Genomic DNA, 144,179 nt, shown 5'->3' with positions numbered 1-144,179 from the left:
ACAGTGAGCCAAGATGTTTTCAGATGAAAATAATTCAGTTCTCAAAATATCTATTCCCAGAAATCCAGTTAAGGTTCTGTGAATGTATATGTTTTGTTTTTGGAAATTTCTGGACTGTATAAAACTACATTTTTTTATTTATATATTTACGTTATTATATTTTTTAAAGTGTCTAATATATGGCCTAATAATAACATGAAATGGTGTATTCTAATTAGAACTAATTAAAATAACAATGAAAAATAGTACAAAAATCTGTAGATAGTTCAATTCAATTTATCTTTATTTCTGTAGCGCTTTTACAATGTAAATTGTGTCAAAGCAGCTTAACATAGATGATTACAGTAAATTGAAACTCTGTCAGTCCAATTATCAGAGTATAAGTTCAGTTTAGTTCAGTGTGGTTTAAAATAAAATTGTTAAAAATACAATTGTCCATATATTAAAATAAATGTATAGAGGTGAAAAAAAATAAGAGACCACTTGAAAAAAGGTATGTGTTTGAGTAAAATGTTAACGCAAAATGTTTATGTTTTTTTTTTCAAAACTATTTTAAATTTTAAATTAATATAGACCTATTGTCATTTAGAACAGATTAGGCAAAATATTTGTTATTATTATTATTATTATTGTGGAGTTTAAATTTCTAAAAATGGATGTAAACATGATATATATATTTTTTTTCATGATTGTGACTAACTGTCGTATTGTAGTAATTGACAACATTTTTTATTAGTTTGCAGAGCAAAACAAATATATAGACATACTGTATGTTTTTTTTAAATACATGAATTCACAATTCTTACTGAAGTTATGTAAACAATAATATCCGAATATATAAAAAGTATCCGAATGGTTTTGTCTGTAAATAAAATTTAAACAAATAGTCCGTTGTTTTATTTCAGCTCAAATGTTAAATAGTTTGTTATTATCATCTTTATTACCGTTAGCGATTAGCGAATATAAAAAGGTGCGTTATATTTGAGAACGTTCTACAACTTACACGAGGAGTTATATATACACACAAACACACACACACACACAATTATACCAATGTATAAATCCGCTATTAAGCCTTGTTTTATCCTCCACGGAATAACATTAGATTTAACTCTTGATTTACTCTGCATGATATTACAGTTGTTCCTGATCGCTTGCTATAATAACTGTCGTTACAGACAGTCAAATGGGCTGATTGATTATACCAAGATGAAAATACGCTTATCTCTTCTAACCCTCTTCAGAAGGTGTGACGTGCCCTCTGCTGGACAAACGATCACATGCGAGTGTAATTGCTTGGGAAAACATCGGACAGAAAAAACTCTCCAGAACATCATAATTTATTGCAAAAACACAAGAGTAGCACAGGAAATACCGCGTAATTGCCGCCTCAAATTTGCGACCTGAGTAACAAATGTGATGCGCTGTAAATATGCAAATTTTAGATGATAGATAGATAGATAGATAGATAGATAGATAGATAGATAGATAGATAGATAGATAGATAGATAGATAGATAGATAGATAGATAGATAGATAGATAGATAGAATACTTCTTTAGATAAAACTGTGTTAATTGTCTAAAATGTTCTGTTTTGTCACGAAGGCTTATTTTGTATCTCTGCTGTGTTTCATCGCATATTGCTCTGTGAAATGATTCTTAATAGTCATACGGGATATTGTTCCAGCTTAACGGACAGGTGTCAGTAAAGCACCGGCTGATTTGAACTTGTCGTATTTGATTAAAGCGCAGCATCCGTTGCGCAGCTTCCCGAATCACGCGCGTTTCCTCCCCATCCATCGAGTCTTTTCTCATCGTCTCTGGACTTAAGTGTAGGCCACTTAACTATCTAAGCTTCTGCAGTGATCAGTCCATTTATCTGGGATTATTGCAGTGAATTTACTGTTTGGTTTCCTTCCAGCACCCAAATGTCAAGTCCAAAGTCATGTGTGCAGTAGCTTTACCGCGCAAGAGCCGCGCAGATCCCCCGAAAGCTGGTAGCAGTTGATCTTTGGATAGAGCATGAAAATAAATAAATCCTCTTTAGCAGATCAATATTCATCCCCTTTAATGCGGGAAGTGAAACTGCTGGATTTGAGCTGGTAATTCTGATGAACAGCTAATCGTTGAAAAACAAGCAGGAGGGCTTTGCCATCCGCAGATACTTATACATGAGGAGGAGATGTGTAAGAGAAGAAAATAAAAAGAAGAAGGGAAAATAATATGTGAACAACTGAATAGAAGATTCTGTCCAAAACGAGAAAACATGAGCTTTAAGTTAAGAAATTAATTTGTGTCCCACTTTTTTGTTGTCTTTTGAATTAAATATGAGGTCTTGTTATTTTAGTTTTATTGAAGATGTGAGACATTATCAGTTCAGATGAGTTAAATTGATTAAAAATGGATACAGTAGTTCGGATGCTTTAAACTGCATTTAGAGTTAATTATTTAATTATGACAGGTTGCCAGGACTTAATGAGCATTTAATGTTTTTGCAGTCTTCAAAAAGTCGTATGAAAATCAAAGTTATGACACTCCATACCATCTCAGTTGTGCTCAAACTAATTATCCATGCAAAAAAACGCTGATGTTTAACATCATTATATAATATATATAATTAATATATATTAATTATAAATAACATTTTTTCAGTATACTTAACTAAATTCTGCTCTTTTTTAGATTAGTTGGAAAGACATCAATGTTATATTTAATGCATTAATTATTACCTTTAACTGGCGGTTCATTTCACTATGGCAACCTCTGATTAATAAAGGGACTAAGCTGGAAAGAAAATGAATGAATCAATGTATTACCTTTAACTGACAGACTAGCAATTTATTTGTGGTCTTATTTATCTTTGTTAATGTTTAGTTAATATAATTAGAGTTGTTCATTGTTTTGCTCATATTACAACATTAACTAAGATTAATAAATGCTATAAAGTGTTTTCTAAGCTTTAATGAAACCTTATTGTAACTTTTCACATGACAGAACATATTTCCTAAAGTTATGCTTGAGCTCAAAATTAAAAAAAGCTCTGTTACATTTTTACAAATAATCTTTTATACATTGTTACATTTTAAAATGTTGCATCTATAAACTTCTCCCTTCAATGAGCATCACCTGAGATTTTGCTCTTTTTCCTTTTACTTTGGACTTTATTAAACAGATTTACATCACAGGTTGTGACTCTAATAGCAGGCCCAAGTCTACATACCAAGTCTGCAGAAATCTCTGGGTTCTGTTCTAGAGCGAGCAGCACATTGTGATTGATGGCCCCAAGATGTGCCGTAACTCAACAAATAAATAAATAAATGAGAGCTTCACCTCTTCAATACGCCTGGATTTTTTCCTTTAAAATATGATCAGTTATTATCTCCAAATCTGCTTCTGGACAGTGGTCATTCAGGGGCTTTGGTTCACAAACTCCAAAAATGCTGTTTGTTCAAACTGCTTAGTTAAAATGAGTTAAAACAACACAATACTTACATTTTTGTGGGGAAACTTAATTATTTTATGTTTGTTCCACTTAAATTGGTAAAAATGATTAAGTTAACTAAATCAATTTGTGTTGGTACAACATTAAGGAATTATGTGAAACTCAGCATTTTTACAGTTTATTAACTAGTGCAAAATATTGGCTCTTTTATTCTGATAGTCACTTTGTGTACACTTAAACAGGTTGTTTCAACTCCTATTTGAGTAGAATACAAACTCAAACAACATTTTTAAATGCATTTTAACCTGAATATTAGTCCATATTTCACACAGATTTTAAAACAACAGATTTCATTGGGAGTGACATATGGCAGACATGCACCCTTGTTTTGCATTTAATTTATGGCTCAGATTTATGAATTCTGCTCTGAAACACCTGAAAATGTTCTTTTGCCACTTTTTGGCTGTCCACATAAAGCTGGTTGGTGCAGTTTTGGATTGTACACCACACCCTTGTGAATGACAAGCGCCACTTTACTTTCTGTAAGCTGTGTGTGTGTGTGTGTGTGTGTGTGTGTGTGTGTTTTTTTTTTTGCAGCTATGAATTGTCCTGTTGAGAGTTTGTGAATGGCTTTGTATGGCCTCTGTGGGGTTGAGTCTGTCACTTGCTGCATCAAATAAACTGCACTGGGACCACATAGTAAAAAGCCACAGGGAGAGAGAGAAAAGAGGCTATTGGTACAAGAATGCTTGGATGGGATATTTACCAAGACTCTCTGGCACACATTTCTACTGGGAGGAGCGAGAGAAAATGAAGAGACACAAACTGGGGGGGAAAGGATATTTGCTTTTTTTTTCCCCCTTCACTATTTTTGCCTTTAGCAAACACTGCCAAGTGTTTAAATAAACATGAGCAAAGTGTTTATTTCTATCTTAGTGTGGTGGGCTGTCCTGGAAGAGGATGTCCTAGCCGGATTGTCACTCGCATGGTTATGGAATGAGGTGTGAGGTGACGTCTATTCAATTTTAGGATGTTGAGAAATAGACATTGAGAAATTTGATCTGTTTTTAATTCTGTTGATGAGATCTGTCTTTGAGGAGTGTTTTATGTTTTGAAACATTCGGGTATTTAACTTTGCTGTTCTTGCAAACAGTGACCACAAGAGGGGGCCCTGGAGTGAAGAAAGCAGTGTGCTGTTATTTCTTAAGACTCTTTATTTCTCTATTTATCAACAGGGAAAAAGCTGGAGAAAAAAAAACGTTTTAAAAACGTATAGAAAACATTTTAACCAAATGTTAACAGTATGTCCAATTTAACTAATCCGTAATATTGATAACTCTTTTTTTAATTTTACTACACTGTAAAACCCAACAGTCAACTTTATCATATGAAATGAGTGTAGTTAACTCAAAATTTACTGAAAGTTAATTCTACTCATTTGAAAAGAGTTTTGAACTCAGTGTTAAAGGTAATGAATTAATAAGATATCTCATTACTTCAACTAAAATGGATTAAGTTCACAGTACTCGTATAGATTAAGTTTTTAACTCAAATGGTTTGTTGCAATCGGTTTCCTCAAACGGTTTGAGTTACCTTAACTTTTTGGGTTTTACAGTGTATACATTGATGACTAAAGATGTTTAGATGTAATGATTTTTATATCAGTAATTCACAATAATGCATGATTATTATTTAAAAAATACTTACAAGATAACTTAACTTTTTGAGCAGTATATTGTATAAAACAAGATTTATTACAACTGTATTATATAACAGTAAAATATAATTGCAAGGCGTGCAGTAGGGAAGCAGGTTCGCCTCACTGCAAGAAGGTCGCTGGTTCGAGCCTCGGCTTTGTCAGTTGGCGTTTCTGTGTGTTGTTTGCATGTTCTCCCCATGTTCGCGTGGGTTTACTCTGGGTGCTCCGGTTTCCCCGACAGTCCAAAGACATGTGGTATAGGTGAATTGGGTAGGCTAATTTGTCCATAGTGTATGCATGTGAATGAGTATGTATGGATGTTTCCCAGAGATGGGTTGCAGCTGAAAGGGCATCTGCTGCGTAAAACATATGCTGGATAAATTGGTGATTCATTCCACTGTGGCGACCCCAGATTAATAAAAGGACTAAGCCAAAAGAAAATAAATGAATGAATGAACAGTATTTATTGTTTTACTCTTTTAGAATAATTTATACATGTTTTTTTATGATAATTATTATTTAATTGCTAACATTTACAATATCTAGTAAGATTTGTTAGTTAATGACATACCATTAAAGAAGAAACATGCAATGAATTTGTTACAGTATTTATTGATCCTTGTCAACATTATTAATAAAAATGTTGTTCATTGTTAGTTTGTTTCATGAAAAAATACTAAACACTTCTTATTAAAACTTAACAAATCAGTTATTAATGTTGATATTAACATGAAGGAATTCTTTAGAAACATTTAGTATATTTCTAAAATATATAATCCGTATCATTGCAGTTTGTGGTCAGTTGTAAAAATCACACCTGACCACTAGGGACTGACCTAAGACCATTATTTCCTGCTTATTGCACAGAAAAAGTGACCTGTTGTAGCTTATTGTTGTGAAAGAAAAATAATTATGATAGTACATGAATAGACGCATACTACTGAGCAACAATAAATGCACATATATTCACTTTTTGCTTCACATTTGTGACCAGAATGGCCTAAAACTACTAGAAGGTCAGAAATGAATTACATACATTTAACCTAAAATCCCATATTATTCACCATAAAGCCAATGATCCTTAATCAGGGCTGTATATATTGAAATATAAGCATTAGTAAACAATAGTTGTTGTCATATTATTAATAATTAGTTACCGAATGTTTAATGTTGTATGTTTAACAACAAACTCTTTGACTTGTTCTACCTCAACAATATATTGCTAATGTAAAGTGTGTCTATCAAATGAACTTGATATCAGCGACTGGCCTTATAGCATTATGTTCAAAATCCCATTAAGCACCTCCTGCACTTACAGCCTAAGACACACTTTGTCTGGTGTGAACTTTGGATTTGCTCTGTCTAATCTTATCTTCCTCACAGAGCTGGGATTCAGGCCTCCTCCAGGTCAATGGCAGCTTGTTTAACACACTGCACTACTGTACACTTACTTTTGTTTTATCTAACGCTTAATGCACTATTCATTGTGAGCTTTTTATTTATTTACCCAGTATACCCAGTTATTTACCCAGTTTAAACAGTTCTTGAAAGTAACTTTGTAAGCACATCATTCTACTAAACCTATAAAGGAGACTATCAAAATGTAGTATAATATAGTTAACTATTAACAGATTGAGCTTTATAATAAAGTTTTATTCTTCACCAAAGAATCATGTAAAATACATTTCCACAAAAAATATTATGCAACACCAAAGTTTTCAACATTGTTGTTTGTTTAGCATCAAATAAAAATATTAAAATCATGTCTGAAGGGTCATGTGACAAATAATTAAAATATTAAATACTGTATATAGTTGCAATCAGAATTATGGGAGGTGCGGTGGCATGGTGGCGCAGTGGGTAGCACTGTTGTCTCACAGCAAGAAAGTCGCTCGTTCGAGGCTCGGCTGGGTCAGTTGGCATTTCTGTGTGGAGTTTGCATGTTCTTCCCGTGTTTGCGTGGGTTTGCTCCAGGTGCTCCGTTTTCCCACACAAGTCCAAAAGACATGCGCTATGTGAAATGGATAAGCTAAATTGGCCGAAGTGTATGAGTGTGAATGGGTGTGTATAGGTGTTTCCCAGTGATGGATTGCAGCTGGAAGGGCATCCCCTGTGTAAAACATATGCTGGATAAGTTGGCGATTCATTCTGCTGTGGCAACCCCTGATGAATGAAGGGACTAAGCTGAAAGAAATGAATGAATGAATGAATCAGAATTATTAGCTCTCCTGAATTATTCACCATCATGTATATATTTTTCCCCAATTTATTTTTAACAGAAAGAAGATTTTTTTGGTAACACATTATAATAACTACACACTATGAACCATTGAAAAACAATTAGCAAATAGTTAATTCATTATTTGTTAAGCATTAACTCTACATTTACAAACGTTAGTAAGCAGTTTATAACTGCAGCTACAAATGCTGAGTTCTTTACTTACAACCACATTTATAAAGTGCTTAATAATTGTGTTTTTATACTTTGTTAATGATTCATTTTTCATTACAAAATTAAGTATTGCATTATTTACAAACCAGTTATTTAAACATAGTTGGTAGATCTTTAAGATCATTCAGAATGTGTAAGTAAATGATTAATAAACTATTCAAATAAACATATTTATATCTTAATATTCAGGCATATAGTAATAGTTAATTTGTATGTTGCTAAATGCTTTATTAACTCAACTTAATCAGTGACCTGATCTAAAATGAGGACTATTTACGCTTTATAAATCCCTTATAAATGACAACTAAAGGCTCAGTTATATTCTAAACAGAAAAAAATCATTGACTTTATTAATTTATATTCATTTAAAATCTTTGCATTCTTAACTAATATAAAATTACTGTACAGTTAAAACATCACTAATAACATTGAAATGTTGCATCATATTATATTGTTAAATTATTATTGTTGTTGTTTTATCTAATTTATGTTATATTTTGACACTCCTGTTATTTGGCAGAGTTTAAACTTTTTTAATCAACTTTATGTTTTAGATAAGATTGCAAAGATTATTGTTCATTTGATACTGAGCCTTTAACTGTCATTTATAAGGGATTTATAAAGCATAAACAGTCCTCAATTTAGGTCACAAAACTAGAGGAAGTTGAGTTAATAAAGCATTTATTAACAGAAACAATTAACTAGAATGTGCCTGAATAATAAGATATGAATGTTGATTTCAATAGTTTATTAATCATTTACTAAATCATTCATACTATCCATACCAACTACTCTTAAATACAAATTATTTATAAATAATGCGATACTTTATTTAGTCATGATAAATTATTCAGTAACAGCATATGAAAGTACAATTATTAAGCACATTATAAATGTGCTTATAAGTCAAGATTAGAGCACTTGTATCTGCAGTTATAAACTGCTTACTAACATCTATTAATGGAGAGTTAATCCTTAACAAATAATGAATTCACTATGTACTAATGCTTAATAAATGATTCAAAGTGTGTAGTTATTATAAAGTGTTACTGATTTTTTTTTTCAAAATATTGTTTAAGATATCAGTTTTCAGCTTAAAGTGACATTTAAAGGCTTAACTATGTTAATTAAGTTAAATACTGTAGGCAAGTTATGGGAATTAGGCAATTCATTGTATAACAGTGGCTTATTCTGTAGACAATCAAAAAAAAAATTAAATAAAAATATTGCCACTGTATAGAGCAGGGGTGCCGAAAGTTTTTCCTATGAAAGGCCAAAAACTTGACTGAGGATTGCGGGCCGAAAGTAAATTTTAAATCATGTACCAAAAGGAAATTTTATTAAAGTTGCCACAAGGTCACCTTATTTATTTAATAATACTTTAAAGAATATATTCCAGCAACTCGCTAGCCCTCTGTTTTCACGCCTCAGCCATGTATTTTGAAAAAAAAAAACAGCATAGTGTTTTGTTTCGTAATGACATCGGATATTGTACTCTTAAAATGCCAACAGATTGTTTGCAAACTAGACATACTGCCTTGCAATTGATTTTGGTCAATATAAAATCATCTTGCCAGTCTTTTTAGAACTTTATCTTGTCTGTGTGCCACCGTCTTGATTTCTCCATCTTGTCTGTTAACATGTTGACTTTGACTGACGTTGATTGTCGCTAAGCATGCAGAGCTGCACCTTGCATGTACGTTAAAACAAAATCTATTTAATTTACTACTTATTTTAAAGGTTCAATTTTGTTTTTTATGAAGTTCAACAGTAAACTACACCAAATAAATGTTTTATTAAATTTAAAAACTCTGTCAAAGACATACTAGCAGCAAACCCCACCCTACATTTACTTTGAAATAATTAAAGAGCATCTTCTGTCATCCTTAAACCTATGTTTAGTGTGTATACAGAAGTATTGAAATAGTTCAACACTTCTAACCCATCTCTGTTTGTGGTCTCCAGCTGTATGTATCAGTGGGTGGGATTTAAAGTGAAGAGAGCAAGTGTTTATGCAAACTAACCAATAGAACGTGAGCAGACTAGGTAGAATGGGTGGTATTGGTGCACTAAATAGTAAGCGACTCTTGGATGACTTCAGAGAAACAGACAGATAAATGACCCACGGGGCTCCATGTGGTATGTTTCCATCCTGAAGCAGATAACTTTGATTTATACATGTAACAAAAGACATGTAAAGACACCATAGCTATAAGTGGATGCTTTACTTAAGCAGTATCTCTGAGTAGTTGTTAAAATTAACAAATAGGATGGTATGTATTTGCATGTGTGTGTGTGTGTGTATTTGTGTCTGTGTGTGTGTGTGTGTGTGTGTGTGTGTGTGTGTGTGTGTGTGTGTGTGTGTGTGTGTGTGTTAGCTGTCATCCTGATGGCATATTTGGAAAACAAACCTGGAATCTGTCAGTTTGGTTCAGTCACACTCAGACCTGACAGGAAGCTTGTCGTGGATGATAACGATGTCATCGGTCAGCCGGTTAACAGTTTAGACCCTGTCCAGTTAGCAGAGGTGAGACAGTACATCTGTAGCCTTATCAGCGTCTGTCCACACATGGAGAAGCCCAACACAACACTTCTCACACCCAGCAAATACCCAAGACAAAGCCTTTAAAGTGGACACCATTATTTCTAATGCTATGTTACTTGTAATTTATGCATTGTTTTTTATGTGAATCTATCAATTAAGTTATTGATTTACAGTGGTGTAAAGTAACAAATACTCAAACTACTGTAATTGAGTAGTTTTTCTCAGGTATTGTAATTTACAAAGTAGATTTAAAAATGTGTACTTTTACTTTCCCTTGAGTACATTTTTAATGCTGTATCTGTACTTTTACTCCACTACTTTCCTTCAACCTGCAGTCACTACTTTATTTTATTGTCTATAGAGATTAGAAAAATCATTCCTGTGATTTCTGTCCAATCAAATCACACATAGAGGGTAAATCACATCATAATAAACTACCTTAAGACATGGATGAATTATAACAGCAGCAAACTGTTTGGAAGCTTTAAAGTGTCCAAGAAGATGTCCAAAATCATCACACCCAATGACCCAGAGACTGTTTCGATGTATAACTGATGAGAAGATAATGGATGTTTACTGTATGATGACTGAAATGGACTTAAACACCCAGTAGGCACAAGACGTCAACATGACATCAGATTGACATTGTACCCCAACATTGTGGGGACGTTGCATTTTGTGTGGAAATGAATATTTGGTTGACATCAGAATTCAGCATCAGGCCAATGTCAATGTCCAACATCCAACCTAAAATCAACCAAATATCAATGTCTAATGATGTTACAGCTTGACGTTGCGTGGACGTCTATCAGATGTTAGATTTTGGTTGACATACCTGATGAATAAATGTCAGCATTTGACATAATTTGACATAATATGTTGGCTTGATGTTGGATTTTGGTCACTTTCTAACCTAAAATCAATCAAATATCAACGTGGTTTGACGTTGTTATTGGACATTAAAATAACGTTGTCCTAAGATGCTGGCTAGACATTGAATTTAGCTCACCTGACATCACAACCTAAATCTACCTTAATATTAACCTTAAAATCTACCTTAATATATTATTATGACCTTGTGTGCCTCCTGGTCAAAAACTAAATTTACTACAGAATGTTACGTTTACACACATCTACAAATTACATGTAAATGCATCAGATTTTTACAGTGTAGTACTCATTACTCACTACTCTTGAGTATGATTTTTCAGTATTCTTTCCACCACTGATTTATTTATTTAAAAGTTAAAAAGGCATCTTGAAGATGGTTCATTCAGTGTTAATGTGTTAGGGTTAATCTCAGTTTAGTCTAAAAATAGTGTTTAATGAGGTAAAAAAAAAAAGTACAGTTTAAAAGTTTGGGTTCAGAAGCATTTTGTTGAATAATTGATTGATAGTTTTGGCAGAAAATAAGACATTTGACAGAAATAATTATATTTTTTAGCAACGATGCATCAAATTATTCAAAAGTTACTTTAGTCAAATATGTATATTTCAAATAAATTGTATTTTTTTAATTACCTAAAAAACAATTTAAAGATCAATTTTATCAAGATACTAATATAATGTCTTAGGCACCAAAGCATAATCATTATACAAAGATTTCTCAGTTAAATTAATGTTTTAAATATTATTTTGCAGTTAATATCTTACATTTAATGAAAATAATTATAAAACATTATATTAATATATTTATTATAATCATTCAAATTAATAAAAATTAAATTAAATTAATTAAAAAATAAAATCAATTTGAATTTTAAAATAAGTCATAACTTTGAGATTGTATTAGTCAACATCAGGTAACTAATAGAGAGAGTAACCAAATACAGAGAAAACTGCTCTTATCTGTGTCTCTGTGATTAGTGTGTTAGTGGTCGTGTCAAAGTGTGTGTCTGTGTGTGTGTGTGTGTGTGTGTGCGTGTGTGCGTGTGCGTGTGTGCGTGTGTGTGTGCGTGTGTGTGTGTGTGTGTGTGTGTGTGTGTGTGTGTGTGTTTTCCATTGATATCCCAGTGCTGGACAGTCTTAGGTGGGGTCAAAGCTTGGAATGTGGCCCTTCTTATCAGTACTAGAGAGAGGGAGAAAGAAAAAGAGCAGCAGCAGCAGCACAGACATTCCTCTATCCTTCATCCTTACAACTTTACAGCCATCACTCGTACCACTTACAAACTTTCTGTTTAGTCTGCCAAGACCAAAAGAGTCTTCCAAATTTTAAACTCACGTTACAGTAAAATCAATAGGTTGGCATCACCGGTAGCCCTCTTATAATATTACAACAAGCAGTTTATGACTAATTTACATTTTAGTGATTTAGTGGCTTAATTGTACACTGTAAAACCTACAGTGAAATTCACTGAAGGATATAAGTTAGTTTAATCTAAAATAAAAAAATGGTTACTTTGACTTAATGAACAAGAGTTATGGTAACTCATAAACGCATTATGTTGAGCAAAACTCAAACCAAATGTCTTTAGCAGACAATCTTCATTTCCTTTTGTACAATCTGCTAATTGTCAAGACAAGAAAAAACCTTTGCTGTATTCCACAACTTTCACTTTCACAAAATGCTGTAAAATATCCTGCTTTCATCAAATATAGATTTATTATGAGGGAATTTACACCATTGAGGGCTTAAATTTTAAAACTTTGACATAACTCACTCATCTGCATGCAAATGAATTAGACATACAATTGAAGTCAGAATTATTAGCCCCCTGAATTATTAGCCCCCTGTTTATTTTTTCCCCAATTTCTGTTTAAAGGAGACAAGATTTTTTTCAACACATAATTTATTTTTAAACATAATAGTTTTAATAACTTATTTCTAATAACTGATTCATTTTATCTTTGCCATGAAGACAGTAAATAATATTTGACTAGATATTTTTCAAGACCCTTCTGCACAGCTTAAAGTTACATTTAAATGTGTAACTAGGCTAATTAGGTTAAGTAGGCAGGTTAGGGTAATTATGCAAGTTATAGTATAACGATGGTTTGTTCTGTAGACTATCAAAAAAATATATAGATTAAAGGGGCTAATAATTTTGACCTTGAAATGGGTTTAAAAAAAATTAAAAACTTTTATTCTAGCTGAAATAAAGCAAATAAGACTTTCTCCAGAAGAAAAAAATATTAGCAGAGATACTGTGCAAATTTTCTTTGCTCTGTTAAACATCTTTTGGGAAATATTTTAAAAAGAAAAAAATATATATAAGGGCTAATAATTCTGACTTCAACTATATATTAACTACTCACACAAACATATATAAAGCTTACATGCAATAGTGTGAAATTATTGATATTTACTCATAGGTACTGTAAAAAAGGACAATGCCTTGAATTTTCAATTTGAATTAAATTACCTTTATGAATCACTTTAATTTAAATTACAATAGACTGACTTAAAACAGCTTGTGTAACTTAAATAATAACATTAGAAACATTAACTTATGTTCTTTTTTTACAGTTATTATATATTACACACAAAAATGTACATACCCTGTAACAAATGCTAGGTTCCACGCAATTCCTTCATGTTGTCACAACACAAATTAAGTTAACTTAATTGTTTTTACAAATTTAAGTGCACTGCACATAAAACAATTTAGTTGTCCCATAGATGCCTTAATGTTTGTGTTGTATCAACTCATTTTAAATAAATAGCTTGAACAAGCAGTAAAAGTATTTTTTTGAGTGTGTAAATGCTCACGCAAATGTGTACAGTTACACCTACAGTATTACACACTTATAAGATCTCAAAATGTACAACACATTAAGTAAAATCTTTAAGAAATCTTATGTTTTTATGTTAAATATATATAAGGAGAAAAGTGGGTTTTTTTTACATGAGATGAATGTAAACCTATTATAGGACCAGTGTTGGGTAAGTTACTATAATTAATTACTAATGAACAAAATAATTATTTAAATTACTTTTATGATTACTTTGTCTTAAAACTATTTAATCACTTAGATGATAGAAAGTCTTTTAATTCTATAAATTGGAGTAAAAACTGGGCCTTTAGCTTTATTTAAAAAATGAAATACTTAAAAGAAGTGACACATTATGTCTATTAAAACATGAAATGTTTCAAAGTAATGACACAATATTTTAAACATTCTGTATATTGTGATCAATTTCTTAATCAATTATTTGCTTGAATTCATCAACTTAAGTAATAACCTTTAGTTATAATATATTGTATCATAAAATGATAGAATTAATCTGCTTCTTTAAAATAACTTGTTAGATTTTTCTAAGTCTAAATTGCTGAATTCATGTACAGTATTTAAAGCAAGCACATTATAAGTAACTTTAAAAAGATTTCAGTGGAAAAGTAATCTACACCGTAAAAAAATGCTTTCACACTATTCCTTCATGTTTTCACAACACAAATCAATTAAGTTAATATAATTGTTTTTACAACATTTAAGTGGATTGAAAAGAAAAAAAATAAGAATTGTGTTTTCAACACATTTTAAATGAGTAATTTGAACAAGCAGCAAAAGTAATTTTTGAGTGCATTACCTTAGTCACTTTGTAACTAATTACACGCAACACAGAAACATATGATGAAGCTTTAAATTAGCAAAATAGTATACTTAGTGCCTGAAAAATATAACATCACTAACACTTTTACCAAAGCATATAGCACTTTTTTATTATTTCATCTAGCAGAAGGTTTTGACATACAACAATATAGGTATGACTAACAATATGGGAGATTACGGCAAAAGTGTGAAAGTTGAGCTCTCTTCACCAATGGAAAAGTCACAGAATTCATATATGGAATTGTCTTGGCTTTGGATGTCACTGGAGATGCATCGCTCCATTACCACTGTGAGAAAACAACTAACTACTGCATCCAAAAAAGCCCACTCCATTGACGTCAATAAACTCTAAAATCCAAAAGGCTACAGACCAAAACTAATTCTCTGAGCTAGATGCTCGAAATCTCTGTGTATACTCAATCAGCTGCGAAGCTCATCGCCGTTCTCTAGGCTTCAGCTCTTGGGCCATTTTTCATCCCATAATCCTTCGTTTCACCCACAAAATTCACAAGCTCCTCCTGCCCCATGCCACTGCTAGCCAATGGATGCCTCCGTCGGTGGCCTTAAGGAAGCCAATTAGAGCTGTCATGCTGGAAATCTGCCCTCTTGACTCCGTCCAATGTGGAAGTCAGACCAGGGAGTGGATTAGCATTGTGTCGGGCATCTGTGTATGTGTGTCTCCTGCGGTCAAGGCAGGTGACCGGCACACACAAAAGCAATGCGCCGACTGAGTGAGATTAATAAAAGCGCTCTTTAGTCGGACAGAAATGGACAGGTCACACACATGCTTGGCTTTGTGAGGTCTCTGATGTTGTTAAGACTACCCAGCGGGTGTTGAGGGCGATACAAAGAAAAATCAGTGTTTGTGTGTTAGAGAGGATTAAACCTTAAAGCAACACGACAGAAAGACTGCTTTTTAGAAACTCTGTGGCAATTTCCTGAGAAGCCGGGAGGAAGGTAAGCTCCTCTCAGAGTTAGTGTCTGGGAAGATGTGGTATTGCTATTGGAGGAGACTTGATTTAAAACCATTCATGATGTTATTTATAGGTTTTTTCTCCACCAAAACATGTCACTCCACTCCCACTGTTTAAAAAAAGACACATTGATGAATATCTGAAATAATATATTTCTTTAGGAAAGGTGTGACATGGAAAGGAAAATTCATTATGTTTTGTGACTTAGGGTATAAAGACCTGTGGTCAGATGTTGAGCTCCGGGATCTCTGTTTCCACAGGGTGCAAGCCACCACAGATATATATGTCATTGCATCACACTTTTGCAATGGAGCATTTAAATGCTGTTTGTAATCATTTGATGCTCTCGCTTGATCATTTCCAAAGTACAGTGTTGTCCAAATGTCCATATATACTATTCAACATAGTGTTTTTAGGAAGATGTCTCTTATGCTTATTATGTTACATGTATTTGATTAAAAAGGACCTATTATGCCCTTTTTGCAAGATTTTAAGTCTCTGATGTCCCTAGATTTAGTATGTTTTAGCTCAAAATACCCCACACATAATGTTTTATAACTCTTTGAATCTGCCCCTTTTAGGCTTTAATTCTAATTGTGCCATGTTAGTGACTGTCGCTTTAAATTCAAATTAGATTGTGCTCCCTGCCCTCTTTTCAAAAGAGGTTGGAGCTACAAATGCCTGTGTGTCAGCATAGTGGAAGATTAAAAAACAAGACTAACACCCTATGCTAATGAGGGAGAGATTCTCACTAATGGGCGGGGCTTTTCCCCTCTGATGACATGTACAATGGGAGAATGTGAATCAAAGTGTTTCTGCAGACTTTATATCAAGTGTGATTATAAAAAATACATTTTATATATTTTTACTATTAGAAGCTGGTTATATTCACAGACAGTTGCCACACAACTGTTTAAACCCCTTATAAAAGTAAATTTTGCATAATAGGTCTCCTTTAACATGCATTAAAAACTGTATTTTTGTGAAATAGTAGTTTGTCTTTCACCTTTTTGTCTGATTTCTAAATGTGTTCTTTCTGTCATAGCAAAAGCAAGCTTTTAAGCTTCATTATTCCAGGCATTTTTCTATCAGGCTCCTCTGATTAGGTTCAGAAGTTTAATTTTACATGTAATGATAAGGTTATTAGCTAGTAAATAAAATAGCTTTTTTCAAAAATGTCACTTTAGACAATTCTTTGGTTTTGAACAAGGTAAATTTTCTTTTGCATCAAAACCAGCTAAATCCACTTGTGCTTTTTTTTTTTTTTTTGCAAAAACCTCTAAATCCACCTATTGGGACAAGACAGTGTAAGATGTAGAGAAAATATTTTCTCAAACATAAAACACATTATACAAACCACCTGAAATACATAAATCTGTCAAATAAGTGGCGGTTCATTCCACTGTGATAAACCAGGGAAAAAGCAGAAGGAAAATGAATTAAAGAAATCTGTCAAGTAAGTGCATTAATCAATAACATTACATTAATTAAATATTAACAATCCGTTGTCATTTTTGATATTTGGGATTTAGATTTAATGTACTGTAAGTAGAACAATGTAAACATTGCAAACACTGTAAACTAAACTTGGTAGATTTAAATAATGTAGTGTAAAACATTGTGAAACATCAATATCTGTGCATTGTCCGATAATATAAAAAGCTTATCAGATGTATAGGTATTATAAAGTAATACAAATAATGTATAGTTTTATACATTATATTTATCTTATATTTTACTTCAGTAAACAAGTCACTGATTCAATTGATCCAGTCAGAGCGAGTCTTGACTAAACGAGTTACCGATTCAAATAATCAAGTAAAATCGAGTCTTCAGTAAACAAGTCACCAATACAAATGATCCAGTTAGAGTGAGTCTTCAGTAAACAAGTCTCTGATTCAAATGATCCAGTTAGAGCAAGTCTCCAGTTACAGTGTAGTCAGCAGACATTTACACACAATTTGTTTTACTTATTTTTATATACTACACTTAGTTTTTACTTATACATCATCAATATCTTATATATCTTATATATTACTTATATATCATCAATATCTTAATCAAGTCAACATATATCATCATTTATAAAATTTCACAATGCTTAAAAGAATAGTTCACCCCAAAATAAAAATCCTGTAATGGTTACATGTTGTAAACCTGTAACCATTGACTTCCATAGTCTTTGTTTGTCCTACTATGGAAGTCGATGGTTACAGGTTTTCAGTTTTCTTCTAAATAACTTCTTTAGTGTTCAACAGAAGAAAGAAACTCATAATGAGTTTCGAAACCACCTGAGAGTGATCAAATAGTCAACACATGTTCATTTCTGCGTGAACTATCCCTTTAAAAAACACAATTCAGAGTAGAAGGAGTTTCACTGTACTGTATTTCTCAGACGTTTGGGCCCCAGTGAACTAAGACGCCAACATACACACATCCCCTCTGTTTAACTTTCTGACTGACACTTGATCAGTCATTTCAGTGTGTTTGGGGGAGTGCTGCAGAAAAAAAGCCCATCTATTGTGCTCCTCCATATTCTGCTCATTCAAACACAGAAATCCCTCCTTACACCCCCAGGGATTGCTTTTTCTCTTATCCGGCATAAACTTTTCTAATTGGCATTGACTGGTATGCAGAGAGCGGTATGTACCTTGGGCATCGGGAAAGCTGATGAGTGGATAAAATTACCATACGTTTCTGTGCCAAGTTTGCGCCAGCGACGACTTTGGCAGTGGCATTGCTGTCTGCGTCTGTGACTGATGAGCTGTAGAGGTGTAGAGCACATATACACACTCCAGGAAAATGCTTTGACGGTTGCTTGTGGTGTATTAGCCAGGATTATATGGAAACACACATGCACACACACACTTGTGCTGGTGAGTGAGTGGCTGCTATAAAGACCCCCGGGGTGGTGAGATGGGTCATGCTGAAGGTTGACAGAATCATGGCAGGGAATTTGCGGGCAGAGTTTTATTTCTTTGTGCTGCTGTCGGTGTACTTGGTGGGCTTTAGTGCTGCCATTTCAGCCACTACCATTGAGTCGGGGTTAAACCTCATGCATGATGTGTGTTATTGTTTGCAAAGAGGGTAATGGAAAGTGTCGTGACCTTGTGTAAATCTTAGGCTATAAAGTTTTACTCTCACGTATTTATAGTCATTGGCAATTATTATCGTAAGTAAAGCGTAATTAAATGCATGAAGGAATTATATATAAATAATTTTAAAAATGTCGACTTAAAAATACAGCAAAAACAGTAATATTGTGATATTATTAGAATGTTAAAATGCTGATTTTTGTGGTCAAAAAACATTTCTTATGATTACATTTTTTCATATCAAAATACTTTTGATTTTTAAGTTGTTTTGATGACATTCTAAAGAACAACAGTTCATGTCTTTATTTTGAGATTAATTGTTGTAGTACAGTTTGTTTAATAACCACATAATTAAATTTAATTAATTATTAATTTAATTTAATAAATATTAAATAATTTTTTTATTTCTCGTATTTATAGTCATTGCATTTATTGCATGTAAAGCGTAATTAAATGTGCGAATAAATTATATATAAATAATGTTTTAAATGTCAAATTAAAAATACTGTACAATACAGTAAATGCAGTAATATTGTGATATTATTAGACTTTTAAAATGCAGATTTATGTGGTCAAAAACACTTATGATTTAGAAAATGAGACAATAATTTTGGTATTTAAATTATTTTGAGTAAGGTCTAAAGAAGAACAGTTAGTTTTAAATACTTTTTAAGATCATGTCTTTGCCTTCAGTTGAAATATTGTAGTATATTTAGTTACCACATTATTAAATAAATTTAATTATTAATTAAATATGTATTCAATTTTTGTTCCTTTTCTCATATTTATAATCATTGGCAATTATTGCATGTAAAGCATAATTAAATGCGTGAAGTAATTTTATATAAATAATTAAAAACATGTCAAATTAAGGCGACGCAGCAAGAAGGTCGCTGTTCGAGCCTCGGCTGGGTCAGTTGGCGTTTCTGTGTGTTGTTTGCATGTTCTCCCTGCGTTTGCGTGGGTTTCCTCCGCGTGCTGTGGTTTCCCCCACAGTCCAAAGACATGTGGTACAGGTGAATTGGGTAGGCTAAATTGTCCATAGTGTATGAGTGTGACTGAGTGTGTATGGATGTTTCCCAGAGATGGGTTACAACTGGAAGGGCATCCGCTGTGTAAAACCTGTGCTGGATAAGTTGGCGGTTCATTCTGCTGTGGCGACCCCAAATTAATAAAGCGACTAAGCCGAAAAGAAAATGAATGAATGAATGCAAAATGAAAAATACAGTAAAAAACAGTAATATTGTGATATTATTAGAATGTTAAAATGCAGATTTTTGAGGTCAAAAAACATTTCTTATGATTAAATTTTTTGATATCAAAATACTTTTGATATTTCAGTTGTTTTGATGACATTCTAAAGAACAACAGTTCATGTCTTTATTTTGAGATTAATTGTTGTAGTACAGTTTGTTTAATAACCACATAATTAAATTTAATTAATTATTAATTTAATTTAATAAATATTAAATAATTTTTTTATTTCTCGTATTTATAGTCATTGCATTTATTGCATGTAAAGCGTAATTAAATGTGCGAATAAATTATATATAAATAATGTTTTAAATGTCAAATTAAAAATACTGTACAATACAGTAAATGCAGTAATATTGTGATATTATTAGACTTTTAAAATGCAGATTTATGTGGTCAAAAACACTTATGATTTAGAAAATGAGACAATAATTTTGGTATTTAAATTATTTTGAGTAAGGTCTAAAGAAGAACAGTTAGTTTTAAATACTTTTTAAGATCATGTCTTTGCCTTCAGTTGAAATATTGTAGTATATTTAGTTACCACATTATTAAATAAATTTAATTATTAATTAAATATGTATTCAATTTTTGTTCCTTTTCTCATATTTATAATCATTGGCAATTATTGCATGTAAAGCATAATTAAATGCGTGAAGTAATTTTATATAAATAATTAAAAACATGTCAAATTAAGGCGACGCAGCAAGAAGGTCGCTGTTCGAGCCTCGGCTGGGTCAGTTGGCGTTTCTGTGTGTTGTTTGCATGTTCTCCCTGCGTTTGCGTGGGTTTCCTCCGCGTGCTGTGGTTTCCCCCACAGTCCAAAGACATGTGGTACAGGTGAATTGGGTAGGCTAAATTGTCCATAGTGTATGAGTGTGACTGAGTGTGTATGGATGTTTCCCAGAGATGGGTTACAACTGGAAGGGCATCCGCTGTGTAAAACCTGTGCTGGATAAGTTGGCGGTTCATTCTGCTGTGGCGACCCCAAATTAATAAAGCGACTAAGCCGAAAAGAAAATGAATGAATGAATGCAAAATGAAAAATACAGTAAAAAACAGTAATATTGTGATATTATTAGAATGTTAAAATGCAGATTTTTGAGGTCAAAAAACATTTCTTATGATTAAATTTTTTGATATCAAAATACTTTTGATATTTCAGTTGTTTTGATGACATTCTAAAGAACAACAGTTCATGTCTTTACTTTGAGATTAATTGTTGTAGTACAGTTTATTTAATTACCACATAATTAAATTAAATTAATTATTAATTTAATTTATTTTATATTACATTTATGTTTTATTTCTCATATTTACATAATTTTTAAATGTCAAATTAAATACAGTGAAATACAGTAAAGTCAGTAATAGAGTTTTAAACTGCAGATTTATGTGGTCAAAAACACTTATGATTTAGAAAATGATACAATAATTTTGTTATTTAAATTATTTTGAGTAAGGTCTAAAGAAGAACAGTTAGTTTTAAATATATATTTTTAAAAACTTTGTGTCTTTACCTTCAATTTTAATCATTCATTTTCTTTTCGGCTTAGTCTCTTTATTAATCTGGGGTCGCCACAAAGGAATGAACCGCCAACTTATCCAGCATATGTTTTTTATGCAGCGGCTGCCCTTCCAGCTGCAACTTATCACTTGGAAACATCCATACACTCATTCACACACATACACTACGGACAATTTTAGCTCACCGAATTCATCTATAAGCGCATGTCTTTGGAAACCGGAGCACCCGGAGGAAACTCTTCAATTTAATTGTTGCAGTATATTTAATTATAACATTATTAATGAAATATTTATTAATTCAATTTATTATATGTAAACTTTGTTTCATTTAGAGACATTTACTTAAAACAAGTAAAGTTTTAAGAACCGTTTTCATTCTAAATTAATTATTAGTTTTATTTATAATATATAAAATTTAGAGAAAACTTACATAATCAATTTCATTAAAAAATTATCATGAAAAATTGTGTAGAAGAATTTTGTATTGCAGGTGACTGACATAGTGTAATGGCTTAGTGTAAATCACCAATCACCTTTTAAAGTAAGTGTAAATGAAACATAAGTTTTCATGGCTTACTGTTATGAATATGTGAAAGAAATGAGCACACATTTCAGTTTTATAGCAGTGGCTGACACGTTTATTATGACGAGTGTATTTTATTCTTTTGTCTGGGAAGGAAAATGATTTTCTTCAGCTGTGAATTTGAAATCCGATACCACACAGTCTCTATGTTTAAATCTAGTGTTCAGCTTCATTGGCACTATATATTTATTAAGTTTAATCCACTATTCTGAACCTCCACATACTCCTCTATACGCTCTCTTATATAACTAATGATATAATCCTATGAACTGAGCGGAGTCACATTTGATGTATTTTCTCACTTGCACTGCTTTGAGAATAACCAGTCGCCTAATGAAAGGAGGACAAAAAGAAAGGAGATGATATTTATTCTTCGCTATCAGGTAGAGAGGAAAAACTTCTCCACCTATTATCGATGCCCCTTTTAAAATACCATCGACTTCGGTGCTTGATTCATGGAGGTGGAGGTTTCTTTTGTTAGTATTTGAACAGAGCTGGTACATTTCCTTTACCTCTACATACATCACTCTCCCACACACCACAGACATACACAGCGCTTGACATGATGATCGTTTCTGTTCACACTCCTCTACGTTGTTTATTGTGATATTAATAATTAGGCATTCTGAGACAAATGGGGTATGTGATAATTAATCAGTAGCCATGTTTACGTCTAAAGTTTCAAATTGAACTTGGGGGGAAAAAATCATATTAAAGTTGTGGTAAAACTAATAATGTTGCATTGTACAGGAATTGATTATATTTCAAGGCCTAAAAAATGTCAGGTAAGATTAATTAAATGTTTTTGTATGAAAAATAATATGTAAAAATATTTAAAATGATATTTGCGAATGGTCATCTGGGTCCTCCAGTTAACTGGTCACATGATCTTAGGCTTGTCACAATATATTTTTTGTTGTATGATATATTACACCAAAATATGCAGCGATAAACAATATTATTGTCATTTTAAGACCATTTTAAGCCAATCGTTGTATAATGCCAGAATGACAATATAATATCATCACAATGCAAACATTTATCCAAAGAACACATCATATTTTATTCTTAAGAATATTGAACTTTATTATAGTCATTTTAATTGGGCATTGGAATGAGAATGTGAAAAGGTATATCTTAAATAAGTAATAATAAATATTAACAAAAAAGTGTAAAAATTATCTATTTGAAAATCTATTTTCAGTCGTCAGACACCCACATGAAAATATACTATTGTAATTAATAGTAAATACTAGAGTGTTTTTTAACCATACTGACACTTCCAATAGACAGAGATGTTGCACAAACAGCTAAAATGTTGCTAGAATTGGTTTTTATGTATAGGCGATATAAATTGCATCACCAAAAATGATTGAGGTTATGTCCATGTGTTGTGCAATAAGTGGATATATTGATTATTGTGAAAGCCCTACACGATTTTTGTTGTAAGTTAATTTATTCGATAAATGCTTTTCTCAAGTCTTATTGTGTTAAAAATGTATAAAATCATACAAAACATATATTTTTTTAAAGCATAAAACATGAATTCAAAATTGTATTACCATTAAGAATCTTTGTTTTTGGTAAACAGTCATAACTTAATTTAAAACCATATTTTCATGTAAAACCATGTTGCATCTAATTAAGTTCTCCTTAAGTAAATCTAGTTTAGTTTTTTATTATTATGCTGTATATGTGATTGCTCAGTCTAAATGTATGAGTAGGGCCAGATGGAATCTGCGGACATTTTTTGTTATTTCTGCACAGAATTTTGTTAAAAATCTGCGGACTTATGCGGAATGATTTTGGGAGTATCATAACTAAAACCTTAATATGTAAGCTAAAAAGCAATACCTTTTTAACTTGTTTTTAATGTTTACAATGCAAATCCAATAAGATCCACTTTATTTGGTAAACAAAGCAAATCTTCTATATAATATATCTACTAAAAGACAGAAAATATTACTTTATAAACTGTATTGTAAATAAATTATATGAACATTTTCAAATTAGTCAATAATTATACAGAAATGAATTTAAAAACTGAATAAATATTAATTTACACATGTAAATAAACTGAATCGATGATGTGCTAAAATGATGAGCGTTCTGCACACACAGATTCCGTGTGGGCCTATGGTATGAGGCATAAATATTTATTTCTTGCAAAACAACATCAGGACAACTTTAAGTTTAAAATGTTTTAAATAAAAACAATCATTCAGAAAGTGTGATGAAGATATTTTTGTCTGTCAACAAAATTCAGGCTCAAATGAATGTTTTTTTTGGTCACCGATATAATGTTATAAACACCTAATAAAATGTATCGTTAGCACTAGTAGTGTTCATACACTCTAAAACAATTAGTTGACTTTACTTTTAAAAATGAGGTTATAAAAATGAAGTTAAGTCAATTTAACCAATAGTAAAGTAACTCATTTCTTTTTACAGTGTACATATCTGAGTCCAGACTGACAACAGTGGTTGGACGACATGAATTTAACAATTACATCTTGTAAAAAATGATCGTTTAGAGACAGGTTCATTTCGAGAAAGACATTTGCATTGTTTTCTTAAATAAAAATGGAATAATATTTAACTAAAACTGTGAAGTCTTTGAAGACCAATTATTGAGGTCAAAAAAGTATGAGTTTAATGTGATTCAGACTATTTGAAGCAACAATAAATGTCCAGCAGCAGCAATTATGTGATTTATACATTTCAATTTCTCAGCTTATATGCCATAGAAAACTTATATCAGTGTTCATATTTGGTTCATACTTTATAATGACCGAAAGTTTTGGTCAGCTGTTCTTTTAAACGCTCAGTCTCTCTCTCAGTAGCTAGTCTCTAAATAAAGTGTTTCTTTGCTTCTTATTTCTTCTTGCCAATCCAGCCCAGTGTATGTGATTCTACCTGCATCTGGTTTTGATTGAATCTGTCCTCATGAAGATTCTGCTCTTTTTTTTAACCCTGTTGATGTCTCAATTACACTCAGCCGCTCTTTGAATCCTTGAAGACTTTGTACAAACAGACATGACTATTACACCAAGTATAATCATGACACTGTTTAACCTTACCAGCTCCATAGGGTAAAAGTAAAGTTTTCTTGAGTTTACAGAAGTGAAGTTTAAAGAGAAGCTGTAATGAGGAACCTGGGGATGGCTGGTATGCTACTGCCTGTATCTGCAGTGCTGTTGTCAAAAGTATCAATACATTGTAACATATTAATACTAATTTATTTAAAATGAGACAGTTTCACTGCACTCTTAAGTTCACCACAGTTCCTCAGTTCAGTGCTCAGTTCTCATTAAATGTTTAAGTGGATAGGCTAAATATTTATATGTCATTTAAAAAAATATGAGGACAACTACAGTGAAATAAAGTTACATTTTTTTTATTACGCAGATGTCGATGAGTGGAATTCAGTGTCATATAGAAATTCTTCTCAATTTTTACGTTTACATTGACTTTGTATGTAATCTACTTGCATGGACACTTAAATTAGCATTTGATGTGAAGCCAGCATATCATCCATCAATGCATAAACAACATAAAAATACCTTTCTCAATAGTTCAGTGGCACTTTTAATACATCTAAAAAAAATTTTTTTTTTTTTTCAAGGACAAAAAAAAAGACTAAATATCTGTTTAGCCTACCTGAAAATTGTTCAAAATGCAATATCTTTCATCTGTATGGTTACATTATTTGTTTTGTTCTACTTGTGTTTATTTATTTTATTTATAATTATTTTTAAATAAAAATAAGGTTTTCAACTTTATTGGGATAGGACAGTGGAGATTTTACAGACAGGAAAATGTGGGGAGCAGAGATAGGGGAAGTATCTGCAAAGGACCTCGAGCCGGGAATCAAACTCAGGTTGCCGTGAGCACCTTGGTGTTATGTGTCGATGCATTAACCACTCGGCTATTGTTACCAACCTACTTGTGTTTATTATGATTGTAAATTGTTTATCACTGTTTGTTAAATTGTCTATGAAATTTATTAGAATGCTGAATGGCATAATTTATTAGAATGCTGCAAGAATCAAAACAGAGAAGAAATATATATATATATATATATATATATATATATATATATATATATATATATATATATATATATATATATATATATATATATGTATAATATTAATTTTTTATCATATATTTATTATTTTTCAACTGGGCAAGTGAAAATCTGGACAGCTAGCCTGAAAAATCCTTAATACACTTAATACACTGGGAAATTAAGAGATGCATAAAATTGTCATTTTAATTAAACGCTCTTGCAAAATATCTAAAATTGTTATAGAGTTTTTTTTATATATTTTTAAGGGATCATATTGAAGTTAGAAATTCCAGCATCATGACCATGGTAGTCTGGAGTGACTGCGAATGTTTGACTGTGTGTTTGAAGGAGTCTGCGGGAGTTTATTCCTGCTCCACACTCCTCCAAGCACCATCCATTACAGCCGGAGATCCATCCTGTGAACATATCTAGAGCATTACATGGCCCAGTGTGTATCTTCAGTCAAAACAAAGACCTTACACATGACTGCTCACTTCAACTATTAATCAACACACATCTCATGATGTCCTTCTCAACATTCTTCTCCACAGACAGAGAGAGAGAGAGAGAGAGCCACACACACACACACACACGCACACACACACGCACACACACACACACACACACACACACACACACACACACACACACACACACACACACACACACATCTACTTTGTTCATTTCCACTATTGCCCCCATAATGTATTTAAACTAAATAGTAAAACATTTTTGTATTACTTCATTTAATTAATAATAAAAAAATACAATTAACACAATTTATTTTAAACATCTGAATCATTTGACATATATACATTTGAAGTCAGAATTATTAGCCCTGCTGAATTATTAGCCCCCCTGTTTATTTTTTCCCCAATTTCTGTTTAATGGAGAGAAGATTTTTTCAACACATTTCTAAACATAATAGTTTTAATAACTCATTTCTAATAACTGATTTATTTTGTCTTTGCCATGATGACAGTAAATAATATTTTACTAGATATTTAGCAAGACACTTCTATACAGCTTAAAGTGACATTGAAAGGCTTAACTAGGTTAATTAGGTTAACTTGGCAGATTAGGGTAATTAGGCAAGTTATTGTATAATGGTTTGTTCTGTAGACTATTGAAAAAATATAGCTTAAAGGGGATAATAATTTTAACCTTAAAAAGGTTTTTAAAAAATTAAAAACTGCTTTTATTCTAGCCGAAATAAAACAAATAAGACTTTCTCCAGAAGAAAAAATATTATCACATATATATATATATATATATATATATATATATATATATATATATATATATATATATATATATATATTTTTTTTTTTTTTTTTTTTTTTTTTTTTTTTAGAAAATGTTAAAATAATCTTGTTTTTGAAAATCAAATAATTTTTGTTAACTTATATAAGTAATATTATATAATTGTATATTATATACATACACTCACCGGCCACTTTATTTATCAACGGTTCAGGGTGGTGGTGGTGGAATGGTGTGGGGGATATTTTCTTGGCACATTTTGGAACCATTAGTACCAATTGAGCATTGTGTCAATGTCACAGCCTACCTGAGTATTGTTGCTGACCATGTCTATCCCTTTATGACTACAGTGTACCCATCTTCTGATGTCTGCTTCCAGCAGGATAACGCGCCATGTCATAAAGCGCAAATCATCTCAGGCTGATTTCTTGAACATGACAATGAGTTCGCTGTACTCAAATGGCCTCCACAGTCACCAGGTCTCAATCCTATAGAGCACCTTTGGGATGTGGTGGAACGGGAGATTTGCATCATGGATGTGCAGCTGACAAATCTTCAGCAACTGCGTGATGCTATCATGTCAACACAGTACGAACCAAAATCTCTGAGGAATATTTCCAGTACCTTGTTGAATGTATGCCACAACGGATTAAGGCAGTTCTGAAGGCAAAAGGGGGTTCAGATAGGTACTAGTAAAGTGAACATGGTAAAGTGGCAGTGAGTGTACAGTATATACACAGTGGAGTTTAAGTTCCTTCTAAAATAAATGGTCAATGTACTGAATTTGTTGTAATTTTGAATTCATTTTATTTTCTAATTATTCATTATCATAAACTTTATTCAGACAATTTGTTACACTTTGAGCTGTTTTATTGTCAATTTAAAGTAATTGATGATTTTTATTTATACTTTATAAACATTTTTCATGTTTAATTTCTCTTACTAAAACATACACTATATGCTGTTTAATAAAATCAAATCATTCAAACCCTTTCAACAAGACTAATAGAAATATAATATACATTTATGTGAATTTTACTTGATTCAAAAACAACATAGATGAAAAAAGTTATGATTCCAATTCTGTTTCTTATTTTTATGTGCTCAATCATCTAAAGCTAGAAGCCAAACAAGTTTTCTGCAATAAATTTGAAAGCAGCTTTAAAAGATCAGGAGCGCAGAGGATCTCCACACTCCACACACTGTATGAAATAGATTGACACCCTATCAAGGGCTCAAAGTGAGTGACAGATCCTCCTGACGGCATGAAAACTGCCTCCATATGAAGAATAAAGCACAAGAGAAAGTTGTCTTCGCCGCAGCAGTTGATGCTTCTCACTCATACATCACCAGGCATCAACAATATTGACTCCTCGGCTGGAGATTAGCGCCTCTGCCTGTTATTTTGTTAAGGGATCAGCCTCTTTCATGTCCTTACCTAAATATAACTGCGCCTCACGATGGACTGCCGTCTCACTCCTGCTGGTATTTGTTTTATGAGCTCTGACGGGACCAGCAATGCTCTGCTCTGTCCATCCCAGGCTTTGCGGGATTATCCAACAAATTTGTGTTTTATAACAGCTGTGTGTTAGGAGTCACTTGGGGTCTAAATATGGATGTGACATCTTCGCTTTATAAGGCCACTCGACCACTTTTTGTTTTGTACTGTAAATATGTGTTGATTGCTCCAGGCAGTGGGTGAATTTGATTCATTTAATTGAATCTTTAACTGTTGGTTTAACTTTTCCACCACCGAGTGATAGTAAAATATAAGAATGTTTATTATTCTAAATGATATTAAAACAATAGTAATAAAATATATTAAATATAAATAATTAAATAACAACTGAACAATTCCATGCAAATGTCAACCTTGCTATTAAATTTTTTTTTCACCCAAATAGTGAAACCCTTTCCAAATTATTTACGTAGGCTTTGTCAAAATTGAGTTTTTCACATATTCTTAGTAAATGACAACTTATTTACATGATGTGATGGGGTTTTTTAATAAGTTCTTTACATTTTAAGACTTGTTATTTAAAAAACAAAAAAGGTTTTATCTACAAAGAAGTTTTATCAAACTCTAGCTTGGCTCAATAAGGTTTATTCTGTGAGCCAATCAACATTTCGAATGCACGCACAAGGACCAATCAGGATCAGCTTTCATTGTCATTTCTTCAGACCATTCCGTTGACAGAGGGAAAGACCAGAAAGAAACATAAAATCAGAGTCGACTAAATAATGCTGTACCACACAAAATTGAGAAGAAACCTGAAACTGAAAAGATGTGTGAACAGGTGTGATGGTTTTAAAATGAAATGTTCAATTTTACATTGTTGAAAAAAACAGTTATATATTTTTAGAAATAGAAATATTTTTATTTCTGTATATATAGTTTATATAAACATTTTCAGTGTTTATTTAACTCAATTGCTCATTGTCAGTTTTCTTTTAAATTCTTTAAATTTGATATCAATCTAAGAATGGCGGATACTAATAATTTAATTCATATAATTCAATAAATATAGTTTAATAATTCAAATAAAGCATATAATTCAATAAATATTACCATATTAATAACATAAAATTATCACCAGCACTGGACAAAATATTTAGCACAGCATTGTATGGTTAATTTGAACAATGCTTAATTTTTACTTTCTCAAACGTCAACATATTGTTACAATACATTCATTCATTCATTTTCTTTTCGGCTTAGTCCTTTTATTAATCAGGGGTCACCACAGCGGAATGAACCACCACCTTATCCAGCATTTGTTTTATGCAGCGGAAGCCCATCACTGGGAAACACATACACACTTATTCACACACACATACACTATGGACAATTTAGCCTACCAATTCACCTGTACCACATGTCTTTGGACTGTGGGGGAAACCGGAGCACTCTGAGGAAACCCACACGAACGCAGGGAGAACATGCAAACTCCGCACAGAAACACCAACTGATCCAGCCGAGGCTAGAACCAGCGACCTTCTTGCTATGAGGCAACAGTACTACCTACTGTGCCACTACGTCGGCCTGTTACAATACATTTTTTATTAAATTAATAAGCAGACTGATAGTGTTTCTTGAAAAAGTATATTGATAGTATATTAAGAAATATTGATCTGCCAGACAGAACCTTGTAATTCCAAGTTGAAATGACATTTTATAGTTATCAGGTTCTATCTGCATTTGGCCATTTTTTTACATTTAGAGTACATTTTGGGTCTCTGTCATGTTAGTGTATAAAAGAGAACTCTTACACGCATACTGTTTGCTGTATGGAATGCAAAACTTTAAAGCTCAATATCTCAAAATCATTTAGAACGCAGATAGAACCTTATAATTCCAAGGTGACGAAGTGGCAATTTCACATCTGTAACAGAGAGATGTCAGATCCATAACGAAGCTTTTCCCTCATAAATGCTAAATAAAATAAAATCAATCATTGTTGGTGTATAACCAAATCTAATCATTTTGATTTGTTTCTTTTGAGTTGTACAGTTTCATTCACAGAATTTCTACAAGGTATGTTGTAAACTGCAAAGGCGCATATTATTTGGTCACATCCATAACGCATGTTTATTTTTTTCATTTAAAATATGAAATATGTTTACAGATTGTTATTTTTCTGATCCCCTAAATTGTGGTTAGTTGTTTTGAAAAATATAAACAGATGTTGTACATAAAATGTCAGTTTTTACTGCAAATGGCACATCCATAATGCTGGAATTGATCATCTCACTTAATCCATGATACTTCGTTCTCCAACTTTCTACACATGAATAAAAATATGAATAAATATTTTGTATACACATAAAAATGAAATAAAATTGGCTAAAATTTGCTCTTGTACTCATGTTAGGTTAACTTCAAATAGGACTAAATCTTGACCTGCTGTTTTCTTCATCACAGTAATATATCAGAAATTGGACCAACATACACACACAAAAACATTCTCTTGTAGGGGTCAGTCTTGAGTAATGAGGTAACGTGTGCTGGTGTTTTCTAATAGACATGAATCTATTAGGCTGCGAGTGATCGATCTATTTATTACCCTATTTATTTAAAGCCAGGCAAACGTGTTGACAGTGGCCTTCTGCTGCTTGAAATACCATGGCCATCACTCACTCTTTTATCACCTTTTCTTTTCCTTCTTGTTTAAAGATCTAATGATCTTTTTGTGTAAGCATCATCAGAATTATGCACAGTAATTGACATTTCTTAAATGAAAGAAATAACTCATAACACACTGATTGATAATGACTTCACTTGCCAAAAAAAATATTTGAACACACTGAGATGCCGTGTCAAATGACCATAGTTTCAGCTAAAGTGGAGAAGAGGTTTATGTTAGTAGGCAACTAAGTTTGCTCATAAGTTATGTGTTGTAAATAAAATATAGTAAAATAAAATTATTATTAATATAAAGGGACAGACAGAGATGTATTTAGAGTTAAAATCTGAAACTTGAAAACAGACAGGAATTCATTTAAACCTCTCTGCATAAACAGATACATTTAATAAAGTTTACTGGCATCCTTTCACTCAAGTAAAATCACAGTATGAGCTGAGTGATATGACACGATGCATAAATATGCATCAAACAGTTATATTCAGCAGTTTGTTTGTTCGTTGCCTTATTAATATTATGCTCTGCAAATTCCACAATATACACCTTAAACTAACAAAAGACACATTTAAACAGACATTATGCCTCTGAAGAGTAGTGTCGAATCAATTTATAATCCGTATATCCTGCATTTTGCATTCTGATGACCTGTCAACAGATGAGGTGCATGGCTGCCTGTCTGACAGATGCTGCGTCCCATTTCGCATACTATCCATCCTAAATTGTATTCAAACATGTTGAAAAGAGTATGCCAAAGGTTCCTGGATGATCTACTATTTCCAGTAAAAACTTCGAAGTGTAGAAGCATCCATACCGCTAATACTGCCCACAATACAATGCATGTTGGACGTGAATTTGATTAAAACTACAAACTCGGGTAAAAAAATTAAACAAACTACAAACAAGGCTGACACACAAAACCAACCGTCAAGTAGAAAGGCTTCTGTAAAATTGTTTAAATGACTGTTAATCAATATCTAGCCAACTGGAACATATTTAAATCACCATTTCTGTGTTATATTTAATCTACAACAACAATGTGAACTTATATCAAGATATGTTTGGGCATTAACTTCTGAATGCATAATTATCCAAAAAGCTGAGGAGATTTCTCTGCATGAAAGACTCGCCAATGGCAGATTACCCTGCGGCTGCTGCTTTTCTGATATTTTACAAACTTAGTCAATATATTATTTCTTAAACAATATATTGTCTCAAACTACTAAAATGTCAATAAAAGTCACTTTGTTAAACTATAGAGTTGACATTTTAAACATCAAACGTCGACAGACCAGAGATCAATCTCCCATAATGCAATTCACAACTGTAAATAAACAAAAAACACAAAATACTGTTAATTAACAGATATTTTTACAGTGTACTTGAAAACATTGCAGCCAATCAAACACAGGCTGGGGCGTGCATGTTTGATTGGCCTGTTATTTACAGTCACAGAATGTACTTGTGAATGGGGACAGTGGTGTTGTAGCTCAAGGTATGCTATTTCCATGTACTGGACTCTTATTATTCAGCCAAGCCTATAAATATCCAGATTTTTTAGATCTATGGCACTTTTAATACAAATTAATGCTAGAATAAATTACTAAAGCGGTGTCCAAAGGAACACCCTTGCTCTATTTTTAGATGTAAGGCTCATTGGGCTCAACACAAGATCAACATTCACCACATTATCGCTCTCATTGGAATTATTATTTGTAACTTTAGGTGGATTTGAAAACGTGTACTTTTCATTGCGTCCTCCTTAAACTTCAGTCGTTTGCATTTCTCGCGGTCACAGAACCTCCTTGTGATCCTAACTAGGTGCAGCTGAAAAGTGCGAGCGCGTTGCCTCATGTGCACGTCCCTCCATTGGAAAAAAAATAACGAACTTGCCTGCAGGTCGCACACCAGAAGCGCCGCTCGGCAGCGACATGCATTTTAGACACTCTAAACATAGGTTTATATCAGGGTACACACAACGACGCTTCAAGTCGGTGGCTGTCCTCGGCGCCCAGCCGACACTCAGGACACTTCATATTTCTGCCGCACCACAGAGTGCCATCTGAATAGTTTCATTTTAAATAACATGCGATTGTGCGTGTCTAAACTAATTTTCCTGTGAAGCAACACACCCCTAAAACAGCGAGCTGTGTACACGCCCCCAAAATGACACTTTTGAACACATTATAATAAAAAAATCTTGAATTGTTGTTTGAACTGAACCTAAACTGGCACACTCACAAGAACCATAATATTAATATTACTATTAAATCTTTAAAAGAGGGTAAACTATGTGCCCTTTAATTTCCCCCTGAAGAGTTTCACGAAATTCCTTAATACAAGACTTGTGCCCAACTGTATGCCTGCCAGCTGTCTGAACAGAGTATTTCATGACTAATCTACTGTCAGCAGGTATTACATCCCTGTGCGTATCATTTGTGACTACTGTTTGAACTGGTCTTTTTAATATTTTACATATCCAACGATAATCCCAGAGGGTTTTCCTAACACCTCTACCCTTAAGAGTAGATTTAAGACAAGTGCATGTCTCCTTTGAACCCCCTCGTCGCCAATCTGCAAGCCTGTCTTTCTAGGACTGAGACACAAGCCGCTTTGGGTCATGCTATCGGGATGGATGCCAGGGCCTTAAAGAGGGCTTCTCGGGGCAATCAGAGGTACAAGCGCAGGTGTTAACCCACTAGAGAGCCTTTATCTGCTGAATGTCATGTTCATCCAAGCCTCTGGATCCAGTTCTCCGTTCCATCGACCCACAATCCTTCCCGGACAGATCAACACCCGCTCGCCGTCTACCTCCAGTGATCAGCTTTATCTCAAGTGGAGGACATATTTGTTACGCGTTTTCCCACAGCAGGCCGGAGAGGAGAGACATGAGAGTTTAAAGGAACTGAAGGTTCATAGAAACCAGGCCTACACACTCACCAAAAAAAAAACCCACCTGAAAAACGGACCTCCCCAAATACCTTTCTGTTTTTACATTTCAGAGCTCTTTTTAAAAATATATATTTTGAAACATATGTATTGGTAGCATTTTAGGCAATGAAACGTAAATTCACTAGTAATAAAACAAGTTTCTTAAATAAATGCTGAATTATTGCTTGTTTTGTAGTAAGTAAATTTGTTGTTTTGGTAGATATTTTTAGGAATGGAGTATGGATAGATATCGAATTGAAAGTTCTCATTTCAGTGGGGTTAATTTTTTTATTTAATTCCATAAATATAGTTTTAACAGACACACACGGTTTATTAGTTTATACAGTACTGATTAATCTTGCTTTATATAAATGCATTATATATATATATAAGCAACATCACAAGAGTAGCAGTGCTATGTGGCTGTATATTGGCACTGGTGGGAGGCCGCAGGTCGAGCGCCTTAGTGTCCCACCCACCAGTACCGATATACAGCCACATCGCACTGCTACTTGTGTGATATTGCGTTTATACAAAAGTTCAATGCCATAATCGTGTGTATAAAAAGAAAATCAAACATGGAGAGTCTCAAAACCCTTTTGTAAGAGGAACTACTTTCTTTCGCCGTTCATACACATGACAGCTGACATCTAAACAGCAGAAACTGTTGCTCATTCACTAACGTTACTTTAGAGCTAGTGTTTGAATCATTCTCTAGCGTAATGTCTAAAGTGATATGCTTACATTTTAAGATTATAAGGCTGAACAGCATGAAATGCCATCAGTCCACAGAGATTTCCCTCCGCTTGTTGCTGTATGTGGGCGGAGTAATACACAAGGGTGAAGGGTGAAAAGGCTGTACGAGTGCTGTTATTTGCAGAATATTGCACAGCTACAGTATCAGCCAATCAGATTCAAGAACCAGACAGAACTGTTGTATAAATATATATATATATATATATATATATATATATATATCATATGTATATAATATATATATCATACCAACTTCATCTGCAGTAAAGACAGCAACAGAAAGCAATAGACTGTTTAAAGTCCCATTTTCTTGGTTCAAGCAGAAATCTGGATGATCCGTAAGTTTTTTTTAGTCAGATGTCTCACCTTGAATGCAGACAACAGAAAACAGCCGTAGTCACAGTCTAACCGTTTCTGTAGTGAATATACAGCTGACTGGGTGAGTTCTCTATGGGGATTTCAGTGTAGGCGAAAGTAACAATACACTGCGTGGAGTGAAACGGAAACCGCATGACGTCATGTGAAAAGGGTCTATTATGGCCCGTTTCCACTGAGTGGTACGGTACGGTTCGGTTTGGTTTGGTACGCTTTTATAGCCGTTTCCACTGTCAAAAAGCGTACCGAACCGTACCGTACCACTTTTTCGGCACCCTTTCGAAAGGGTACCAAACACGAGAAAGGGTACCAAAAGGCGGAGCTAGACGCACAGCTGAACGCTATTGGTTTACAGAGATATGTCATTCGCTTACGCAACAAGCCAGAATGAAAACAAAAAAAACGCCATATTTAAAATACATGCACAGCCGAGAGATTACAGCGGAATTTTTTATTCATATAATAACGAGCCATGGTCGACCTGGGCTCAAACAAACCTTGTCGTCGTCTTGATAAACAGCCACAAAGCTGTGGAGTAGAGCAGATTTACCCTGTGCCGGGTAGTTTTTTTACGAGGCAGTCTGAAGTGCGAGCAGTTTCGCTTTCTTCCTTGCGCTCGCGCGCGTCTAACATTATATCTGAAATAACAAACTTCTTGAGCTGATGATAATAACCTGCGCTTGATTATTGACGTGCTTTTGAAACCCGATCCTGTCAGACACTGACAAACGCGAGAGTGAAGCGAGGAAAAAACAAAGGAGAAGCCAGAAAAAAGGAGCACATTCGTGAACAAACTGCCTTGTTTAACTATTATTGTTATTATCACCTTTTGGACTAATATGAACTCAGAATGATGGAATTGTTCTCTAACAGAGGCTACATGTGCTGCTGAAGATTATAGACACAGATGAGAGGTTTTCACTGACTGTAGGCTATATTGTGTTGTTTTTGAACCTAAATACGGACGAAATGTCTGCTGTGTGTAGTTCTTCTGTAATTGATAACATATCGGAGACTGTAAGGGGCTGTTTGTGTTTATATATGTTCATTTATTTAGTTATTTAATATAATTACAGACGTTACAGTAGGCTGTTTCGCACTGTCATTGATCTGCAGTTATAATCAACTCATGTTCATAGAAAGGTTAGTAATAAATATTTCTACACAAGTATTTATGTGTGTGAAGCATCTGTTTTGTGAGAAGAGCTGCTCATATGATATGTGAGCGACCCGTACAGCTTTATTGTAAACATTTTTTCCAGCGAGAATGACGTCGACTGAAACTTTCAGTCATACACCACGCCCACCAAAAGGGTACCCTTGTTAGTGGAAACGCAAGCCTGATTAAGGTGACCCGTACCGCACCAGTCAGTGGAAACGAGCCATTATAAGGACGATTCTAAAGTTGTAATTTCTAAGCTAGATCCACTGTTGGACGTTGTTACCATATGGCAACCTATCATAAAATACCCTAATGAATACATTTTTCCAATTTTTTTTCCAGCACTTCAAGTTAAGCCATTTTAAGAAAAGAAAATATCAAATAATTTTTTTATAGATCTATCATGATGCGTGCAGTAGAGGGTCTTTCTTTCTTTTTCATTTTCATTTGATGTATTTTACTATTTTGACATCTGATCGTTCAAATGCTAGCATCAGCACCAGGAGTACTGACAGTCCGAAATTAGCGACTTTGCTATTTATGCGACCACAAGCAGTTCTTAATTGAAGTTGGCAGCTGGTGGGACAGTCGGGTCAGTCTCCACCCGCGAACCCTCTTCTCAATGTGGATTATGAGCTGTCAGAGCCCTGCCGTCCCCCTCGTTTCGCCCACAGTGCCGGTTCATACGGATACTGTACACAAGAGCATACAGTTAGACTCGCGTTAGTTGCTCAGCCTTGCTTTGTTTACTCTGGATTACAAAGAGGGATGGAAGGGTTAAGCCTAGCATGCTAAGAATGGGGAGATATTTTAATGTGTGTGTGTGTCTGTGTATCTGATTGTGTGTGTGTGTGTGTGTGTGTGTGTGTGAGTTTGGATGGATGGATGGATGGACAGCCTCCTTTAACTGTGTTTGCCTCTTTGCAAGCTTTTGACTGACAGGTAGCGAGATTTGCCTGAGCGCTTTTGCATGAGAGCCAACAAGGGAAAGTGAACATGGCGGATTAGCTGGGATTATGTTGTCAGAGGGAGGGTTGACGGACAAACTACAGAGGAATAAATTGGAAATCTGTTTGAGGAGTGTTTCTCGCTCCCGCTTGAAATGACAGGGGGAGAATCATTAATAATTTATAAACAAGCCTGGCACGTTACCAGCGCATCTTTGGCTGGCCATGTGTCCGTATTTAGACGAGTCGTGTCTCATTTGCGGTCGCTGGCTAATGTTGTTTATTTAACGTCATTGAGATAAAGATGAAGGTAAGGCTGGGCCCGACTTCTGTTTATGATGCACTTCCCTGATTGGCCATCTTTCACGTTATTGTAAACGCTGTTATGAGTCGGGCTTCTGTTTACTTGTCTTGTTTAGTCTAGTTTTCACTTCAGAAATGTGTTTGTTTGTTTGATTAGGACAAATTCAGATGCCACTCTTTGATGACTATTTTGGCGGTGAAGTTGTTTTGTTTTGTTTTGTTTTGTTTTGTTTTGTTTTGTTTTGTTTTGTTTTGTTTTGTTTTGTTTTGTTTTGTTTTGTTTATTCGTGTTTGTTCAATAATGTAGCAATATTTTATCAATTTAATTCATAAAAAAATATTTTCATATACCAATGTTTTGACTCTGATAGCTATATAGACTGTTTCAGATTTTTTTTTTATTTATGTAATTGTTTGCTTGTTAAAATAAATATCAGATACTGCTCTGATCCTTTGATGACTACTTTTTATTTATTTTAAATAAATGTATGATTCATACTTTTATTTTCTTTAGTGTATCAACTGTACCATCAGTTAGCAAATCTTTAAAGTCATTTTTATCCTCCCCATCCCATCCCCCAACATTGACAGACACAGTCATATGTTTGCTATCATTAATTCAATAAACACAAATTAAGCTCAAAAGAAACCTAAACACGGCTTAAAATAGATTAATTATATTTTTACTTTGCTTCTCATCACGTATAAATTATTCAGCCAATTTATCCCCCACCCTCACTGTAAAAAAATCTGTTATTTTACGTTAAATAAAATAATGTAAAATAACAGACGTTAAATTACAGAAATTTCCTTAAATTTTATTTTTCGATAAATATCTGTAATTTAATGTCCGTTATTAGTCGGTAAATTTCTGTAATTTAATGTCTGTTATTTTTTAATAAATTTCTGTAATTTAATGTCTGTTATTTTTCGATAAATATCTGTAATTGAACGTCCGTTATTTTGCGTTAAATTTCTGTAATTTAATGTTTGTTATTTTATGGTTAATTTCTGCAATTTTAAGTCCGTTATTTTACGTTATTTTTAACTGCTGAGAAAAAAAAACATAAAATAACTGATTTTTTTTACAGTCCCCTCTGATAAATTTATTTCAGATGCCACTACTTTGACTCTTTGATGACTGCTTTAAATGGTTTGTTTGTTTATTTATGTTGTTTATAGTTAAGTACATTATTATTAAAAATACATTTCACACAGCATGCACTGCTTTTACTCTTTGAATTTATTTATTTATTCATTTATTTATTACTTTGATTTTTTTTATTTATTGACCCGGAGGAAACCCACGCAAACATGGGGAGAACATGCAAACTCCACACAGAAATGAATGCTGACCCAGCCAGGACTCAAACCAGCGACCTTCTTACTGTGAGGCGACAGTGCTAACCACTGAGCCACTGTGTTGCCCCTATTTATTTATTTATTGTTTGTTTGTTTATTTATTTATATGCAGTTATTTCATAATTTGTTAAATAAAAGAACATCACATTATCACACTTTGATATTAATTTACTTATTTATTTATTCATGTTTGTTTATTTAGTTATGTAGTTATTTATTTGGTCATTTGTTAAATAAAAGAACACCACCAACACATCAAAATTATTGGTTGTTTATTCCTTTATTAATTCATTTATTCATTCATTTAGTTTAATTCAGAAATCACTTCTTTGGCTCTTTCATGGCGATTTTAGCTGATTAATTTATCAGTTGTCAGAAGGCGTTGACAGGCAAACTACAGAGGAGCAAATTGGAAATGAAAGCGAGAATCATTCATTTATAAACAAGCCTGGCACAATTCCAGCGCGTCTTTGGCTGCCCATGTGCTCATTTAGATGAGTAATGTCTCATTTTTGCTGCCTAATTTAGAGTCATTAAGATAAATATGGTGGTAAGGCTGGGTCTGATGAGCCCATTGATGCCTTTTTTGCATGTTAACAGCTCAGATTTCAGCAGTATGCAAAAAAGGGCTTTAAATGCATATTCATGGTGTGCTTCCCTAATTTGCCATAATTCACATCATTTAAGTACTATTATATATGTTCAGTTCTCGAATCATTACAGAAAACATAAAGGGTCAGCTGTATAGAGTGCATAATTAATGTGTATTTATGAAATGTATAGCCTGTGATTGTTTACAATACAATACAATACAATACAACACAATACAATACAATACAATACAATGCAATAGCTCTGAGTACAGAATAGTTTAGCCACATTAGCCTTACAGCATGCTAACAACCAAATTTAGAACACAAAATTCAGGAAAACAAAAGGGCTGGTATTGAGTGTTGAACTGACCCTCATTGGTGAAGCAGTCAGTGTAAAATATATACTTTGTGCAAAAATATTACTTAACCATCATTCTTCAGCATATTTCCCTTACAAAAGAAATTGGCTCAGATTGGTTTCTAATAAAAAAATATGTAACTAAATATGTTTATATATTATTGTGTTTAGGCTAATGAATCACCTATCTGTCTTCTGTGTTATTTTGCTTTTCCACATTTATTTTTATTTTGCTTAGTTTTTTTAGAAGATTAGGTTTTATCTGTGTTGAAGGTTCTGTTGTTCAAACCTTGGAAATCTGTGTGAATCTGTTCACGTGTGTTTTCATATGAAAACATATCAATAATTAAAACAACAACAACACGAATAATCATTTGATGTTATCTGTCTCCTCAGGGCACAGATCTTAATTAGAATGCTGGGTTTAGTTAGGAATGCACGGCACACAGTATTAATGAGTTGACTGCATTCTGCAGGAGCTCACAGCATTAAGGATGCATGTCTGTACGTTAAACATATGAATATGCATTGGCAGAGAAAATCTGCTCTCAGAATCTGAAATGAGCCAACGCTGTGCTCTGAATAATAAGACATAAACAAGATTGATATTGTATGTTGATTTATTGCGAGATAATTTCCACAATTAAACTAGGCAGAATTCATTTGGGATGGCAGTGGGTTCAGCAGATGAGTATTGAGATGTCATCTAAAACTAAAAGGACTGTTGACTGAAATATATATTTTATTTTATAAATATACTATTATTTTAAAGTATTTTTTTATTTACAGTCTTATTTTAAATGTTTTTATTTGAATATTTATTAAAAAAAAATTTAATATTTGTTTGATAAAGTACTACTTAATTCATTAGTTTGAGTGATTTGGCTTTTTAAAATAAAATTTTAACGTTTATTTCCCTTTTTTTACTGTTCAAAGATTAACATTCTGTTTATTTTATCATTTATCCTTTTTTTTACTAAGCAGAAAGGGAAGATGGTAGATGGATTGAGTTAATTTAAGTGCAGTGGGACATTTCATTTCAGTTTTTGCTGTCGTAAGTTGTGTTTACTTTGCATATTTGATGACAATGTGAGTAATATTTCTGTATATGTAATCCACTCAAGCTGAGGATGTTTTAAAGGAATGCCTTGTCCTCCAGGGACATAAAACTAATACCAGCGTTTGAGCAATCCACCAAATCTCTTCTTTCTACACACACATGCATTCATGTCGTCTTTGTGTCTGTGGCCATGCGCTCTGTGAAAACACTGATGCTGACCCTTCTGGCACAGTCTGCTTCTGAAACACACACACAAAGAGGCCTGTAGCCAGCCATGAGGTCATTATTCATGTTCAAAAATTAAAAAGTTTTATGTATGAAAAGTTCAATCTAGTCACTTAATGAGCTTTTCAGGGCTGTGCAATGTTGCTAGATATTATTATTATAGTATTATGAGTGTCACATCTTTGGGCTTGTTTTTTATTAGTTAATACGACTGTGTTAATAAAGCAATGATAGGTCACGCTTTATTTTGATAGTCTGTTTGTTAAATTTAAGTTACATTGCAACTACATGTCAACTAATTTTCATTAGACTGTAAGTAGACTGTTAGGTTGGGGTTAGTGTTAGTGAGTAAGATGACATGTACTTGTAAAGTTTCTTATAGTCAGTTAAATGTCTGTTGAAGAAGCAGTATCAACAGATATTAAGCAGACAGTCTACTAATACTCAAATGGACCATCAAAATAAAGTGTTACCCTATTATATGTAGATATCTAAATATAGATAGATAGATTTGTTTATATATATATATATATATATATATATATATATATATATATATATATATATATATATATATATATATATATATATAATAACTATATGGCATTTGTAGCTATTGTTATTGAATGATTCTTAACAAACCCCAGGCTTCATTCATTTTCAAACCCACACACACATAACGGTTACTCGAGTTACTCTCATAACTTGGCAGTGAGACACAGACAGTAATGTCTAATGTTGTCCAGTTAAAAGAGAAACCAGATCTGTGACTGACTCCCACTTTATCTCATGTATGTTTTCTCATCATCCACATCTCCAGTTTTCTTTCAGTGATCTTTGACACTAATGCACTTTGAGAAATGACTGATAAGGTTTTAATCAAATGCAGGATGTCTGAGGTTGATCAGTATAGGATTTCAGCAACTTTAGTAACATATTAGAATATGGAATTCATAACACACATAAGAAGAGCCATTTAAAAAGACTTTCATTTTATTTAAAACAACATTTTAAAAAGTACAAATCAATGACAGCTTTTTCAGGGTGTCCGTGTGGTTTTAAAAAGTCTTAAAATGTCTTAAATCTCAAAATCTAAAGTTAAGGCCTTGAAAAGTCTTACATTTACTGAAATATTTTGTTGTAGGTCTTAAATCTTTATTAAACAGGTCTTAATTTTTCTTTGTTCGTGTTTTGCTACCCAATATGGCCAAAACCCATACAATCACCAACAATCCATCTCGATAAAATGTTCAACTTTTTATTTAAAAGGTCATTTTTAACTCTATTTATCATAATGGTTTAATTATTGTCCTTATAATAACATTTGTTTAAAAGTGCTTTATGTATTTAGTGCTGAGGACACCAACCAAGACAGATTGTTGTGCCTAGATTTAGTTTATTATAGTTTTTAAAACTTTTGAAAATGTTTGTTCCTTTTTTTAATATTTATTTTAAAGAAAGTTTATGTTGGAAAAAAGGTGTATAGATTCAAATACAGTTGAAGTCAGAATTATTATAATTAATTTTTTCTTTTTTAAATATTTCCCAAATGATGTTTAACAGAGCAAGGACATTTTCACAGTATGTCTGATAATATTTTTTTCTTCTTTCGGCTACAATAAAAGCAGTTTTAAATTTTTTTAAAAACATTTTAAGGTCAAAATTATTAGCCCCTTTAAGCTATATATGTTTTCATTAAGCTATATATGTTAAGCTATATGTGTCTACAGAACAAACCATCATTATACAATAACTTGCCTAACTACCCTAATCTGCCTAGTTAACATAATTAATTAACCTAGTTAAGCCTTTTTTACTTTAAGCTGTATAGAAGTGTCTTAGAAAAAAATTATTTGCTGTCATCATGGCAAAGATAAAATAAATAAGTTAAATCAAATAAATAAATTATGTTTAAAAATGTGCTGAAAAACTCTGCTCTCCGTTAAACAGGGAAAAATAAACAGGGTCGCTAATCATTCTGGGGGGCTAACAATTTCAACTTCAACTGTAGTTGCTTGTTTTTGCACAATATTGAAAATATTTACATTTTTGTTATTAATTCATTATTGCATTATTAAAAGCAATAAACTATAATTCTTTTTTTTTCTGATAAGGAAAATAAAAATCTTTTCTGGGCCATTTTGGAAAAACTCCTTAGTGTTTAGCTCTTTATGAGTCTAAAATTTCATTCTTAACAGTCTTAAAAAGTCTTAAATTTAACTTGGTAAAAGCTGCAGAAACCCTGATTTTGAAATTTAAAATGTAAATGTATTAAAATAATAATATTTTTTAATAGATCAAAGTCAGCATACAGTAAAGATGTTTTATTAATGTATTGATTTTGGATAATTATATTTTTATGGGTGGAAATTTATTTTCATTTTTTATTAGTAATTTATTAATACATGAAAATAAAATCAGCATATTATAATAACTTCTAAAGGATCATTTGACAGAACACTCAAAAAAAATTGCTGCTTGTTTAAATTACTTTTTTTAAAACAAGCCAAAACTTTAGATTTTTTGGGGACAAGTTAATTGTTTAAATGTGTTAAGTTAACTTAATTGATTTGTGTTGGGACAACTTGAATGAATTGTGTGAAACCCTACTTTTTTACAGTGAAGATTTGAGTAGTAATGACTGGCACATAAGTCTAACAACAACAAATACATATTAAAACAGAAATCATTTGCTATTTGGCTTTTATGGTAAGGCCCTCTTTGATATTTTGATGATTTGGATCTTCACTGTGAGACAGCTGACCCATGTATGTTGTAGCATCATAAGATTGTCATCCTGCCAGATAGTTTCCCCCTGCCAGCATTCCTCAACTCCTGACCCTCAGAGCTGCTGTTGAGTCTGCAGGGGTCAGAAATGACCAAACAGCCCGATCGTTCCTCCCTGTCCCTCTCTCATATCTCTCCAGCAGGAACTCTTATCTTCTGCAGTGCTCCTCACCTTTCAGTAACCTGCCTCTTTCCCAGATTCTCTTCTCATGAGTGTAGCGTGCGACCGGCCCACTGGCCCACGTTTGACTCGGGCATGAACTTTGCTGGAATAACACAGATCTTCCCCTCCTCCACACACCGGCACAAGGAGGAAAAGCGAGCCGCTCTGTTTCTTCTATGTATAGCGTTCTTATAGGTCGAGGCTGTAAAGACTGTAAACTCAGCAAATCTCGATTACTTCTGTGTTGATAAGCACGATGACGCAGATAATCTGTGTTTTTATTATTGTTGCTTTTCATTACTTTAATTTAGTTCTCCCCGCAGGGCTCAAGCTATAATGAAAGCCAGACAGGCCGAAAGCTGACTTTGTGTCTCTCTTCTTTTCCAAAAGAGGTTAATACTGCCACCTGCAGTGACCGCTTGATCCATATAGCACTGTGTCTTTCATAATTATTCATTTTGGGGTTATTTTACTCTCCCGTGGGCCATCAAGATTTAGGTGACCTTTTATCTTCAGTAGAACATTAAAAATTATTTTTAGCTGCTCCTTGGTGAAGTCAACAGCTACTAGTACTTTGAGAGTCTACAAAACATTCAGGCTAAATTAAATGAATGCTCCTGATAATCCGTTGAGCTTTTATGAATCAAGACTGTGCAAGAAACTGTACCTTATTTACAACTTTTTTTATAAGTAATCAAAAATCTCTGCAAAAATTCACAGTAGTCTGAAGTGTAAAACTTACAAACATTCATTCATTTTCCTTCGGCTTAGTCTTATTTATCAAGGGTCACCACAGCGGAATGAACCACCAACTATTCCGGCATATGTTTTACTCAGTGGATGCCCTTCCACACGCAACCCAGCACTGGGAAACACCCATACACTCTCACATTCACACACACACACTCATACACTACGGACAATTTAGTTCATCCAATTCACTTATAGCACATGTCTACTGTATCTACTAAATGATAATAAGACAATAAAAAAGTATTACTTTACAAACTGTATTTAAAATAAATCATATGAACATTTTCATTTTACTCAATAATATTACGGAAATTAATTAAAAAAACTGAATAAATAGAAATTTACACACATTTACACAAGTAAATAAATAGACTCAATGATGAGCTCGAAATCTGTGGATTTCTGCGCGCGCAGATTCCATGTGGGATTACGCATGTGCAATGGTCAAAGTTCAAAATAACTCTATATTCTTAATATTCTTAAAATTCTTAAGTCTTAAAGAAATGACTTATATCAATAAATAAACCTATAAATAAATCTTGCAAATCATTTTTCAATTCAGTTTTCAGCCAAGTACCTCCAGAATTTGGGGTTTTGGTTTGAGCCCAGCGTTTTCATTTGGTGCATCTTTAAAAATATATATGTATTACAAAATGTATTTGATCTCAATCAAGAAGATTGCCTTCAAACTATCAAGAACATGCTCAGGGATGTTTGCCAAGGCTGAGGATTAAGGGTAATAATACTGTAAACAATGTTCCAGTGCTGGTAGCCATTGAGTTTTATCATATGAATCACTAAGAACCATGCGTTTAGCTGATAATTATCTTTATTATTCTTCTGAAAAAAAGTGTGTGTAGTTATATGGCCTAAGCATAAATAATAGCAAATTCTTACTTTTTAGGTGAACTGTCTCTTTAGCATTAGCATGACTGGGATTTAGCCAATGCTATTCAGCCCAACAATATAATTCTATCATGGAGTAGTCAATTGTAAGTAAAATAAAATCAAAAATATCTAGAACAGACAGAAATTAAAGCATAAAGCATTAATGTATTTATTTACTTATTGATTTACTTCATTTTTTTCAGCATGATGCAGTTAAATGTTCTTTAAAGAGATAATTTTTTAACTCTCACTTGAATATTGTCTCTGAGTCTGCATTTTGGATGGCAATGGGGCGTTAAGCAAATGATAAGGTTGAAAGTGGTTTATGATTATGATATGGGGATGGTTAGAAGGCCATGATGGACCGAGAACAGTTGGCAAATTTGGTCAGGATGCCGGGCAACCCCCTACTCTTTTTTTCAAAGAACATTCTGGGATTTTTAACGACCACAGAGAGTCGGAACCACGGTTTAACGTCTCATCCAAAGGATGGCGCTCACTGAGTAGTATAGAGTCCCCATCAATATACTGAGTTAGGACCCACATAGACTGCAGGTTGAGTGCCCCCTACTCGCCTCATTAACACCACTTCCAGCAGCAACCTAGCTTTTCCATGTGCTCTCCCATCCAGGTGCTGACCAGGCGCAGCCCTGCTTAGCTTTAGTGGGTGACCTTGTGAGAGTTGCAAAGAGCTACCTGCTGGCAATAAGTGATTCACATGTACCATTCTTGAGCAAATCAGTGTTTAAACAAATCAGTTTACTGAATAATTTACTCATTAATATGTTAATGCATTTGGTTTTTTAAATTAATCAGTTTTCTTTTAAACAAATTACTTTGAAATAATAATTTTTGTATATAAAGAAAGTCACTTAATGCCAGTGAGTATAATAATATTTACTGCACAATAAACTCTACGACTAATACATAGACTTACAAACCTGTCACGAATGGGCAATGATTAAAGCGTGCTCATTAAACAGACAATCAAATTCAAAGTCTAGACTGTGTAATGTTATCACATGCTTTTGACATTATTAAATAAAACAGCATAAATGGATCATAGATAATCAATATATCTTCTTGAAAAACCCCTTTTAACTTTGTCTAAACTGTTACCACAAGGTACACATCACAGTGGATCTCCTCCATCCAATAAATGATCCAGGCTTTACAAACTCGTCCGTGGATCTTCAAGCTCTTCACAAAAGTGGCTGAAAAGAGCTAATCACTCCCATTACTGTTTATCCCCTCCCTTAATCACCTTTGGCAAGACGCTCACAAATATTATCCCATTTCGCTAAATCCACTCTGCATGGCTACACTACCCACTTATGGCAGCTCCTGAGTTTACCTCGGGATTTAACCGGCTTGGGTGTGAGTGGCGGCGAGGCTGAGAACACTAATCTACACGCCAAATTTAGGATTAGCCTGTTGAGCCAGGTGACCTCTGGGGCCCGTCTCTGATTGGCTGACTGGAGGAGGGGATGTGGATTGATTGGTCGAGGAGAGTGGAGAAGTGCTTATTGTCTTGAGCAATAGGTGTCATTCAGAAGGAGCCAAAGGGCAAAGCATCGGACGCTCTTTTTCTCAACACTCATGAAAGTTTATGTGTGTGATAGTAGATTTAGGGGGAGCTAATAGTTTTTTTATGCACTGTCAGTATTTAGATTTGTGGCATTTTAATGCAGTTTTTTTTTTTTTTGAAATGTAAAGAAAACATTTGAAATGCACATTTAAGTGTTTCTTTTGTCACACTTTTATGTGTGTGTTTCAATGACCAAACATATTTTGAAATATAAGTGTTTTATCTTACTGAGCCATTTACAGTGCATACACCAGACTTTACATTTGTGTTAATATCTACTACCAGTCAAATGTTTGGGGTCAGTAGGATTTTTAAATGTATAACAATAAGCTTGTCCTGCTCACCAAGACTGTGTTTATTTAATCAAAAATACGGTACAAATTGTAAAATTGTGAAATGTTATTGCAGTTTAAAATAACTGTTCAAAAGTGGTTTATAATTTAATTGAATCATTTATTCCAGTGATTTTATTGATGAAATTTTAGCTTCATTACTCATGTATTCAGAGTCCCATGATCCCTCAGAAATCACTCTAATATTTATTATTATTGTTATTATTATTATTATTATTATTACTATTATTATTATGAATAATAATAATAATAATAGTAATAAAAGCAATAATGACGAGTAAAAATTTTATTTGAAATTACGTTAAATAAGATAGCAGTTATTAATCATTTTAATAAATATTTAACAATTTAACATTTTTTTTTATTTAATAAATGCCACCTTGATGAACAGAATCATCTTCCTAAAAAGAACTGACCCCAAACTTTTGACTGATAGTGTATATTCTGAAGGTCTTTACTGAGAGTTTTGTTCATACATAATTTTACTAATTATATACAACATTTTATTCCACAAAAAAATTGTAGTGTAATCTGTGATTGTGATTTGATTGAAAAAATAAGAATAATCTATATAGTTTTGTTTTAATATATGCACTGTAAAACCCAACAGTCAACTATATCAAATGAAATGAGTGTAGTTAACTCAAAATTTACTGGAAGTTAATTCTACTCATTTGAAAAGAGTTTTTTAACTCAGTGTTAAAGGTAATGAGTTAATTAAACACCTCATTACTTCAACTTAAATGGAGTAAGTTCACAGTACTCATATCGATTATTTTAACTCAAATGTTTTGTAACAATTGGTTTCCTCAAACGGTTTGAGTTGCCTTAACTTATTGGGTTTTACATTACTCAGTTGGTTTGACTTCTCTTCATTTATTTGATTTTACTTTGCTCAAATTGCTTTGTTTACTCAAAACTATTAAGTTCACAGTACTCATTTGGATTAGTTTTTGAATTTAAATGGTTTGTTGCAATCGTTTTCCTCAAATGGTTTGAGTTACCTTAACCTTTTGGGTTTTATAGTCTATATATATCAAAATAAAATAAAATAAAATAAAATAATAAAAATATAGTTATAAAATTACATTTCCCTCATTGAAAATCTTTGATGATAAAAATCTGATGATTTTTAATCTTTGATGATACATTTTTTTAATTCAATTAAAAAAATTATATAAAAAATTTATTTCAGATTTTGTGCAAAAACATTTTACCAAATATTTAAAGAAAAATATAGTTAGTCAACTGGGAAACTATGATGATTTCTATTTATTTCAATCTATATTTTTATTTTGTTTTTTTCTTCTTTTTCACCTTTTTTCACCCTATTCACATGCAGTGCCTTACTTTAAGGGGGTTCAGATTAGACTGATTGTGATTGCTTTCTAAAATACAGTATGCAATACCTGGCATTTTTGTTTTGAAAAAAAGTTCTATATATTTTTTTACTTTGATATTATTATTTCTCTCTTTCTCTCTTTGCTATATCTGTTTGTAATATTATTTTTTACATTATAAACCAGCTGTTTCATTTATAACAATAAAATCATATAGAAAAAAAAGCACTAAAGTTACAAAAAAAAAATGATCACATTGTTTTGTGGTTTTGTCATTTTTTTTTTTTTATGTCTGTATAAACTGTATATTTTTTTTATGTTAGTGTTTAGAGTTATTTTCTTTCCCAACACCTCTTCACCTCACCAGCCTGAGGTTTATCTGCTCTCCTTTTATCTGATAACCTTTACATATTTTACACATTTCGCTGAATAACTGCTTGTAAAAGACGAGCGTGAGTCGTATTCTGTCAAACATGAGCACAAGCATCTGCAGAGTTGTCAGAGGATGATTTCTAATTTCTTTGCTGATAACAAGCATTTAAAGGATTAAGTGGCATTCAGAGCAAAGATGAAACCCTCGCCTTTACTCCGTCTCCTCCTTTATCTTCCCTTTTCTGTTGGTGAATGCTGAATGCTAAAATGCACTTCATTATGTAGCTGCATGATTTTGACCTGAGAGTAATCCGACATGAATATTCGGAAGACATTTCACAGACGTCATTTGGACACTAATTAATTCCCAGAGTCAAATAAATTCTACAATCACTTTGATGGAGGAATTACCTGTATAATAATTTTTTATTTTTATATGCTCATCTGAATAGTGGTAAGCGACACAGTGGTGCTGTCGCCTCACAGCAAAAAGGTTGCTGGTTCGAGCCTCGGCTGGGTCAGTTGGCGTTTCTGTGTGGAGTTTGCATGTTCTCCCTGCGTTTGCGTGGGTGCTCCGGTTTCCCCCACACTTCAAAGACATGTGGTACAGGTGAATTGGGTAAGCTAAATTGTACGTAGTGTACGAGTGTGAATGAGTGTGTGTGGATGTTTCCCAGAGATGGGTTGCGGCTGGAAGGGCATCCGCTGTGTAAAAACGTGCTGGATGAGTTGGCGGTTCATTCCGCTGTGGCGACCCCAGATTAATAAAGGGACTAAGCCGAAAAGAAAATTAATAAATTAATGGATGAGTAGTGGTATATTCTAAACTGCCTATCCGTCCAATCGTCCATCCGTCTGTCTGTCTGTTTGTCTGTCTGTCCGTCCGTCCGTCCGTTCGTCTGTCTACCCATCTATCTATCCGTCCATCCATCCATCCATCTATCTGTCCATCCATCCATCCATCTGTCTGTCTGTCTGTCTGTCTGTCTGTCTGTCTGTCTGTCTGTCTGTCTGTCTGTCTGTCTGTCAGTCAGTCTTTCCGTCTTTCCATCTATCCGTCTATCTATCCGTCCATCCGTCTGTCTATCTATCTATCGATCTATCTATCCATCCATCCATCCATCTGTCCGTCTTACCTGTAAGAAATTATATGACAAAAACTCATGACAAAAAAATTGTGTTACTTTAACTCATTTTAATCAGTTAATCAGGCTTCAACTAAATATTTTTAGTTATACAAAGTCAGTTTTTAGTCAGTTTAACTATGTAAGTTCATTAGATACAGCTAAAAAACTTTTAGGCAGCAAGAATTCTTTAGAGTGCCGTAATTAGAATCAAGAGGGAAAAAGATATATACTCTGAATTCTAACTTTCTTCTCTCATGATTTGTATTTTTTTAATATCACAATTATAACTTTATTTGACCACATCACATTGACACTATATGCTATATCTTGCAGTTATACATTTGTTAAATTCTATTGTTTGTTTGCAGTGTTTCACAAATCTGACTTTTGCATGTTTGAAAAACTTCTCAGAATTTCCACATCAAATCATAAATGTCTGAGATGAAATTTTTCAGTTTAGAGAAAATAAAAGTCAAAATAGCCAGCAGCTAGCTCTCTGCAACTCTCACATGGTCACCCACTGAAGCTAAGCAGTGCTCTGGTTCCTTCCTGAATGGGAGACCACAAGGGAAAGCTAGGTTGCTGTTTAAAGTGGTGTTAGTGAGACCAGCAGGAGGCACTCTTCCTAAAGTCTGTGACGGTCCTAACACCCCAGTGTATTGATGGGGACATGTCTTGTGCGTAGTTGTGCATTTATACTTCTGCGTGCTGCTTGTGTTGCTCTGCAATAACATTTCTGAAACGCTAGCTGGCAGTAGGTAAAACCCGCATATTCAGAGGTGGGAGCTGGCGGATGTGCAACAACTTTAATCATAAGATAAACTCAAAACAAAAGTTTTCATTTGGAGCTTCTTCATGGGACTCGACACTTGCAAACAATTACTCCTTCGGGCTTGCAGGCTCACAGCACCACCCACGCTTGTCACTGCTACCAAACCGACCAATCACAGAGCTTGCGCTATACATTGTTGTGATGTGTAGTTACATTTTTTGAAAGGTGGCAGTAGCGAGGGCAATGTGACCGCGCAAAGGCTGCACCAGACCATACGCGTGCGCTTGATGCAGAAGACGTTAAACTGAGGTCCTGACTCTCTGTGGTCGTTAAAAATCCCAGGATGTCCTTTAAAAAGTAGGGGTTAAACCCTGGCATCCTGGCCAAGTTTACCCACTGCCACTGTCTATTATGGCCTCCTAAACATCCCCATATTATAATTGGCTTCATCAATCTGTCTCCTCTCCACCAATCATTTGGTGTGTGGTCTGGTGCAATATGGCTGCCATTGCGTCATCCATGTGGATGCTGCACACTGGTGGTTGAAGAAGAGATTCCCCCCAAAAAGCGCTATATAAATGTAGGGAATTATTATTAATTATTAAAATTGAGTGAAATTTACTGTCATTGATTTGTTTATTTTTTGTTTACTTTGTTTAATCAAAAATGAGCTTTTATTTCATACCTTTTCTCTCACAATTCTGATAAGGTTTATTTATTTATTTTTTGACGTGAAGATGTATTTTAATCACTTAAACCTACTGTAAAGTCAAAAAATACTGTAGGAAAACAGCATCAAAACAAAATTGAACAATAAAATGTACATTTCATTGCTACCATCTATTATCACCCATTTTCTCCCCCACAGTGTAATAAATTTCAGATCAGCTTAACAAATGCCAAAACGAGAGCAATGATCAGTCATATGGTAACACATTACAGCATGGTAAGGATCCTATAAAGCGTCAGATACGTGATGCATGTGTTGGCTTGGGTCCTGCTGTATCTGGAGGACAGGTTGCTTTTCCATCCTCCCCCATAATGAACGATCTGTCTTACCCAAACAAACAGGCTCTCTGGAGAGACATCACAGCTACCTCACTAATCCAGGACGCTGCTCTTATCACAACACAAATGGAGAGAAGAAGGGAATAGGCTTGTATAGTGTGTATAAAGCCATTTTTGATTGTGTGTGAAATTGCAAATTAAGCGGAAGAAAAAAAGCGAACAGATTATTTGTGATTATGAAGGCTGTGCCGCCGGGCTCTGTATTGGTCTCAACTAATATTTGTTTGTTGTTATGCTGCGGAGGATTATATAGACATCTTGAAAGTAAGTTAAAGCAATTATATTTTGATTTTAAAGGGTTATTTGGTTATTATAAATATAGCAAAACACTTCATAAAACAAGTCATTACACTCAAAAAAATAAAGTTTGTTGTTTGTTCAAACTACTTATTTAAAATAAGCTGAAACAACATGATTTTTGAGTTTTTTGGGACAACTAAATAGTTTTATGTTCAATCCGCTTCAATTTGTAAAAACTAAAAAGTTTACTTAATTCCTTCATGGTGTCCCAACACAAATCAAACATAGGCTCATTCTGAAAACGTAGCCCTACAGTATATACATTTCTGGAGATCACGAATTATGTAGCCAGAAGTACGAACTGTATGGCTGCATCTTTTAAACGAACGCTACTGGACGGTATGACTTTTTGCGCTTACCAGCTGACCTCTTACCTCCGTATGGTTGGCTTTTTCGCTGTTACCAGTTTGTCTAGTGGTTTGTCACATACGTCAGAGGATTTGAGATGCAGAGACAAGTTGACCATGATGACGTGGTTCGAGTCCTGTGAAGAACGATTCTAGAAAGCAGATAAGACAAAAACAAAAGACAAAAAATAAAATAAACAATTGAATAACAGGGTGAGAATGTGGTAAAATCAAAAAAAAAAAAAACATGGTTAAAATCAGGCTGTAGTGAGGGCTTTTCTTTTTCTGGATTGCTTTTCAAAACACTGTGGGATGGGTTTAGAAAAGGGGGTGGGCCGGTCAATCTGTGCTTTTTAAAACACTATCGGTTGGGTTTAGGGAAAGGGGTGGGTGGGGTATCGGTCAGTCAGTCAGTCGACAGCTGCCTCTGGTGGATTTACATGAGAGCAGCAGGTAGAAGTGGCACTCGCGAGAGAAATTTGAGGTATTAAAAAGCATACGCATTGGCTCTGGTGAGTTTGCGAAAACAAAAACTGCAAAAAAAACGTAGCTCCTGGGACGTATTTTATTCTCTCCAGAAATGTATAGCAGGCAGGGGCGTAACAACCAGGGTGGACGGTCACTTTTAGAGACAGACAATTTAGATTAATAATTATATGAACGTATGATCTCAAACAGCCGTCCCCCCCACTTTTAAAATGTCCACTATGCCCCTGATAGCAGGGTACGTAATCAGAATAAGCATAGGTTGCACAAGTCAGTTGTGTGAAACCCAGCACTTTTTACAGTGTAATTGATTCATTTTATTTTAGTAACTAGTAGTTTATTTGTAATACTTTTTTCTTTTTTTCAACTTTAGTAATTTTGTTGTCTTTTTTACTGTCAATTTTTATTTCTTGTTTATTAATTTTGATTTTAAAGCAACTTTAATTGTTATATTTTCTGATTTGTGTTAAAGTTTTGGTATTTACTGTAGGTTAAAGTTTTTTTGTTTGTGTATAGTTTTTAATTAAATTGTATTTTAGTATAGGTTTGGAAATAGGTTTTAAGTTTTCCTTTCAGTTTTCATTGTATAGCTAAAGTTTTAGTAAACTTGTTTGAAATTTAAATGTGTCGTTTTTTAGAAATTTAGTTTTTTCTTTTTTAGTTTAGCTTAGTTTAGCTTAGCTTGGGAACTATTTCATTGGTTACTTTTTATACTTTAATAAGGAAATATATGTTTTGTGCCAGGCTTTAGCAAAAACTGCTATTTTTCACCTGCAATCCCTGGACAGGTAGATCTTAAAACACTTAAAATAGAAGAAAAAAAAAAGGAAAGAAAAACATAATACAATTTACAACTTAAAATGTACAAGCTCACTCACACAATGACACATTTATGTAATAAATTTTTTCAGTCAATATTTATTTTATTTCAGTTAACAAAAGTTATTTCTGTTTTGTTTCAAATTTAGATAACTACTATCAATTAACCCTGACTAAAACAATTTGATTAATATTTTTCATGAATAAAATAATATTTCTTTACATTTATATATTGCATTTTGTATATTTAAAAAAGAAAAGAATTATAGACATGTTATGACAGCACTGGGGGAAAAGACTGGAGGAAAATCACTCCGCAGCACAAGCACCAAATGAGCTGAAGTGTGAAGGAGGGATTTGGCAGTGTGGGGAGTAATTTGTGTGGCCGTCCTGATGTTTGGCGCCGTTCATTAGACAACTTTATGGAGAGCTAAAAGCTGCTTCCAGCGCTTGGCCTTTCTTCCGTGTCAGGCACACGCAAACACACACAGCAGACATTCAATAAACCAGGTCATTCCTGACATCACGTTTGTTTTGCTGGGTCAAGAGCAGCCGGCCATAAATATAAATAAGCGCATTAAAAGCCAAAGATATCAGCAGTGAAGATATCGCTCCGGATTTACAGATGTGTGAGAAATAGCAGCGTTTTCATGATATGATCCAAACCGTGTCATATTATTACAAATGGCTTGGCTACTCGTACTGTTAAAGTGCATAAATTATATTAAGGTCATCTAATGCATTTACTGTACACTTAGGAAAAGCACTGTTATTCTGTTTATGAAGTCTGAAGATGACTATTCAGTTTTTTTTTTTCACTTTGGGAAAATTTAAGGGAAAAATAATACCTTGTAAGTCAAAACAGTTATTAAATGTTTTATATTTTATGGGAAAAACTGCTTTATTTCTAAATGTAAGAATACACAGTGCTCAGCATATACGAGTACACGCCATTTTGAAAATGAATATTTGTAGTGATTTCTCAGTAAATATAGGCAATGTATTTTGGTGCAGTTAAACAAAACAGATTAATTAAACAGATATATTTATTGAAATAATATTTTAGTCACCAAACATATTTAGAAATTGAAAAATAATACAATTAAATTCAAGCAAAATATTGCATATAACTACAACCTACAAAATTTCAAAAATTTTTTTTTTGTTTTGCTTCTCTTGATTTTTGCTCTTTTTTAAATTTGTATTTAATATTTTTCTATAAAATATAAACTTAGGTGCACTAGTTTTTGGATCGTTATCGTAAGTTATTTTGTTAGGTGAGCTCCAGATTTAGCTTTAATACTGACTTATGTAATGTATATGCAGAAATATAATATTGTACAGCTTCCTATTAAAAATGTGAATTTAAAAGGGAGATTTGTGAAGGGTGTACTTATATATGCTGAGCACTATATGTGGGTCAAAGGCAAAAAGGAGCAAAAAAGCAATGATAGTAGTTTTTTGTTAACTTCACAATAGAATTTGGCTTGTTTCATTTTATTAACTATTTTTACCACAATTTACAAAATATCATTAAAATGTCAAGCAGTGTAATAGTGTATATAATATATGACAAAAATGTATATGATGTATTTTATATATATATATATTTATATATATATATATATATATATATATATATATATATATATATATATATATATATATATATATATATATATATATATATATATAATGTACAGCTGAAGTCAGAATTATTAGGCCCCCTATTTCCCAAATGATGTTTAACAGAGTAAGAAAATTTTCACAGTATGTCTGATAATATTTTGTCTTCTGGAAAAAGCCTTATGTGTTTTATTTTGGCTAGAATAAAAGCAGTTTTTAATTTTTTAAAAACCATTTTAAGGTCAATATTATTAGCCCCTTTAAGCAACATTTTTTCGATAGTTTACAGAACAAACCATCATACAACTTGCCTAATTACCCTATCCTGCCTAGTTAACCTAATTAACCTAGTTAAGCCTTTAATGTCACTTTAAGCTGTATAGAAGTGTCTTGAAAAATATCTAGTCAAATATTATTTACTGTCATCATGGCAAAAATAAAATAAATCAGTTATTAGAAATGAGTTATTAAAACTATTATGTTTAGAAATGTGTTGAAAAAATCTTCTCTCCAGAAGAAATTGGGGAAAAAATAAACAGGGGGGCTAATAAATCAGTGGGGCTAATCATTCTGACTTTAACTGTATATAATGTATTATATAATGGTATATAACAGTGAATACACCAAAAAGCACAAACATGTAAGCCATATTTTTAAACAAAATATGAATTTGGTTACATGATAAAACACTTGATTTGATTTGATTTGATTTGATTGATTTAATTTATTTATTTTGAACAACAAAAAAGAAATAAAATCATACACAAAGCGATTCTTTTATAAATACTTTTCATCATGGCCGATTTAGATCTGAACACTAAATTAAGACATTATTTATTTTTACATTGCATTAAAAACTCAATTATGTACATGCATATATAGTTGTTTTATATTTTAATATACTAATTCAGGTTTTAGTGTTTGCTAGATGTTGTTGGATGATGATGGATTATAGAATGTATTAATTATCACCTTTTTCATAGATAATAATCTGATTATGTGTCACTTTTTGTTTTAAAAACCTATGGTTGTAGCTTTTGTGTATTAAATGATTAAATATATAATATGAATAAATTTCCAGCATCATACTGTGCATTGCTGCTATACTTTTCCTTAATGGCGAAAGCATAGAGCACAATAAAACGGCTTGTGTGGCGTTTAAAACAGCTGTGTTTTTACAACCTCCGAAACCTTACACAGAACAACCTTTGTTTTTTTTTTCTTCTCATATACAACCAAACTACACCTGTCACATCCATCTCAGTTTAGTATGCCACTATATATGTGTGCGAAAGAGAGAGAAAGAGCACATCAAATTTAATATCCCCTCCCGACTCGCAGTAATTCCTTTGTTCCCTTCTTCACTCGTCTCAGTAACAGACACCAGACTAAAGCACACAAACAAAATCAGACTCAACGGACAGATTTGAGAAAATACTTCTTTAATGCACCTGTCCGTTTTGAGATTTCATAAAGTAACTTAAACTTTTAAAGGTTTCTTTTGTTGCACTTTATCAAATTGTATCTGTATTCTTTTTGTTGTTTGCAATACATATTTTTAAATGCCATACATCTCCAGTTTACCCGCACTTACATACACCACACTTAACAGTTTTATTCATGTCTGTATTACACACAATTTGGCAAATTAAATCAAATATTTTATTTTACAAACAAAGCTCTCTCAGTATTTTCTAAATTAAGTGAAAATAAAAAAGATCCCCCTCTTTAAAAACCTACCCACATTGGAATCTGATATATGGCAATATGTGCAAATTACATATGACATACAAATTCATATTTGGATTTCATATATATCAGATATATCTCATAAATATGCAACATATGTTTTGAAATATTGTGAAAATTTGTGATTATGAAGGATGTGCCTCCGGGCTCTATAATGGGCCCAACTGATATTTGTTTGTTGTTGCTGCTGGGGAATACTGTATATAGACATCTTGAAAGTAAGTTAAGGCAATTATATTTTAATTTTGAAATGTTATTTGGTTATTGTAAAGATACATTTTAAAACAAGACATTAATATTGTCATTTTAGTCTTCTACTGAAACTACTGTAGTACTTTTGTCAGGTTTTAGTTTTATTAATTTAGCTTTGTTGTTTTGTTGTTATTTATTTATTAGTTTAAAATTTGAAGCAATTTGCATTGTAATCTTTTCTGTTTTAATTTGAAATCATGGCGATGCTGTGGCGCAGTAGGTAGTGCTGTCGCCTCACAGCAAGAAGGTCGCTGGTTTGAGCCTCGACTGGGTCAGTTGGCATTTCTATGTGGAGTTTGCATGTTCTCCCAGTGTTCGCATGGGTTTTCTCCGGGTGCTCTGGTTTCCCCCACAGTCCAAAGACATGTGCTACAGGTGAATTGGGTAGGCTAAATTGTCCGTAGTGTATGAGTATGAATGAGTGTGTATGGATGTTTCCCAGAGATGGGTTGCAGCTGGAAGGGCATCTGCTGTGTAAAACTTATGCTGGATAAGTTGGCGGTTCATTCGGCTGTGGCGGACCAAGATTAATAAAGGGACTAAGCCGAAAAGAAAATGAATGAATGAAGGAATTTTAAATCATGTTATATTTTGGGTGTTTTTTGTATAGCTTTTAATTAAATTGTATTTTAGTGTAGATTTAAAAATCAGTTTTCATGTTCAAGTTTAATAATTTTGCTTGTATTCATCATATTTTATTCTATTATTATTATTATTATTATTTTACCTGTGTAACTTTTGAGAGATTTAGTTTTTCTATTTTAGTTTAGCTTAGTTTAGTTTGGTTTTGCTTTGGAATAGGCATGGGACAATATCCAGTTTCAAGGAATACCGTGGTTTGAAAATGTAAAGGTTTTAAAACCGCAAAAATGTTCTGTTATACCATTCCTACAGTATATGTAAGATATTTTTACGTTATTTTTTGTTGTTAGGACAACTGTATCTTCAGCAGAAAATATTTCCAGATATGCCTTTTTCAAGTTGTAAAGAAATCAGTGTTTGTGAAACTAATGAAGACAGCAGATGTCAATGATTTATTTTAATTATTTAGCCAGGCAAAATATTTCAATTGTTTCTCAAAATAAAATTTATTGTGTTCAGAGGGGAATTTAAAAAAAAGGACATTTAAAAAATAACTTATTTTAGAACAGTAATCACAATACAGTGATACCGTAATATTATTATTATATATTTCATTCTTTTCGTTTATATTTATTTTATTTCAGTTAACAAAAATGATTTTAGTTTTGTTTAAAACTTTGGTTAACTACTATATTAACTCTGAAAAAAAAAACACTTCATATTATTAATATTTAAAATGGCTGCTTTTATGTTTGGCTTTTCAACAATTGGAATTACAAACATAAATACATACATATATGTTCAAATATAATAGCTGTTATTTTATATATGGGTTTATATATGGCCATAAATGAATATATATGAACATATACAGTTGAAGTCAGAATTATTAGTCCCCCAAGCACACCCCCCCCCCCCCCCCACCCCCTTTGATTTTTTTTTTTCTTTTTTTAATTTTGCCCAAATAATGTTTAACAGAGCAAAGACATTTTCACAGAATGTCTGATCATATTTTTTTATTCTGGATAAAGTCTTATTTGTTGTATTTTGGAAAAAAAAAAAAAAAACATTTTAAGGTCAAAATTATTAGCCTTTTTAAGCAATTTTTTTTCTATATTCTACAGAACAAACTATCATTATACAATAACTTGCCTAATTACCCTAACCTGCCTGGTTAACCTAATTACCCTACTTAAGCCTTTAAATGTTACTTTAAGCTGTATAGAAGTGTCTTAAAAAATAGTCAAATATTATTTACTGTCATCATGGCAAAGATAAAATAAATCAGTTATTAGAAATTAGTTATTAAAACTATTATGTTTTGAAATGTGTTGAAAATTTTTATCTCTGTTTCCCCAACAGAAATTAGGGAAAAAATAAACAGGGGGGCTAATAATTCTGACCTCAACTGTATATGATTATATCTAATATATGTGAATGTATGTAAATATTTGTACTGTAAGTCCAAAGGTCAGAAAAAAATTTATGTAAACACCACATCCAAAAACTTGAATGTTATATATGCAAATTTTGTAATTTTGTGGCCCTAAACAATTTAAGTCATGAGACCCAACAGTCTTAAAATTCACCCATTTATTTATTTGTTTATTTATTTTTTATATACATTTGGCTGCTGGACTGCTCCATGATTGGGGTGGTGGACAAATTTGTTCAGATGTAATAATAACAATTTATTTATAATATTATTATTACATCACATCACATTACATTAATATAATAATAATAATATATCTTATTTTATATTAAATAATATTTATTTACATTAACATTTTTTTGTTTGACTCTCACCATACAAAATATGATAGAAAACAATGTTATATATAGTTATATATGTTGGTTACTTCTTTTTATACTTCTAGATATGCTTATAGAATTTATACCTCTAGATATTTATTGGGGGCCCCCAGAGTTCCTGTGGCCCTAAGCGGCTGCTTACCTTGCTTATTGGTTAAATTCGCCCCTCCTGATATGTAAAAAAAATTACCTGACACTGTCCAATATTTAGATTTAAGTGTAAGAAGTCATTTTAATTAAATAATGCCTCACTTGCATATTTGAAAATAACATTTTATAAAACTTGTCATTTTAAAAAGCATCAACCGGTGAAGTATGGTGATAACTGTTAGTTCATGTTCATTCCCTTTCCGACTGCATTGTCTTCCCTTTGCAAGTTTCCAGTTCAAATCCCCAACATTTGCAGAAAAAAAACTCTCTGCAAGTTACCCTAAGTTGACTCTCTCATTTACTCGCCACTTTTAATCTCCAAAACTTGACGCTCTGCCCTGCGCGCCTCATTCCAGACACTTTGACCCCCTGCTGGAAATGAAACGACGCCCCCTGTTGGCGCGGCTCTAGTGGGGATTAGGACGTCTCTCAGGATCAGCTGGGTCCTGCTCTGTCCCAAAAGAGGAAAAACAAATATTAATCAGCAGTAGCTCTGTCGCGCGAGGATAGCGGGGAGTTAGGAATCAGATGTTGTGGGAATGGGGGAGTTAAAAACACCCCTGTTTGTGCCTAGCAGTTTACTATGGGACAGGAATGTTTGCTGTTCTCCCTGCCATGCATCCCGAGGTTGGCAGGGGTCTGTGCCCGCACCATGTGTGCCAGTGTCAGCCAGCACAGCCTGCCCCGCCTCCACCTGCTCAATCGGGCAAAGCTACCACGGCGCCATCTGCTGCCCGGTGCAGCCACGCAAGCCATGCCATGTTTAATCAGCGCATATGAGCAAACAGAGCGAGCGGGCTGAGCCAGGTGGCAGAGCCGGCTGCCCGTTTGACTGAGGGGCCAAACCCGGCAGGGGCATCAAAGCCGGCCCGGGATTTACGGAGTAACCAGCCCCTAATCCACCCCCTTATTGGCTCCATTCATATTGAAATGTGTGATCAGAGGGAAGCGGGAGAGCCTGGTCTGGCCGGAGAACGGGTCGGCACAGCTGCAGGGATAAAGTTGCACTATGAGAGCAGCACTTTATTAGACGACTAAGGCCTCATTGATTGGATTAGGTTTTGGGAGGTCACGAGTGGCAGGACGTATGTGTGTGTGTAAGTTTGTGTGTGTGTATATATATGTATGTGTGAGGGGCCGGTTCTTTTTTTAACATATCTTTTCTTCAAATGTGTGTGGTGTAGCCTGACTTTTGTGGTGAATGCAACAGTGAATGGGTGGAATAAAATGGAGAGCAGAAGCTGAAGATTGATGTCGGACTCTCTGTGTGATCCTGTCTGGTATTAAGTTGTAGCGCAGGAGTTTTTTTTTTTTTTTTTTGGCTTGCCAGACAACTGAAAAAAGAATTAGCTGGTGATTTAAAGGTTTGCTGTGATTTCTCTGCTAGGAAGCGAGAGCCGTTTAGGAGCGATTGAATGTGGCTTACCAGGGATCACTGATCATCCTCTGTGCTATTTTGTTTAGGGTAGAGTGTGTGGAAGAGAGAAAGTGGAAATAAATGAATGATTGTGGCTACTTTGTATTGAAATGTTGTGATGAGCATTTGCAGTACATACAATAAACGTGTAAATAAATTAATGAACAAATTGTAAAATTAATTTATGGTGAAAAATATTTGAAAAATATATAGTTTGCTTTGCCACTCAGTGATTTTCCTTTTTCCTTTATTTTTTATTCATTCATTTATTCATTTTATTTTCGGCTTAGTCCCTTTATTAATAAGCGGTCGCCACAGCGGAATGAACCGCCAACTTATCCAGCATATGTTTTACGCAGCGGATGCCCTTCCAGCTGCAACCCAACACTGGGAAACACCCATACACTCTTGCATTCACACACACACTACGGACAATTTAGGTTATTTAATTCACCTATAGCGCATATCTTTGGACTTGTGGGGGAAACTGGGGCACCCGGAGGAAACCCACACAAACATGGGCAGAACATGTAAACACTACACAGAAATGCCAACTGACACAGCCCGGGCACGAACCTGTGACCTTCTTCCTGTGTGGCGATTGTGCTACCTATTGCACCACCGTGACGCCATTCATTTTTATTTTAAAATAAATTATTATCTTCCTAAATGTTATATTTATTTATTTTTAGAAAGGTAAGACTTTTAAAATGTGACTTGATTTAACGACTAATCATCATTTATAATGTCCAAGTAGATGCTGCACAATGGTGGTGTGGAGTGACCCCGATTGTGAAGCGCTTTAGGTGTATGGTCATAGACAATAAAATGCGCTAAATAATGCACATTACATTCATTTATTCATTCATTTTCTTTTCGGCTTAGTCCCTTTATTCATCAGGGGTCGCCACAGCGGAATAACCGCCAACCTATCCAGCGAATGTTTTACACACCCATACACTCTCGCATTCACACTCATGCACTAAGAACAATTTAGTTTATTCAGTTCACCTATAACGCATGTCTTTGGACTGTGGGGGAAAGTGGAGCACCTGGAGGAAACCCAAGCGAACACTGGGAGAACATGCAAAGTCCACATAGAAATGGCAACTGAAGCAGCGACCTTCTTGCTGTGAGGCGTTCGTGCTACCCACTTCGCCACCATGATGCCTACACATTAAATTACCTGTTCATTTTTAAAATGTTGTTCTTTGTTTTAACGCATAAGCCTATAATTTGTATAGTAATCTGTAAAGTATGTTAGTAAAATTATGTGCTAATTTACCATTTACTGTATGCAAATTAGTGCAGTTTTTGTTGTTGATGCAGCATTTATTTACATTTATTGCTCTTTTTCCTTTTCTTAGACTTTATAGTATGTTATTATGATCGATTTGTTTTTTTTTTTTAATGTGTTACTTTTATACAGTGCACATCATATATGAGTACACCCCTCTTTTAAATCTTTTAAATTCATATTTTTAATAGGAAGCTATACAATATTATATATGTGCATATACATTAGATTAGTCAGTACTGAAGCCAAATCTGGAGCTTATCTAACAAAATAACTTATAATAACAGTCCAAAAACTAGTACACCCAAATTTATATGTTATTAAAAAAATATTAAATACAAATTTTAAAAAGAGGAAAAATTAAGAGAAGCAAAAAAATTTAGAAATTTAGTTTCAATTTTGTAGACTGTAATTCTTTTTTTGCAATATTTTGCTTGAATTTTATTGTATTATCTTTCAATTTCTAAATATGTTTGGTGACTAAAATATTATTATAATAAATATATCTGTTTAATTAATCTGTTTTGTTTAAATGATCCAAAATCCATTGCCTATAATCACTGAGAAATGGATACAAATATTAATTTTTAATATGGGGTGTACTCAATTATGCTGAGCACTGTATTTTTCTTTTAGTATTAATTCTGAAGATTGTTCAGAAATTTGGATATCATGACATTGCATTGTGGGTATTTTGTAGCTATGTGTTTTTAGACGAATAGTAAAAAGCACAGGCTGAAAAGCAACAGCGACAGACAGTTCCTGTTATTTCCAGACATGTGCTTACATAACGTTTATTTGGACCTTCAGTTCAAAACTTTTCCTGGAAAACAGCCTGTTGATTTTCCACTGGCAGAAGAAGCTCAGCTCTCAGTTAGTTCTAAACAGGTACGAACACCAAAATAAAGCAAATATTAATCTTCGACGTCCAGCTTTGCTACATCCTGTCCATTGTGAGATGGAGCAGTTTAAAAACGTCCGTGGCCAGAATGCATTAGTGGGTCCGAGGGTCCGGCTTAATCCATTTTGAGAGTGTTTAGAGTCTCAAGCCAGCAGACCTCAGTGGAATCCCTGTTCAAATTCAGCCAGTCCTGCCAACCAGCCAGCTAGCCACCAACCAGAGCCACACTTGACATCTTATTTAAAGCTTATTGAGTGAAAGGACTTTGTGCCAAGCAATTTCACAGTTATTTGCAAAAGATAAACCTTGGATCTGGAATCAGAGCATTGTAATCTGACAGAGGGGAACTGTTACCGGAGCTAAAGCCCTGGGTTTTTCTTCAATGAGGCGATGTTCTGAGTGCTCGTCTAAAGGGCCATCACGTTAACAAACTGACAACACGAGGAGTCTCGAATCGCTTTGCATTGTTGGATATGATCAGTATGTGTGCTTCGTATCAAATGTCGCTTATAATATGCATCAACATTCCCTGTGCTGAAGCGTCTGTGGTATGTGTCCAGCATCAAAGGAAGATTTGTTAGCCTTTGTGGCAGTGTGCGACAGCGAGAAAGGTCATGTTTCCCGCCGTGGAGATTTGTCTTTAAAATAACCTCTCGTCTGAGGCCTAAAATGGTCAAGAAAGCTTGAGAACTCCTCCCTCCGTCTGTTCGTACAGCTCTTCTTCCTAATTAATTGCTTCAGTGGATGAATCTGAGACTTGTCTCTTTTCTTACCATTTTTCATGCTGAAGACAGTGTGTCAGCCTGCTGTTAGCGATGACAGGTGTAGCGCAAAATTAGGGATGCTTTGTTTTATTAATATGGATACTTTTGACTAGCCAGACATCCATTTTAAGTATACTGTAGACAATCATAGAACAACGTAACCCGAATGTTGTTGTTAACCCAACATTGGGTTATGTCAACCCAACATTATTATAGTGTGTGTTTAGATAACAGTGACTTTAAAATAAAATGAAAAAAACAGAGGTGTTTTGAAAAGTTTTGGTTTTGGTGTCAAAACGAGGGACAAAAATGCTTTGTTATGCATGCCAGGCCAGTAGATGGCAATGTTAGCTTTGTAAAGAAACATTGTGCATATACAGTCCTGTAGTTCACCATTGTTGTTTTTGTTGTCAAGTATGCATATATGGCTATATTATTTTATTACATTTTTATAGTTTGTTCTGAGCCTCTCCACTTGTTAAGTGTGACGTCATGAGAAGCAGCTTCCATGTTCAATCACTATATCAAACTGTATGTGGAGACTCATCAAATGGTAATAATAAACATTTACAAACCTCTGTAATGCTTTCGAAAATCACAATCGCAATGTTTATATCCATGCCTAATATCCAATGGCCAGAAAGTGATACATTTTTTTAATTAATTTTTACAATTTTGGTGATGCAGCAGGTCCAGAGACTGTTGTGTACACTATGATTTTATATAAAATTCTCTTTAATGTGTGATAGGACTAGAAAGTGGTCGTAAACGAGTATTTTCTCAATTCAAATTAGTAGCGGCTTGGACCTGGAAACAGCATTCCATACGTCATCAATACATCACGAATTAACAGCAGATAATGGAATTGCTTTCAAAATCTTACGCATCAAAAGCTGTTTGCAAACATTTGTTTTCAGATTCCCAAATCACAATTGTCATGTATATGAGAATGCCAAAATGCTAAATCTTTCAGTTTAAATAATAATAATAATGTTGGTTCAAAATTGTATTGATTTTTGACATTAATTATATTAAATTTAAACAATAAGCTACATTAAATTGGAGATACGTTTTCATTTTTACCATGAGCAAAATATAAGTTGCTCCAACTAATTGAGTTGTTTGTTAACTAATTCATTTAAAAGCAACACATAGCTATTATAGCACATTCTAAATATAATGTAGCATGTACATTTATTAGACAAGATTTTTTATTTTCTTTTACTGACACCTGTATTGTGTTTAATTAAAACTATTTCATGTCAACAGTGAACATTTTTTATTTGTTTTAGCCTTCTTGTGTATGATAATGGAACTTTGAACTTTGAATGTAAACGATAAAAACAGATACTTGACAAACAACAACAATGATGGACTAACTGACCTGATAACGAGTTAATTCAAGCCTACGAAAATAACACACACACATACACACCCACACACACACACCCACACGCACACACACACACACACACACGCACACACACACACACACACACACACACACACACACACACACACACACACATATATATATATATATATATATATATATATATATATATATATTTTTTTTTTTTTTTTTTTTTTTTTTTTCAAACATCTTATAAATGCTAATGACTTACCACACTCAAAGCAATATCATACACATCACAAGGTATTTTGCCAAAACAACAGAAATGTAAACAAATTTAAGGTTTTTGGGGCTAGACATGGGTTACACATAGCCGGACTAGATTGGGTTCACTTCACCGAGAAAGTGAAAGCACGGCTAACCGTTATTACTCGAAGGAACCTCATAAACATTATTGACTTACATGATGCAGATTATGTAGTATTATACATATCACAAGCTGTCCTTTGCAAAAAAAAAAAAAAAAAAACAAAACAACAACAACATGCAACCAAATTTAAGGTTAATCGGGCTAAATTTTGGTCACACATAGCCGGACTAAATCTGGTCTATACTTTACCCAGACGGTGAAATGATGGCTATAGCTTGCTGTCGGAATCATGTAGTGTAAGACTGTAAGTTAACTCTTAAAAGGCCGGTTCATCATCCAAAAATTTAAATTATGTCATCATTAAGCTACTCATCCTTCACTTTCTTTCTTTTGGTAAACACAAAGAAAAATATTTTGAAGAATGTTGGAAACCGGTAACCATTGACTTCTATGGTTGGTTTTCTTCAACAAAAGAAACTCAAACGGACTTGAAACCATTTGCGTTTGAATAAATGTATATTTTCTTTATTGTGAGAATTGTCCCTTATAAATTGAAAATTTAGTGTCCTTATCCGGAAAAATAATGTGCTTTTAATCATTCTGTTTTTGTGACAGCAAGCAGACGCTTTATTAGAAACAAGTCTATAAATTCAGTGTCACAATTTACAGCCACTCATATGTAGTGGTCCTTTGAAATGACATTTTCCTCATAGTATGCTTATTGTTTCCAGCCACTTTGCTGGCCTGCGAGCGAATCTTTGGTCCTTTACTTCCTCTGCAGGTGAAAAAAGGAAAGACAAAATCTAAAGAAGCGAAAAGGGAAGAAAAGAGAGCTCAGGTTTCCGGCTCTCGGGCCTCGTATGTATTATCCAGGGATTCATCCGAACACACACACAAACACACACCCCTGATGGAGTCATCTGGCGAAGGCATGGCGCTGCTTTTTGGTTCAGAATGATGGGAGATTTATAGTGGTTTCATTGAACCCACGCCTCGGTGTCATAAAAGTTTATAATATTTTTTCCAGGATGAAGATTTTTAAGCATATCTTTACCTCTAGCATGAAGATATAATTCACAGAGCCTGTAACTCACCGTGCTGTGGCAGAATTTCAAAGCATTAATACTGGACTGCTTGAACATGATAAATGAGGTCTTTGACGCTCCTCCGCCGAACAGTTCTACACGCAGACGGGGAGAACAGGCAGGATCGAGATTACTGTAAAAGTCAAGCAGTCTGATTGCTCACACTTTGGAGTTTGACATTTACTTTCCCCATTGTTTGTGCGCTACACTCCATCTGTGTAGTTTGGCTGACATTATTATCCTGTCAAAAGTTGGAACTGAATCAGGCTAAAATAATGACACACCATATTTCACTTTTCACACACACACAGAGACCCACACATATGCCCATAAGCACACTCACACTCACACACACAAATCTTTTTTTCCATCTGTGATTTCCTAGGTCCTAAGCTCTGGAAAATTGAATGAATCCTTCACACAGTTCTCCAACACACTGTTTTCTTGTATATATATATATATATATATATATATATATATATATATATATATATATATATATATATATATATATATATATATATATATATATATATATATATATATATATATATCCACCTCTATAGTGCGATATATATTTTTTCGAGTGCCGCATTCGCTCGTATTGTTTTTCTTTCATTTCTCTTGCTTTCAATCCCACAGGCTACATTTTCATCATTACTCCACGGGATTGGATTTTCTGAAGTCTGTTTGTGGAATTTTTTTTCCTGCACATTTGCTCCCCCTTGTGGTGGAAAATACGCAAAAAGAAATAATTAGGATGTTTTTTTTTCTTTAATTATATGTAGATACAGTAATATACAGTATGTAAAGTCAAGCTTTATTGTCATTCTGCTAGATGTATGGACATACAGTGGAACAAAATGTCGTGTCTCGCAGGACAGCGGTGCAAATTAATCATAAATACAAACACAACACTGGACATAAGCTACAGTAGGCTATTTTAAAAACCTATGCATAACTAACATATACTATACAATACTTAACTACACTATACAAATACTTTTACATGAGACAGAACAATGTTGTGCAGAATATTGTGCAAGTGAAGTACACTGTAAAACCCAACATTCAGCTCTATCAAATGAAATTAGTGTAGTTAACTCAAACTTTTCTGAAAGGTAATTCTACTCATTTGAAAAGAGTTTCGAACTCAGTGTTGAAGGTAATGAGTTAATTAAATACCTCATTACTCAACTTAAAGGAGTAAGTTCACAGTACTCTACTCATATAGATTTGTTTTTTTAACTCAAATGTTTTGTAGCAATGTTTCCTCAAGTTGCCTTAACTTATTGGGCTTTACAGTACTCTGAGTTCTCTTCATTTATTTGATTTTACTTTGCTCAAATTGCTTTATTTACTCAAATGGAGTAAGTTCATAGTACTCATTAGGATTAGTTTATGAACTTAAATGGTTTGTTGCAATCGGTTTCCCTTAAATGGTTTGAGTTACCTTAACTTTTTGGGTTTTGCAGTTTTTTAAATGTGAACATTGTGCAAAAGAGGTATTTAATATTGTGCACGTGCTATTTAAGGTTAAAGCAAGCAGTGCAACATTATTGTGGTACATTTATGGTAAACATCGTGTTCATTATTGAGTGTTTGTAAGATGGAGTTTAGAAAGTGTCAGGTGCAAAAGAGAGAAGAGTGTTTCTACAGGTGGTTTGTCAAGCCCACTCACCTGAATGAAAGCACAATATGAAATGCACAATTTTTCCAGGAGACATGGAGTAATTAAGAAAGTGTCTATAGTGCAAATGTCCACCTGGTGCAAGAGTCAGAGAGATTAGAGGGTGTCTTTCATATATATATATATATATATATATATATATATATATATATATATATATATATATATATATATATTAACCCTAAGTTTTGTTCAGACATACGCTCACAGATATACTGTACAATACTTACCAAAAACTTCACTGCATTTAAGTATCATCTTACTTGTAAAGTACACTATATAAAGTATAAACTTGCAATAGTCACTTTAAATAGCTGTTTCTATCTTATTTAGATCATGAAATGTAGTTCTGATCACATGAAATAAAGTGTTAAAGTAATTTTAAATGTGTCTGTATGAATGTAAAAAATTACCATATTCATTCATTCTCCTTTGGCTTAGTCACTGGGATTTATCAGGGGTCGCCACCGCAGAATGAACCGCCAGTTGAACATATCTTTAATTAGTATTTTCTATTTTTTGTTTTAGTTTTTCCCGAAATACTAACCTAATGGTAGTGTATTATTATTATTATTATTATTATTATTATTGCCAATTAACAACAATGATAATAGTAATTTAGATGTCAAATACATGTCAATTGACAACAACAATAATAACAACAACAACAGGATAAAATTTACAATTCAAATGCCTGTCAATTAACAACAATGATAATAATAATAATAATAATAATAATAATAATAATAATAATAATAATAATAATAGTAATAATAATAATAATAATAATTTACAAGTCAAATACATGTCAATTAACAACAATGATAATAATAATAATAATAATAATTTACAAGTCAAATACATGTCAATTAACAACAACTACAACAATAATAATATTAATAATTTACATCAAATACATGTCAATTAAAAATGATAATAATAATAATAATAATAATAATAATAATAATAATAATAATGATAATAATAATAATGATAATAATAATAATAATAATAATAATAATAATGATGATAATAATGATAATAATAATAATAATAATAATAATAATAATAATAATAACAATAATATCCTTGTGGTTGTTGTGTTTGTTGTTATTTTTGTTATTTGACAATCAATGTTATACTACTGTTGTCAAACATGTAAATATGAATATTAAAATATGAATATTATATGTATATATATATACAGTCTTTTCTTATCTCTTCTGTTGGGCTCTTTGAAACCTTGTTTATTTCCAATTGTTCTCATTCAAGAAAATAAATAAATAAAAATTCAAGGCCACTCTATCCTCAAAAATTGGTTGCGATATTTTGAAAAGTCTTTTTTTAAAGGCATGACTCAGGTAATTAACGCCCTGTGCAGCAGCAGCAGCAATTAAACACTCATCTCTGTGGGTGGCTTTAGGGCTGAGGGCCAGGACTGCGGTGCTCCAGGAGCTTCCATTATGTAAGTCCTCCATAAGACACACTCACCGCCGCTCGCCCACACACACACAGCTGACTTAATGCTACCTTCCAGGCCTGCTGTAGCTCTTCAGTGTAGCTGCAGTAATGCATGTACGGTTTCTAAACCAACACAACAGTTTGGCACAGGTTGCAGCCTCTGCCGACTCAACAGGCCTCCAGGTAAACATTCACAGCAATCAAATGCAGACATGCTACTTTGACCTTTGTGTTTGATTGACGTAAGGGCTGTTTTTGAGGCCGGGTCTCGGCAGGTGAGCTGTGGGCCTGTCGGGGCAGATGTGCGGGCACTGTTGGGTGGGAGGCGCCCTGAGGGCCAACGTGGATGGATTAAAACGCAAATCCTCCTGAGCTCCACACAGGATGGGTGAGGCACTCCATCGCACACCTCAAAGCGCTGGATTCATTGATTAATCATCATAATTTGACATGTAAATTTGATGGTAATGTGGAAGGATACGTCAATGTCGTGCAGTGTATGGTGACTGAACAAAAAAAAACTGGCATAGAAACAATTGTTGGTAAATTACCTGATGAATTACACTGAAGTGGCAAGAAAAATGTTAGATTAATGTGGAGTTACGCTCCAAAGCAGTGTCGAATGTAAAAAATAAATAAACTGTAAGTAATTGTAAGCTATTGAACAAATCTCAGATCGAAGTTCTCACAATCTCAGACTTTTCTATCAGAACTGTGTTACATCTGACACTTTCTGGTTATAAATGAATAATAATTCATTAATTAATTTTATTTGTAAATGGTGCCTTTCTGAACAAGGTCACCTTAGAACAAGCATCAACAGCCATACAGAACAAATTAAAGCAATTAATAAAACGTTGCCAAACTAAATTTTAAATACATGTAAGGAGTTGCAGGTACAAACACATAGTGAGTATAAAATAACATGATAAATGATAGTTAAAAGAAAGCCTGTGTAACCCTGCCAGTCTTACACAACCCAACCTGCTCCAAGCTGGGATCGAACTGGTGCCTCTACGCATGGGAGTTGGTTGCTCTAACAAGGAGGCTAAAGCCCATAGCCCCCAGCAGTTTTTGCTAGAGCACCTTTAGAGGTTAGAGGAGTGAGGTTTACCTGCTCAGCAGTTCTCTAGCTGGCCTCTGCTACACTCATCTCCCTAAACCTCACTCCCATCAGGGCCACGGCACCACTGTGACGTTTTTTTCACTGTACAGTGTGTAAATAGTTCCTGTACAATGGAGACAGACAGCGTGTGTAAATAGTTTCTGGTTCATAAAGAAAATAACCATTTAATAATAAAGCAGATGTGCTTTAGACACTTATAAATGGTCGTTTTCCAACCGAGAGAAACGTGCGACGTACCCACAGCAATGCTTTAATAACTCTGCTGTGGGCAGTCTCTACTCCACACGCTCATTACTCTACGCACACTGTAGATGGCGCTGTCCACATTTAGGCATTAGTTAAACACACTTCTTTGCTCTGTTACACCTGCCTAAAAAGATGGGTTTTCAGACAAGATTTAAAAGTGTGAAGACTATCACTGCTCCTTAGGTCTGGAGAAAGCGAGTTCCATAGCTGAGGAGCCGTGAAGGCAAAAGATCTGGCTTCCATTGTGCTTAATCGAGTGCGAGGTGGCACCAGGGAGAAAGAGTTGGCTGATCTAACAGTGTGAGAAGGCATGTAAATATGGAGAAGTTCTGTGAAATATTGAGGAGCAAAATTATGAAGTGCCTTGAAAGTAAGAAGTAATAATTTAAATCAATATGAAACTAAGCCAGTGAATCTGATAAAGAAGTGGTGATTTGCAGTTGTGACTTATTTATATTAATGACTCACTTTTTTCACATAATTATTAGGTATATAATCGAAATTTTATATAAAAACCATAATTCTGAAAGAAAATGTCAGAAAAAAATGTTTTTAAAAAGTTGCAATCCTGATTTTTAACTTTGCTTTCTCTGTTTCTCACTGTTCTGACTTGTTCAGAATTAAATGTGTATATTATATATATTTTTGCTAGTTGTTTTAATATTTTAATGTAAATCTGTATTTATGTGAACTTAATTTTCCACCCAAAATACAAGAGTCACAAATCTTAAAGTAAAGGTGCTGTGTGTATGTTTTTGACTCTCCTATAGCATTAAAACATCATAATATGTTTGCAGATATTTAAGAGTGAGCATTCTTGTTTATCTGAAAAACAATGCTGAAATCAGATATTCTGCTTTGAAAATGTGAGTTACTTACCAGAATGGCTGTCTTTTTTTGGATCTTTTAACCCACCCACTGCTAGTTTAGCCAATTATATTTCAGCACTTTGGGTTGCCTTTGTGGAAAACATTGTATTTCATTCATTCAGTCAGGAAGGCTCTCAAAGTATGGGTCCTTGACCTAAATGCGACCTCCGATGGACAGTAGCAGACTTCAAAATGGGACGCAGATTCAGAGTTGCACATGAGGTGGTTATTAATTAGCAAATACTTTAAATGTTACGAATGTTAACACTAGGTGAGCAGGTTACATTGTAACCCTGTTTCCTAACAATACTCTATGTGATGAGATTTGCAGTGGTAAGATAATTGTTTGTTTGCAGTTGATGAAACAATACAGAAATTTAAATACAGCCTTTCAGAAGCAGAAAATAAATGTGCACTCACTGCGCTTCAATGAAATGGTAAGGTTTATAATCCAATTAATACATACTAAACCTCTTTGACAGTATTAAATATGTATGCTGAATCACTGATGTTTGCACAGTTCTAAAGTTCAGTTTTATTTTCAAGACCTGAGGTGAACTACAGTATATGCTGCAGCTTTTAGTGGTATGGCAATAAATGTCATGTAAAATGGCATTCAAACTCAGATTGTTAGCATTTAACACTGAATAAAGCACGTGTGGTGTACCTGAGGTGATCATTGTCAGTTTTCTGTTGTTCAACTGCAAGAAATACAAGCCATTTCTAATATATTCATTTCAGGTATTGGTTAGAACAAAAAGGCTCGACAGTCAGGCACACTGCTGTTGGTGTCGTCAATCTGGCAACCTGTGCTTGCATGTGTTTTGAAGCAGGAGTGCAATACTTCGTTCAACACTGGGTGTCAAACGCACATACTGCACCTTTAAATAAACAAATGGAATTTCAAGCAGTGAAAATAGCACACTGTGAAGATTCAGTTGTTCATCTTTGGTGAACATTAAACAAAGACCCATACCAAATGTTTGAATGATAGTGTAATTTCAAACTTTTGTCAAGAAACATAGTTTAAAATGGTTAGTCAGAAAACCAAACACACATGCACAGTTTGAATGGCAGTCAACACAATATTATATTGTATCCAATCATATTCATTCATTCATTCATTCATTCATTTTCCTTCAGCTTAGTCCCTTATGTAACATGGGCCGCCACAGCGCAATGAACCGCCAACTATTCCTGTATATATTTCAATCTCAACTAAGTTCTGATAAACACCCATACACTCTTACATTCACACACACACACACACACACACGCACACGCACACACACACACACACACACACACACACACACACACACACACACACACACAAATTTCAATTTACCAATACCAAGTCTTTGGACTGTAGGGGAAACCGGAGCACATGGAGAAAACCCACGCCAACATGGCGAGAACATGCAAACTTCACATAAAAATGCCAACTGGTTCAGCCAGGACTCGAATCAGCAACCTTCTTGCTGTGATGTGACAGTGCTAACCATTGAACCACCATGCCACCCTCCCTTCATATTATATTGGCATTTTAGCAGTAAGGCCTAACTTAGCTTTTTTGTGTGTGAGATAACATTACAGGTCACACCACAGCTTGTTAGAAACTCCAGTTCATTTTGACAAAACCTGAATGTGCTGAGCTTACTCTATGCTGAAAACCCTATAGTCTGAACAAGACTATTTAAAGATGCAGAGGTCTCCAAATCCATGGAAATACTTGTGTTTAGTGTCATCCGAGTTGGTTTTGAGCTTTTCCTAAAGGCACATACATAAGCTGAGCTTTCCACCGTGAGCTCCACAGGAGTTCCCAATAAAGCTCCCATCACAGAGAGGATATGGGCCATGTTTATCTTTTCTGACACAAACCTCCACATCTCACAAATTAAAGCACCCTCGCACAAACAATGCAGCCCTGTGCTCTTCATGCCCTCATCAGCTTTCTTTTGTGATGAAGCCTCTCAGTGTTGACTTAGACTTTCTCTGCTCTTACACACAAAACTCAGTCTCGGTCTTTGGGTAGAGTCTATATTTAGTTCCTATTTATATGGATACATTTACACAATAATTTGCTAAAAATCTAATGTTTTTTTTTCATCAATTTTTAAAAAGTTTGTACAGATGACGACATTTATGTTGACGCGAATATGAGAAAATGACTGAAAACAATGTATTATGCATGTCAGGGCAGTAAATGGTGATGTCATTTTGTAAACAAACAGTCTGCACCTGCGCACTTTGTTGCTGAAGTAGTGCTCGCTCATATCAGATGCTATCAAGTGCACTCAATCAGCCACATATAATGCACTGCAAATGTATTTTCAACATCAACAGAATATTTATTCTGCTGCATATGAATAATCTATCCATACACTGCAAAAAATGGCTGTGATTTCAACTGTAAAAAACTGTAAAAATGCTACAGTAAAAATCCGTGACCTGGTTAACAGTATGTTTTCCTAATATATACGGCGAATAACCATAAATTCACTTTCCCAGAATTCTCTGCATGGCACATCACTTTTTATGCTTTTTGTTGACATTACTATGGATCTTTTTAGATGTTTCCCCATCAGTTATGTACACTAGAGATTTATGTTACATCTAATGCTGATAAACAATGTTTATTTCATGACTTTAATTTTATGCATGTGACCATACTGGTGTTTAGTAGCTGTGTGAATGACACTGAGCACCTTCTACACACTGATATACTCTTCTGCTTGTGGGAGAAGTTGAAAGTGATGAGCAGTGGTTCATTATGTAACTTTCTCATCACCACTTGCATACGGCTGTGTCTATCTGTGTAACAAAAGATGTGTAGAAGTTGGTTATTCAAAATATAGACATATTATATCTATAAATTAATGAAATATGGTATTATACTGTAAAAATGAACAATTACTTTTACAGTTTGTACCGTATTTTTAACGGTAAAGTACTGGCAACCACAGATGCCGTTTTTTTACCATAAATTTTACAGATTTATTTTTTACAGTGTACATTTTCATACATTTCCATACAAGTCCATAAATAAGGGTGCATTTTAATACAAAGATCCATCCAATGTCCAAAACTCGAGTAGGTCTGGGTCCAAAACTAAGATGAGTGCCTCGTATACAGGTCAAGTTTGGTTTTAGTGGCCTCGGGTCTTTCCAAATGAAAATGAATTTTAAAATGAACCTGAAGCCCTTTGCCTGATCAAATCCATTATTTATTAGGTTATTGATTTCATTTTTATCAAGCTATCATGATTTCAAATCCACAATTGAAAGACGAGTACTCAGAAATAACATGTATTCATCAGTAGGCATTAGTGCAGTGTCATATTACTGTATATATGTTAATAAATAAAGTATTGGAGCAGCCAAATCAGCTAGCAGCAGAGCAATATTGTTCCTCTATCAATGAAGTTTATATTCTGGTTCAGGTAGGTTTGAAAATAAAGGCAGTTTATTGGGCCTGTTTTTATGTGTCTGGTGTTTGGGTAAGAAGTGATTTGAGTCAGTTACAGATTTTAGGAACAGAAAAGAGTACACAGCACAATATTACAGAGTAGTTTTTCTGTGAAACACAAAAGATGATATTTAATGTGGGCCAAATGTAATGTGGGTCAAATACAACACAGGCTTATTTGAAATACTTGCTTAAATATTACTCAAAAAAGATATTATTATATTAATATATTATTGATGAATAAATGATTATGTTCATGCTTTTTGTTGCACAACAACACAAATACCACAAAACAACTTATCGATATCTATTTGTAATCGAATATATTTGCCTGTCTATCAACAACTGTTCTCACTTTGTACGGTGTTGTACTTGTGATGCAGAGTATGGTGAAGAAGGGTTCCACAAGAGGTAAAAGCTATATGGCTAATGTGAAATTGACATTTCGACACAGTGTCGAGATTTCTGAAGCGCAAGTGTTTCGAAACACCCAGGTCACGTGACTAAAGTGTTTCGAAACACCAGGTCATGTGACACCAGGTCATGTGACCAAATTGATTCAAATGATTCATTACAGAAGTGTTTCGAGACCTGCTGATTGTTTTTTTACGACCATAACAAGACATATATTTATACACAACGTGTTCATTCAAATGTCAGACCAATGTTAAAACAAAACATGTTACAAGAACAGAGCATTTAAAAACTAATGTTTATAGCGGCATCACACTGGATACGAACCCATTATCTCAGCATGCTAGTCAGGAATTCTCACCACTTCTCTAAATCAATTGAATCCTTAACTCTACAAGTGGGGTTTAATACATTAATTTGCTTAACTGTTTCTTTGCTAAAGCTGTTCCAGAGCAATACATAAAAATGACCACTAGGTGTCACTGCAGAGATGAGTTTCGAAACGTTTTGAAGCTTTCACACATTTGCGTCTACTGTTTGAGTGTTCAGCCTTGCTTTTCCCACCTCTAGTAAAAGCTATGTGCAATTAAGGTAAAACAATGTGCAAATGCACTTTTCTCTTCTGTTTGCTTTTGAAAACACTATGGGTTGGGTTTATGGAAAAGGGTTTAGGGTCTTATGGTTTTAGATCAGTGGTTAGTTAGATTGTCATGGAGATGTACAAAAATAATGCGTATCTGAAACATATAACAAATGCACCCTAAATAATGTATTACAGATTCACAAAAATATAGACAGTTTCCTCTAGTGAATGTGTCATCTGAAACGTGTAACGAAATGTAATCAGAGCAATGTATTTTTCATTTTGCAAAAATGTATTCCAATGTACTTATTTCCATTGCCTTGTTTGGCCAAATAGCATTCGATTTCATTGACTTCAATTTTTATCAAAACGTTATGCAATTTTGGAGCAACATGATGGCAAGTCAGTCACGGTGGTGCAGTGGGTAGCACGATCGCCTCACAGCAAGAAGGTCACTGGTTTGAGCCTCGGCTGGGTCAGTTGGCAATTCTTTGTGGAGTTTGCATGTTCTCCCCGTGTTCGTGTGGGTTTCCTCTGGGTGATCCGGATTCCCCCACAAGTCCAAAAAACATTCGCTAAAGGTGAATTGGGAAGGCTAAATTGTCCGTAGTGTATATTTGTGAATGAGTGTGTATGGATATTTGCCAGTGATGGGTTGCAGCTGGAAGGGCATCTGTTGCGTAAAACATTTGCTGGATAAGTTGGTGGTTCATTAGGCTGTGGCGACCCCAGATTAATAAAGGGACTAAGCCAAAAGAAAAATGAATGAATGAATAAATGATGGCAAGTCAGCAGTTTTTAGGTGAGCATTTAAGCATACATTTAAAAATGAAAATATTCCACGCCCCCATCTAAACTGACCATTTTATTTTCTCATTTTATTCGCAAATTAGCGTGGCAAAGTTCTCAGACGAGAAGGTCTTTGTACTAGGGAAAAAAGTGAAAGATCTGTCCTCTAGCACTCCGGTATTGAGAAGGCATTACATATTCACAGGGGGGGATCTAATGCAATTATGAGTGTTTACTTACACCATGTGTGGCCCCCTTCTGCTGCTCTGTGCCACTGGCTGCCCAGGCCAGCCAGGAGGCGATGAAAAGACACAGAACGGGAAGCCAGTGTGGCTCTGTTTGTTTTGAGAATTTAGCCCATCTCCCCTCGTGAGAGACGCTATCCGAGACCCCTGCTAATTAAAGTTACCCAAGAAGGGAAGGAGAGCGATGTGTTTAAAGATGAACCCAACTCAAGAGCGCACCCAAAGTCAAAAGTGGGCTGGAAAAATATACATAATGTATGATCAGACAGCAAGTAGCCGTGTTAGTGGAGTACCCATGTTTGTTTAAAAGATTAGCTATGGCTTCTTTATTAGTAGGTCTTCCTTTAACGTCTCATTATGGATGCTGTGCACACTAGGGCCACCTCAATTACCTTCACCTCAAATATTGTCAATTAAACAGGCTTGTTTGTTTCTTCTTTTATGTCGTCCTTTCATAGTTATTAGTCCCCTCGTGAGATAAGCTCCGTGTGCGCTGATAATCAGCCGAGAGGACGTGTAGGCCCACTTCCCCAACTTAAACATGCCTCGCACCCTGCTTGTTTGACTTTTTTATATTTTGACTTTGTACCTGGGGACCGTGGTGACATTTCACGGGTGTGTGTTTTGTGGCAGAGTTGATATTAAGCAAATCTGCCGCTGCTTATATTTGCTCTTAGGGATTTTAAAATGTAAGCAAGCATGAGCGGGAAAGGTTTCCGACCACCTGAGGGGGAAGCGTTCGATATTTGCTAAATAGATCAAGCCTCCCGAAGGCACTCCCGGTATGAGGTTTAAACACACACATTGCTCCCCCATAAGCAAACGTTCATATTCAATAAATGCTCTTCTTTGGTTTTAGCCCCCCCAAAAAAACTCTGCGTGTTGACCTTCCATTGAAAACCATTGTCTTGTGCCATCTTTCTTTCTTCTTCTTACTGCAGATCTTGATGTGGTGAATCTGTAGATCAGCAGATAAAATGACAAATCCATTGGAAATCTCCAAGCAGCATATGGTGTAAGATTTAAGCCAGCGAGCTATTGAACCTAAGGCCAGGCTTAGCTGAAGGTAACAGACAGCATATATTCTAAATGTCTCCAGTGTCGTCTGTATCTGTCGTGTGGGAGGCAGACAGAGTGGTGTTGCTAATTTTTTCTTTTATTTATCCCTCCACACCCAAGTCTTTCTGTGAAACATGTCTGGGTAAATTGCAACAAACATATTTATCTGCGCATGTCAGTTTAGTTTGGCAAGACTTTGTCATTGCAGACAAAACATGCAGAGAATCATGGGTGCTGAGGCCCTTCATCCCATTCATGCTACAAACCCGACAATGTTTCTTAACACTGCAATTGCGCAACCGCTCCTCTGACCTGAATGCCAACCATCTATTTTGGTGATGTGTAAATATGCGGTTTTGTTGTGTCCCTTCTCAGGTCTTACAAAACATGACCTCAAATTCTCTACATGAGCATTAGCAAACCGTCATCGCAAACAAACAAACCTTAGCTTTGTCTCAATACTTTTTTCAAGAATTAGAGATTTACTTCCTTGTATTTTTATTTTCCCATGGTGTAACATTTTTTAGTTAGTTATTTTCTTTAATAATCCGTGAAAAGAGGGCTTAATATCAAGCAGTGCTTCTCCACCTTATATTTTGATGGATTCTGACTGGCTGTCAGTGTTTTATCACTCATTAGCTGACAAAAAAATATTCTGAAAGATAACGCAATGATATTGTTTTTCTACACGTTTATCATTACAGTTGTGGTCTGAACTCTGCTGTTGTTTTAAATGTAAAACCCTTTTTAGAACTCTATCTTTACTCTTATCTTAATATTTATCATGCTTGGTGGAAACGGGCCTTAACTTCTTACTAAAACTATGCTTTCAAACATAGTACAACTTAAAATTTTTTTAACTTAAATTTGGCTAACATATTAACCAACCCAACAACTGGGTTACATTTGTAAATTATATTTGTAGCCTAAATATTGGACTAGCCCAATGATTTGGGTACATTTTTGTAAATTAGATTTTAACCAAATTTTTGGGTTGGTCCATATGTTACCCAAATTGAGCAGTCTACAGTGTATTTTTGCTCTAGATTCCAAGTTTGAATCTGAGCTCAACATGCTAATGTAAAACTGGGGGTTCGAAAAAAGAACTCTGAACTAGTAGGCTAGGTTTGGAATTAAGTTAGACCTTTGTCCATCCAAAATCACACACTGCCTAACACAGAAAGAACCTATATAAACATATATGTTTTAAAATAGGATTTAATATAGGTTTTTAACATATGTGACATAAAAAAAATTGCCGTTTTCCTATATTATATGTACACAGAATATAGCATAACGCCCAATACATATATGTACATAAAATATAGGAAAACGGCAATTTTTTTTTATGATTTTATAAATGTCACATATATTAAAACCTATCAAAACCTTTTTTAAAACATAAATGTTTATATAGGTTCTTTCCGTGTTGCCATAGTTAAATTCCATAACATGCCAATTACATGTGATACCAATTTCAAGTGTTCGCACATTCATACGTTTTTTTGCATTTTTTGCTTAGTTATTGTCTTGATAATAGAAAATATGAGCTAGTCATCATGTATGACAATTGCCAATATGAGATATGAACTATATAGGAAACATATCTTGTATGTACATACTGTATAGGGCTTATATGTGTAGATAAAGAAGCAATACAGGAGACCTAAATGGCCTGCATATGCACATATACTGTATGCACCTCAATTTTGCCTACATGTAACAAATATACGCATATATGCAGCATATATATTATCATTTAAGTGCATTTATACTGCATGTAGGTTTCATTTATGCACATATATTCTCATACAGATTCTTTCCATGTGGGATATTTTTCTATCATATGTGAAAAACAGTATGTGAGGCGGGCAGTATGTTTTATTTAATAGTATTCGAAAAACAACTGTTTTCCACAGGCCTTGCATGAATATTTAGCCTGATTTCAACGTAAGTATTTTACGTTCTGTCAGTTTAGTGGCTAATTCATACTAATTCGTACAAGTTTAGTAGTACGAAAAGGAGGCGTAGCACCAAACCCCACACCTAAACCCAAACGTCATTGGGGGATAAGCAAATCGTACTAAATTATTTAAATGAGATTTTTTAAGTTCATACAAATTAGCCACTAAATCAAAAAGTTCAGAATAGCGTTGGAATATTATACTATTTTTAGTCATTTATGCTCATCTATGTGATTATTTAACACCTCTGTTGTTTCCATGCAAAACTTGTAAAAAATCTCAAAGGAGAAACATTTCTGTTTTTCGTATGTTCTTATTGTGTAAACAAACCCTCAGTAGAGTATTACTAGACTTTTACGTTAAGGTTAGTGGTACCATTATAGTTCCAAAATAGATTCCCCAGCACTGCTTTTGTCATAAAATTACAACCCTACAAGAATGAGAGGCTCATTTCATTTAATGAAGTGGATATGCCGTCATTTCACCAGCCGAGTAATTATAATTCTCCAAAAGGCTTTGCTAATCCAACGTCAACCAACTTCAAACAAGGAGATCGGCTGCGGTGCAGGTGTGCAACTTCGGTATTGCTGACCTCTCCTAACCCTTCCAGGCACGTCTGATAAGGGGTTTCCCTTGCTAGAGCAGCCAGGACTGTGTCACTGGATCCGGGTTTGCTGTGTTGAGCTTTAGGCTGGGGATGTCTGAGGCATTGGCTGGCATTAACACTAATGGCCCGGATTTACTGCTAAAACAGGGCCTCTACCAGGGTGGTCTTTCCTCGACTTAGGGACGCATTCTTCCATGGCAGTTTGGGCTTTGTGTTCATCTGAACTAGGCCACTGTCTTTTTCTCTGAACTCTCGCTCTTTTTGTGTGTGCGCTGTCTGCCTCTCTTTCTCAGGTAGCATTGCCACTGAAGCTTGAGTGTACCGTCAATTAAGACAATCCAGAGGTTGTGTTTGTTCATGTTCTCTGGCAAAACCCTTTGAGCTCAAAGTAGGAAACCTAAAAGAAGCGCGCCTCTCAGAGCAAAGAAACGCCAAAGAATACAGACAGCCAAACTGAATTTTATGCCTGAGCACTACAGAAACAAACTTCAAACAAACATTCAGCATGCAATGAATCTTGACTCGGTTGTTCATACTTGCACAAGACACAATGACGTTTTATTTGCTCAATTGTATTTCCACATGAGAGGAATACCAACTGACAAAGTCTCCGTCTTGACAAATCTTGATTTACCTGTGCACATGAATCACTGCAATTACTAAGTAAACTGACATAAATACATTTACATTTCAAAGGCATTACAAATGCGTTTTTGCTGCATTCAGACCTAATGAATCATGGGATTTGTCTCTCAGTTTGCGCAATGTCGTTCACGGTCACGCTTGGAAGATTCTGGCCCAGATCCTACAGGACGTGGTTTGAGTCTCTTTCTTTAAAGCCAGGGCCACCCGGGTAGAAATGTGGATTACACTTTATTTTAATGCTCCCCTTGAGATCATTTATTGACTATTAGAAATTACATTAACTAGCAGAGTATTACTTGAGCATCTGCGTAATATTGATTTATGCTTTAATTCAATGCTTTCCAACAGACAATCTACTGATTATAGCGGCTTTTGCACCAGATAGTTATACGTTACAAGCCATTTACTGGTTGCATTTACATAATCTCTAATTCCATATTAATTCTGAAAGTTAAAATTCTGAACTTAACCTGATGAGACGTCTGCACTGTCTAAGCTAACTGAGTGTATTAAAGATGTTTAAGACTGGATGACCAACATTTTCCTTCTCTTAAACTACAATTGGAGGGATATAAAGTTAGTATTAGTTCTACTATAAAAGATCTGGGTGTCATATTAGACAGCAATTTAACTTTTAAAAATCATATAGCCCATGTCACAAAAACTGCCTTCTTTCATCTGAGAAATATCGCTAAGTTACGAAGTATGCAATCCATCTCAGATGCAGAAAAGCTAGTCCATGCTTTTATGACTTCTAGGCTGGATTACTGTAATGCTCTGTTCGCTGGCTACAAAATGCAGCTAACTGAGTTCTTACCAGGTCTAGAAAATATGATCATATCACCCTAATTTTATCCTCCTTACACTGGCTGCCTGTTAAGTTTTGTTTCGAATTTAAAATATTGCTGGAAATGAGCTCATGAATAGGACAAATTCTGGACTTTGTCTATAGCAGATGGATCTTTCGAACCACCAGAACCCCCCCCCTGGCTTGTTTTTAAGGTTTTAGACTTGTGCAGTCAGTGAAAATAATGGGAGATGAAAATGTACAAACCGAATAAACTCTGATGTAGCAGATATTACACCCACATAACTAATCAAATGTTTACATTATGCATGCCATGTTTACAGTTGGTTAATAGGTTGTCACCAATACTACAGTCTGCCGTTCTAACAAATTATTTCTTTATTTTTGGCCAACTTTGAAAGGATTCACTTAACAGTAGGATGGAAACCCAGCTACTGATAAAAGAATTATAGAGAATTCTTACATGAGAGAAAATGCATATGTTTTGTTAAAATGTCAAATATTGTGCCAGTCTCATGAAGCCCAAGTCCACTAAACCTTTCGCTGATCTGGGTCACGGCACCAACGTAACCCCCCTCTGGTTCTGAGCAGGATTTGAACAGGCATTTCTGGCATGCTAACAAGAATGCTACAGACCAATTGTTAGCATGTCTCTTGAAGCCAGGTGTATCTATTCTATTACAGAAGTTGATGTATACTTATTATTCTAACCGTACCTACACCAAACACAAACCTTATCAGCCTATGAATACTCTATAGATGTGACATGTAGTTGCAAAATTATTTATAGTTAACAGAATAGCTAAAAGAGACCTTCAACATGTTTAACGGTTTGTCTAACAACCCTAGACAATTAAAGTATAGGAGTCTATTTCAATGCTGGAACAATTTTATTTTTCCTAAGGCTTTCAGAAGAAATGATAATGCTGAAAAAGACAAGCACAATTGGTTCTTATGATCTTATATGGTGACCGAAGTTATTTGGCACTAGAACCTACACACCACCGCCTAGAGGTGTCACACGCATAGGTGCTCCCCCCACACACATTTGAACACCCTCGCTCACATTAAATATAATAATTAAGGGAGAAATCTTTTGATCCCCATCTAAATATTGAGGAAGGCAACTCAGCCCCTTTGACATTTTTTCTCTTCCAGGCTATATTTGCTCAGCAATATTTACCTATGCTGGCATTTCCGTTGTTTGTCAATTTTCCTTATGAAGCTGTCGTGTCTGTCGGAATGATGCACGGTGCTGACTACACATTTGGCAGGGTAAATGCCTGATATTTGCCTGGACCGAGCTCATGTGAGAGGAATATGTCTCATATCTGTCATGGTAAGCACACAGGACAAATCGTTATTCTTCTTTAGAATCAGATACTCCATTACTTTATTTGACTCTACCTTCTATTTATATGTCAATCACATTGATGAAAAACACACAGGGCAGCCCAGTCAAAGGTCACCATGTTTATCATAATGTGACTTGTTTATGTTGGCACAAAGTCACATTTATATTTATATATAATAGTTGAAGTCGTTGTTTTTTCTTTTTTAAATATTTCCCAAATGCTGTTTAACAGAGCGAGGAATTTTTCACAGTATTTCCTATACTATTTTTTCTTCTGGAGAAAGTCTAATTTGTTTTATTTCGACTAGAATAAAAGCAGTTTTTCATTTTTAAAACCATTTTATGGTCAATATTATTAGCCCCTTTAGGCAAATTTGTTTCTTATTGTCTACAGAAGAAACCATCATTATACAATGATTTGCCTAATTAACTTGCCTAACTAACCTAGTTAAGCCTTTAAATTGCACTTTATGCTGAATACTAGTGTCTTGAAAAATATCTGGTAAAATATTATTTACTGTCATCATGAAAAAGATCAAATAAATCAGTTATTAGAAATGAGTTATTAAAACTATTGTATTTATAAATGAGTTGAAAAAAATCTTCTTTTCGTTAAACAGAAATTGGAAAACAAAATATACAGGGCTAATAATTGTGACTTCAGCTGTATGTATATACAGTATATAATTGTATGTATATACAGTATATAATAATAATAGTTTTTTTTTTATCTTATTATATTGTAGTTGATGGAGTGTGAGTCAAGCTCAGATATGTGGCTTTGGAAGTGCCTGAAAAAAAGAAAGTGCACAACATAAGACGTATAAGATGTGTAAACTGAATAAGCATAGTTTAAAATACATCGTTGGTGCCTTTAAATTCAATGTAAGTGAACAATGTTCTATAAAATTCTTACTATTTGACTATAAACGTTTTCATACATAAATAGTTTTTAATAATATTATAGATTGCACTTTGTAGATTACAAAAAATACAGTGAAAAAATATTTCTGCAAAGTTGTTGCAAACAATTTATATGTGTTAAATTTAATCAAACAAATTCAATTTAGTAATGTTCAACTTCATTTGTTTGTTTAAATTCAGCCCAAATAAATTCTTTACAAACATTTAACATAACAAATTAGTGAATCCAAGGAATCATCTTTGAATCATTTTTTTCAGTGTAGTCACTACAATAAAAAGACTAAATAGGAAAAAAGGACCAATTCACCAGTTCTCTTGGGATTTTGGAGTTCTCTTGGGAACGATGGCTTAAAATTAACATACAAAAATATGCTCATTGTGCTGAGTTGCTCTTAAAAAGAGTGAGAGTGTTTACAATGTACTAAAAACTCACAATGTTTTAGTTTAAATGTGTTTTACTGAAGTTCTTTTTTTTTTTATTCCCCACAGCAATGCTCTATTATCCATGCCAGGACAGAAGATTGTGATGTTTTGTTTTGGATTTCAATTCTTTGTAGTAATATTAATAGGCATGTGCATAAGGTCATATTTTTCACAAAATTGTAATTTATAGTTCACCCAGGGATGATAATGGTCTCAATTTACAATTATTTCACTCTAAAAGACATTTTCAGGTCTAAAAAGCTAATAATTGAGGAAAAAAAAGTTTTACAATTTTACTTGACAATGGTGTCATGTAAATGCACGTAGATGTAAATGTGCAAAGCATCTAGTCCATTTGTGCTTTCTTCCAAATAAGCCTGACCAACTTATTTCAATCAATCGGTCGTCTTTTCAAAAGTTCAGCACATTTTTACAGCTAATTTGCACTACAGAGATAAAAGCACCACTGTAGAATTTCACAACATACTGCTCTCTGCATATTAAATAACATCACTACACTGATGCTACAAATCCAGCTGATTATCACTCGATTGAACAGGCATTATCATTGGTTATCAGCTGATAGATATGGGCCAGTAGGGAATATTTATATTATCTATTAAATTCACTATTAATTGTATTTTATTAACATCTATACCCCTACCCCAGCCCTAAACCCAACCATCACAGTAATGTAATAACAGATCTGGATCTGGAGTCTTCTCTATAGACCAATTACCAACCTACGTCACACGGATCCCCGGTTGCAAAAAAAGACAGGCTGCAATAGTAAAGATGTCGTGTTGTGTGGTAGGATGCCAAATTCAAGTCCAAAAATAGAAAAATTAACTTTTGCCATACACCACACTGCTTTAATACCAACTGCAGACGTCTTTGGCTAAAAGGGAGCTGAATGAAGTGACGACCTAATTAGAAATGCTGGACTCTGCAGTTCTCATGTTATATCAGATAAGTTCACGCTATGCTGAATCATACACATTACTCGTTTTTGAAATAATTTCAGCAAAAACAGTTACATATGGTTAATTAAACTGCGGACACTGAATGCTAAGAATTAAATGTGAAAGTTTAAGTTATTAAGGGAAAATTGGTTTTATATTCACACTTACATTCAGTGACAACTTGTGACACTCTCTATATTGTTTACCACAGCACTTTGAATATTCGGTCTGAAATAACCTGCAAGTGTGACTTGAAAACAACATTAACACTGTTTATTTGACTGTGAACAGTGTTGTACTTTGATAGTCATTGGCTGCTAATATGATTTCGCTATTTAGAGTTTGCAAATAATACTTTTATGAAATTATATTATTAAGGAGAAAGTCCAAATGTGCGAATATAAAACCAACTTTACCTTTATGTGTAAGTTCACATACCCTGCCGTAAAGGTGCAGTTCTCTGTCAGAATGCAGTCGTTTTGCTTGTTGATGTTTAATTCTCCAGGCCTTCAGGTACAGTTTCGTCTTCTCTCCTTGTCTTTGGCTAGGCAGAATCTCGGTTTTTAGCACTATATAGTGTTGAATCTGTTAATCATGGAGCATTATTTCTTGCACATGACCATACAGAACAACATTGTTGGCATCCAAAGACTTGTAGATCTAACTTCTCTCTTGTAAAATCAGCCTCGATAAGATTGTATATTTGTGGCTGGATGCTTGGCCATTTCGTCTTATCCAATATCCATTGGGAGGGTGCTATCGCCGAATCACACTGCTCATCACTGGGTGGCAAGCTATTATAATACGCTGAAAGCATTATGTAAATAATATATATGATATGTAATCAATATATCTTATTACTAAGACAACAACAAACTCTGTACCGCATCGGATGTCATTCCCTTGCTGTAAATGCGAGAGCTCCCGGTTTTTTTCTGCCACCTCCCTGCGCGCGCATCCTGATTGTTTACAAGCATGGTAATTGGTCTATTAGTATAGCTGATTAACCACGAGAATTATTTATGTTATTTTAAATGTACCATTAATTGTATTTTATTAACGTCTACCCCTACCCAACCCTAAACCCAACCATCACAGTGATGTAAAAACAGATCTGGAGTCTTCTCTATTAGTAGAGCTGATTAACCATATAGATGAATGATAACAGCCTTTTGAGCCTACCAGTAGGCGCAGAAGGCCAATAAATGGCCAAATCTATCAGCTGATAATCACTGATAATGCCCATCCAATCGAGTGATAACATTCAAAGCAGGTGACAAATCACAAATACAAAAAAATTTGCACCATTGCAAAGCCAAGAACTGAATAACATCAGTCCAAATAACTTAATAGACAGTTTTGTGTAAATGAATTTAATCAAATTAAATTGACATTTGAGAAAAGCTTAATGGATGAGAAAACTCAAGATATGGAGTCATCCACATGCTAGGCCTTCGCACATTCATCTCCATGCATCCACAAATGAGCGCACTGAACAAGCACCTGTCGCTACTCGTCTTCAATCTTTTGATGTCTCCATTTTTCAGCGATGGTTCTCGGTCTCAGTAGAAAGAGCAGTGGAATCTGTAAATCTCTGATTGATTGCACAATATGGGCAGGGGCTGGGTAAACGTGAGGGAGACTTTGCTTCGTTTTTTCCATTTGACGTAAAGATGGAGAACGGGGAGGGGAATCTGCCAGAGTATTCATTTGATCTGAATGGAGCTACAATAAAGCAAATTCCTGGACAGCCATCCCAGTTCATCATGGAGAGACATTCCCCAGCCGGCCTTTTGTCTCGGGCTCTGACAGGCCACAACTGCTATTCAAACCCTCAAGAGCATGCTATATTAAATCAATATATAATATTACCAAGGTCAAAATGCAACCCGCGATCAGCTGCATGTTTCTTCAACCCCTGGTGACACGCACACATCCATCTCCCTATGACAAAATTCTTTCTGTTTTTCTAGAGGCTTCTCCGTGTTCTGCTGGAAAGCGGCGAAGGCTCGTTTGATGATATTATTGTAGACGAGAACTAGTGGATAGTGGTTTCAAAGGGCAATCGTGGTGCACATTTAAGAGACTGCATGGAGTCCTGGTGGGCTGCTCTGTAAACGACGTGGAACATAAGCACAAGAACACTTATTCAGCCAAGCCTCAGTGAAATTTAATAATAAATGTTTGACTGGAGAAAACTGAGAACGAAGAGAGAGACAAAGGGAGTCAATGAGGACGGTTGGTAGTACAAGCTTGCCATCTACTGGTAGGATAGTGAACAGAAGCTTCTCTCTACAGTACATGTTAAACAATAGTGTTTGTGTGTGATAAGATATTTATGTGCATAATGAATTATGTTAAAAAGGATTTGGGACAGAAGTGATCTGAACTGTTGAGATCTATGCAGCTTTAGTGCATTTTATGATAAAACATCGATTCTTCTGTGATGGATGTGATGTCTGAATGTACTGTAAATACTGTTCTGTTTGAGGCAGATCTTCATTCCTTCATCTCACATCTGGATCACTGTGCGAATACTGGAAATAAGAGACAAACAATTTTAGATCTGAAATATTGTTCAGAGATAAAAAAGGGGGTTTCAACTAGGCCTTTCACAATATTCAATATATTGACTTATCACACAACACATGGACATGACCTAATAATTTTTGCTGATGCAATATATATCGTCCCATACATAAAAAAAAAAAAAAAATTCTAGCAACATTTTAGCTGATTGTGCAACAACTCGGGCGTAATGGTGGCACAGTGGGTAGCACGATCGCCTCACAGCAAGAAGGTCGCTGGTTCGAGCCCCGGCTGGGTCAGTTGGCATTTCTGTGTGGAGTTTGCATGTTCTCCCCATGTTTGCGTGGGTTTCCTCCGGGTGCTCCATTTTCCCCCACAGTCCAAAGATGTGGTATAGGTGAATTGAATAAGCTAAATTGGCCGTGGTGTTTGAGTGTGATTGCAGGTTTATGGGTGTTTCCCAGTGTTGGGTTGCAGCTGGAAGGGCATGCGCTGCATAAAACATATGCTGGATAAGTTGGCAGTTCATTACGCTGTGGCGACTCCTGAATAATAAAGGGACTAAGCCGAAAAGCAAATGAATGAATGAATGAGCAACATCTCTATATCTATTGGAGGTGTCAGTGTGTCAGTACACTAAAGAAATATGAGTAAAATGCTTGTTCAAAATACCTGTTTAAAATGAGCTGAAACAACACAATTCTTCCAATTTCTTTGGCTAATGTATTAGTTGTTTTGTGTTCAGTCCACTTAAATTTGTAAATCATTAAGTTAACTTAAGCATTTTGTGTTGGGACAACATGAAGGAATTGTGTTGGTCCAACTACCTGGTTAGGGGATTTGTAGTTCACAGCATGTTTTGCGTAGGATTGGATGAAGAGAGAGAAATTTTGGCAATAAAAGTAATCTTAGGTGTTTAAAGTACAGAAACACTTGTTAGACTTTAATCTTTACTTCAGTTTGAAGATTTAGAAGATTTTCATGCTTTGTTTTGAGATTACCATCTCGCAGAAGCATGCTTTGGGTGTTGGCAGCTTAATTAGCAAAAATGTAGATTTGCTCAGTGAGCAATAACTGTCCGAAAATTAGTTCAGAGATTATTCTCAATCTACTGTATGTGTAACTCATCAAATATGCTTAAAAATTGCTCTTTTAGTTCATTTAGGATAACTTCAAATAAAAATAAGAGACTTCAAAATAACAACACATAACAGACATACATGATATTATCAGACCTTTGAGTTTAAGTTAAATACAAATACAAATTATTTAAACTTTTATTTTATCAAATCATGTTGGACCAACTTAATTGCATTTAATCGTGTAAATAGTTTTTCTTTTTGGCGCTAAACACATTTATTGGATGGAAATCCTCATTAAAATTAGTTCATCCAATTGGTTATTTTTTTTTAGTGTGTGGTTAAAAAAACACAATAATTTACTATAGTATATTTTCATGTTGGTGTCTGACAACTGAAAATAGATCTGGTACCAGATGTCACAGCCTCTGCTACTTTATACCTTGCACTTTCTTGCTAATATTTATTATTATTTATTTAGCATAGGTGTTTTCACATTCTGATTCCAATGCCTGATTATTAAATTGTTAAAATGACTTTAATTAAAGGAAATATTTTTAAGAATAAAATATTATGTGTTTTTTGAAAGACTGTACTTGCATTGTGATGATATTACATTGTCATTCTGGCATTATATAATGAGTGGCATAAAATGGTCTTAAAATTACAATAATATTGTTTATCGCAATATATTTTGGTGCAAGACATCGTACAACAAAAAATAGCTATCGTGACAGACCTAGTTTCAACCATCATAACAACATGTGTAATAAGATTCTAAAATATATTTTTTGTGAGCAAACATTTTTACTATAACAATAGTGTATCAAAAAGTCTTGTCAGGCATATTTATCACAAGACTCATTTGATGATGTTAAAAGAAACTTATTAATTGTCACTTTTAATTCTTTATACTTTGCCACTATCCTTCAAAGCACTAGATTTTACCCTATTTGTCAGTAAGAAGTTGTTTTTATTATTTTAAAACAGAGGGTTTTGATATTTTGAATTCCACGGACCACCTTTGTCAGAATTATTATCCCCCCTGTTTATTTTTTCTCCAATTTCTGTTTAACAGAGAGATTTTTTAAACACATTTCTAAACATAATAGTTTTAATAACTCATTTCTAATAACTGATTTATTTTATCTTTGCCATGATGACAGTAAATAATATTTTACTAGATATTTTTAAGACACTTCTATACAGCTTAAAGTGACATTTAAAGGTTTAACTAGGTTAATTAGGTTAACTAGGCAGGTTAGGGTAATTAGGCAAGTTATTGTATAACGATGATTTGTTCTGTAGAATATAAAAAAAATATAGCTTAAAGGGGCTAATAATTTTGACATTAAAATGGTTTTAAATTAAAAACTGCTAGCCGAAATAAAACAAATAAGACTTTCTCTTAAGAAGAAAAAATATTATCAGACATACTGTGAAAATTTCCTTGCTCTGTTAAACATCATTTGGGAAATATTTTAAAAAAGAAAAAACAAAAAATTCAAAGGGGGGCTAATAATTCTGACTTCAACTGTATATCTATTACACTTAATGATAATGGGACATAAATTTGAGTATTTTTTTTTTATTTTACAACATAAAAATTACTTGTAAAATTATAGCAATTTTTTTCTGCATTTAGCATAATCAAACATCATTTATTTACCACAAAGTATAGTGTACAGTACAGTAGCATTGCAATACTCTTATATTTATATTGCAATTTATATTTTTAGCACACTGAACCAACGTCTAAACCAATGTGTAAAAATTTCACTTGATTTATTACAAAACTATTAGATTCCATAACAAAGACATTCTTCTGAATGTGGCATAAGACATATCATTATTATGCTGAAAAAAATCTTAGCCTTATGATAGTGTGGCAATGTTTTGCTCTGCTGTAAGCAGAATACTGACCTTTTTCCGGTGATCATGAGATCAAAGGCCTGGTTAATCTGATCTAGAGTCATTCTGTGAGTCACAAACTCATCCAGCAGAATCTTCCCGCTCAGATACTCCTGCACCAACTTGGGGACTGCCTCAACACTCTTCCAACCTGTCAACAAATAGGAAGTATATGGACGTTAACAAAAAATACTCAATCTTTATTAATAAACAGCCATATTCTCCACATCACATCAACTTGGTACTGCACCTGCAACATACAGTACACCACTATAAGTGATATTTGAATTGATCAGAAATGCTTTTACCACCAAAATAGGAGCCTTTCAAAGTTTTTCCCAGCAGAATATCCTCAGAGACCAGGGTTAGTTCCCCCATCCGGGTCCAGCCCACCATCACACAGACTCCTCCTGCTGGACTGCAGGCTTCCACAGCTGCTCTCTGACCAAAAATACATCAGTCCATCATTTACACACAAATACAAATCAGTAATGTTTTTCCCAAATTTGCAATGTGAACTCTTTGATGATAAATATATTTCTAGAAATAAATAAGCTCTGCTAACATATACACCTCTTAGTACTGAGTTAGACAACTGAGTTATTTTTATTTTTTTATTTTTTTTGAAAATGTGCAAATTCTTCATGTTCATGTGCAACAAGCTGTAAAAATTCCTCCGAGATTGTTGTTCATATTGTCATACAGCTGCAGATTTGTTGCCTGGAAATCCATGAATCTCCTGTTCCACATCCAAAAATGTAAAATGTGCTCTACTGGATTGAGATCTGGTGACTGGAGTCATTTGAGTGCAGTGAACTTATAGTCATGTTAACAGTTGGAGATGATATGAGCTTGTTATTCTGTTGGATGTAGTCTTCACAAGATGAGTACACTGTGGTTAAAAAGTGAAGGAAATGATCAGCAACAATTCTCAGGTAGACAATGGCATGTAAATGGTGCTAAAGGACTCAAAGTGTATTAAAGGGCTTAAAGTGTGCCACGAACACCACCATTGAAATAAGGGAAGTTTGAGTATTGCTTTCATGTTGTTCATGGCGAATTTTGACCTTGGCATGCAAAAGTTCCAGCAGAAGTTAAGACTCATCAGATTATAAAATCTTTATTTACAACCTTATCCCATTCTGACGTTTAGTCTGACCATCAGCAGATTGTTCTGATCATATCTACATGCCTATGAACTGAGCTACTGCTTTTTTATTGGCTAATTAGATATTTGGTACATAATGAAGTGGATAATGAGTGTATTAGAGATCAAGCCAATACATGTCAACACAGAATTCTTTTCTGTAGTTATGTCATCTGCTTATATAAATGTTTCAGCAATGGATTTTCATTGGCTGTCTTTGTTTATATCCTGCAGATGAAAAAAGCAAATGATATTGGACCTCAGTGCCATAATTGTTTCAGTTTCTCCAATCATTCTTGTAGTGACAATTACAGTGCCTTAAAATAGATCTATTATGCCCCCTTTTACAAGAGCAGTGTCTGTTTTCCCTAGAGTGTGAATGTGAAGATTCAGCTCAAAATACCCCACAAATAATGTTTTATAACTCTTTGGAACTGTCCCTTGTAGGCTTTGGGTTAAACTGTGCTTCTTTTAGTTGCTTTAAATTAAAATGAGATTGTGTTCCTGTCAACATAGTGGCATATTCAAAACAGGACTAATGTTATGAAAATGTCAAAAGAAGTGGCTTAGAAGCAGGGTATCTATATGCAGACTACAGTGTTTATTTGTGCATCCTAAAATTCTACCTTAAGTAGAATTAATCTCTTAGTCTTTGACATTATCTTCGGCAGGTACGGTAATAAACTAATAGGTCCCCTTTAACTTACCATAACCCCCACATTGCCCACACACTCAAGAGCGTAGTCAACCCCACCATTGGTCAGCTCCCTCAGCACTTCCTGAATAGGTTTACTGTGGTCTTTAGGGTTCACAAACTCAGTCGCTCCAAATGTCTTGGCGGTCTCAAACTTGTCTGAATTGATGTCAACAGCGATGATTCTGGTGGCACCGGCAGCTTTGCAGCCCATGACAGCTGCCAGTCCCACAGCTCCCAAACCAAACACTGCACATGTGGAGCCAGATTCCACCTGGGAAAGACAATGCCAAACAATATCACACATGCTACAAGGTAATAGGATGTTATTTTTTGTCAATATGCCAGTAGAAATCGCACATCATACACACTTTGCCTGTGTTCACTGCTGCCCCATATCCTGTAGAAACTCCACAGCCCAGCAAACACACTCTGTCCAGTGGAGCGTCTGGGTGAATCTTGGTCACATTGTCCTCTGGCACAACCGTATATTCAGAGAAAGTGCTGATAGCAATAAACTGATGAACCTGCTGATTCTTACAGGTGATCCTGCTGGTGCCATCAGCAAGAAGGCATTGCTGAGTTTTCTCCCTTGGAAATAAAAAGGAATCTATTTGATCACTTGCTTTATGAATCAAATGCACATGTTTAGGGAAAGAAAAGAAAAAAAGACACAACCATCGGTCAAAGTAACTCACCAGTTTTTGGAGCAAAGATTTGTCTTTGGACTCAGGCAACGTTCACATTGTCCACACTGTGGCACGACTAAAGGAATAACTTTATCACCTGTAGATAAATGGTAGAATGATATTGCAGTTTTTGAGTATCTGAGTTCAAACTGAAACTATTTAAAGCAGATGTATTTATAGTAAATGTGTCTTATGTTTATTAATGTCTATGTTAATGTTATAATTTGTATCACTGCTAATCTTTCTATTTATTTGCAGTTGCCCTTTATACTAAACATGTTTTAGTTAAATTTTTATATTCTTGCAAAGGATAATAAAGAACAGGGTTCATACGGTAATGGAAAACCAGGAAAAGTCATAAAATTTTGACAGGGCATTTCCCAGGCCTCGAAAAATTTTGGAAAAACAGAAAAACCCGCAAGGTTTTGGAAAAGTCATAGAAATTACATTTACATTTAGTCATTTAGCAGACCTTTTTGTCTAAAGCAACTTAAGCTGAGGTTACCCTAGAGCTTGTGCTTGCAAAATTCTGTTGTTTGTCGCTGCGAAAAGGGTTAGTTTTAAACAATATGATTAGACATCAATAAAAGTGAGCGATTGCTCCATATTTAAAATTTCTTATTTTATCTATGTTCTATTGGTCTCACACAATCACGTGATGTGATTTCGCAGGTAAGAATTTACCAAGCTTGAACTTTCAAATGCAGTGAAAGATGAAAATTGTTGCACGTGCTTGTACTTCTGGTCTGCCACATTCGCATGCCTGTGAATGGAAGTCTATAGAGCGAAAAGTGCAGTGTGATCGCGGCTTTACAATAGAAGTAGTTTTACCTACTATTACTAGTTTAACAAACTATTAACAGCATCTAAAATTAGTTTGACAAATATCTGTATACTGGAATGGAGGTTAGTTGTTTTTACCACTTTTCTTGGCCAAAAACATGCTCTCACATAATTTAGTGCTGTGTAAGCATCACCTATTTTACATAGATATAAAAATTAATTGAAACCAAATAGATTGTTGCGTGTTTTATGGTATTCTGTAATAAATTTAAATGTTCATTGTTTTTCTTATGATTTACCACGTATATGTAGACATTACATGAAACATGAGGTTATGAAAATGGACTGGAAGAGTCCTGGAAAAGTCATGGAATGTTTGTAGTAAAAATGTGTATGAACCCTGAAATAATCATATCCTGACATTTTGAATCGCTGTAAATAATGAATATAAAGTAGAACAAAATACAATTATAAATTATACTATTTTTACTACTATCTACTATTTATTTTCTTTAATAGTTTTAAATAAAAAAAATACTTTACTAGGTCGATGCTACAGCGTTTATGTAAATAGGCCAAATGCTGCAATGAAACAGTCAATAGCCCCTTTCACGTTTACAGGAAAATACTGGTAAATTACAGTCATCAGACCTTTTAAAATATTAGTAAAAATACCAGAAAATGAGTTCCAGAAATTTGATGGAATGAGAAGCATTCATAACATTACCATTAAAATTCTGGAATTCTGCAGTGTGTGAACTGTTTATTTTTTATGTACCGCTAAAGTCATTCCTGTCATTTTACAACAATTTATTAACATGTGAAAAGGGATAATGATGGGTGACGCAGTGGCGTAGTGGGTAGCGATGTCGCCTCACAGCAAGAAGGTCGCTGGTTTGAGATATGGCTAGGTTAGTTGGCATTTCTGTGTGAAGTTTGCATGTTCTCCCCCGTGATCGCGTGGGATTCTTCCGGGTGCTCTGGTTTCCCGCACAAGACCAAAGACATGTTCTATAGGTGAATTGGGTAAGCAAAATTGTCCATAGTGTATGTGTGTGAATGAGAGTGTATGGGTGTTTTCCAGTGATGAGTTGCAGCTGGAAGGGCATCCAGTGCATAAAACATATGCTGGATAAGTTGGCAGTTCATTCCGCTGTGGCGGCCCCAGATTAATAATGGGACTAAGCCGAAAAGAAAATGAATGAATGAATGAATGAATGAAAGGGGCTAATGACACCAAAAATTTGTAAATAAGTGTTTAGAATTGGGGTGGCATGGTGGCTCAATGGTTTGCACTGTCACCTCACAGCAAGAAGGTTGCTGGTTAAAGTTGACATTTCTATGTGGAGTTTGCATGTTCTCTACGTGTTCGTGTGGGTTTCTTCCGGGTGCTCTGGTTTCCCCCACAGTCCAAAGACATGCGCTATAGGTAAATTGAATAAGCTAAATCGGCCGTAGTGCATGTATGTGTGAATAAGCGTAAGAGTATTTCCCAGTACTGGGTTGCGGATGGAAGGGCATCTGCTGCATAAAACATGTGCTGGAATAGTTAATGGTTTATTCTGCTGTGGCGACCCCTGATAAATAAGGCACTAAGTCGAAGGAAAATGCATGAATGAATGAATGTTTAGGATTGGAGCTCAGCATACGAACACCTGGGATTATTTGCTAAACCCTGGTAAACTTTAAGCAAGAGAACTCAGATTTCAGTTTTCCCAATGTTAAATATGAACAGCTGTCAAGTTAGCTTACCTTTGGCCATCTTTGTGACACCTGGACCGACACTCTCCACCACTCCTGCCCCTTCATGCCCCAAAACCACAGGAAAAGGCTGTGGATTCATTGTTTTACCAACTTCATGTAGGAAAGTCCAGTCGGTATGGCATATTCCAGATGCCACCATCTGACACGAGTCAATGCATAGTCAGTGAGCTGATAAATAAATACTGCCTTGCCACTGATCAAAGTAATATCTTAGATTAATGTTGTATTATAGTGAAATGTAATAGATTTACCTTGATCCGTACTTCATGTGCTTTGGGAGGAGCGACCTCTACATCCTCAATGGACAGTGGTTTTCCAGGTTCCCAGGCCACTGCTGCCTTGCACTTGATCACCTTAGAGTGGATAACATATTTTATCATATCTTAATGTGATATATTACTTTAAAAAAAAAAAATCTTTGATGGCAAAAATTACCTTTCCCTCAGTTTCCATGGTAACCACAATCTTTTAGTACAGTTTATAATCAGCCTCCTAAAAGAAACCAAATGACCATTAAAGTCCTGGAATTTGCGTAAATGTATTATTATTATTTTTATTCTTTCACCGTAAGTTAGAAATGATGAACAACAAAATAAATAAATGATATTGCTGATGCATATTAGGGATGAACCAGTACCACTTTTCTACAAACTGATACGATTACGAGTATTTTAATTTGTGTACTCGCAGATACCGAGTACCGATTCCGATACTTCTTAGATTTGGTTTCAATGAAAGTGCAATTAATTTGAAAGGAGGTTTTATTTTTGCCTGCAGCAAGAATGAACACTAAATCTTTAACAGAAGGCTATGCCAAGCCATAAATATACACACATTGTTGATAACCCTGTAAATCAATAGACCTTATTACCGATTACCAATTATGTTATATTCGCGATCAAAAGCTTTAACTACATGGTTGTGGGTGGATAAGTTAGTTGGTTATGCAAACTTTGACTACTTTCTCTAAAATATTAAAATGTTTTAAGCGATTTTATCTTAACATACGGTTACAAATATGCATACTCACATATTCGGTTTATTCTTCAGTGTCGATTTGTTAATAATGTCATTTAAACAGATTGTTTAGAAGGACTAAGCTAATAATATATAATACATTGAAGTCAGGTGGGACAACAAATCACATCCAAATAGTAAAATACTGTTGAGTGGTATCGGTGCGTGGTATCAGCATTTCATGTACAATACGAGTACGAGAATTTTAACCCAGTATCGACCTGATACTTGTATTGGTATCGGTGCATCCCTAATCCATGTCACTCTTCTCTAACAAATGAAGAAAAATTAAAAATGCAAATAATGCTTTTGCATATAACTACATTTTTGTGATATTTTCTGTTAATATCAATAAGAATGTATTGTACCATCCAGTTACATGCAACGTGTATTACTTTTAAATTTAATCTCATGGAACATCATTCATCGTCATGCTGTTGCAATTATCTATATGAGCCAGTTCATATATCAGTTAAAGCCTAGATATTTCACTAATATTTGTATCTGTGTGCATAGACATGAGGTTGCATATTTGTTACATGTTTCTGTGGGGTAGAATTACAGAAGTATGCAAGTGCACTGCATTATATACTGTAGATTTAAGTTGTACACTAACTTGTCATAGCAGAATAATGCTTCAACGTTTAAATTAAACAGTACACAGTTCTTATATATTTAAAACATTATCATAAAATAATCCAAGTTCAGACACTATAGTAAATGCTTTTTTGTGTTCATTGAAATTTAAACATGAACTATCTTTCAAAGCTCTAAAGTACCCAAGTTTTTGAACATATTTAAAACACAATCAGTGAAGCGTACGACTGCATGCACTTTTATGTTTTCAAATGTTTGTATGCTATTAATAACTTACAGAGCTGTTTTTGTCAGGGCTCAGGAGAGGACCTGCTGGTACTAGTGTACTTTGTACGGCACAGCTGCTATATGATTCAAAACACGTGGATGACTGACCAATACAGCAGCTGAACAAACTGCGGCCTGCATGTGATTGGATAACAGACACACATCATCATTGAGCATAGTCAGTTTTCGAAGGAAACCTTTGTGTAGATGTGCATTATGATCAAGCACTAATAAATATTCAATCAAATCATATGTAGCAAAAAGAAATGTCACACTATGTTTACATGTGCCAATTTTCAATCCAGATGAATTGAATCTGATGGCAAATCTGTTTCTATGTACTCTAAACATTGTAATCTGATTTAAATTACGTGTTTTATATTCTGAAAATTCGGAAACTTTTGCGCATGTGTGACATCACACTTGCGTAAACTGCATATAGAGATATAAAAAGTATACATAAGCACGTTTTCTAAATATCATACATGTGAATAATATAGCATACAATAGGTTATGCATGCAGGTTAAGTCAAGTGCTCCTTTCAATGTGCTGACAAGAAATCCTGCATATCAGGCTATAACTCATCAGTTCAATTCAATTCACCTTTTACTTGTATAGCGCTTTTACAATGTAGATTGTATCAAAGCAGCTTCAGATAAAAGATCATAATAAATTGAAATAGTTTAGTTCAGTTTTTAAAGTTTCAGTTCAGGTCAGTTTTGCTCAGTTCAGTGTGGTTTAATAATCACTGAAACTTCACCAATTGGCAAAAGTGAAAAAAAAAAAGAAAAAAAAACCTCGAGAGAGCCAGGCTCAGATGGGTATGACCATTTCTCCATGGCCAAACGTCTTGTGCAGAGCTGCAGTCTAAGCACCTGGAAAATAAAGCTGGAAAATCAGCCAAAAATAAAAAAAACAAGCCTTTAAAAAATCCCGGTTTCGATTTAGAACACGCTGATGACTTGTTGAAATGAGCGCAGTAATTCCATATGTATGTCCAACAACAATTATATTTATTTATTTTTTATTTTTTTTATTTTAAACATGGAGGTGCTTGCTTTAAAATCTGCATTAAAATTGTATTGTGATGATGCTGATGTTTAAGAAACATTTGTTTCATTTTACATGTTATTATCAGTATATTAGTTTTAAACATATCTATAAGCTAGTGTGCTCCGTAGCACTGAAAAAATACACATTTAGAAACCTGATATAAACATCCAAAGCTTGCAGTTTGTCACTAAAATGGATCAACGATTCATTTAATGTCACTTCATCCTTCAGTTTCTCATCAAATCTTGACCAATCAAAAGCTTTCTAGTATGTGACATGTCCCGCCCCCTTCTCATGTGCTTTTCATTTGATCCACTGGAGCTCAACCACTCTCACAGGCAGAGCTGTGAGAGAAACAAACTGATATTGGCTGTCTTTGTTTAAAAAAATTATGTCAAACATGAAATAAAAATGTTCTTTTCAAAGCACTTCAGGGGACTTTCGAGGTCAAAGTCGATAAAAAAATATGTCTATTTTTGAAGCATGTAATTGTGTCTGAAAAATCTAAATCATAAGTCCATTTTGCATGCGTATAAGCCTTATGAGTTCATCATGAAAGAAAACCATTTAGTCTTGAATGGCCTTTTGATAAATTTGTTTTGTTTCTAAAATGACATCCTTCATTAAGCAGCCGAATTAAAAGAGACAGTCAACGGATTTGTCCATTTATCAAAATATGCGCAGGCTAATGCATGTCATGTGTCCCAAAGACATCGATATACGATTAACAAAGTCAAATTCAAGAGTTTACATGGTCATTTTTTGCTTTTGAATAAGTTTAGATAAGGAACAAAAACTACCCCCAATCCAATTGAAATTTCATTCAGATCAAGCTCAATGTTATTGATTTATGATATTTACATGAACGCAATCGATTACAAAGGGGTTATTTGGATGCATAGACTAATATAAACGTAGCTACTGTCACAAGGAACACACACAAAAAAGGTTCTCTTGTTATATAGTGAGTAAAGTAAACTGAAGTAAATAAGAATGTTTTGCAGAGAAAGTGTCCATACTGCTGACAGAAAGGAGATTAAAAATCAAGTCAAATTCAACTTCGGCTTTATTATGTAGAACAGTCTCTGAACAGAAAAGATATGCTCTTTGAAAATATGACCTAAAACAACAATCAGTGAAATATGAAATACCCTAAATATGAATGACTTTTCCTTTCCGTCAATAACTGTACAGATACTATACATACAGGAACTGAAAAGGGAACTTTGGATTAACAGGTAGGTGGGTAATCATTGTCTAAACATGAGCCTGCCTATCTCTTTTCCTTTGTAAATATTGCAAAAGCCTTTTATTGTAGTCTGATAATGGCTGTTACTGTGTCAACCCAGAAAAATTCATTTTTAAACTTTAGTACAAATTCTGCTTTCATGTGGATACCGCATGACATTTAGAGAGGTAGAGGAGGAACACACCAAAACCACTGATAATCTGTGTTCTGTTAGAAGGATTTTGGGAATATCACATCTGAATCACTGTCCGAATGCTATAAAAAAAAAAAAAAAAGAAAGACAGAGAAAAATCAAGTTATATAAATGTTTAACAATACATTTTGCACTTATTGCTTGGGCTTTTTATTATTTGATTTGAATTTTATTATGAATGATGGCATGGCTTTAGTATAGATTTATCTGGAACACTTTACAATACAGGACATGGACAGTAGTTAATGTTAACCGCGTATAACTTACTTGAACAATACATTTATTACAGTATTTATTCATCTTTATTAATATTAAATCAAAAACGTTCATGTTATGTCATTCATGTTTACTCAAAGTGCATTAAATTAAGCAAGTGTCCCATATAATAAAGGTTTACAGGTTTATCACTTAAAGTTGGCATGAAATGAAAATATCACACAATAAACAAAAGTATTGTGAATGCTTTATTAGTGTGACTTGCAATTTTTTTATCTTGTCATATTAATTCTCTATTCATTTAGTCAACATATACTCTCACTGGCCACTTTATTAGGTACAACTTACTTGTACCGGGTTGGACCCCCCTTTGTGCTTTCATAACTGCCTTAATCCTTCGTAGCATAGATTCAACAAGGTACTGAAAATATTCCTCCGAGATTTTGGTCCATATTGACTTGATAGCATCACGCAGTTGCTGATTTGTCAACTGCACATCCATCATGTGAATCTTCCGTTCCACTACATCCCAAAAGTGCTCTATTGGATTGGATCTGGTGACTGTGGAGGCCATTTGTGTACAGTGAACTCATTGTCATGTTCAAGAAACCAGTCTGACATGATTCATGCTTTATGACATGGCACATTATCCTGCTGGAAGTAGCTATTAGAAGATGTTTACACTGTGCTCATAAAGGGATGGACATGGTCAGCAACAATACTCAGGTGGGCTGTGGCATTGAAACAATGCTCAATTGGTAGTAAAAGGGCCCAAAGGGTGCCAAGAAAATATCCACCACACCATTACACCACCCCCAGCAGCAGAAATCGAGACTCATCAGACCAGGCAAAGTTTTTCCAATCTTCTATAGTCCAATTTTGGTGAGCCTATGCGAATTGTAGCCTCAGTTTCTTGTTCTTAGCTGACAGTTGCACCCAGTGTGGTCTTCTGCTGCTGTAGCTATTCCGCCTCAAGGTTGGATGTGTTGTGTGTTCAAAGATGCTCTTCTACATACTTCAGTTGTAACAAGAGGTTGTTCTTTCTATCAGCTAGAACCAGTCTGGCCATTCTCCTCTGAACTCTGTCATCAACAAGGCATTTGCGCCCACAGAACTGCCGCTCACTGGATATTTTCTCTTTTTTTGGCCGATTCTCTGTAAATCCTTGAGATGGTTGTGCGTGAAAATCCTAGTAGATCAGCAGTTTCTGAAATATTCAGACCAGCCCGTCTGGCACCAACAACCATGCCACGTTCAAAGTCACCTAAATCACCTTTCTTCCCCATTCTGATGCTCGGTTTGAACTGCAGCAGATCGTCTTGACCATGTCTACATGCCTAAATGCGTTGAGTTTCCGCCATATGATTGGCTGATTAGAAATTTGTGTTAACAAGCAGTTGGACAGGTGTACCTAATAAAGTGGCCAGTGAGTGTATTCCAGCCCTTTCAAATTGACTACACGTTCCCATATATTTTAGTGAACAATTATTTTAATTACTTTTTTTAAATAACCTGATGCCAGTCACAATATGAAAAATGTTACTACTTGAGCATAATACTGCAATATCACATGTACTGTGAGAAATGATAATTACTGAATATGGTGAACACAACAGTATAACATTTAAGTAATAAAATCTTTTTGGTATCACAATACAAATCAATGATTTTGTTGATAAGTAGACACATAAAAACAAACCTTTTCCCACTGATGATGAGATCAAATGCCTGGTTAATCTGATCTAAAGTCAGTCTGTGTGTCACAAACTCATCCAGCAGAATCTTTCGGCTCATATAGTCTTGAACCAGTCTTGGCACAGCTTCAACACTCTTCCAGCCTGTCAATCAAATGAGCGAGGTAATTACTTTAAAGAGGGCATTTGATGCTTTGTAACATTTCCTTTCCTCTAGTATGTAATGCATCTGTTTGTGCATGTATAAGATCTGCAAAGATAAACAGCTTGCAGTCTCACACATAAGGGATTTAATTTTCTGTCCATCAGTGAACACTGATCAAGCCTAAATTGCATCAATCAAACTGTGAAACTAGTTTGCACAATAGGTTTCAATCGATCAACATAAATTGGACTTGAGTAATGGTAAAACATTACAGGTGCAGTAGGTGATATTTTTTTGTGCTGGTTGAAAGTCTCTTCACATTCCACTAGTAATGATTAAAGTAAATGATCTAAATGTATTTATATGTATTTTTATATTCTGTGTAAGGCATAAAACTATTCAATTCACCTTTTTTTGTATAGCGCTTTTACAATGTAGATTGTGTCAAAGCAGCTTCACATAAAAGATCATGGTAAATACTAAAACTAAAAAATGTTCATCCAATTAAATATCGTCTGGCCGATATTTCCCATAATTCTGAAAAGTAGCCCAAACTGTCTGTCAGCAAATGTAGATTTGTATAACTGCACACCTTTGTTCACGCAGATCCGCCGCGGTCACGTGGACATGAGTAACAGCAATAAAAACAAAAGCTAAATCAAAACTTTTTAAAATCCTGAATCAATATTGGAGTAACTTTTGCACGCTGGAGGAAGGATGACACCATGGCTGAAGTATTTTAGACAGGTAATGTTTTGTTTTAAAACTATTTTAGTCACACAAAGCTTATGTAGATTTCATTGTTACGAATGGGTTATATGCACAGAAGTGTTGTTTAGCCACTGAAATCTTCCGCTGAAAGATTGATGTGACTATTTTCAATTTCATAAGTGACCTTTTACAGCATCAATAATGTAGATTTTTATTTAGTTTAGCAACAAAGCATAGGTAAATATCGCTATTCCGCCTAGCCTGCTTTACTGAGGTGAGTTTGGTTTTCTATTCACATTGGATCATTTTTTAACAATGACAACCTGTGCCGCACTTCCTATATTGTTTACCAATGCTTTGAATATTTGGTCTGAAATAGCATGTAAGTATGGCTTAGTAATAATTGTAATTCCTGCACCCCGCCGGACAACCACTAAGCATACAGTAGTCACTTTAGGACAAAGCACATGAGACCAGCAATCCTTGCATGCAGGAAATATTGCACATTGACAAGTTTTGCTTGCTACACAACTGAAAATGTCCTAGATATAATACAGTTTTTTGTTTTTTTTTCGGAATTGTAGCATTATAAAGTTTTCTAACTGCCGAATGACATGATCATGATTTAATGTGCTTCATGATATATCAGGAGGCGTGGCTTTGGATGGAAGGGGTGGGACTGTGTTTCAAAGATATTATGCTAGCCTGTTAGTATTTTGGCAGATCACCTTCTAGACTTTTAAACAACAAAAAAAACTGCCTTTCTTAAATAGCATCCTTGGAAACTAAATATGGCAATTATGGTAAGAGGCAATACATTTCTGACATATGCTTGTCTTGACTTGCTTGGCCAATCAGAGCACTGTGATTTTTTTATGAAAAGGGCCTTTATTGAAATCAGAATTCAATGACAGCATTTTAGACAAACTGAGAATAATGGTGCTGCAAAAATGTCCAATATGTAAAACAAATGAGTTCATGAACAGTAAATGAAGCAATAAACTACATTTTATGAGATCTTAACAAAGGTTTATCTGTTGCATATACTGTAATAGAAGACAAAGCAACATCCATTGCTTTTCACCATTTTACCCACATAAAACTATTAATTATGAGCTTTTTGCAGCAATGTTACCAATAACTGATATGAGAAGATGTGTTGCTTTTATGCTGGAGGCCTCTTTTTCTGAGCTTGTATTTCATTAGAGATAAGAACAATCATGGGTCAAAGTGGGTGATATTTTTTCCTTTGTAAGATTTCTTTGCAGCTTCTCCTTAGATCGTGGGGTTTGGACACATTTATTTTGTGACTGTAACTGGTCTTGATAATGGGTTATACTGTATAAGGACCCCAAAATAAGCCTTTAGTTATTGAAGATGCTGCATTCTGTGATCCTTTAACGCATACATATAGCCTCTTTAAAGGTATAGTTCAACCAAAACTGAAAATTTACTTATTAAATCCCCCCCCAAGTGATTACAAACCTTTATGAGTTTCTTTATTCAGTTGAACACAAAAGAAGACATTTTGAAGTAAGCTGAAAACCTGTAACCATTGACTTCCATAGAAAGAAAATCAAATACAATGGAAGTTAATAGTTACAGGTTTCCAGCTTTCAATGGAGATGAAAGACATTCAAACATTAATGAATAAATGATGACAGAATTTTTAGTTTTGGTTGACCTGTCACTTTAATTTCTCACATTTACTTTTCAAACGGCATCCAAAGTTGCCTTGAACCAATCTTGGCATTTACCTCCAAAATAAGTGCCCTTCAGAGTTCTTCCCAGCAGGATATCCAGTGGAGCCAGAGAAAGTTCCTCCACCTCAATCCAGCCCACAATCACGCAGACTCCTCCTGCAGGACTGCATGCTTCCACCGCTGCCCGCTGCTCAAGGGAAAACAATCATTGATTTTCTTCCACTTGACAATTTGACAGCTCTGCTAATAAACTTGCGTAACTTACCATAACCCCGACATCGCCCACACACTCAAGAGCGTAGTCAACCCCACCATTGGTAAGCTCCCTCAGCACCTCCTGAATGGGTTTACTGTGGTCTTTAGGGTTCACAAACTCAGTCGCTCCAAATGTCTTGGCGGTCTCAAACTTGTCTGAATTGATGTCAACAGCGATGATTCTGGTGGCACCGGCAGCTTTGCAGCCCATGACAGCTGCCAGTCCCACAGCTCCCAAACCAAACACTGCACATGTGGAGCCAGATTCCACCTGGGAAAGACAATGCCAAACAATATCACACATGCTACAAGGTAATAGGATGTTATTTTTCTGTCTTTTTTTTCAATATGCCAGTGGAAATCACACGTCATACACACTTTGCCTGTGTTCACTGCTGCCCCATATCCTGTAGAAACTCCACAGCCCAGCAAACACACTGTGTCCAGTGGAGCGTCTGGGTGAATCTTGGTCACATTGTCCTCTGGCACAACCGTATATTCAGAGAAAGTGCTGATACCAATAAACTGATGAACCTGCTGATTCTTACAGGTGATCCTGCTGGTGCCATCAGCAAGAACACCTCGTTGAGTTTTCTCCCTGAAAGGCAGAGAGGAAATACTAATGGTTGTCAAGCATAGAAAAATTATAATTTGAAGTTGCTAAATAACATCATGACTGATTAACTAATAGAAAATGCATAGTCAAATAAACACAGAAATGACATTGGATCATAATAAATAATCATACAAGTACTAATTAACAACAATTGGTCTCTATTCAAAATTAAATGTAAAGAAAAGTCTTTTTTATTTATTTTTTATTCTAACCAGTTTTTGGTGCAGAGGTTGGTCTTTGCACTCTGACAGCGTTCACATTGTCCACACTGTGGCAGGAACAGAGGAATCACTTTATCTCCTTCAGATGGATAAATTTGGAATTATTGCAGGTCACATACTGGATTTTTCACATATTAATATGAATCGTGGAAGCAAAAAAAATATTGAAAAGTCAAAAAAGTCTTTTTAAGCATCAAAAGTTTAATACAAATTTTAAGTTTATGAGAATGTTTAGATGTTTAGAATGAAAAGATAATGACTATTTAAAATAAATAATGTATTTTTTATTTTATTAAAATAAAAATAATGTATTTTCATACACTATTTATATTTTAAAGTACAGATCAGCATTCGAAAACTGTTTTTACAAAATCACTTTTTGTAAATTTAATTAGTTGCAGACACCAAAATGTGTCATACATTAAATAAAAACATACACAATTAATTAAATACATTTTATTCTGTAAGTAATAAAAATACATTAAAAGTAGTAAATACATTTTATTGTGTAAGTAAATGAAAATCTATTTTCATTTATAAAAATGTAAATTCTTCATCTGAAGTTGTTTATAAAAGAAGTTGGTTTTTACCTATAGACACCTTAGTGACACCTAGACCGACACTCTCCACCACTCCTGCCCCTTCATGCCCCAAGACCAAAGGAAACGGCCGTGGTTTCATTTTAGCAATATCATACAGGTAAGCCCAATCAGAGTGACAGACTCCAGATGCTGCAATCTGAGAGAAGTTAATAAAAAGTCATTGCAAGGTGAAATAAAATAATAATAAATCAATTGAATCACAATAAAATACAACTCAAGTAATTTGAAAGCATATAGTTCATAACCATATACTTCTGGCTAAGATGTTTCTAGATAAGAGCAAGTCTACATTTACACTGACTGTACCCAATCTAGCATGACAAATACAATGTAATAAATTTACCTTGATCCGTACTTCATGTGCTTTGGGAGGGGCGACCTCTACTTCCTCAATGGACAGTGGTTTTCCTGGTTCCCAGGCCACTGCTGCCTTGCACTTGATCACCTTAAAAAAACAATCAGAACATTTGGGGCTAGGCACTTGACAGTTTCAGGTGTTTTAATAGCACAGTAACTGATGAAATCTGAATACTGTTATTGGCATTGATTACATAACTTTAAAGATAATTAAAAGTCGCAGGCCAGTAGCCAGCCTGGTGAAAGGAATGGTTCTATTTTGGACCTTTTTGCAGTTATTAGTCTTATTTTCTATTTAATTATGAGATTTAAATACTGAATTAAGGTTCAGTAGGTTACATTTATACATATACATACATATACACTATTTTTAGCTGAATTAGCTTGATGGATGGCCATCATAACCACACTTTTAGATGATTTAGAATAAAAGTTACTTGTCAAATGTTTTGTCTTTTTAAAAACAATACAGTAGTGAAAGATGACTTCGCTTTACATAAGATGTTTTCTTGCCACACCTGGATGTTGAACTCTTGAAAATAATTGTTTGCATTGGCCAAAACTGATTAACTAAGTGACCCTAGGATTCCACTTGGTCTTAAAGCCTTTGTCGAGGGGTTATTTTTACTATTTATGATGGCATAGCAGTCAAAATACAAATGAGCTCATGTATGGGACAAAATTCTGGACCTTAGTCAGTAAAGTGCAGTGGTGTAAAGTAATAAATTAGAAATACTCAAATTACTGTAATTGAGTAGTTTTTCTCAGGAATTGTAATTTACGAAGTAGTTTTAAAAATGTATACTTTTAATTTTTCCATGAGTAAATTTTTAGTGCAGTATCTGTACTTTTACTCCACCTTCCTTCAACCTGCAGTCATTACTTTATTTTTTCTTGTCTATGGGGAATAGAAAAATCAGTCCTGTAATTCCTGTCCAATCAAATCACACACAGAAGATAAATCGCATCATAATGAACTACCTCAAGACATGGGCGATTTAGAATCACAGCAAACTGTTTGGAGGCATTAAAAGTGTCCAAGAAAATGTCCAAAATCTTTACATGCATTGACCCAGAGACTGGTTAGATGCATGTCACTGATGAGAAGATGACAGATGTTTACTGTATGATGACAGAAATGGCCCTAAAGACTCAGCAGGCACAAGACGTCAACATGACGTTAGATTGACATTTTACCTCAACATCGTGGGGATGTTGCGATTTGTTTTGAAATGAAAATTTGTTTGATGTCAGAACTCAACATCATTCCACAATTCCAACCTAAAAATCAACCAAATATCAATGTCTAATGAGGTTACAGCCTGACGTTGTGTGCACGTTACAAATACGACGTCTATAAGACATTGGATTTTGGTTGTTATACCTGACGAATAAATGTCAGTTTTTGACATCAATATAACATTGGTTTAAGATGTTGGCTAGACATTGGATTCTGGTCACTTTCCAACACAACCTAAAATCAACCAAATATCAACGTTATTCGACGTTGTTATTGGTGATGAAAATAACATTCCCCTTTAGACTGACTAGACATTGAATTTTGGTCACCTGATGTCACAATCTAAATCAAACCTAATATTAACATCTTGACGTTGTGTGCCTGCTGAGCAATAAGTAAATTCACTACAGAATGTTACGTTTACACACATGCACAAATTACATGTAAATGAATCAGCTTTTTACAGCGTAATTCTCACTACTCTTGAGTACTTTTGAAAGGTCCACTTTTTACTTATACTTTGAGTAACAGATACTTTTACTCTACTTGCACTACATTTTTTAACAAGTAATGGTACTTTTACTTAAGTATGTTTTCTCAGTACTCTTTCACCACTGGTGAGGGGTGGGTCTTCTGAACCACCCGAACGCTCCCTGACTAGGGGCCTGAGTCCATTTTTTTCATGCAATGTAACACATTTGCTCCATTAGATAGAAAAAAAGGGTTAATATATGTTCTAAAAATAATAACAAAAATCTGAAAAATAGTAAGAAATATAGAAAAATAATAAGAAATGTATCTTGAGCACCACCTTAGTCTATTATTATATACCTGAATGATCACTCAGTTATATAAACTGTAATAATCTTTGCCAACAATGCTGTTGTTTCAGATCAAATTAACGTTAATGCAACTTTGCTTGAGCATCATAAATTCTTTTCAAACGTCTAAATATTACTTAATGATCCCAAACGTTTGCATGGCAGGCTACTACATGAACTACAAGAATTGTTAAAATAATATATGAATGTCCTTACCTTGCCCTCAGTTTCCATGGCAACCATACACTTTTGGTACAGTGAATCTTTCTACTAATAAGTTAACCTTAATGCTGAAACAAAAGCAGAAATATTGTGCTCGATGTCATAATTATACAGTAGGTTACATAATAAAGATTATTCCTGTCAGAAATGTTTACTGTATACTAATGCGCTACTAATTTCTTGTCACTCACAATTCTGCATATTAAAAATAATTTAACATTCAAAGAGACATTACGTACGGACTATTAGCCAACTGTCTTTACTCTTTTTAATCGAGGTTTAACTCTAGGAGCGCTTTTGTTGTTGATATTTCTTTTCTCCTCTTGCAAATTCAGAATTTGGGATGCTGGCCAAGCCTCATCTGATTGGCTAACAGTCATTCTTCTGCGCAGCGGAATCAAAACAAGTCGGAACGTGACCGCCATCTTATGGAACACTCTTGAAACTACGGTCAATCTAAAAAGCAACAGCCTAATTACTGACACCTGCTTTTCAAACCTGACTGCTTTGCCTCTACAACAAATGTAGTGTTTATCCGCGAGTATAAGACACTGAGATGGCTTTACTAGCTGTAATTGTGCTTTTGCTTGTAAAGAGCTGTAGCACATTGGCAGCTGAAGGTAAAAGAAGCATTACTTATTTAAATTATATAATACTTGACTGACAGCACTTCTATGTGTGAACTTGGAAGTGGCCTTAGCCTCATTAGTCGTCATAGATAGTTGATATTATGCACTTAATGCTAATTTAATATATTTTAGCAGAAATGCTACACATGTTAACTGTTAGTTTTGTTTTATAGGGCCTTCTGGTGATGATGCTGTGCTGTCCTACAATAAAGTGCAGAAGAGTGCAGAAACCACCTATGGCTATGTGACCTGTGCATTTGCTGTGCTGTTGTATGGAAGCTATTTTGTTCCTATGAAAAGAATAGAAACTGGCGATGGTAAAGACATCAACTGTGCTTTTTTATCCTTCAAGCCAACACTTTTGACTCAAAATCGGTTGTTTTTCCAGGAATGTTTTTCCAGTGGATTTGCAGTTCGGGTATATGGTTTGTTGGACTGGTTGTTGACACATTGTTTCACCCATCCAGAGCTCATCCCGCTGCTATGCTTGGAGGAGCACTTTGGGCCACAGGTAAAGTGTCTTATTATGCTTTTAAGATATACAGCTGTTGCTTATGAACGTTTTTTTTTCTTCTCAGGACATATAAGCGCTGTCCCTGTTGTGAAGTTTATTGGACTTGGACTTGGGATTTTGCTTTGGGGATCCAGTGCATTGCTAATTGGATGGGCAAGCTCAAGGTAAACTGGATGTTTTGACACAATTTCCTAGAATAAGGATGCACCACTATTGTGGTTCAGGCTAGTTCACGCGGTTTGAGCTGTTAGCGGTGACACAAGCTTCTAGAGCAGAGGTGGCCAAAGTTGGCCCATGGTAACCTTTGGTTTGGCCCCCCTTCCAAACTGAAAAGAGAGGGAAATGATGGGGAGTTAATTAGGGGCGAATGCCATTGACAGAGCCCGTCATTTTGAATTGAATATAACCTTTTGTTTCTTTGTTTAATTGAGAAGATACAAAAAAAGTCAACAAAAATTTAATTTAAATGTTGTAAATGAGTCAGACTTTTAAAACATAAATACTGTCACTTGACAGATGCACAACACATCGACGAGCAAAACAAGGCTAAGGCACGCCAGCTCGACTAGTGTATTCCGCATTGAACTCCATTCTGTCATAAATGGGATTGTTTATGTTTTTACTATAATAAGTTCATTATAAAACGTTAAATATAAAATTTTAATTATACTGCATGATTATATGTTTTAAAACAACATTTTCTAGTTATTTTTAAATAATACACAAATAAATAAATTAGACATTATCCATGGCAAATTTAATGTAATAAGGTTTGATATATCCAACTTGAGATCCACAGCCCTCAATCAAGTTTGGTTCAGTTTATTTGTTTATTTTGCATTTAACTACATTATTTCACAAAGTAAATTTTAATCTGTTTATTATCTATTTTATATTAAAACAAGGTTAAAACTAACGAATCAGAATCTGTATTATCATTGTACATTGCCCACCAGCTCGTCTTCAGGGGGAGAAATGCAAGTTCGTGAGGGATCAGAAAAATGATTGCTTAAACTCAAAGCAGTGTCGTGCAAGGTGGTGTTTATTTACAGTGCCAAAAGGTCCATCCACAAAGAAGATATATACAGAAACGAACAAAATCCAAAAAGTACCAAAGAAACAACAAACAAGAAAAAAAATCTGGAAAATATTCTCCATCTATATCAACAAAGATAATAAGAACAGGTATCCACAATATATGAGTTTGCTTGAGGCACCGCTGTAGCACTCTTGCATTGACTTGGTAAGCAAACAAACAAACTCGTATATTGTGGAGACTGTACCTGTTGTTGTTATTTTTGTAGTTATATTTGGAGTATTTTTCTGATTCATTTTCTGTTTTGTTTCTTTGGTACGTTTTGGATTTTTGTTTATTTTTGCTTTGGATACACCTTCAATGTTGATGGACTTTTTGGCACTGTTAATAAAAACACCTTGCATGACACTGCGAGTAAGCCATCCTTTTTGATCCCTTACGAACTCTCATTTCTCCCCCTGAAGACAAGCTGGTGGGCTCGTTTTCATAACATTGTGGTTGCCCTTTTTTAAGAATTAAAATAATATTATTAGATACATTTATTTGTTAATACTATTTAATAAAGTCTTATTCGAGTCATTTATTTTAAGGTTTGGCTGGTTTGGACTGCATCCAGAAGAAGTTTCAAAGCCGTTGCTCAATTACTGTGGTGCTGGCCTTTGTCTTCTAAGGTACTGAAAACGTATTATTTTTATTTATTATTATGCATTCATGTGTACAATTGTAACCATTGAGAATTATCCTCAAATTTGTCAGTCACTTTCCAGTTTGACCAATCACAAAAATATGAGGCATAGCTAATGTAGCAGGTAGGCAGTATATGGGCTAAGCCAAAGTCAATGTGAGGTAGTGGTTTGCATGTGAGCAAAAGAAAAATCGAACATGCTTCTAGAAAGGCAAACAAAATTCAAGACATGTCAAAAAAAATGCAGAGACAAACGATGGAGAAACTAAAGGGAAACATTGGGTGAATATTGTAAGGATAATATGCGGGGGATATTTACATAACGAGGGATATGGATTGTAAATGTTGTTTTTATTTTTGTATTTCTGTTAAGTGACACTGGTAGTGCAGTCAGAAGTTCTACTTTTTAAAAAGCAATATTCAAGTGCAGAAGAAAAACAAAATGTTCTGGGAAGCCTTTTACTAACTCCATCTTGAAAATATTTCTAGTTCACTTATGAGTTACACCTCATGAAGTTCCTTTGAGATCAAAGTTCAGCTGTCCTACTGGCCTAAAAGTGCCTGTGAAATTGAAAATGCAATATACTGTGTAAGGCAGGATAAATCTTCTCCTAAGACCTGAAGTCGCATTGTATTGGAGCCACAGTTCCATCTGATTTTATGGAATAAAAATATCCTTATCTTTTATTTATTGTGTGAGATCAGCTTTTATGTAACACGATCGCGTCCTTGTTTTAGTGCCATCATATTCTTCTTTGTAAAAAGTGATGGTCATCAACGCACGTCCACTGAATTTATGCCTCTGTTGATTGATGATAGGGTAAGTTTAAGGCTTTTTTTTAGGGTGAAGTATAAAATTTTCTTGGATACACAAATAGTTGCTGTGTGTGTCTGTGTGTGTGCGCGTACGTGTATTTACACATGTATGTCTTTAGAGGCTGGATCCAGACAGCATAAGTCCCAGTGATTCATGGGTGGACACAATTTCCCCGAAGAGCAAGAGAGTGTTGTAAGTAACTTTATGGCCAATTTCCATTTTACTGACATTTCTCTTGTTGTTCATGAATGCTTCACTGGAAAGTCTGAGTTTGAAGGCTTTTCTTCTATGCTTTTAGTTTCTCCATTCTGGAAATCTATAGTAAAGAGTTGTGAAATGTGGCATACAAATAGAGATCAGTCTGCATGTTAACCACATAAAATGTGTAGTCTCTAACTCAATCCATCTAGTGCCAATAACTGTCCAAAGTTGCACAAGTTATATTGTATCACTTCTGGACTATGCACAAAATGCTTTATTCCTTTTACTTGGTGATTTGATTGCTTTTTTGTTTTGCATCTTCAAACTCTAAAGCAGAATCTTTAGACTATACAGACAAAACAAATAGAATTCTATATTAGTCAAATTGTAATAACATGCTAAAGGAATAACATGCAAACAAATACTTTGCCAAAGTGTCTGTAAGGTTATATCCCTGCAATGCTTGAGTGTATTCAGACTGAACTTGGTGTTTGTTTTGACAACCATGTCGTGAAGGAACTATAGACTGTAAGGAACATTTCTGGCGGTACCACCTAGAGGTCAAATGTTTTTTTTCTAATAACTTCGTCAAACAATCAGCCGTTTTGCAATTTCTTGTAAAATGCTATGAACCCAGTAATATATTATTACAAAACCTTTTGTGAATTCCTTTCTATGCCATTAAAGGCACAATATGTAGGATTGTTTTACATTAAAATAGCCCCCAACAGTATATGGATGCAGACTTGGATTTACAAGCTGAGACTGCATATCTCAGAGATGCAGTGTCAGACAATGCACTTAATGGAGCTAGTGACGTCACTGTGAGGGGTGGGGTTAGGTGGAGGCATCACAAACCCACTTATAAACTTGTATATTATTATTTTTATTTATTTAATTAAAACATTTTTTTTCTACACTACCTGACAGTCTTGATGTCGATCCCAGTTGTAAGAGAAACAAATGATAACTTCTAGTTGATGATTTGGAAGAATTGCAGAAGGTTGATTTTTCAGATTAATCATCTGTTGAACTGCTTCCCAATCATCACAAATTTTGCAGAAAACCTAATGGAACCCGCATGAACACAAGATTCACAGAAATCAGTCAAGTTTGGTGAAGGAAGGATCATGATTTTGGGTTCAATTCAGTATGGGGTTTGTGCTGCCTGTTGCATACAAACCACAGGAGAGGGCAAAGTCTTCAGCAGGAAGGCGCTCCTTCTCATACTTCAGCCTCTACATAAGTTCCTTAAAGCAAAAAGGTCAAGGTGTTCCAGGATTGGCCAACCCAGTCACCTGACATGAACACTACTGAGCATGTCTGGGGTAAGATGGAGGATGCATTAAAGATGAATCCAAAGAATCTTCATGAACTGGGAGTTCTGCAAAAACACGTTCTTTGCCATTCCAGATGACTTTATTTATAAGTTATTTGAGTCATTGCAGAGATGTATGGATGCAGTCGTCCAGGCTCATGGGAATCATAAACAATATTAATTCTTTTTTCCACTGCACCATGACTTTATGCTCTATACTGTACATTATTTCCGTTAAGTGACAAGACTTTTGTCAAAGCAAAGTCAGACCTTACTGTCCTAATTAAATAATTAAAAATCAAGGCATGATCATAATTTTGGTAAAATAAGCGTAATCTAGAGGCCTTTGCCTTTCATTTAAACCACTTATACCAAATGACCAACTAGAAGTCAAGGTATTATTTGTTGTACCTAAAACTTGGATCGGCAACAAGACTTTTGTCAAATAGTCTATTATCCCAAATATTTAGCAGAATGTTTAAATCCAGAGAAATAAACTGTTTTTAAACATCCTGTGTAATGATATCATACACCTTCAGTTTCTGGTTTGGTTTTATAAAAACTTTTATTGGGAAACACCAAAGATGCTTTAATCTGATGTGGGTTTTATTAGACTGTACAGAGCAGCATTATACTGTAACACAACCATGATGTATTTAGTTTGATAAAACACCCCTGCTGCTTCCCCATATGATCACAACTGGAATAACCGGAAGTTGTTGACTGTGGCAAAATGAAAGCTTTGCTGTTTTTGTGTCACATTGGGCTTGTATCTCATTGTTTGTTTGTTTTGTTTGTTTATTTATTAATTAATTTATTTACCCTAACTCTTCCAAGTTCATTGTTTCATTTTTAGTGTAATTATTTTTTAAATAATTGAGGCTGTATATCTGCAATGCTTCACCAGTTTAGCATTAATATTTATTATGATCTCACACTCACCGCACCACATTTGGTAAAAGTGTCATTTGTTGGTCAAAAATGATCAACCGTTAAATCATATACAATAATTTTTTTTCTTCCGCCATGCTTAACTAATATTAATTTTAAATGTTTTTCATGCTTAATTTTGCCTCTGTTATGCTTGTTTGCCTGTTACACCTGCTTTTTGGGGCTTTTTTTTTATGTTTTCATGTTTATAAGTTTACCAAAAAAAATCTGAATTTATTTCACATGTTCTCCTGTTGTTACAGTGGCTGCATCTTGGCGGTATTTTCAGGTGTCCTTTATGGCAGTGCATTTGTGCCTGTTTTTTATATGAAATTGCACGCAACAAATAATTCAAGCATGTTCATTGGATCCAGTCAAAATGGTGCAGTATTTATGTATAAAGATTGGCAAGCAATTGTATTACAGCCTAATGTGATGTATAGCCTGTAAAATGTTTAACATATTTGCCATCCATTACAGAAATTGACTACTGCTTTGCCCATTACAGTGGAATTTTCCTCACAAGCACAGTGTATTTTCTCGCTTACTGTGCAGTCATGAAGAACAGGCCTCGAATCTATCCCAGAGCCATCTTACCTGGTAATTCATGTGCATTGCATCATCTTTATTTTAACATGGAAGAGCAAGTTGCTTTATAATTAACTAATTTGTAACATATATTAACTCCCCTAGCAGTATTTCTTATTACCTTTCAAATGAACTGTAGAGCTGATTTTTAACTTGCGTAAGGTCTTTTATGCAGGTTTTTCAAGTGGCCTGATGTGGGGATTGGCCACATATTCCTGGCTTATGGCAAATTGCTACCTTGGTGCAGTGATCACATTCCCTATAACTAATGCTGTAAGTACAGTATGGCATTAAAATCTTTCATGTTCTATTTCATCTTGCATTGCTAATCGTGGGTAATGACAGTGTTTTCTTCTTTGCTTTCAGGGTTATTCCTTAGTAGCTGCTCTGTGGGGAAGTGTGGTATTTAAAGAGGTCAAAGTAGGTAACATAAAACTAATTTGTATCCATGCAGTAATTTGAATTCGATTTTTATTAGTTTGTTTTTAGTTATACATGAATATGCATGTGTTTATCTCATTAATGTTATGAAAGTTTTGTAGTTTTATATTGAGCAATTTATATTATACAGTATGGAAACAATTGTTAGTCCTCCTGTTTCTTTTTGTTTTTTTTCAGTCAGAGCAAGGGCATTTTTGCTGTATTACTGATTATATTTTTCTTCTGGAGAATGTTTTATTTTTATTTTAGCTGGAATTATCATTTTTATTATCATTATGTATTTTATTTTTAAAAAAAAATAAATAAATTAAAAAAAAGGTCAATGTTACTGGCTCACTTAAGAAATATATATTTTATCTGATTGGCTACAGAAGCAATGACTGTTGTCCAATGATTTAACTATTTAACATAATTAACTTCGTTTAAGCTGCATACTAATATCCTGTAAAATATTATTTGCAAACATCATTGTAAAGTCAAAAGAAAATTATTATTAGAAATGAGTTATGTTGAAAAAATCTCTGTTAAACAGCACCTAGGAAAAATCTTTAAAAAATGAAAAACTTTTACAGGTCTAATAATTTTGCCTTCAACTGTAAATGTCATGCATTATCTAGATATTTGAACAGAATAAAAATTGATGTGATGGTAATACTAGGCAATAAAGTAAAGTCAACATCTATTTAGGCCTGTCTAACCAACTGATTTGATCTCCTCAGGGCATTGGGAACTTGCTGCTGTTTGCTTTGGCAACTTGTGTTGTGCTGGCAGGCTCCTTCTTAACTGCCTATTCAAAGATCTGAGTCTGGATGTTATGTTACCACAAGGTGGCAATGGTGGATCAGGTTTTAAATTAATATTCCTGCCAAACTTTGCAGTCATTTTCTCATCAAGTTCCATGAGTCCTCTGCAGTTGCTTGGTAGCCCCTGATGAAATTTGATCATTTTTTTTCTACTTTTGCATTTTAACTGCTGTCAATTTAATCATAGGTGTTCTGTAGGTTCATGTGGACTTCAATTAAACCATTCTCCCATTTCTGGCTATTGATGTGTATATAGCTTTGTGTTTGAATTTGTGGCGTTTTTTTTTTGTGTTTTTTTTTTTTTTTTTTTTTTTTTTATGAGTCTATTATTAGGGTCCCCACACTATTGATCAGTCTTAGTGAGTTTAATTATTAATGTTTCAATCCCTACAATAAGACTATCAGCAGGCAGACTCACAAAGCTTTTATGAAGATACGTATATATGGATAAACTACGTTAGTGTCTGCATCAAATTAAACTCACAGAAGGGATTTTAAATGCATGGAAAATATATTAAATTCAAGTAAAATGTCAACACTGCTTAAACTTTTGTGGAAAAAGTCAAAATATGGGTGACCATCTTCTGCCGTAATTCAAAATATTATTTATGCAAATATAAAAATAAACTCATCCTGACCTGTACTTTATTAAACATAATTGAATAAATAATCATACTGACTTGTTACCTGAAAGGATATTGTCAACAAATGGATAATTTTCTTAGAAGGAGCGTAACAGAGTATAAATGATTGAGACCTTGAAGTATTATTGAATCACTGTGATTCAAATAATAGTCTTTTTAATATGTAACCAAGTAATTGTTGTTGTGAATTTGCCTGTTAAAATGTGTAGGTATCAACTAGCTATTACACAGAAAAATAGTTTAATGTTAAAAAATGTAATACTATTCTCCCCACCCCACAATAACACAAATAGTATGGCACATCTATTGTATGAAACTGTTGAATGCCCTATGATGTACCTAAAAGACTACACTGTACTGTTGCTTTGCCCATTCCCTGTCCTCTACATTGAAACCCATCATTATTGCATGGTTTTGCTTTATAGATTCACACCAATAAAGTAAAGGACATGTCAAAACAATATTGTTTACAGGCAGGTGCGCACAGGCTTCTTCCTCCTGGGGCCTGTATCGTGAAGCCAGTTAGCTATATTAGCCAGGTACATTGTAGTTTTGTTTGCACCAATAAAATCTGGGTTTAAGGGGTGAATAAAAATGGTTTGCTTGCAGTGGTGTTGGTAACTTGCACTCATTGGCTAACGTGCTTTAGCTGCAGGTGATGTTCTGGTTTGGAGATCTCAAACAGAAATTTGATTAAACGGGGAAGCAAAATGTAATATTTCTAGTTATAATATTTATGGTTCTAATAAAAACGCACCATGTTAATGTGGCAAATCACATTTTTACAACTTTCAAAAGTTTTCTTTAATAATGGTTTGCTGGGTTTTGAGGGTCTAAACTCTGTGGAAAGGTATATGTGTTCAGTTTGTGTGGAGATTCATACTCAAAGGGGCCTATTGCTTGCCTTGCATTTCCATGGATCTGTGTGAACGGGGATCTTTTTAACATTTTTCAAATGCATGTGAAATGAGAGTGGGTTGGTGGGCAGAGCTATTAGCGCATAATGGTCATGTAAACTCACTATTAATGTGTCTGACTAGCTAAAAGTGTCATACTTTGGTCAGAAACTCTTATCCATAAAAAATAAAAAGTTCCAATTCATTCATTCTCTTTTCGCTTAGTCCCTTTATTAATCTGGGTTCGTCACAGCAGAATGAACTGCCAACTTATCCAGCATACTCATTCACACACATACACTATAGACAATTTAGCTTACCCAATTCACCTATAATGCGTGTTTTTGGACTAGTGGGGAAAACTGGAGCACCCAGAGGAAACCCACGCCAACACGATTAGGACATGCAAACTCCACATAGAAATGCCTACTGACCCAGCTGAGGCTTGAACCAATATTAAGTTCCAAATGAAGTCATTTTTTTCATTCATGTTGCAGAAAAACCATTGTTGGTCCCTAAAGAACGTTTTTCCAATTATACTTTTATTATTCTCTATCAATTCTTGAGCATTTTTTATTATAATGAAACATTTTGTAGAATGCAGGGTTTTTTATGTTAAAGTTTTATTATGGAAGACTAGATGTCTATAAAGTTGTCTGAAAATGCCCTAAATTATAATTAGACCAGCCCACAGATCAGGTTATTTATTTAAGTTTCCTCTCTCATACTGTAACTGCACAGGAATATACAGTGTAACTTTTATATCTTGTAAATATGACTTCATAATGTTTAGTCTCTGGCTTGCGTTGCGGATGGGGCGTAAGGAGGACAGGCGGCATTCTTGTGAGTTTGGGACTGTTGTTGTGTCAGCTGATCCGGGATCGGGACTGCTATATCCATTCATCCTGGAGCTCCTGCGCGAGAGGATCATCTTGGAGCTCATGGGCACCATTAATATGTACCCAAAACCAACGCTATTACTCCAACGTGGATAAAGGAAAAACGACTTAATCATGCGCACACACTCGTACCAATGGATACGCGTTCGACTCGCGCTGGAGATGTCGGGGACACTTTGATTTACTTGTCCGCATCGTTTCTGAAAGTCTGCAACTGTTGTAGGAGTTATTCCGCAGTTAGGAAGTACTTGATTGTAGCCGTGGTGTGCTTTGGTTATCTGTTTTTCACTGTTCATGTTAGTCACACGTCCAATCGTCAAGATAAACGCCCGGAACTGTGGACTGGAAATAGCGTTTATTCTCGGAGTAAAACTAACCAGGGCCTCGCCGATGGGGAGGTGAATGAATCCGTGAGCCCGACCAGAGTTAATGTGGTGTATATAACGCTCAAATCCAAGCGGCACAAACCGGCCATCATCAGGGGCACAGTGCGACCCAAACTCCGGAAAAAGAAAGTTAAAGTGAAACAGCAGGATGGCGTACCGGACCGAGAAAAGAGCGAGAGGCAAATCACAAACACCGCTGTCGGACGACTGCCATATTCTGAGTTTAATGGCAGGGACGATGATTATTCATCCATCAGGATTTACAGTACAAGAGCTCCTCCGTGGTTCAGCAGTAAGGACATCACCGCCATGCGCTTTCTAGCGGATAGCAAAATTACGCAAATTGACGAAGTTGCACATCGCGGATTTTCTTCTTTGATTTTGTTTAAAAGTGCGACGAATCGTAGCGACAATGCCACCGAATGTTGCGGTGTTGTCAAGCGACCCGTGGACATGAGTGAAGTGTTCGCCTTTCATCTGGACAGGATCCTGGGACTGAACAGAACCTTGCCAGCTGTCAGCAGGAGATTCCACTCTCTTGGAGGTATTGATATTACACACATTTGTGTGTCGTTTTTTGTACGCTGTAAAACCCAACAGTCAACATTATCAAATGAGTGTAGTTAACTCAAAATTTACTGAAAGTTAATTCTACTCATTTGAAAAGAGTTTTGAATTCAGTTTTGAAGCTAATGAGTTAATTAGATAACTCATTACTTTAACTTAATGGAGTAAGTTCACCGTAGCTACTCGTATATAGATTAGTTTTTTTTTTTAACTCAAATGGTTTGTAGCAATTTGTTTCCTTAAACAGTTTGAGTTGCCTTAACTTGTTGAGTTTTACAGTACTCAGTTGGTTTGAGTTCTCATTATTTATTGTGTTTTACTGTGCTCAAATTGCTTCATTTACTCAAATGGATTACGTTTACAGTACTCATTAGGATTAGTTTTTGAACTTAAATGGTTTGAGTTACCTTAACTTTTTGGGTTTTACAGTGTACAAATATGGCATTTTTATACTTAATATCATTATTTTATATGTTAGATCATTTTATACTTGTATAGCTTTTAAATATTATGTTTTTATTTACATTTTTTCTTCAATATACATGCATTTTACTTATTATTGATTTATAGACTTAGATGTCTATGACCCAAAAGTGTTTTATTTAGTCACATTTTATTTAGTCACATTTTATTTGAGTATTTTTGTCATTGTAATTGTAATCAAAGTAATTGAATTTTAACAAAATATTAAGCCTGTGTGTGTATTTTCTTCAAATATTCGTTTCAATCGATCATTAGCTGTTATGAAATATAGATTGTCTTCTATGATCATAAAAAAACAACAATAATAATATATTCAATTAATTAACCTTGTTTTGGCATATTTTGTGAACCACTGCTTTAACTTCTCTGAGAATACCATTACTTGTGTCTAATGCTGTAACTTTTCTCTGGCTTTTAAATGTATCAAGTACTTTGATTGTGTACAGATTTAAGTGCTGTCTTGAGCCATTAAGAGAACATGACTGTGATGCACTGTATGCATCATGTTTCAGATGGACAGCCTTGTCCGGTGGTTTTGTGGGATCCTTCTCTAGGCCCGGTAGCAGATCAACCCTCTGAGAAACTGAACTGGGGCTCATATCAAACCTCTCTCAAACACAAGTGCTGGCATCGTGGCGTCACACCCAAACCAGAGTGGGGCTGCAGCAGCATACACCACCACGAATGGAGCAAGCTTGTAGTCTTTGATTTCCTCCTGCAGGTACTTATCCATCCATTCATGATTAAGGCAATTCTAGGGTAAAAAGCAAACTAAAAAAACAACTAATTGATTTATTTACCTTTTTATTGAATATATTATTAGCACAAAATATCTGAAAACTGGATGAAGTCAGGTTTAAAATTCTTGTTTAATATTGATTGATTGAATAATTGATTTATTGATTGAGTCTTGGGTTTTTATAAACCTTTGGTAATCTGTATGATGAACTTGTGTGAGTATATTCCTCTGTAAAAGGAAATGTCCAAATTTTGAAGTGCAGGAGAATATATATATATATAATAAATCAGGTGTTTGTGTTTTTTTCCATTGGGAAATAAATCTACAACCTTTCTCTACTGTTTAAGATATGGGAAGGTGTCCTTTGATAAAACAGAATATACAAATATATATTGTATACAGACACAAATCGATAAAGTCTGACAAAAGAAACACTTAAAAGTGTATTTCCGTATATGTTTCCTTTCCATTAGACTGAAAAAAAAAATCTCTTAAACTGACAGGTGCATAAAAACCCCTAAAATGACCATAACCATAAAACAAACAAATAATGAAGATTGTGTTTCTTCTCAGATCTATGAACGGCTTGATAAAAACTGCTGTGGATTCAAGCCCCGTCCAGAAGACACCTGTGTTGAGCTAGGTCACCATGAGGAATGTAAAAACAAGGACAGTATAGAGCTAACACACATAATCCACCGCAGACATGACCCACACCACCTGGTCTTCTTCAACAACAAGGGCTACTTCGACCGAGATGAGGACAATCTGGACTTCAGGCTACTAGAGGGCATCAAAGAGTGAGTAAAAAAAGCACACTACGTTAAGCCAAAGTGTTTTACTTTATTTTTCCTTTTTTCAACAAAAGTTTTTCAAGTGATACTCTATTTGACAGAAATCACAGTTACTCTTGAAATATACATCCTTGCCCAGTGCCTGCCTTTTTATGGTAAAACTTAAGTGCTAAAAATGTCTTTGTTCTCGTTTTAAATAAGAGATATGGATATTTAAAAATTTCGGTTAACTTTTTCCATGAGACACGCGGTGAGAAATCGAGTAATGCAATAATAGTATTTCAAAATACATTAATGAAAGATTGGTATGTGGACTGTATGCATACCCTAAAGGTTTGGTCATATTCATCATGAGATGCAGTCATTCTAGTAGGAAATTGGGCAATAGTGTGTTTTTGGGCATACATACCTTTTATTTGGGTGGTCATACACCCACACTATATGTGTTTTCAATCATACGCATAAACGTGCAAAAAACAGGATTCACAAGTTCATGCAAGTTTTGATACATTCATGTTTAAGGCGAAGTATTTCACTCAGGTAAGATTTAAATTTTGGTGAAATCTGACCTGAATATCACAGAAGACTAATAGAAGATCTCTGTGAATGCTTAGCTAAATAAAAGCAATGCTAGATTCAAATCTACAGAATTGCAGCACTGCTGTGGATTTCATTGTGTAAATGCATTTTTTCACATATAGGTTTGAAAAAGTTCACTGGTTTTCAAATCGGTCACCGAAGGTAATAAAAAGATAGCATTTTCTTTATTCTACAATTACAGTATGTATTTATTCTCATATTATTACATGTGAACATGAGGCAAAACCTATTTTAGCATTTGTCTCACAATTAAGATATAATTGAATGAAATGAGGGGCTAAGTGGTTAGCATTGTCGCTTAATAGCAAGAAGTAATCTGGTTTGAGTCCCGGTTGGGTAAGTTGGCTTTTCTGTATGGATTTTGCATGTTCTCCCCGTGTTCGTGTGGGTTTCCTCTGGGATCTCCGGTTTCCCCTACAATCCAAAGTCATGCGCTATAGGTGTATTGGATGGACTAAGTTTACCGTAGTGTATGAGTGCATGTGTGAATGCGAGTGTGTATGGGTGTTTCCCAGTATTGGGTTGTGGCTGGAAGGGCATTCGCTGTGTAAAACATAAGCCAGAATTGTTGGTGGTTCATTCCGCTGTGGCGACCCCTTATTTATAAGAGACTAAGTCAAAGGAAAATTGATGAAACGACAAAATATCAGACCAGGTTTGTGTTTATTCAGGTATTTATGTTTATTTACATATTTATTTATTCAAGTTTGCCCAGCCATAGAAAATTCATAGTAATCATTCCAATTCTAATCTAAATTATATTGCTAAAACATAGATGTCAATTTTAGAGTAGGCCATTAGATTTCAACTATGACCAAGTGATCTTTCAATTGTACTTTGTAATATGTCAAGAATTGCAACGTAACCATGTGTAATTTTCTATATGATTTTGCAAAGATGCTACACAATGTTTTTTTAAAGACAGGTTATTTACAGATATCTGTACTTGTTTTTCTGTTTTTTTTGTAGTTATTATTGTAAAGAAACTAGTTAACTGAAAACTCAAACATGACCTCAGAGAATTGAGTCCCCAGTTTTTGTTTTTAGTTTTAGTTTTGTTTTGTTTTTTTATAAAATTGCAAATTGCCACAGAATGTCAGAATTTAATAACCACACCAAACTATTTTGTGTTTTGTGTCTAATAGACATCTAAACATAGACATTTTAACCAAAACAAGGCTACATTTGGGCTGTCAGTGAAAATCTAATAGATGGCCAGTAGTCCAGAAATACCATTGACACTAGTCAAACACACAAATTAGACAGACTTCACATGTGTATTTATTTATTACTGTCTTTTTGATGACTAGTCTGACTTGGACTATACAGTACATCTGTTAGATTTTCAATGACAGTCCACATTTAGCTTTTATATTTGGATGTCTAGTAAACATCTTAAACTAAAAACATAGATGAAATGACAAATCATCACCTTCAATATCCAGAACTCTGTCTGACATTTTTTGTTAGGTATCAGCATTGTTATTCTTTGACAATTTGTTTACATTGTGACCATTTTTGCCATATGGAATGTAAAGAAACTAAAAACCACAGAAGGCAGATACTGTAGAATCAAAGTGGTTAAATGTTATTTGATGCTAAAATGTCAGCTTTGATTGTCTCTAATAAATTGGTTAACTGCACTAACAAGTGAATCTTACGTTATTTTATGTGATAGCTAAATATATTCTCAATAAACCAAAAACAGAAAACTTTTAAACTTATTTTGTCCCCCTGCTCTCTCCTTCAGTATCCTCTTAGCTGTATGGCTCCTTATGCAGACCTTTGTCTTGTCAGGTGTGAATCACTCCATTAGTATCACTCCATTAGTAATGGTAGTTCACCCATCCGCGCATAGACTCTTTTTACTGATAATGTGTCTGAAATGTGTCTTTTTACTGAAAATTTTAATCTATATACATATGTATATACAGTTGAAGTCAGAATTATTAGCCTCCCTTTGATTTTTTTTTTTAATTTTATTATTTTTTTTAAAAATAAATATTTCCTAAATGATGTTTAATAGAGCAAGGAAATTTTCACAGTATGTCTGATAGTATTTTTTAATCTGGAGAAAGTCTTATTTGTTTTAATTTGGATAGAATAAAAGCAGTTACATAAAAAAAAACATTTAAGGTCAAAATTATTAGTCCCTTTAAGCTATATTGTTTTTCGATAGTCTACAGAACAATCCATCTTTATACAATAACTTGCCTAGTTAACCTAATTAACCTAGTTAAGCCTTTAAATGTCACTTTAAGCTCTATAGAAGTGTCTTGAAATATATCTAGCCAAATAATATTTACTGTCATCACGGCAAAGATAAAATAAATCAGTTATTAGAAATGTGTTATTAAAACTATTATGTTTAAAAATGTGTTGGAAAAAATCTCTCCGTTAAACAGAAATTGGGGAAAAAAATAAACAGGATGCTAATAATTCAGGGGGGCTAAAAATTCTGACTTCAATTATATATATATATATATATATATATATATATATATATATATATATATATATATATATATATATATATATATATATATATATATATATATATATATATATATACAGTTATATTGATTTTAGGTTGTATTGTAAAGTGACCAAAATCCAACATCGAGCCAACATCTTAAACCAACGTCATTGATGTCCAATACTTACATTTATTCGTCAGGTATGGCAACCAAAATTCAACATCTGATATACGTCATATTGGTAACATTCATACAACGTCAAGCTGTAACGTCATTAGACTTTAATATTTTGTTGTTTTTAGGTTGCGTTGGAAAGTAACATAAATGTAACATAAATGCAACATCTGTCCAACATTGGACATTAACGTCGGCCTGACGTAAACCTTATTTTCATTCACAAACAAAATGCAACATCCCACGTTGTTGGGGTACAACGTCAATCTTACATCATGTTGATGTCCTGCGCCTGCTGGGATGTCTTTCTCAAAAACTTAATCATAAACAAATATCTTGCTAATATTTTATTGTAGCCCAGTTTGTGCTGTTTACAGTGGTTTAGCCACTTATGTTTAGAAGCAACTTGAAAAAGCACAAATGTCAGGGCATGTCAGAACTTCTTCAGGCCCCCAAAACACCCTCAGACCCCAGAAGGTTAAACAAAATGATATTTAGTTTGTTGTCATCTTTTTTTGTTCATACTGAGGTGTTTTGTAAATGCAACTAAGAATTAATATCAGTGAGGCCACAAGTTTGGCCATCGGTAAGCCAACACGTCCACAACAGCACTGAAGACGTAAGCAAAGACACACGCCAACAATCTGACACGTGCTGTCTGAGCAAGGGATTCTGCTGCTAATGTGATACCTCTGGGAACGCAAGCTCACTTGTGCACATAACATAAATCAGGGCAAACGATGGGCCATTGCTGTGTTTGAGTATAGCAGCTGGCACATTATTGGTATTACAGCTGGCTATGACATAATATGTAAGTTACCAATACAATTTGGTTTGGGGGTATACATTAAGGTATAAATTATAATGTATACAGTTCAATATTAATATGTTTGCTTTAATAATCTTAGAGTATATGCTCATATGCTTTTAATATTTTTCTCCTTTCAGGCTACCGGATCAGTGTGTGTTTGTGTTGAGGTCTCAGCGTCTCAGAGAAAAGCTCCTGCAATCGCTGTTTCTGGACCAGCAGTACTGGGACAGTCAGGGCGGACGGCAAGGCATTGAAAAACTCATTGACGTAATTGAGAGAAGAGCTAAAGTCTTGCTCACGTACATCAATGCCCATGGGATTAAAGTAGTACCTATGAACTCTTGACAGACGAGGCTTCAGTTTTCAATGTGTAAGACGAATCACCAACCTTTCGATTTCCAGTAAAGGCATGATAAAGTGAAACTCTTTCGGTCGCAACTCTCTGCAATACAGAAATGTGTGTGGTGTTGTAAGTAGTTTCCAGTTTAAGATGGAGTTAAGGGGTCATTTTTGCCATTGACATTCCTCAGGTTAAAGGTGCTGTAAGTGATAGGATCTGTTTCGTAACTTCCACCACACTTAGCCTTTTCATTTGACCACCTCTGCTGTCAAAAATCATGTCCACTAGCAAGCCTAAAGTTGAGCAACACAAACGCTGTTTTTTTATTTTTGTTTACACAACTATTAGGTTCTCCAACATGCAGTACAATTCACATTTTCCATCTCTTTTTCCATGTCCGTTTGATTTTTTTCAAACATTTTTAAGTATATCTTTCTTTGTGTTTGACAGAAGAACGAAACTCAAGCTTTGGAACGAGTAGAGGGTGAGTAAATGATGACAAAATGTTCTTTTTGGCTGAACTATCACTTTAACTGTCATCCTTGGGGAAAACACAATGTTGTGAGTCAGTTTTGCAAAGTCACTTAACCAGGTTTGGTTCAGGCATTACAGAATGACAAAATTTGAGATTATTAGTTCAGTTATCAAATCTGTTGAGTGCAATGATATTTTTCTATTATTATTATTTGATCACTCGGAAACTATCCATCATAGTTTTTGTCTTTTTGAAAAAAAATGTAATGCACATCTTGACATTTCCATCCAGCTTTTTTTATTTTTATTTTATTTTATTTTTATTTTTTAATATGTATTTTGTCAAATCCCAAAATGTGCATTCAAAAGAACATTTTTACAGAGAGGGTGGCTCAATAAACCCTTCACCTGACAGTTTGATTGACAGGCCATCCAGCCAATCAAAATACCAATATTCTGTGCCTCTGTCAATTGACCCTTCGCTAAGCCCCGCCCTTCTTAGTTACTGTTGCTACGCCTGTCAAGCTTTCTGCCTGACATGGCTTTTACAATGTGTATGCACTGGTGTCAGACATTGCCAGGGATATAATGTCATTTTTGGCGAACAGGTGAGATATCTGAGAAAGCCAGACAAAAAAGGACTGCAGTATGCGTTACAGGGGTATATTCACGACATAATAGGCAACCGAATAGAGAATAATTCAATCAAAATTGAAGCTAGCTTAGCCTAGCCGCCTCATACGCTAACCATTCAACAGCTTAGTTCATGCACAGCAGAAGAGGTGACATTTAAAAATAATCTAACAACAACTAATTAAACCGGGATTTCTCTATTTTTAGCCAGAAAGCCTGATAGACTATTGTTGTGCAATGAAATATAGCGTTACTAACCGATGAGGAAACACGCATGGACAGAGCTTTTACATAGTTTATTCATAGAAAGAGCAGCCAGAAAGGGGAAATTGATGGATTTGTGTTGAATATTAGCATCATAACAATGTACAGTTAGTTACCTATTACTTGTCAGTATGTTTGTGTGCTCTTTATAAATGACTGAAAAACAGCTGCTGGTAAAGTATATTGATTGCAAGTGCTCAGTTTGTGATCACATCTCTGTTTTGTTCTGTTGATTTGTAATTTCAAATATTCGTAGCTCAAAACAGATGGAAATATGAAGTTCAGTAAAGTTAGCAACAGATTCGCAGTTTCGTATTTTCCGGATCAATAACTCATGCCATTATGACCTATAATGCCCATAATATACCTCATAATATTGAGCGGAAAAAAGAAAAAGACAGCTGGGAAACATAACCTGCTTTGTATTTTTTGTAGTAAACACGGTTTAGATCTGTTTGGGGTAAGAGGTGTGTGAGTTATTGCCATCGGTCTATCACTGAATGTGTCAGGACTATCAAAACAAAACCAACTTAACTCCGCTCCTTTAGCGCCACTCACACAGCTTGATCCACGCTGGGATTTCTCCTCTTGGGTTTTTGGTTTTGAAAAGGAAAAAAATTCCACCATCCCGCCCAAACTTTTAGGATACCGGGTGTCAGATTTGCACAATCCATATGCACACAACATTTTTTTTGTCCTGTTTCCCTTGCTCGAAAGCTTGACAGAGCCCCTGCACGTAGCTAAGCCACGATTTTTGGATGGCGGTTTTTGAGTGTGGCTTAGCGAAGGGTCAATTTCAGGCATTTTGTCCGACAGGCATTTCAGTAGAGTAGCATTGACAATTAACATAAAAAAGGTGTAAACGTGTTTGTATGGGACTTGCAATGCATACAGTAGGTACCCATAAAGGCTACTGGCCTTAATGTGTATCCGGAAGTGCGCTCGTTTTTGTGATTGTTTTCGAACTTCCGATTCAGTTTCCTATGAGAGAAATGACTAGGAATAATAAACACGGTCAAACTCTAAAAACAAGTGTGTTATTAAACATAAATCTATTCATAAAAAGTAGAATAATACAATAATAAAATATACGTTTTTGACATATGCTGTAAAAAATGCTGGATTCTACACAATCAATTTGTGTTCAGGCTACATGAAGGAATTAAGTTAACTTATTAGTTTTTTACAAATTGAAGTGCATTGAACATAAAGTAATAAAGTTGCCCAACAACCCCCCCCCCCAAAAAAAAAAAAAAAACCCTTCAAGAACTGTGTTGCTTTAGTTATTTTTAAATAAGTAGTTTGAACAAACAGCAAACGTCATTTTTTTGTTTTTAACATCTAAAAATCAATGGAAGTGAATAAGACCAGAAGTCTTGAGCCAAAAAGATTCCGATGGCTGTACCCACAGTAAAAAAGCTGTATCCAAAATGTCATACTTCCAAACTATATAGTACACTAAAATCAGTATGCGAGCTGAGTAGTGTGTCCGAATTTATAGAATTCAAAAACAATATGCGAGAAGTCCCCAGAGGACCTACTACTTATAGCAAGATTCTGAATTGTCTGATGGATGACATCTGATGGATGCTACGCTATCCCATGATGCACTGCGAGAGAATTCATAAATAAGAGTTTAATGACGCAATTGACATGGGTAGATCACTTGATGATGGCGGATATAATACGTCAGTTCTATGGTTGTTGCTAGATCAGATACGGTTGCGGCCTGAAGTTAACTAGAATTATTTAAATTATTTATTACTTTTCCCATTAATTGTATTTTATTAACATCTTCAATATATTTTTTTTCATTTTGCTCTCACATTGTGAATATATCTCTTATGTGCATATTGCAGAACTTTATATCTTCTTCTGTCTGCAATCAGTCTGTCATTTTTTTCCAGGAATGTATTTATTCATTAATTATTCACTGTTTACCTGGGGAGTGCACAAATAGGGGAGCGCCATTCCTGATACTGAAAGCTTGTCGGACACAGACATGTGGAACAGGGTTTTGCAAAAGGTTCAATTGTTTAAAACACCTTTAGTTACAAGTCAGTGTTTGTACTCTTCCATAAACAATACTTACAATACAACAATACTTTTCATTTTGTTTTTACTATCAAAATATGTTCATCTCAGTACGTAGTTTAAGTCAGTTCATTTTATAACAGCAGTTTAGGATTCATTCTGCAAATTGTATTATCTACTGTTTTAAACCGAGACAACAATCCAGAGTGTCACTGTTAAATCTGGTAATTTTGCACTTCTGTTTATGACCGTAAAGATATGAATCTTCTTTCGACTAGCCGTATTCAGTATCTTCTGATAAGTGTTTATTTTTGTACAATGTTTTTCATATCTGTAAAAAAAAAAGATTTGAATAAAAGTGTTCCTGTCCACTGCAAAATCACCTAAATTTGACATGAATCTTTAGTGGACGACATGGTGGCTCAGTGGTTAGCATTATCAACTCACAGCAAGAAGATTGCTGGTTCAAGTCCCAGCTAGGTCAGTTGGCATTTTCGTGTGGAGTTTGCATGTTCTCCCATGTTCGCCTGGGTGCTCTGGTTTCCACCACAGTCCAAAGACATGCGGCTTTAGTGTATGTGTGAATGAGTGTGTATGGATGTTTTCCAGTACTGGGTTGCAGCTGGAAGGGCATCCGCTGTGTAAAACATGTGCTGGATAATTTACCAGTTCATTCTGCTGTGGCAACCTCTAAAGAATAAAGGGACTAATGGCCCGTTTCCACTGAGTGGTCCAGTCTGGTACGGTTTTTACGGCCATTTCCGCTGTCAAAAGTTACCAAAAAAGCGAACCGTACTGTACCACTTTTTGGGTACCCTTTCAGAAGGGTACCTCGCACAACGAAAGGGTACCAAAAGGCGAAGCAAGACTCGCAGCTGAAAGCTATTGGATGGGCGACATTTTTAAATACACAGCAAAGACATAACACCGTAATAATAATATATACATATAACAACAAGCCATGGTTGACGCGAGAAAACCTTGGTGTTGTCCTGTTGAACAGCCACAAAGCCAAGAAGAAGAGCAGAATCTACCCTGTGCCCCATAGTTGTTTACAAGGCTGTCTAAAGCGTGAGCGAGCCGCACGTCTATATTTGAAATAATGAACTTTTTAAGCTGATGATAATAACGTGCGTGTGATTATTGAAGTGTGTCTGACATCCAATCCTTTTAGAAACGGACAAACGTGAGAGTGACGTGTGAAGAACCAAAGGAAAAGCAATTTAAAACATGACATATTTAACTATTATCATTACCTTTTGGACTGTTATGAACACGGAATGATGGAATTACTCTAATAAGAGGTTACATGTGGTGGTGAAGATTAAAAATATGAATAAGAGGTTTTGCAATGACTGTAGGCTATATGTTGTGTGTTGTTTTTTAACCCAAATAAGGACTAAATGTATGCTGTGTGTAGTTTTTCTGTTATTGGTAACATATCGGAGACTGTAAGGGGCTGTATGTGTTCATATATATTGCATTTGTTTATTTAGTTTATATAATTTCAGACGTTACAGTAGACTATTACACCCTATCATTAATCTGCAGCTAATCAAATCATTATTCATTGAAAGGTTAGTAATGAACATTTATACACAAGTATTTATGTGTATAAGTGGGTACATTAGTAGCTTTTTGGCAGTGGAAACGCAAGCCTGATAAAGGTGACGCGTACTGTACCATACTGTACCACTCAGTGGAAATGGGCCATAAGCTGAAGGAAAATCAATGAATCTTCAGTAGTGCTGCTTGCTTGTCACGTGATTGTCTTGGAAATGGTTTAAAGTACTTTGAGCCTTACATTATTTCTTTGACTGTAGTCCCTGAAACAGCTTTTATGTTCATTTCATGCAGGAATACTTGAGTTTGAGAGTGCAGCTGAGGCTTTTCTGTTCCTCATCCTAGCGTTTCACTTTGCCAGTCAACCAGCCAGTCAGTTTTCAGAAACTAAAATGACCCCTTCTGAACAGACATACCCACAGAAATATGCTCACACAAGGGCCCTTTTATGAGTGTGAAAAATACTTAATGTTTCTCAGCACCGGCCAGAATACATTTCAGAAGTATCTGGTTTGCACAGTGGACTTGCTGTGTCTTGCCACACTCTTTGCCAGACAAAAATTGGGTTGTTTAGAAACTGTCGAATCACCTCTGCTCATCTAAATGGGATGCACACACTTCCAATAAGTCATCATGTTCACCTTCCATAATAGTACAGTGTCATTTTCCATCCTCGAACACGTAGAATGTTAAATCCATTAGTGCATATATTTGGATACAGGTTTTTTTTTTGTTTTGCTGTAAATCCACAGGGGACCTGTTGTTTGCGTCATATCGAATGCAGTATACCATAATAGGAATGGAAAGAAGCATCTTTTGAGAGCTCGTTTTGCATATGACCTCATTTTATTTTAATGTCTGAAGTGTATTGAAATTCCTTTGGGTTGACACAGTGATTCCAGTCTAATCACTTCCTGTCTGTTCCTTCAGTCAAGTTTCAAAACAGTGTAATACATTCAGCGAAGTTACATATTTGCCATCCTGTGTCACAGTGGGACACTATTACTCTTTCTTTCCTTCCATTGTGCTGTTTTAAAACTACTTTATCCAAACAATGACACTTTTATACCAGTTCTACCCTTTTCCCCTCTGTCAAATGAGCCATTATTCCAACCCAGGCTCATTATGGATATGTACCCATGTCTACATTTCTAGAGAGTGCCAGTAGGTATGTTTTTTGCAGTTTTTGTTTTCGCGAATCCACCAGAGGCCACTGTGTATGCTTTATCAGATTTAAAATTTGCTTCTTGTGTAAATCCACCAGAGGCCACTGTCAACTGACTGACCGACCGAACCACCCACCCACCTTCTCTAAACCTCACCGCGAATGTTTTTAAAAGCACCGATTGACCTGTTTACCCACTTTCCTAAAGCCAACCAACAGTGTTTTCAAAAGCAATCCAGAGACAGAAAATCCCTCGTGACTGCCTGACCTTAGTTTTTAGATCTTACCACATTCTAACCATGTTATTTACTTGTTTATTTTATTTTTTGGCTTTTGTTTTACCTGCTTTCCAGAACCGTTCTTCACCAGATTCAAACCCTGTCATCGCGGTCAAAGTCCGCCGACATACATGGCGAGCCACTGGGCAAACTGGTAACAGCGATTAACCCGTCCACATGAAGGTAAGCGGTCAGCTGGCAGCGTGAAAAGTAACAGAAGCTGGCGGCAGCATAATACTTCCCTATAGCGTTCGTTTTAAAGATGAAATGCAGCCATACGCACCTCTGGCTACATAATTTGCGCTCTCCAGAAATGTAGACAGGGGTACGTATTAACAATGAGCCTGTGTTTGAATCTCCCTCTTTATTTAATCTATATTTAATCTATAATCTATAGCTTGTGAACTTAATCTGATTTATGAAAAATGGCTGAGCATCTCATTAACTCAAAAGGCTTTTCCAAGTCATTTCATTCTTTCATTCATTTGTAACTATTACAGCCAGAAACATAGACATAATTTTCATAGCTGCCTTTTTAGCCACTGTTTTCATTTTCCTATTTTCTTCAGCACATTTAAATAGCAGCATTTTGTTTTGTAAGTGAGGCATATTTAAAAAGCTCTTTTATTTTCTTTTTTCTACTTTGAGTGACACAGTGTTGATACGTTTTTGAATGATCTGTGTTTTAAACAAAAATGAATAAATCAGCCATTTTGAACAAATAAATAGAATTGACAATTCATTAACTCATTAATTAAGACTTGCTCCCACATTCTGGAGTTTTAGCCTCCCACTTTTTGTTAATTTCTAATTTCTATATTCAAATTTTATAACATTCCCAGCTATCAAATTCTACTACAGTTAAAATTCCTGGAACATTCTGGGGACCAAGAGAAGGCACATCCATTACGCTCTCTGTATGGTATTTTACATAAATATAACCATACCTCTAAGTCAGATGAGTGTTGAAAATGTGCTCTTTTACAGCTGATTCTCCTTTAGTTGTTTCTCTTTCAATTCTCCAAGCAACAATCTAAGAAGGTTAAGTTTTTGGTGTCTTAGTATGTTCTTAAATCGTTTCAAAAAATAACCAAGTGAGAACATTAGGGGGCAGTTCTGTGTTTGCGGATTAATCAATTCTTTTTTTTGTTGTTGTTTTTTTACATTTATACAGTGTGTAAATTATAGTTTAATAATAGTGTAAATTATTTAAAAACGAATTGAAACAACACAATTCTTAAGATTTTATTGGGGGACAACTTAATTGTGTTATGTTCAACCCTCTAAAATTAACTTACTGTAATCGATTTGTGTTGGGACAACATGAAGAAAATATGTGGAATTTTTTACAGTGTGTAGAAAACCAAAAGAATTGAAGTAACACTGTAAAAAATGCTTCCTTCATGTTAACTTTATCATTTTTACAAATTTAAGGGGATTCAACATACAATTAGGTTGTCCCAAAACAACTTGACTTTTGTTTTTTCAACTCATTTTATTTAAGTAGTTTGATCAAGCAGCAAAAGTCATTTTTTGAGTGTAGATGCGTTTGTTTCTCAATTGCTGCCTTGCTAAGTTTACACACAGATTTTATTTTATTTTGTAGCAGCCATCATTCTCATCAGCAAAGATTTACAGAGGAAATCCGGTCCATCTGATTTACATATTTCTGAAAGTGTGTGTATTACGTAGATTTGAATTATGAATGAACACTTGAGCTATAGTATTATAGTGTGCGAATTCATTCATTCATTCATTCATTTTCCTTTGGCTTAGTCTCTGATTTATCAGAGGTCACCACAGGGGAATGTACCGCCAACTATTCCAGCATATTCGAGCAGCAAATGCCCTTACAGCCGCAACCCAGTACTGGGAAACACCCATACACTCTTGCATTCACACACATACACTACAGCCAATTTGGTTCATCCAATTCACCAGGACTGTGCACTCTCAGAAATAAAGGTACGCGAGCTGTCACTGGGGTGGTACCTTTTGAGGTACCCATATTGGTACCTCAAAAGTATATATTAGTACCTACAAATTTTAAGGGGAACACTTTTGTACTTTTTAGGTACTAATATGTACTCTTGAGGTATGAAAATGGACCTTTTAGGTACAAATTTGTACTTTTTGAAAAGGTACCACCCCAGTGACAGCTCGCGTACCTTTATTTCTGAGAGTGTGGTGGAAACCATAGCACCTGGAGGAAACCCACACAAACATGTGGAGAACATGCAAATACCACACAGAAATGCCAACTCTCCCAGCTGAGACTCAAACTAGCAACCTTCTTGCTATGAGGCGACAATGATAACCACTGAGCCACCATGCCACCCCAGTGTGCAATTTATTGATGGTATCATGACAACCCTACAACCATACTTGGCACATCTATTTCTTTTTTTTTTTTTAGAATAACATCATCGCTTGTCATTCACGTTGACTCGCAGCTGTTTCCATTCTATAATCTCACATTTTTGTTTCCTAAATCCTCCTCTCATTTGCTTGCACCAGTTGACCTGCTCCATTTCTCTAGCATATGAAAGGGATTTTACACCGCTATTCACTGCCTGTCTTCTTTTTCTTTTCATTGTTGCCATGACAACATTACCCCAGAACCATCCCACCTGGTTGGCATGCAGACAGCTGTACAACCTGAATTTGACATGTAGAAAGCGTCAGAACACAGCACTGAAAGCTCATACCTCTGCACAAAAACACAAAGCTCTAGACGCAACAAGGCCCATTAGCCCCCTCTTTATTTTCGCATCTGGGATATGAGTCTTATTCTGTGAAGTCAAAAATGAGATGAATGTAACAGATGGTCGAAATAAAGGAGATTGAATCAAATGTCAGGGCATGTCATAACCTGAAAATGCATTTTGTGAGGAGATAAAGGAGGTCTTCAGTTGTGCCACAGTCAATGTTTGGTGAGACGCATGTTGGTCATGGGTTTTTAGCTTGGAAAGATGCTATCTGCGTGTAAAAACAGCAGAACACGCCTGAGGCAGACAGCCAGGTTTCCTTCAGTTGTTCCATTTAGTTTGTCAAAAATAATCTCTCTTTGGGGACTGTGTGCAGCTGTCAGATCTAACAGTAGGATACAAGCCATTTAACTCTTTCCTGACCGCAAAAACTCAGATGCAAGTTCAGTAAAGTTGAAATAAGCACATTGGTTATAGGATTGTTTGCCTTAAATTAACCCTTGTGCACTGTTCAAATTGACTACCCTTTTGTTATGTTAAGGATGAAAACATCCATTGAACTAAACTGCTGTACAGTGCATCAGATACATTTTTTTCACTTTTTTTTTTGCATAAATCTGTTAATCAACCTCAGTCTTGATCAAAACTACTGAATTGTTAAAAAAATTTACAGGATTTTAACTCTTTAATTGCCAAATTCACAAATGATGTCACTGATTTGGTAAAAACACACACAAAATGACCTATTTTCATTATAACAAATAATTGTGGACTGGAATTTTTAGCATTTTATCACAGTCAACATTGGCTTTGATGCATTATTAGATTTTCATTTTTTCTTGCTAATTTTCTGTTGGTGGCTGTTTTTGACTTCCATTATAACCACATTTGATGCTGCATAAATACAGTCTTTGTTTATGTTTACTCTAAGAAGTTCTGAGGGCTGAGATGCATATTTTGATTTTCTCAAACACATCAAAGTAAGTGCGCAAAGGTCACTCACACACTCACAGACACACACTTTAATTTGTTTTTATACTTCAAATAAAATCCAGAAACTAAGCTCTTTTGCACAGTCCTATCTAAAGGGTTAATGGTGCCAAGTGATGATCAACAGTAAAAATTACAAATTTGACCTCTTCCCAACAGGGAAAACCACCACCAATCAAAAATGCATGATTATATGGGGTCATGGTTTTGTAATCAAAAATGTGGTTATAATGGAGATCAATAGAGTAAAAAGAGCAACCAACAGTAAGTTAGGGAAACAAAAATCAAAATCAATTAAAAACAATGCATCAAAAGGGAATATTGTTACACGTGTCCAGGATGATGATAAATGTCAAAAAAAAATCCAGTTCACAATTTTTTATAATTTTTATATAGAAAATACATCATAGTGTGATTTCTTTTCTTTTTTTTTTTTTTTTTTACCAAATCAGTGATATAATTTATAAATTTAGCAAATAAAGATTTAAAATCCTGTAATTTTTTAAACATGTAGTAGTTTTAATGAGGACTGAGGTTGATTAACAGATTTGTGCAAAAACATTATTTATCTGATGCCTTTCTACAGCACTTTAATTCCGTGGATGTTTTCATCCCCAACATAACAAAAGGGTAGTCAATTTGCCCAGAGTGTATCATTGAGTTCTTTAAACTATTCAATGCATTTTCTCAAAATATTTGTCAAAAAAGAATTATGTCACCAAAATCATTCTGCTAGCTGAAACACAGAAATAGTTATGGCCAAATTAAGACTCAAAATCACCCCAGAGAGAATGAAAACATCCCCAACAGTACAGAAGGGTTAAAATCCTAAATGTTTCACCTTAATATTGAAACCTGTTTCTACCACAGGATTTTAAAAAAGTAAATGTGTCTCTTTTTTTTGCACGTTTGCACCAGACACATTTTTACAATCACTCCATATCAAAAAAAGAAGAAAAAAAAACATTGTGCATTTAGGAAGTGTACTTCCCACAGGTGAGTGGGCTTGACAAACCACCTGTAGAAACACACTCCTTTTCTCTCTCACAAAAAAACCTCCCCGTTCCTTACTCTAACACTAAATTCCAACCCAGGCTCATTATTGATACGTACCTCTTTACACATTTCTGGAGAGTGCAAAATATATCCCAGGAGCTACATTTTTTTGCCACTGTGTACGCTTTTTCAGATCTCAAATTTCTCTTGCAAATGCCATTTCATGCCTGCTCTTCTTTTCTCATAAATCCACCAGAGGCTGCTCTTGACTGACTGACTGACCAATTTCCCCACCCACCCCCTAAACCCAACCGATAGTGTTTTCAAAAGCACCAATTGACCCGATCACCACCTTCCCTAAACCCAACCGACAGTGTTTTCAAAAGCAATCCAAAAAAAGAAAAGCCCTCGCAGCTTTACCACATTTTCAGATCTTACCACGTTCACACCCTGTTATTTACTTTTTATTTTATTTTTTGCCTTTTGTTTTTGTTTTACCTGCCAAAAAAAGGTTCTTAAATAACGCTGATTGGTCATTGTGTTCACATGTTCAACAGGTATGATTGTGATGGACTTGATCATTGTTTGATGCTCATCACCAAGTGCTTACTCAGATAAATGGACAAGAAATTGACCTACTCTAGCTGTTTCAGGTATGTGTAATTAGAAAATAAACTATTTAGAACAGTAGCCAGGAGCAGAATTTGAACCCACATTGTCTAGAAACAAAGGATTTAGAATTACTCATTTATTTTATTCTGGCTAAAAAGAATCCCATTGTGTGAACAATCTGCTGTCAGAGGGTTTGAGTCACTTTAGCATGGCTCAACATTTTTCAAGGTCAGTAAAACTGGAAAGATTGGCTGCCAGTTAAATAGTGTTTGACAAGTGATTTGGGAACTTTTATCACACACTACATATACACTACTTTTACTCCTGTTTGTTAGAAAAACTTTCACTTTTTACTACTGTTAGAAAACTTTTTTCCAGATCGTTCTCTATTTTTGATCTGATAACTGAATTTCAGATCCACAAACAAAAGTTTCTGAAGGGGCTTAATACAACCCCAAATAACAGGAACATTCTCAGAACCTTCCTCAAAAGTGCTTAAAATTAGTAACAATTTTAGCATGTAACACCATTCAAATATTCTTTTAATGTTGTTAGAAAAACATTATAGAAAATGTTTTTGGGATGTCTTTAGGACGTTGTCACTGAACATTCTCAAAATACTGATTGGAAACATTTTTGGAACATTCATATAATGTGGGACTGAAAAAATAATGAAATGTTTTGAATAATATTATTATAACCAAACATAATTTTAATACATCATCTAAAAAAATGATGTTTTGAACATTCTAAGTACATTAAAAAACATTAACGTTACTGTACACAAGTTTATGGGAACGTTAACTGAACATTTTTAGAACCTAAAATATTAACTACAGCTGCACACAGTGACAAACAGGCAGAAAGAGAATCCTCATAAATCAAAATTCACTGCATATCCACCTTTGTCACATGACTCACATCTATTAAAATAGATCTTTGGCGTAAAATGACATCAGATATAAATGTTTAATTAAATGTATTAGTCAGTTTAATAAAACTTTAATCTCTGTTTTTGTTCCACGGGGAAATAATAAAAATAAAATATAAGCTTACTACAATATACATTTTTAGTTGAACTATGAACTATCCCTTTAAGGTTTCTCTCGCCATCTGTGTCTCTCTCTTAAATTCTCCGCCACACTATCGTGGCTCCCTTTGTCTGCCCGACAGGAATGCACATAGAACAAAGAGTAAAATAAGCTGTTCGTGTGAGATTATTATGCGTGCATGTCTTTGTGCATGGGAGTGTGTTCGAGAGAGAATAGTCACTGGCATGTTTTCAAAAGCTCTCGCTAAAGCCGTCTCTGTCCCCATGTGCTAGGGGTTAATGGTAAACCCCACATGAGAACCAGATTAGGGGGAACCAGCACACACTGCACTTGTTCACATGTCCAGATATAAAAGCTGGCCAGTGAATCTGCCTCACATCGGCATCTGAATCATCTGAGCTGCTGTTAGACACAGTTATACACAGTTAAGAGGAGCCCGTGTCATTTCACTAAATATAGGCATGACACAAACGAGAACTTTAGGAGCCAACTCGAAATAAGTTGAAGAAATTTTGGACATCCTCAAATGTTCTCTTGATCCAGTTATACTTCGCAAACATGTTCACGAAAGAAAATGTAATTGGATTTTTCTTCTCTCTCTCTCTCTCTCTCTCTCTCTCTCTCTCTCTCTCTCTCTCTCTCTCTTTTATTTTTAAATTTTTTGAGGACACTCTTTACTATTTTAGCCTGAAGTAATGACTAGTGTTGCTATAGCCGTGATGTAATAATAACTATGTAGAGTTCAACCACAGTCTCTATATCCAAGGATGATGATGTATTTATTTAGCTGCTGGTTAATTGACTTGTTGATATAGCTAGACATGTTGTGTAAGGAGTGGTGTAGATGCACGCAACATTTATTTATTGTAGTGACAGTTGATTTATGAGTTGTTTCAGCGAGCTCATAAAGGAGAAGGCAGGTCATGTTTGGAGGGTGTCTATTTGGGAGCTGTAACCTATGCTATACCTCAGATTGGGACTGAAATGGGATGTAAATCAAGACTTTAGACAGCTGCTGGAGAATATTAAATGATCTAAAATGTCAAACTGACCAGTGTTCCACGTTGAAATTTATTTAGTATATAGAAATATATGCAACTGACATACATGACATGTAAATTTATATTTGGATTTTAACTGTACAGTACAGTTGAAGTCAGAATTATTAGCTCTCCTGTTAAAGTTTAATTCTTTTATATCATTTTTTTAATAGAGAGATTTTTTTCAACACAATTCTAAATGCAATGGCAAATTCCTAATAACTGATTTCTTTGGCATGTTGACAGAATCATATTTTACTATATATTTTTTCAAGACAGTATTTAGCTTAAAATGCACTTTAAGGGCTTAACCAGGTTAATTACGTTAACTAGGCAAGGTAGGGTAATTAGACAAATAACAGTGGTTCTGTAGACAAAAATAGCTTAAGGGGGTTAATAATATTGGCCTTAAAATGGTTGTTTAAAAAAATAAAAACTGCTTTTATTCTAGCTAAAATAAAACAAATAAGACTTTCTTTGGAAGAAAAAATATTATAGAAAATACCGTAAAAAATTCCTTTCTCTATTAAACATAAGTTGGGAAATATAAAAAAAAAAAACAATTCAGCTGTATATAAAATGTCATATGTCAAAATATAGTCAAAATTTGTATAATATGTATATTCCATGAAGCAATGCGATATGGCTGTATATTGGCACTGGTGGGAGGTATGCATTGGCTCGAGTGTGATATTGCGTTTATACAACAGTTTGACGGCATAATAGTGTATAAAAAAATGAAAGAAAAAAAAACCTTTGGTATGAGAAACTATTTTCTTTTGCCATTCATTCACATCTGCAACTGACCTGTCCAAACAGCAGAAACTGTTGCTAATAACATCACTTTAGAACTAGTATTTGAATTATTCTCTAGCAGGTAATTTTTGCTCCCATTTTAAGATTATAAGGCTGAACGGCATGAAATGCCATCAGTCTACAGAGACATCCCAGTATTTCTCTGTTGCAATCAGCATATCACAATAATTAACCC

The 144,179-nt window shown here is 34.6% G+C and overlaps 4 protein-coding genes across 4 annotated transcripts; 2 read left to right on the top strand and 2 right to left on the bottom strand.

Annotated features, from left to right (window-relative positions):
- Positions 1-89,976: 89,976 nt before the first annotated feature.
- LOC130240823 (alcohol dehydrogenase class-3-like) lies at positions 89,977-100,380 on the bottom strand. The gene is made up of 10 exons (XM_056472473.1): positions 100,319-100,380; positions 98,863-98,919; positions 98,679-98,780; positions 98,416-98,566; positions 95,890-95,977; positions 95,563-95,782; positions 95,205-95,465; positions 93,659-93,791; positions 93,363-93,501; positions 89,977-90,368 (listed from the first exon to the last, which is right to left on the bottom strand). Exons 2-10 carry the CDS (start codon positions 98,878-98,880, stop codon positions 90,344-90,346), a joined length of 1,137 nt encoding a protein of 378 aa, XP_056328448.1. The 5' UTR covers positions 98,881-98,919; positions 100,319-100,380; the 3' UTR covers positions 89,977-90,343.
- A 2,030-nt stretch (positions 100,381-102,410) lies between these two features.
- Positions 102,411-111,928, bottom strand: LOC130240469 (alcohol dehydrogenase class-3-like). Its single transcript, XM_056471995.1, has 9 exons — positions 111,602-111,928; positions 109,311-109,412; positions 108,956-109,103; positions 108,357-108,444; positions 107,907-108,126; positions 107,539-107,799; positions 107,328-107,460; positions 104,720-104,858; positions 102,411-102,866 (listed from the first exon to the last, which is right to left on the bottom strand). The coding sequence occupies exons 1-9, from the start codon at positions 111,626-111,628 to the stop codon at positions 102,842-102,844; spliced, it is 1,143 nt and encodes a 380-aa protein (XP_056327970.1). The 5' UTR covers positions 111,629-111,928; the 3' UTR covers positions 102,411-102,841.
- Positions 111,929-112,163: 235 nt separating this feature from the next.
- On the top strand, positions 112,164-119,802 carry tmem144b (transmembrane protein 144b). Its single transcript, XM_056472648.1, has 12 exons — positions 112,164-112,227; positions 112,410-112,553; positions 112,625-112,747; positions 112,815-112,914; positions 114,377-114,457; positions 115,210-115,291; positions 115,407-115,480; positions 118,001-118,119; positions 118,218-118,337; positions 118,501-118,598; positions 118,692-118,745; positions 119,486-119,802. The coding sequence occupies exons 1-12, from the start codon at positions 112,164-112,166 to the stop codon at positions 119,567-119,569; spliced, it is 1,143 nt and encodes a 380-aa protein (XP_056328623.1). The 3' UTR covers positions 119,570-119,802.
- A 2,106-nt stretch (positions 119,803-121,908) lies between these two features.
- On the top strand, positions 121,909-131,948 carry gask1b (golgi associated kinase 1B). Its single transcript, XM_056472670.1, has 4 exons — positions 121,909-122,938; positions 123,957-124,165; positions 124,757-124,983; positions 129,177-131,948. The coding sequence occupies exons 1-4, from the start codon at positions 122,143-122,145 to the stop codon at positions 129,382-129,384; spliced, it is 1,440 nt and encodes a 479-aa protein (XP_056328645.1). The 5' UTR covers positions 121,909-122,142; the 3' UTR covers positions 129,385-131,948.
- The last annotated feature ends 12,231 nt before the right edge of the window (positions 131,949-144,179 follow it).

The sequence above is a fragment of the Danio aesculapii genome, chromosome 14, assembly GCF_903798145.1.
Source record: "Danio aesculapii chromosome 14, fDanAes4.1, whole genome shotgun sequence".
NCBI classification, from domain to species: Eukaryota; Metazoa; Chordata; class Actinopteri; order Cypriniformes; family Danionidae; genus Danio; species Danio aesculapii.
This window is presented reverse-complemented; position numbering and strand designations above follow the sequence as displayed.

Excerpts from the sequence above, each read along its gene's own strand:
- gask1b (XM_056472670.1), top strand. The coding sequence starts at position 122,143 with ATGGATACGCGTTCGACTCGCGCTGGAGATGTCGGGGACACTTTGATT. Across the intron at positions 122,939-123,956 it reads GAGATTCCACTCTCTTGGAG|ATGGACAGCCTTGTCCGGTG; the intron begins GTATTGATATTA and ends ATCATGTTTCAG. Across the intron at positions 124,166-124,756 it reads TCTTTGATTTCCTCCTGCAG|ATCTATGAACGGCTTGATAA; the intron begins GTACTTATCCAT and ends GTTTCTTCTCAG.
- LOC130240823 (XM_056472473.1), bottom strand. Across the intron at positions 98,567-98,678 it reads CACATGAAGTACGGATCAAG|ATGGTGGCATCTGGAATATG; the intron begins GTAAATCTATTA and ends GACTCGTGTCAG. Across the intron at positions 95,978-98,415 it reads TGTCACAAAGATGGCCAAAG|GTGATAAAGTTATTCCTTTA; the intron begins GTAAGCTAACTT and ends ATTTATCTACAG.
- tmem144b (XM_056472648.1), top strand. The coding sequence starts at position 112,164 with ATGGCTTTACTAGCTGTAATTGTGCTTTTGCTTGTAAAGAGCTGTAGC. Across the intron at positions 112,748-112,814 it reads AGGAGCACTTTGGGCCACAG|GACATATAAGCGCTGTCCCT; the intron begins GTAAAGTGTCTT and ends TTTTCTTCTCAG. Across the intron at positions 118,120-118,217 it reads CATTGGATCCAGTCAAAATG|AAATTGACTACTGCTTTGCC; the intron begins GTGCAGTATTTA and ends CATCCATTACAG.
- LOC130240469 (XM_056471995.1), bottom strand. The coding sequence starts at position 111,628 with ATGGTTGCCATGGAAACTGAGGGCAAG. Across the intron at positions 108,127-108,356 it reads AACCTCTGCACCAAAAACTG|GGAGAAAACTCAACGAGGTG; the intron begins GTTAGAATAAAA and ends TCTGCCTTTCAG. Across the intron at positions 107,800-107,906 it reads CAGCAGTGAACACAGGCAAA|GTGGAATCTGGCTCCACATG; the intron begins GTGTGTATGACG and ends TGTCTTTCCCAG.